Below are 125,994 nucleotides of genomic sequence, written 5' to 3'. Positions count from 1 at the left end.
GTTTAGAAAGCGCCTTTGATTCCTTGTGGTGTGGGTTTTAGTCGATGTTTTAAAGACGTACCTCGTAGGTGTCAGAGGACAACGTGCTTCCTCCTCTCCCCGATCCCAGCGCTGGTCCCGGTGGCTTGCTGCCGGGGCGGTGGGACGAGGGGTCCCGGTGAGCCAGGTGGGTCAGCTATGCACGGATAGAGTGGAAGTGGCCCCGGGTTTTGTTTATTTCTGAACTTCTGTTCCATTTTAGAGTCGCTTCCCTTCAAAACAATGAGCAACCGTGGTGGGTTGCTGAGGGGCAGTGTGAGAACAGGGAGATGAGACGGCGTAAGGTCCAGCAAAGTCGAGAGGCCAGAGAACAGAACCACGGCCACGCAGGCTGGGACACCTCCCCGATCAGCGCACGGTGCCGCAGAGCGCAGCGAGCCCACGGCCTCTCGCTGCTGGCACCGGGGCCGCGGTGGCCGGGGCTCAGAGCTCGGCACGGCCGTCGGAAACCTGGCGGTGGCGTCTCGGTGTCAAAACTCAGGCACAGGCACGGACAGCTGGAAAAACATACTCTGCTGTTGCCTAAACACCACCTGCACTGAAGCAAAGGGTTTTCACACTTACATTCTTCAAAGGAAAAACAACAGCGCTTGCCACGAATGTTTTCACTTGGCCTTGAAGTCCCAAACCGCAACCAAAGATCTTTGGTTACAGGTCTGTTTTGTGCCGTGTGACACATGGCCTCCTACCGCTGCTTGCTCTTAAATAAAGAGCCGGTCCGTCAAGTGCGTGTCTGTACCCACTTACAAGTGTTACCTGTGTACGTAACGTTGTCCATCACAAAAAATAAAAAATAACCATTGTAAAAACAAAGAACCCTCTTACGGACACACATATTTTCCATGCATAACTGCCAGTAACAAGAAAAGGGGTGGTTTTTTTTTTTGCTCCCACCCTGCAGGCACTCAGTCCCTTCTGTTGCCGTGCCCTTTCAACGATCTGCACCCACGCTCTGGACAGCAAAATCAGGGGGGTTCATCCGCTCCCCCCGGCTGAACACAGATGGCAGTGCCACCAGCTCCCCGACCACCTCAGGGGTGAGTTTTTCCTGGCTCTGTGCAGACCCAGATCCGTAGACCCGCACCCGAAGCTTGTCAGCACTCGAGGGATGCTCCAGGGTCTGAGGGCGCCGAGGTTCGGCCATGCAGCCAGGGGCAGGGGGCTCGGCCTGGTGAGCCCAGCGCGGGGCACGGCCACCACGGTGCCCTGCGGGGCTGTCGCCGCGGTCGCCAGCACGGGCGAGGTTTCCACACCGAAGTCAGCGTGGCCTTGGATGGTTCCCAGGAGGGTAATTTTTTTAACTCTCTTGAAAGGAAGCTGGATACGCTTGTTACTGGCAACAAAAGGCATTGTTTGATTTGCAAAGACCCCTCAGATTCTAATTTCCTCATGCTTTGTCTACAAGACATACAGAACTCGTATGTCTAGTTTGATTTCCCTGCTGAGGAAGAGCCAGAAGAAGTGGAGGGCAGAGACCAGCAGGCAAAACTTGGCCCTTGAACAATAGCTATTGCTTAAACAAAACAGTACTTCTGTCCTAAAAATGTCAAGTGATTTCAGTATGTATTAAAAGTTGCAGCTAATTAAACTCCAGGATTACCTTTCAAATGCTTTGTATCCGCAGCAGACAGACAGAGAATTTATACCAGAGTATCCACGCTTACAGAAGCAAATAAACCTAACCCTCGAGGTGCCCTGAGGTTGCGTGAGACCCATCGGGGCTCCCCGGGCCTGGGGACATCCCCTGGTGGGACGGGGACCAGCACCAGGACACGGGGCTCCTGGCACGACGAACCCAATGGGGGCAATTTGGAAAGCTCCACGTCATTTCAGCGAAGCAGTCAGATGCATCAAGTCTGATTTTGCCTCTTTCTTCACCTAATTAGACAACGGGGAGATGTGTGGCATAATTGAGCCAGCTCAACGTTTTGGTAATTTGACATCTAATTCCTCACCGTCCACTTCCTCCGCAGGTGCAGTCTAAATACTCCCTAACCGGTGCAGGCGTGTTTCTGCCAGGGCAATAACCACAAAACCTGCTTACCTCCTGCTTATCGCTACCCCTCGGCTGGGGGAAGCCGCCTGGAGCACCGCAGTTGCCCCGGGCGCGAGCGGCGCTGCGTCGGGGTGGATGCGTCCCCGGCGGAGCAGCGCCACGGGTCGCTGAGCCACGGCGATGCTCAAGGCTGGCGGGGGCGAGAGGCAGCCCAGCCCTCGTCCCGGCGGGGTGGGAGGGAAGTGTCTCTGTTTCGGCAGCTGGTGCTGGAGGTCCCGTTATCACGGTGCTCGGAGCCGGCTTCGAAGGTAAGGCTAAGACAGGCAGTGATCGTGGTAAAACTGCGGCCCTATTAGAGTTAATAGGAGGTTTGTGTCTGACATCACTGGGGCCAAGGGTTTTAGCCACGCAGGATTAGTCATCAGCATCAATATGAGTTAGATGAGTTGTCGACAATAGGCAGGCAAGGTTGTTCCTGTGGGATCAGAAAACCTGGAAAATCCGGGAGTGAAAAATAAAGTCCAGCTTGTTCCATTTATACCCACAGCGCCTGCGGTGCCTGTGTGCAATACCTAAGCATTTATCGCCTGTTTTATTCTGTTCCTGTCAAACGCGTTGGAGAACTCTTTGTTTGAGGAGGCAGGGGAGGAATTGTAGGGTAAACTTTCCTTGGAAAACTTCCCAGAAGCGGGCTCAGCTCTCATAAACAAGCCCTGGGAAGGCAGCTTCGGAGTACAACCTATGGCTCACATTTCTAGGAAACGCTGCGGAGCAGGGCTGCGGGCGTGGAAGCGCGGGGCCTTGGAGCACGGGGCCTTGGAGCACCGGGCCCGGGGAGGCTCCGGCCCGGCCTGCACCCACTGGGGCCGGCTGCGTGTGGGAATGTGCCCACTTTGGAGCACAGCAAATGTCCCGGCCTTCTGCGGTTCATTTTCAAGCTCGGTCAGTTCGGCCCTGGGGAGGAAAGAAGGATTTAACAGGAGGATTTGTGGGGAACGCTGCCATCAGCTGACTGTGGGCGCTGAGCTCACACTGCTGGGACAGAACCGTGACAGAACTATGCCCAAAAAGCGTGCAAAAGCTGCCGTTTGCAAACTGCCCAGGAAGAAGCAGCAGGATTTTTCAGAAAATATCGGAACAAATACACTTGAAAGGAAGCACTATTTGCTTACGAACAGCAGAAAAATGGGCGAAGTTAAATACCATTCATTGTCATACACACCCTGTGTCATGGAGCTACCTTGGTGGACACCAAATCTCCCACAGAAAAGTGGATCGTTTCCTTACACAAAAATGCTCAAATGAGACGGTGTTTGCAAGAAGTACGTTTCCTAGAGAAACTACACTCATCTGTAAGACTGGGTTCCACCTGGGAACTGCTGGTATTTGGGAGCGTCCAGATCCGGCATCTGGTCTGGTTTCCTCGGGGATGCCGGGCTGGGATCCGGCCCTGGTCTGTTCCCGGCCAGCAAAGGGCTGCAGGGCGCTGGTGCGGGCTGGGAGCCCTCCCCGCTGGTGGCTGCAGCCCCCGGGGACATCCCATGGCCGTGCTGGGGACAGTGCCACCACCAGGCCCCCCCACCAGGCCCCACCGCCAGGCCCCGCCGCCAGCCTGCCCGCGGTGGGTCAGGAGCGAGCGCGGTGCTGGCTGCGCCTGGCGGTTTTAGCATCCCGTGCAGCCAGGGCTTGGAAAGTATTTGCTGCACCTCTCGCCGCAAGACGAAGGCTGCTTTCCTTCACCAAACACTTCCTGAATAATGGCGTCCTTCAGCAAAGGTTAATTCACCCAACGGCAGAGTGAGAATGACATCTTCTGTGCCGAGCGTTGCGCAAGGCAGCGGGCGAGCGGCTTCCTGGAAGAGAGGCGCAGCGATGCCGTGCTGGGCCCCGCAGCCGGAGAGGGACCTCGCAGCCTGCGCCGGGGCACGGGGACGCTGGCCTTGTCCCCTGCGGGCAGCGGTGGCTCCGGGGAGGAGCAAACAAACGGGGGCAACGCAGCGGGAACCGCCGGAGTGTGCCCCGGTCAGAGGGCAGCGGCTATTCAGATTTATAAAGTTTCAATACATGTCATTTTGAAAAGAACCAGTAAAAGCTATTTATATATTTGTTCAAGAAGAAATCTTGAAACAGTGGGATTTTTATTTATTTTTTTTATTTTTTATTTATTATTTTTAAATCTCCTTGCTCTCATCATAACTAGATTGATGATTTCTGTGTTTCTCCTTTTAGGAGGATGACTAGAATAAGTTGCCAGCTGAATTTCTCTTTTATTTTATTCCAAGTTTTAATTTAAGACAGGAGAAGTGTGGCTAAGCTTCTTATTTTATGTAATTATTTCTTGGCACAAAACCCAGGGTCTCTAACAACACAGCTATGCATTCCATATTGTTTCAATAAGGCTGAGATTGAGAGGAAGGACGTAAGGGATGGATGACAGCGAAGTGCTGATGACAAAGCTCCGAGGCAGCAGGTGAAGCAGCCACAGCCTTGTCCTGTGTCAGAGTTTCACACTCATGCATGGGAATCACTCAGCAGCACCCTGGATTCTCAGTCGCAGTGTGTGCACCCCGCGGGCTGCCTACATACGCACGCACAGGTGATCAGGTGCTTTAAACTGATGCACAGGTAGCAGCCTGAAACGTGGCTCCAAGATTAGGAAATGCAGCCCGTCTTGTCTACGGATTTTTTGTTGGCCAGCCTGTCGTGCCCCTGAGCTCCAGTGACGTGACCTACGCCGATGCCACCAGACTTGCTTGGATTGACTGGTCCCAGGCAGGCTGTCGGTACTTCCAGCAACTAGCTTTAACTCTGCTACGCTTATCATAGCATCACAGAATATCCCGAGTGGGAAGGGACCCACAAGGATCATCGAGTCCAACTCCTGGCACCACACAGTAGCACCCAAAAATTCAGACCATGTAACTGAGTGCACAGTCCAAACGCTTCTTAAACTCCGACAGGCTTGGACTACGATGCCGTGCTTGCTGCACCCCAGGATACGGTCGGCCCTCCTGGCTGCCAGGGCACGCTGCTGGCTCATATTCAACTTGCTGCCAACCACAACCCCCAGATCCCTCTCTGCGGGGCTGCTCCCCAGCGTCTCGTCGCCCAGTCTGTACGTACAGCCAGGGCTGCCCCATCCCAGGTGCAGGACCCGGCACTTGCTCGTGTTAAACTTCATGCGGCTGGTGATCGCCCAGCTCTCCAATCTGTCCAGAGCTCTCTGCAAGGCCTTTCCACCCTCAACAGAGCCCACAACTCCTCCCAGTTTGGTATCATCAGCAAATTTGCTCAAAACACCTTCTAGTCCTACATCCAAATCGCTTATAAAAACACTGAAGAGGACTGGCCCTAAAATGGAGCCTTGGGGGACCCCACTGGTGACCATCCGCCAGCCCGATGCAGCCCCATTTACCACAACCCTTTCAGCCTGCCCATCAGGCAATTATTCACCCATCGTGTGATGGTTTTGTTTACCTTTATGCTGGACATTTTGTCCGGTAGGACCCTAGGGGAAGCTGTGTCGAAAGCTTTACCGAAACCCATCAGCTGGTTTCCCTTGGTGACTAGGTGGGTGAACTGTCGGTGACCAGCTTTAACAGAGCTGTTCCGATCACTGCTGCACTTGGTGATCCAGCACTCATCTCCACCTTGTAGCTGTTATGGGAATTTTCAGGAACTGGACCACGTCGAGCATCTCCCCAGAGAGCCGAGACGCGCGGGGAGTCTGGAGCTGGTTAAGGCACCTCAGGGGCAGCACGCGGCGGTTTTCTCCTTCCCCTCCAACACCGCCAGCGGCGATGCAGATTGATTGCTTAGATCCACGAACCTGTGGCCGGCTTTGAAGCCCTCCCTGATTTCCCATCACCTAGGAATGCTTCACCAGCTGCTCTGTTCCCAGTCGCACGCGGTGTGATGTGATTTATCGGGACTTCTTTGCCAAGGACAATGGAAGTGTTGGAAATAACACACCCTCTCCTCACGCCAGGCTCGCCGACCCCCCGGGACACGGGTGCCAAGGCAGCTGCTCAGCGTGCCTGGGCGCGGGGCTGGAGCAGGGCCAGGACACGCTGCAGCTGGAGCTGCAGTCAGCAGGGCTGGAGGTGGCTCCAGCCTCGGCTCTGGGAGGAACCAGCTCGCAGAAGGACTGGGAACCCTCCGGAAAAACAAAATCAACTTACACGAACTCCCAGCAGTTGATAAAGGAGTGTGAGAGCATCGGGAAGGGTTTGCTGGTTTTGTTTCAGACTCAGAGGATTTGGGGAACACGTGGAGAGCTGGACAAGACAGGAGCTGGGTGCTGGCGGGGCCCCCCGGGCTGGATGGTCGGTTCTCAACAGCCGCATCAGGAGTGAGGGCGGGCAGCGTGGTGGCACCAGGCAGATCCGTCGTCCCTGCCACCAGAAAGCCCCTTTTGGAGCCGGGTCTCCTCGGATCACATTGCCCCAACCAGCTTCGAGCTGGTTTGCTTTTATTTCCCACCCTCCGCTCCCAGCACCGTGCCCACGTCTGTCCCAATAACCAAATCAGAGCTCCTGATGGGGATCGCGGCTGAGCAGCAACAGCTCACATGAGACCGGGAGAGCTGCGCATGTTCAGGGCGGTGCAGAGGTCGGGCTGTGAGTTCAGAGGCAGGCGTTACGTCTGTCCCACCCCGCCGCAGAAACAGCGGCCGCCCGGCAGTGCTCTGCAAGGAGCTCTCTGAGATGCCGTGGGCTCTCCTGACGAACAGAAGATCCGGATGTCAGTAAAATCACTACAGGCAGTTTTTTTTTTGAAACATCTTTTTCCAAAAGATACATTTTTCTAGGCTTTAGGCAGATTGGGAAATTTAAGATTTTATATCTACTCAGCCTTGATCTCCAAGTTAATTTCTTCATCTCCAGACTTCTAATTTTTTTCCCTCCTTTCCCTCCTTTCCTCTTTTGCTTTCCATCTTTTCTGCAGTACTTTCTCCACTTTGGAATTACTTTTGGAATTACAACAACAACAAAATACCTGGACATTTTTCAGTTTTGGAGACATTTTGAAAATTTGCAGAACAGTGAAGACAAGTAATTAAAAAAAAAAAAAAAGGAAATAGATATTTTTTAAATTACATTCAGTTACAAATAGGGGAAAAAGCAGGAGAAAGAGGAAAAAGCAAAACGTGTAATATAGAATTTTATTTTTTAGCACTATTAAATCTTTAAAATTGCCCCGTCTCAGATCTGAAAGAAGAAGCAACTATGATTTTTTTTTTTTCATGGGCACATAAACAGTAAAAAGGTAAGGTACACTGAGATTAAATAAGAGGGAAAATTATCTTTTCACAGACGGACAGCGAGTGAGGAACGCAGGAAGCCCATACATGCTCGAATGCTCTCGGCAGTGTCCAAAGCCACGGAGACCTCATCTCTCAGGAGCTGAGGGGCCAGGGCCGGGCTGTTTCTGACCACGTCTCCTGGCCTTGAGGCAATTAGGCTGAAGAAAAACCTGCATTTCACTTGCGGATGTGCAAGCTACGCCTACACCAGCACACGGCGCAGCGCTGGGTCCCCCGGTAGTGTTAAAGCTGCCGCGCTGCCCCACGGCCTCCCTGGCCCCTGCCAACAGCCTCCCCCCAGCTTCCCACGTCCCAGCAGCTGGCCGGGGCCGGGGACATTCCCCTCGAGCAGTCTGCAGGCAGCTGCCCCGTTTTGGAGGTGCCAGCAGCCCTACAGGTAGGTGGTGGCCTCTCTGCTCTCCCTTTCTTTCGCCTGCGCGACGGCGACGTTGATGCACTGAAGCCACTCCTCCGCGTTCTTCTCGTCCTTGGCCTTGAAGACGTAGGTCTTGCTGTCGGTGAAGATTTCGAAGGCCCGGGGCAGGCTGCGGTCCCGGCGCTTCTTCGCCACCACTTTAACGCTCTGCACCTTGCTGAGCTCGATGGGGCAGTCGTCGGGGTCGTCTTTCTGAAACACAGGGCGGGGAAGACAAACAAAACCACGTTCATGCAGTACAGCTTCCACCATCCTGAGCGTTGATCCAGCAGTATTTCCTTGAGAAAGGGGAGACAGATCTGTCTGTTAAGGAGTGATAAGCTGTCCCCCTTCTCAGACTCTCCCCAGGAAAGGGAAGCAGCAACTCCTTGTACTGGTTGTAACAACAGAACAAATACTTTGTGTCTGGCCCAGGAATATGAGGGAAGTCAGGGCATTTTTCAGTGGGGAGCGGGGAACATGGCACAGCTCAGTTGTAATGTGATTTGAAACTGTACAAAGTAGTACATCTGTGAAATCTTGGCGTCGTGGTAAGAGTGGGGATGTGATGCAGGGAGCGTAAGAGATGGTTACGCAAAGTCACAGACGTTTCCTGCAGGAGATTTGTGAGCTCATCAAACAGATACGAATTGTGGTTTCCAGATGAGAAGTTTAAACACAAGGCTCTGATTTGTCAAGACCGTTTAGGTTTCTCCTGTTGAGCTTCCTATGCTTTTTACCGAGAGGAGTAAGGCAGGTTTTCCAAAACCTTTCTGCTCCTACCATGCAGGCAAGCAGCATCAATTCCCCATGTACCAAGAGAACTTCGCACCCCGTGAGCAGCCCTTCAGACATAGATGCCTGCCTAGCAAAACCGATCTGCTCCCTTCATGTTATGTCATGGACACACAGCACTTGACCTCAAGTTGCTAAAGAAAGTTGAGAATGTACCCTAGGCACATTTCTGTGGAAGGAGTTTACCACTGTTTTCCAGGAGTCTGAACTCATTTCAGACCTCTTCTATTTTGGTTTTCTAATTCTGCCCCTTCACCCACTGGCCATACAATTGCTTACGCAGAGCAAATGTTGTCCTTCTGGTTACTTCTGCGAAGGGAAGGTTTGTAGTGGGACTCCGGGAAGAGGCAGGCACAGCCAGCTGGCTATCTCACAATACTTGCTCTGTGCTTGGTTTGTGTTTTCAAGCGAGCAGCGTGAAAAGTCCAAACACCCACGCGGCGCCTGTCCCTGCTCAGCGACGCCAGAGATGAAGGGGCAGAGCTGTCACGCTCAGCCAGGCGAGCCCTGTGCTGCTTCGGGCACCGCAACGAGCACCAGATGTGGCTGGGCAGAAACCTTTCCTTTTTGATACAGAACCATTCACCGGCAACACCTCAAGCCGCCTGGGCGCATCAGCGCTCGCGACTGCAGCGCTTTCAGTGCCTCCGCTGCCTCCCCGCTGCTGATGGCACCTTCCCTTCTGCTGCTCTCTGGCCCAGCACCAGCACTTCGTTGCCTACTCCCTGTCTGACGTTGACCAGACTTCCCCGGCACTGAGAGGCAAACTGCTTCACCCCACAAGGGTGCAAAGATGCAGGATCAGGGCGTGAGAAACCGCCGAGCCCAGCCTGGGACGCGCTCCCTCGCAGCTGCGGAGGAGCGCAAGGAGCCTGGCTGTCTCCTTCGCCTGCTGTCAGGGCACGCTCAACAGAGTGGGATTTGAAAATCTTATTTTGCACTTTTATTGTCTGAACCACTTCTGTGCAGTGTCCTAGCTCCAGCCCCACTGCAAGGCAAACCCTTTCTCTTGGTGTCTGCAGCAGTCAGCTCTGGGCATGCACACAAGGCAAGGTGGAGGGCTCAAGGGGTTCGCAGGCTGTAGCCCAAGCAATGGTTAACAACAGGACTCAAGTCTGTAATTTAAAAAAATAATAATAATGCAGAAGTAACAGGATATAACGCAGCAATTTGAAAGACTGATTGCCCAGGCACAACAACCCGCTACTGTCCCCGGGGGCTGGATGCCAGCCTGCTACTCGGAGGAACCAGATATTTTTGTTCAACTTTAGAAAAAGCAAAGAAAATTGGAGTTTGCCAGCTAAAAAAAAGGTCAGTTAACCTATATAGACTCTGCTATTAAGCAAAATCTGCTGTTTGACAAGCTAACCTGCCAGCTTCATCTGCCACCAAAACACTGAAGGCTCCTCACGTTAACAAGGAGAGCGCCGAGAATGCAAATGCAAGGAGGCGACTGCTACATGCTAATCGCATCCCAGGAGTAATCAAGGTGTTCTGACGTGGCTTTTGCTTGGCTTGTTTGCAGAGCTAATTAAATCCGCTCCATTAAATCCATTTCTTTAAGCCAATCAACTTGCTAGAAAAGTGACAATTATTCTGACACCTGAAGAAGAAAACATCAGCCAGTACAGAACTGAAGCTGGAACACTTGTATGGATTGAACCGTCTTCAAGATCTCAACCAAACATCAGAAAAAGTCGCCAGAAAGTAAAGAAAAGGCCGTTTTATGAAGTACTTGCTCTCAAGAGGGTCGTACTGCCCCATGAAAGGCACTTGTTTCTCCTAGGCTGGATGCCCTGATGTGTTTCTTGGAAGAAGGGACTCAGGAAGCCATTTCAGAAGCTTAAAGAGCTTTGCTAGGTTTCTGTAACAAAATATACTGTTTACCAGAAATATTAAGGCTTGGTTTTAACTGGAAGATGCTGCTATTTTTGGTTTATCTAAGAGAACACTATTGCAACAAAAATAAAAGGACTATTTTGCCCAATGTTTGATAATTTTCATTGTGAACAGCTGAAGAAAGTTAGTTTCTAATAACTGACAAGTAATAACTATTGAGGACTGGATTCAATTACCTTCTCTTCTACGCCCAGAACAAACTTGTCGTTGAGTCATATTGGTGGAAATTTCAAACAATTTTGCAGAAATTTCAGCAGAGTTACCCTGAATTTAGATGAGGGTAGAAGTGAAAGAACAAACTTGGTTCCTCTCGGAGAAGAGCACTTCAGCATCACCTTGCTTTAAGCAAACCTGCACCTCCTGTACAAATAACACCAGTTATAACGCCATCATCTCAAGAACAGTTACTGACGTACAAAAGCAGGCAGGGCTTTTAAAAAAAAAGCGAACTGTTGTTTCATTTTGGAGACTGCCCCGAGATGCTTGGACGGGCCTGACTTCCCAGCCATGCTGAACACAACCATCTCACCCCGAGCACTGCAGATCCCGTGCCACTGGGGACCCAGGAATCACCGCTCCCTTTCGGCACATTGGCTGTGGCTGCACCACATGCCATACACTCAGCAAGTGGGAAAACAGATGCACCTAAGCAGAATTTATTGAAACTTTATCTAATGAAATATGAACCGCTAGCCAAGACTGACAACTAGTGCTTCGCCCACTGGAGTCCTGTCAGGATGGGATGCACTCATGGAGCAGGAGCTTTGGAAAACCTGGGAGGTGGTGCCGGGTGCCTGGAGGCACCGAGACGTGAGGGCTGCATCCCCATTACCCTGAAGAGCAGCACTGCCAGCCTAACGCCGAGTCCTCTCCAGAGTCTCACGCTCCTGATCCAGAGAGAAAAGCATAAACAGACACTGTGAGCAAATGCTTGGCTGAAGTCAGCCGTGTGGTGTACAGAGCCCATGGAAAAAGCTGAGTGGTGAAAACCTCTGGGAAATGGTGATGCGGAGGAGGGAAACAAAGGGATCAAACTGACGTTTTTCTGACTTACGGATTTTCCTTTCCGGAAGAGCAGCTGGTTGCCAGCCAGGGTGAAGTAGCGAGTTTTCCACCTTTTGATAAACTTCCAGCGGACTTGCTTCTCTTTGAGCTTGCCTTCCATCAGAGGCTGGCCGTCCTGATTTACCACTGCGGAGGTGAACACACAGCGAGGGGTTAGTTCTTTCCTCCCTCAGCCTCAGCGGAAAGCCAGGCTTTGCCGCGATGCAGAGGTTTCTGCAGCGTGGCTGTGTCAGCGCCAGCCTGCATTCCTCCCGACCTCAAGCGCTCAGCCCTTGGTCAGATTTTGCTTGGGAGGCCTGACAGATGGAGCCGATGGCTCAGACCGCTCTGCCTGTCGCTTTTTCTATTATTCCTTTATCCATCGCATACTTCCCCCACCATAACGCCTCCCAGTTGTTCCTCGGCCCTGCGATAATAATTTATAGCCTTGTGCGATTAGAAGTCAGCATTCGTGCTGTCTCGGAGCTTTGTGCCCCACTGCAGAGCTCGGTGCCGTTGTGCTCCTGCTCTGGGGTCCGAGGGAGAGGAACAGCTCGGGGCTGACACTGCGCTCCCCTTTGGCAGCAGTGGCCCCATGGAGGGAGTTCAGAGCCAGGCTGGGGATTTCTGTGCGGGCTGCCAGGCCAGGCGCCCGTCCCACGGGAGCCCCCGCCAGCCCTAGGGCTCAGAAACAACTCCAGCCTGGAAACGTGAACTCTGCCCAGCAAGAGGTGAAGGGCCTTGTCCCAACGGCACGGCCTTCCCTCCTCATCCTCCCCTTCCCTCCATCAGGACCGGGCTCCCTCACTTGTAAGGACAGAGGCGTTTTTCGCCGGCCCCCTCTTCTCTCTTCAGAGATATTTCTAAAGTCATTTGAAGTCAGTGATCCACTTGGTAAAATCCAACCCTTACAGCAAACCAAGGGGTACTTCTGCCCTGTAAATCTCACAGCACTGACCCGTTGGGATTGTGATGTTTTCTGTCGCTTTTATGTTTTTAAAGTAACACGATTTGTTTTGATACCGGCCCACAAAGGCCAGGGCCTCACAGCTCAGCCCACGCAGGGGTCAGTGCCGCCCCCACAGGAGCAGTCAGGGCCCTCCACTGTCACCGGCTGGGACAGCCAAGTTTGTACTGTCTTGTGGCAAAATTTACTTACAGATAAACTACTAGCGTGTCATCAACCACTAACACTGCTTTCCTTGTACTGGGTGGCAATAGCCAAAGCAGCGCTTGTGCCACGCGTGCAGGTAAATGCCACCCATCAGATGAAAGAAGGGGTAGCTCTGCCCGAGTCAGACGGCTCAGCGCCATCCAGACCGTTCATCTCCCACAGCGATGCGAGAAGTGACTTCAGCCTGCCTTAGAAAAATAGCTCAGGTTTGTCACCACAGATTTTTCTTCTGTTGATTCCCTTGCAAAGACCACATAGAATCGTTATTGCAAAAATATCGCTATGTTTAAAACTACTTCGAGAACTCAGAGCACTGCACGAATGTTGGGAAGCCCTGCGCTTCGTTCAGGGTGTGGTTGTAAAGCTGGGGCCACCTCCACCATCAGCCCCATGGGCGCGGAGTTTCAGGAGCCAGAGGAGCGTCCCCAGACCTTGCCCCCAGGAAGGAAGCTTCCAGCACAAGGAAGGCCCGGCAACTACGAGGATCACCCTGGGCTTTAAAACGCTGCCCTCAGAGCAGCCTCGAGCTGCTGCCCTCGCACACAGAGCAAGCAATTTTTAACTTTTGTAATGCCACTGTTGGTTCTTCTTTTCCGCTTTCTCTTCTATTTTTAGACAGACAGGACAGGACGGATCAGATGGACTGAAGAGCAGTCCAAGGCGTAAGCAGCCTGAGAACGGATGTGTTTTGATGTGATGTTTGGCTTGGAGTCCTTCCCAGCATCTGTCAGATAGCTCGTTATCCTCTGGCTGGCCGTGCTCGCATACCTTCGCAATTCAGCTTTATCCAGCAAAGCTTTTTCTCGAAAGCCTTTGCTGTCATCTGTGCATGGCCCTTCAGAGCCCAGAGCACGAGGGGCCGCTGTGACACCGAGGCCCTTGGGAGGACACGAGGTGAGCGCGGTGGCCAAGGGCAGCCACCACAGGCAGCGCTGCTGCTGCTCTGAAGGGCTTCACCTGGGGCTTCAGAGGCTTTGCGGCTTTTTGGACACGTAGCTCTCTTCGCTACCTCCGCTCTGGTAGTGGGAAACGACGCAAATGCAATGCATCAGTTAGATAAAGAATGTATGCTTTCCCCAGCGCTGTTTGTGTTGGCAGAACTGCAGGCATTGGGGGTCTTCAGTGCGTACTACTTCAATTTCCTCCTGAAAGACTGCAAATATTTCTGTCTCTGTAGACAGCAATTTTCTGGAAGGAGATACACTGAATGAAAATGGGGGTGGCCAAGTTGCAGCCGCGATGGGGAAGCACGCCTGTGATTTCTGTGATAAAAAGGTCATTGTCCCTGCTCCCCGCAGCCCGCTACACCCCTAGCTCGACGTGGCAGCTCTTCTCTGCGTATTCTCATGCCAGCACCAATACATTACAACACCCAACCTGACATGGGACAAAGTAAAACAGAGGCTTATTTTCTCCCTGAGCAATTTTTTGCCACTGCAAAACCACACAAATTTACGGGGAAGCTGGTTTGGGGCTGCACCAATTTCACAACATGCCTTCCAGTGGGATGGAGCCACCTCTTACAGTGTGCCCCTTAACAAGAACTTTTCAACTGTGTTAAATATTGTTTTCAAAACAACTACAGATACACGTTTTCCTTTGTTTAAGAAATTCCCTCAGCTGGCAAGCTTTTGTGCTCAGCCTTCCAGAGAAGCGTGGTTGGGGCGGGGGCAGTTTGGAGATCAATATTCAGCTGATGTGAAAATCCTGGTGATTGGATCAAGAAAATGCATGTTGTTGTCAAAAGGTGAGGGGATTTAAAGCCTTCCTTGGCCACAAGGAAGTTACAGCTTGCAGGGATGAGGTGACTGCAACACCTCTTTGCTGACAGCGGCCCAGTTGGCTGCTGGGGATGTGCACAGGAACCCCACTGGAAATGACGGAGCTGGGGCTGGGTTTTAACTGAATGACGTACAGGCTCGTACCTCCATCGTTCCCATTATTTGCCATTCACATGTGCAGGCTCTTGGTGGAGGATATTTTGCCACCATTAGAATATGCAGTTTGATGTCAGGAAATACTATCTCAGTAGCATGTAGGAGATAAAAACAGGGCACGGTTCCATATCGTCTCCCAAGAGAAAGTGTCAGAACTGCTGCTACAAAGCCCACTCAGTGAGACAGAAAGCAAAAGATAAGACAGGATAGGAGTTTTACTTCTAAATGAGAACTATAAAGAATTCCTAATGTGTACAGTAACTCTCAGACCTTGATGGCAGATGTATAAACATCTAGATACAGCAAAACACAGTTTTGCTATGAAAAGACAACTGCTCAACGTCTGGGTCTTGTGCACCTACCTGGCTTCTGATCCATGGGAGCAGCTTTGATACCAATTCCAGTGCAGTAGGAGCATGTTCTAAGCCAAACTAAGAAGCTTTAAAGCACAAAGTTTTCTGCACTGGAAGATACTGAGATGGCTGGTGGTCAGGAAAACAACATGAGAAAGGAAGTTGATGTGCAATTTTGTCCCAGATTGGATATTTATGGCCAAAATCTTTCAAAAACTGGATTTACTAGAGAAATGCTGGTCTGCCTTTAAGCACTCAGTGGCTGGAACCAGTGATAACAGAGCACTTCTTGTGTACATCCACAGAGAAGTCCGCAGGGAATTCTGCTGTCAGCTTCCAAAGTTGTCATAATGAAGCAGATGCCAGTATGTCTGAGGGTCTGATTAGAAGAAAAAGATTCACAAAAGATAAGAATGAAGCTCTTTTCCAATATTTTTCTAAGTCCTTTTGCTTATTTTGATTGCGGTTAGCTTCACAGAATGACAGAATAATTCAGCTGGAAGGGAGCTCAGGGGGTGCCTCATCCCACCTCCTGCTCAAAGCAAGGTCAGCTCGGGGGTCAGGCTAGGTTGCTCACGGATTTATTGATCTGGGACTTGAAAATCTCAGCAACCTCTCCAGGCAAGCTGTTCCAATGCTCGATCATCCCCACGGTGGGAAAGTTTTCCCTTATAGCCAGCCTGAACATCTCTTGCTCCAGTTTATACCTCTTGTCTCCTGCGCTTGCACCCCTGGAAGAGCCTGGCTCCACCTTCCCGATCACCTCCCCGCAGGCATGAGGCCACTACCACGTCCCTTCAGCCCGGCCTGAACCAGCCCTCGTCCTCCAGCCCCAGGCATCCTGGTGCAGCCTGTCCTGGTCCTTAGTGGGATTTTACTCAGTCACCACTGCGGCGGCTGAACCCATGGTGTGCGGAAAGTAGGAGTAAGTGCGCAGGGTTCTGTTGGCAAGGGGCACCAGAGCAAACCCGCACTGCCTCAGAAATGCAGAGTTACTCTTCCCTCTGAACTCTAGCCAAAACCAAATGCACTCGCTGGTGGCCCCATTGCTTACCACATCGAAATACCTGCATTTTTAATACGGTTAGAATAATTCAAAAAATGCAAACAACTGCCAATTGGTACGTGCACATTCCTTACACACAGATGGATTGCTGGAACCCTACGTCTAGTTCTGATTTCTTCACCTCACATGAATCTAGACAAACTAAGAAGACTTCAGAAAAGTCATACAAGAATGATTTAAGGCTGATCTTTCATACATATGAATATTCGCATCATGGGCAACTAATGAAGTGCATTCTCTTTAATTTCTTAAGCAAAGATCAAGATGTGACATGATAAAATCTACACAGAGATTTTCCTCATAACAGGGGAGGGCCTAATGTGATCCAGGTCTTAGAGACAGCCCAGAGATAAAGCCACATTTTAACAGGAGGTTAATTTACCTAAGCAACAAATGGGTTCTCCTTCACTTGACTGTTAAAAAACAGGTTTAGACATCTTTAGAAACATATACTAAAGTGTTACAGATCAAAGAGAAAAATCTTTGACATAAGCATTATTGGACTGGATTCTTTAGCTGTTGTTTTACAGAAGGTCAAACTAGGGGATCACACAATCTCCCCTGGGTTTGAAATCACTCTGTGCAATGGTACGCTGACATATCATGAGCATAACATATCTCTAGCTTGAAAAAAAAAGGAGTTGAAGGATTCAAACTATCTACTATATATTTGTCATTACATTTTTTTTTTCCTGAAGAACACCCAGTAAGGCTAAAACTATTACCCAAACTCAAAATGAATAATTACTTGCTATAATGCCCATTGCTTCTTAAACCATCTCAGGAAAGAGAGACTAACTGCAAAATCAATTCAACCCTGAATAGTACCCATTGATGTAAGAGTCCTCCGTGACATAAGCTGGAATTATTTTCTACTGATTGTATCTCGCTTTCTTTGCAGAACTACACTGCATCAAACTTGAAGTAGTTTGGGTAGCGAATAAATAGAAAACAAACAAAAAACCAAAACCAAAACCAAACTCTTGCAAGATGAACTCAAGTAAGAAAAAAACAAAGTATTAAATCTTCCATTTGATGAAACAAAGCCATCCACAAAAATTCAGCCCAATCATGAATGATCTCAATGATAATAAGCTCCTCTTAACTTGAAAGAATGAAACGTGTGGGTGGTAAGCAGAAGAAGATAAATGCAATTAACCTAAGGGAATATGGATTCGCTCTCTTTCATTAATTATCACATTTGGTTTTGTTGAAAACCTGGAAAGGACACATTACTGAATGCCACTTTTTATAATTTTCAAGCGAGCATTATAGCTGGGATATTCCAGTTCACTAGATAATCACCACTGCTAGCAAAAGATAAATGTATTCAGAAGTTAATATGGTGTAGGCTATTCTGAGTGAATTGCTTTTTTAAGGAGGAATTCATAAAAACCCCTCAGTTTTACCCGAATCATTGCCCATGGGCACAATGTCTCTTCTGCAGCCCACAGGGATTACTGCAATTTCTTTGTAAGCTTCCAGAATCTGGAATGCACTGCAATTCCCTCACAGGCTATCAAGTGGTTTTACTGAATTTTTTTGTGCAAGAGCTTGTGAAGCCAACTGTCGATACAGAAGGTTATGTTGAAATGAAGCTCTTAAAAGCCAGCTTTTCCTAACAAGAGGCACACTGTATTTACTAAAATTTCAGATGCCTTATGTCCTTGCTTGAATGGTTATTGTTAAAAAAAAATAAAATAAAATAGTGCAACTTGGTTTTCCTAGCTCTGGGACCAGCCGCACAGTTAGGGCACGTACGCGTATGTGGGCAGATGAGTAGGGTTCGCAGGAATGCTCTCTCCCTCCTTGGCTCAGGGTTAGCAGGAAAAAAAAAATCAGGATGATTTAACAGCACTTCTGGAAGAGCGTGGTCATCTAAATAATGCTTTAAAGCAAGAAGAATGCATGTGAAATAGACAAACTTTCTCTGCGTTAATTGCAACTGCCTCTTCCCTTGCTAACTCGGCCTCCCAGCAGAGCGCGGCTCCGCAAACCTTCCTCATTGCATCTGCAAAAACCATCACGGAGCTGGCATCCCGAGGCAAGAGCCAGGCTTTAAGGCATAATCCTTCCCTAAGTCTGGGGGATAAATGGCATCTTGCAACACGGTATCCAAAAAATGTAACAAAACCCAACATTAACAGAAAACAAAAGAAAATAATAGAAAAAGAATTTCCCTCTGAATTCCTTCTTTAAGAAGAATTGGGTTGCTAAACAGCATTGCTGAGAGGGAGAAATATTTTTTTTTGTCTTTCAGAAGTACTGGTAGGTTTCAACAGGGTCCGTCCGACTGTGGAATGAGGATGAAAGATGTCTCACAGCCTTTACACTTCTTACACGCTCAAGGGGATCTCTGGGCCCTCTTTTTTCTGTCACATCTTACAAACCCCCAAAGACCCTCGGGTGTCCCCCGCTCTGGCACGAGTTCTCCCATTGACACAGAACTGCATCTCCGACACCGGGAACTGGCCATTTTCCTGCAGGTTTTGCCCCGTGAAGCACTACCTTCTGTATTCCCTTCGTGTGTCTTGACCCATTAAATAGTTCGTTCTCTTTGGCTTCTAAAGGCCTTGAGGACTGAGAAGCAAGCTGTGATATTCACAATGTGCCGTACAATTGATTTCTTTTTTTTAAACTGAGACAAAGAGAAATGGCCTACAAAAAGAACAGACAGTTACAGCCCCAAAATATTGCGTGCTCAGTTCCTCCTGTTCTTGGCCATCCCCAAAGGCACCCCATAACTCACAGCCCTGGCTCCAAAACCAGGAGTAAATGGTGATTTTGTAGATGCTGACATTTATTAAAGTCTCCCCTCCTCAGCTGCGGCAGCGGGGACAGACGGGTGGCAGGGTCACCGAGGGAGGCAATCTCTCCTGCCGACACCTAAGGAGGTTCCTGCTTCGGAAAACTCTTGTGCAGGTTTGGGAGGGGCCGGCGCAGGGAGCTGCATTTCCCCTGCCGTGCATTCGGCTCGTGCTAGTCGACGTGCACCACTTGGGGCTGCTGCTACTGTGTTTTATACCCCCGGGGATATGAGCAGGGTGATAAAATCAGTGGAGGGATCAGGAGAAAGAGAAAGGGGGGAAAGCAAGGGAAGGAGGAGAAGGTGACTGCTGGGTTTGGGAAATGGAGATACCTGCATGAAGCAATAAGGAAGGAAACAGTTGGGAAGAACAGACTGGGAGGAGGCACATTTTTCTGTCCCCATAGGTTAGGGAGAGTTACAAGGTGTCACGTACTCAAGAGCGTGGAGGATGCCCCTGGACATTCGGAGGAAGGCCTGCCCTTCTCAGGCACTGAAAGCACTCGGGGAGGTGCCTGGAGTTCGCAGGGTTATCGCTGCCCACGGGTTAGAAAAACTCCACAAAGGTTAGGGACCAACCTCGCAAAGTCTTTGACCAGCGTGCATTTATAATCCCCTGGTCATCGCATCCGCTGAGCAGGTGGCATTTCACTTAACAGCTCAATGCTGTCCTTGCCTTTTTTTTTCCCTTGGGCTTTAGCTGACATTATACAAATGCAAGCCAAATCAAAAGTAAATGTAAAAATATTATAAGAAGCAATATAATTTACAAGGGCCTGCACAAGTCCCAGCACACAGGGCTGAAAGGGAAACAACTGCAGTCTGTGCCGACCTGCTGGCCGAGCTGCTGTCCCCACCATGGCTCAGGCACGCCGAGGACAGATGCTTTGCACCCGTCTGGCCAAGAGCTGCTGCTCTGGCTCACCTCTGCGCCAAACCCAAGCCCTTTTTGCACCAGCCCAGCCCAGCGATGTGTAAGCAGGGGAGCAGCGTGCCGAACCCCGCCGCGGGTGCTCGAGGGCATGCGTCAGCTCCCACTTCCCGGGGGCCGTCAGCACCCGGCACCACGCGCAGTTTACGCTACTCGAGATGTCAGCTCAAGTGCTCTGAGAACAGACTCGAGAGCCTCTTGTCAGCGGCACACAGACGTCCCCACGTCTGCACGCTCCTGCTGTACTCGCCCAAGAGCAAGGAGGAGTTCACTGGGAACCGCGGCCTGGCATCGGGGTCTTTCGTTGCCTTTCCCCCCCCGTGTTCAGAGCCCTTAGGAAACACCAGCCCCATACTGCCTGTACAGGATCCCAGACCCAGCACCACACTCACGGGGTCCTGTGATGTCTCCAGACTAGTGCCAACAGCCAAATCCACGGCATCAACAAGGACATGGTGCCTCACGTTTCTCCGAGGATTGACTTTGCCACCTGTGTACAGTCCCTTGGCTGCCCTACCAGCACAGTCAGTAACTTGCCACGAACACTCCCCTTTTTGGGCACACTGAGTTCTTGAAATTTCAAAACAAAGCTGTTTTGTTAAGTTTTGAAATTTTCAGACAGACTCTTTCCGTGTGGCCTGACACACATCTAACACTGACGTGAGGGACAAGCCACGGTAAGGCCGCTGCACTGAGGAGAAATCTCAGCTCAAAGCGTGATTGTTCTTTTAGGGAGGTGAGTTCCACCTGGGAGCTGTGGAAGAAGGAAAATGGTCAAAAACCACCATGAAACGAGCATAGGCAGCTGTGCCACCATGCTTGCAAGACTTACTAGATTCAAGGTTGATGAAATATAAAGAGATGTTAGCTGTTGAAATAAAGAGCTGAAAAAGCAAATTATTCAAAGGCTTGGCCAAAATACTCAGAATTCTTGGCCAGAACTGTGCAGGCTATCTCAGTGTGGCAAGAAAATCTAAGAAAAAGGCCATCCTCTGAATTTCAGTGCACTGATCTAAAACACATGGGTAACAAAGAGCTTCGAAAAAACATAAATCACCAGAATCTTTCACCTTGGACAAAGTTGATTGTCCCCTCATCCTGTTTTCTATAACGCTGTTTCAGTATTATGGCTGATCTTAAGAGTTGCCTTGTTCTTAAGAAAATGTGCACTATGGACTCAATTGTATTAAAATAAGTAATTCTGTGGAAAACCCTGTCCACCGCTCCTTGGGATGCCCTGTCAGATGAAGAGGACATGGACTGGCTGCAGCATCTATGCCAGCATCCCCTGACACATGGCACCTGGGCAGTCTCCAGTGGACCTGAGACATGGTCCAGAAGATTCAACTCCTTTACCTGGGTGCTGCAAGATGGGTGCAGATCACTCCCACTCCCCAGGCATTAGCAGCCATGCAGATTTATGAGTTTACATTAATTTCGGATTGTGTCCCCATAAGCATACACCAAATAAGGTTTGTGTTTGACTATCTCACCAGAAATGCTCAGACAGAAGGAGTTTAATGGAGAATTCCAGTTAAAATAGACACTGTCAGTGCTGTGCTGGGAGCTTTGCTGTACTTTTTGCATAGCCTCTGCCACCGTCACCATTCCTGCACAGAGCCACGCCGCATCCTCCACCCGCCGCAGCCCAGCCACCGCTCGCAGCCCGTCGGGAACAAAGGCAGAGCACTCACCTGTTGCCTTTTCGGGGTTATTGCACATGAAGCACTGCCACGTTCCCGCTTCCTCGCTGTAGCCGAACAAATCGAAGAACCTCACTTCTTCCAGGTGCATCTGCACGTGGTCCAGATCCTGGGCCAACAAGGAGAGAAACCAAAGGCACTTAGATGGCGAATGGCTGCAGTTAGCACCTCGGAGCCCCCGTCACAGCGGGCGCTGACATGTGTCCTCTTCTGTACATCTCACGGGGACGAACAGCCTGCCGGGGCAGGCGTGCTCAGCAGGATGCACCACCCTCATCACCAGCAGCGCCTAACCTAACACGTCAGGGAGGCAGGGGACTCGTCTGCGATCTTTCGTGCCCCTGCAGCGCTCGCAGCAGCCCTGGTTTGTCTCCGGCTGAGCCTCCTGCATCACCTCCAGCCCTTGTGGGACTTTCCCAACGAACAAGGCAGTGCCACCAGTCTGCCTGGGTCCCCGGCGCAGCAAGTGCACACCGTGCCTTTTGTTGTTGTTTTTTTTTGTTAAAAAAGAAGTCCTGAACCTCATCCAAGAAGCACTAATACAAATGTTTAACATGAATGTCTCAAAAAAATGCCGCAACAGCAGGAGTGATTTATTTTATGCAAAACACATCCAGGTAAACACGATGCTATTCTTCCACTGAAAGCAGTAAGGAAAGCAAGGATTAGGCAAAGTAAAGTAAGGATTATCCAAAGTAAATGTAATGTCTGACTTGATGAAAAACCTACAGAGACTACATCTGCATCTTCAAGGATGGGAAAAGCCAGGAGATGCTCTTTCTGAGGCACTTAAAACACTGTATAATTTCAAAAAATACTGTTATCTTGCATTTAGACAAATGTTGATGTTAACTAACATCAAGTTTCTCGCTACACAGAAGGAATTGCCAAGACCACTCAGAAAACACTCCTATTTGTTTACCTGGCATCATCTTAGGTCTGTAATACCGCACACAGCAGCCCAAAGAAAACACGGATTTACGCAGTAAATGGGACAAATACCCTCTCCTGCCAGGGACACGAGATCCACCCACTGAACAAGGCTGTACAAAGGACAGAACTCTCTGATCCCAGCCTTTCCCATTTGTTTCTATCTCAAAAGCTTTAGAGAATGAGAAAGCAGGAGCCTGTGAGTTCTGCGAGACCCAGCAGCACAGCTGCTCTGCTCCCCAGCCTCTCAAAGCCTGGCAAACAGCCGAGACACAGTTCCTTACAGTAACTTACACAGTTACTGCCCCAAGAACTGGAACACCCAAGGCCACTTCCCTGCCCTCGGGGACCCCAGGCTGGGCTGGGACTGAGCTGGCACCAGCTGCTCCCAGGTGCCCTCTTTGAGCCTTAGAGCAGAGTCCTGATGGATTTCAGGCTGTCTTAAAGACTGGCAAGGCAGCACGCGAGCAGGACTAACGTCACCTGAGCTCCAGACAACGAAGGCTTTCTTTCCTTTGCAGTAGGGAAAATGTGCTTCACAGCACAGGGGAAAACAACAGCCACACGCCGAAGGGCTCGGACACACGTTGGCTTTGGTTGCAAGAGGGTGCTGCAGGGCAGCAGAGCCAGGCTCAGCTCTCCTCTCCATCCTCGTGCAGGAGATGAGTGGCCCAGCTCCTTGGTGCTCCTGCCAGTCCCCTCCTCTGGCAGCCTCCTCTGGCCTGCAGGGCAGGCACAAGAGAGCAGCTGGCGACTGCCCCCTGGTCTCCTTTGGTGTCTGCACCGCGTGGGGAGCTGTACCCACTGCCACAAACCTGGCGCTTCCCTCGGGTGACCCACGGCGTGCATGCACCCCCATCTCTGGCCGTCCTGCCTTGCCCCAGGGCACTGGAAATGGCCGCTAGAACTTGATTATTTTGCTCTTTATGCATTGATGAAGTTCTTATTGTCCTCCAAAGAGGAATTTTATGCATGCAAGGAATTTAGCTGGCTGCTGCACTGTGTAACAGGAGAGCTGTGCAGCCTCTCTCCGTATTTCTCCCACCGGTACGTCGGGAGTGGATGTGGTGGTCTGAGCGCCCACCGCCTCCCTTCAGCTGCTTCATGCGTGGCGTGGGATCCAGAACTGCCCCCTGGGGCAGGAGAGCTGGCTCCCTGGGGAGCAGGACAGACAGACCAGCCCCTTGGTCCCCCATGGAGGGGAGAAGTCCCCCGGCAGGGGACAGCAGCGCAGAGCTATCCCTGCACACCTGGGGGGACGCAGGATGGACAAAATGCTTGGTGGCGCTGCTCTCAGCGGGTCTGTGCGGGTCATTCTAAGTGCATGTGGACTGAGCTGCACAAAAAGACCAGGACATTTGCCCTCCTGTGAAAAATCTTTCAGTGGCTGCAGTGAGCTAAAGCAGTGAGAGAGGAAATCAGGGAAATATCAATGCGGCAGTCATCCTTTTCCACTCCGTACACCTAGGACACCTCAAATGAGCCACTTAGTTTAGGAGGTGAAGCACAGGGAAACAAAAAAGCCTAATTGGAGAGGAGAGATTTATCTCATCCTCTCCCTACACCATCTTGAAAGCTTCAGTGACTCCATTGTGAAAATGTGGCAATTCTTTCTGCTGCGTAAACTGAGATAGCAAACAAAGGGCAAGGAAGAACAGAACCAACAACGGCTTAAAAATGTTAATTATTCTCTTGCAACACTGCTCAACAAAAGGCTCTCTTAGAGAATCACACGGGGCTTGTAAAGTAGTCACTGTGTCACTGCTCTGACACAGCATGAGTCAACACAAAGACTTCTGCAAAGGGCTCACACCAGCAGAGCTTTTATAATGTGTTCTGCGTGTACTTTGATAAAGAACTATGAAGCAACTGAACGGAAATCTGTAAGGATGTACATCTGGAAATGCTTTACTTCTGGCACATTTTAAGCTGTGTTGTATAAATATTTTTTGTGGCATGAACAGACTGCCCGGTGATACAGGACATTCTTTCTGTAAGCTAGGTATTCGCTGCAATTCCTCACACACGCAGCTCAGCCAAATTCAGATAGCTGTCAGTGATATAAATCTGCAAGCATTTCTCAGAATTTACTCCAGAATAAATCAGTGATGTAATAGATTTTTCTCCAGGTTTACAACATTCTTTAGAATACATATTAAAAAATATTGTAAATTCATTTATTGCAGAGCAGGGGTTGCAGCAAGGCTTCACTGAGGTTCCTGGTGGCTTCTGGACCCAGAGCTTTCCCCACGTGCTCCCACATCACCCAAGTTCCTCAAATCCAGTACAGGTATTCAGATGTCACTGTAACACAAGGTGTAAAGCTTGAACGTAACACAGGACACTGATGCTGCAGTGGATTTCAACCATTATGTTTTGGAATCTCTTGATTTCAAAAACCAAGGAAAAGTGCTATGTTTACCGAAACAGCCACACCCAGAATTTTGCATTCTGCATGACTGGAAGAGGAATAATATTACCTGCAATCATTTTGTCAAATCATTCGCTGTGTTTGAAGTTCTATTAGTTACGGGAAGAACTTCTCAAACTAAAATTTCAGATTACTTAGTAAATTAATCTGCAACTTCTGGAGTTTCCAAACTTCCATTTTCTGCCTCATTCATGAAATCAGCGAAGATCAGTATCTCATTTTCCAGCTCCGCTATTTTGGGAACTCAGAGATACTCATCCTGTTACGCAGTGATGAAAGTTCCCAAAATAGGCCAAACGCTAGTATCTGAAAAATAGTAGTAGGATTATGCAACTGATGCGCTGGAGACTAATCACGTTTCTAGGGTGTTGGACGTATTTTGCAGAATTTGTGCACATGATGCACTACATCTAATTCTAGCCATGAAAGCATGCTCTTTTCTAAGCTCTTTATTCACCCCAAACTCTTCTACACTCCTCCAGCTCTGACTTTCGACTACTAGCTTTTGGCACGGACTCAAGTTAAGCCACTACTGAGCAGAAAGACATTTCTAATGCTTTCGGATGACTCAGGCTAGGATTTCAGAAGCAGCTAAAAGACTTAGTGCGAGCTGCACTGTGTCTAAGTCAAACTGGCCCATAAGCTGGGTGTCAGACGTGGGGACCCCGCTCCTCTCACAAGCTGCAGTGGCAGTTCCCACTTCAATGCAACGCTATCTTGGAGGTTCAGAAGGTGTTTCTAACAAAACTCCCGTTTTTAAATCACCCATAACCTTAGTAAATTAATCTTATTCAGTCAGACATTTCTATGCCTCGAAATATCCTGAGAGAGAGTATTTTAAAATCATGTTTGACAATTCATTTCATCCAATTTCACTGGATGGAGATGTTCGGGAATAAATAGATATTTGTTTTACAATCCTATAGCGTTCTTTTCCAAGAGCCTGATTAATAGCTTTGAAATAGCGTTCCCTGAAATCCTGGAGGCAGTGAACAGCTTTGAAAGAGTAATCTTTTAAACTGATGGGGGTAACTAATGGTGCATGTGCAAAAGATCGTTTTCATAAAATCCAAGTCCGTGTTTAACTAGGTGAATTTCCTAGTGGCTGCCAGACAGTCCATAACGGCAGCTAATCTGAATCTGGAGTTTAAAACTGTGAGCAGGAAAAACTCCATATGTAGCATCACTAGTTTTCATCACCTTGGAAACAATCCACATAAAGCGTGTAGGAGTGGCTGGAGAAGAAGCCTGGAGATCTTTCAAAGCACCATACAAAATAACACTGTGGACCCTCTGCAGAAAATATAATGGCTGGGGAAACATTTCCCAATCTCCCCACAAGCCAAGTGCTTCCTATAAAAGGGCGGTCAAGAGGCATGCACTGCAAATTGCCATATGGTCACCCAGCACAAGAGGACTTGGCACATTATTAAGAGTGTGGTTCAGAGATGCTTACCTTTTGGTGTGGAAATGTAGACTGGATCATGGCAGTTTCAAAACTGTGTGTCCCCTTGAGCTGTGTCTTCTCCCACAGGGCCTTGAGGACTTGCACAGAATTACTCTGTATTGACAAAGGTTCTGCAAACAAGCTCTGAAGAAAATGTTGAAAACAGCATTTCAAGCATTTTTTACTTGGCCATTAACAAAGAGCATCTTGTTCTTATTTCATAGTGGGACAGCCATGCAAAAAAACAGGAATAAGTTCTGTTCTCTATAAGGAGTTATGAAGGATCAATATGCACACAGTTAGATAAACGCCCACATATTTAATTTGCTGCTGGGGCTTTTTTATTGTACACTGCATGTCTTTAAGGTCCTCAGCTCACTGTATGACCATGTATGGTCCTTGGCTCGTTATATATCACCTATTACTACGCACAGCAACTTGCATGCCATGTTTGTATGCAAATGGTGGTCTATGGAAATGTAAGCAAGGTAGGCTTCTACAATGTACATCTTAGCGATGGGCTGCTTTATGGAAATGACAGAGATGCCATTTACTAGTCAATGCAAAGAGATGGTCAGCACCACTGCAGGTTTGTTGTGCTCATTTGGCCCTCAGGCAGGGAAGAGCCGCAGCGCAGGGCTGGTGACTGCGGTGGGATACAGGGCAGCTGCACTGAGGGGTGGGGGATGAAGTGCAAGAGGAAAAGCCCCGTGGAAGCTGCTCAGTGCAGAGTGCGGGAATTGTCATCCCCTGAACACCCATAGCACAAGGTGAAACAGCACAAGATGAAACCTGTTAGGTTGGCTGCTGTTACCTCCAAGACCACCTGCCTCAGAGGACTAGGATATAACATTTGATATAGAATTATTCAAGGCAGCATAAGGTTAAGTTCTTAATTGTATAAACTGCACACAAAGTCAGTGTTAAAAGAACAGCACTGCAGTTATGAGAGCTTAGCATTATTCCTCCACTACATCTACTACATGATCTTGTAAGTAAAAAATGCATCTGCACGCAGGAGCCAAGTTAACAGTGCACAAGCAAATCTGATTTTCCGTATTTTGAACACTTGACTTCACAATGTGTGCTATGTCCTTTTAACGTAGATTTCCTGGATGGATGTTCCTTGTTCTCTTTCTGAACCGAAGCCTGCCGATCCCAATTCCACCCCCAGGTAAGCCTCAGCCCAAGCCCAAGCCCTACCCCGCAGTAATCCTCCTGGGCTGCCCACCCAGTGCCTGCCCCCCCTGTGAGCCTGGGGATCCCCAGACCCTGAGCCCCCTTCTCTGCACGAGCTCTGTGGGCTCCGGAGAGGAGCTGGCAGTGCTGCACGGGGATGGCCAAACCCTCCTGCAAGCAGCTCTGCCTGAACAAGCCGCCTGCTCCTGCTTCCGAGCACGTAATGTAACCGGAGGTATTGAGCAAGCGGTCAGCAGGCATTTTTAGTGTGGCCGGGGCAATGCATTTTCTTCCAGCCCTGCTGTCAGAAACAGCTGGATCATCTTGTGCAAATTAAAGCTGAGAAACAGCCAGCGTGAGGCAGCACCTGGCACGAGAGGACTGCAGCCCAATTAACCTGGCTTGGGCTAATTTATGAACGGCTGTCAGGAAGGGACTGGAAAGGGCCGCGGCAGGCAAGTGGCTTGCTTGCCAGCGTGATGCTGCACCCTGATGAGAGAAATCAAACCCTAAATCCTACAGCAGTATGGGATGATTTAACGAACGAATCTGGGAAATCAAGCACCTTGTCTATCGAATAACTGCTCTATTCACCCTTATTCTGATTTTCTTCCTTTATTGATAATCATTTTCCTGTATGACAACAACTCTCTCAGCTCTCCATTGAAATATGCTCGTCTTTCTACTGGCCAAAAGCTGCTCAGCTGAGAAAACAGGAATAATTTGCAGTTTCACAACTTCCATCTGAGGGTTTCGAAACATGATACAGCTACTCGTTAAAATTTTTTAAATTAAATAAAAAGCAGGGTCTTGAAATTAAGGATATGTTCTGGAGACCTCAGAGAAAAATATTTCTTGTTTCTACTGTTGGAGAATGCAATGTCCAACAGAATACAGCATGACTGGCAAGAAGAGAATAAAAATACAGTAACTTGTACAGAAATCTGCAGGAACTGTGTATTAGCTGTCTGTTAATCTATGACAAGTCTGCTGAAAGCTACATTTTTATCACCGGTCTTTCATTTAACTCATTATTAACACACTATAAAATATATTTTATGTCAAATTTATCTCTTGTGCAATTTCACAGACTTAACTAACATTTTTCCAGGGCCAAATTCAGAGCAGTGTGATTTAATAATAGTTATGTGTCCAGTACATAAAAGTTTTAGGATTTCAAACAAACAAAAAAAAAGCACAAATTAGCTCACACGAGGCACGCCAATGCACTGCAGGTTTGGGTGCAGCGTTCTTTTTTCACAAGAGAAAGCACGAAGTGCTGCGTTTGCGTGGTGTTTTCAGGGATGCTTTGGGGCAGTGTTGGTTAGGAGCTTTTAGGGCAGCATCCTGAGGAAGCAGAGCCTGGCTGGGGCAGGTGGAGATGGGAAGGGGGCAGCGAGGACAGGGAGGGAAAGGCACGCTTCCCCTGTCTGCTGGGCAGCACGCGTGGCTTGATATTCCCAATGAGAAACGGCAGTGCTGAATTCAGAGCAATCGGGGAAGGAGTAGAGAGGGAGAGCAGGTACAATGAAAGACATCAGGAAAAGGCTGGGTGTGGGGGACTGCGGGCGTGAGCAGCGAGCGTGCCGTCGGTGCAGCTGGGTGAGCCCACGGAGCACCGGTGGGGCGAGGGTGGGCCGTGGGGTCGGGGCAGCGAGCGAGGTGTGCCTGCCCTCCTCGTGCCTGCTTCTCCTCCTTCGGTTCTGTGCCTCTCAGTGCTGTGCGCGTATTTCTCAACATCTGTTTCCCTTCCTCTCATTGAGAACAAAATGTTACATTCGTGACATAATTTATTTAATCTCTCTAGGCTCTGTTTAAATTCAACCTCCTCCTTCAGGCTTTCTTTTACAGAGTCATTCACCCCCTTTATTTTCCCCTTCCCTATCATCTTCTTGTTCTTGGTTTTGCTGCTGCCCTTTTCTGCTTCCTTTTCTCTCTTCTCTGACCTCTCCTTCCTGTTGCCTGTTACCCATGAGTAACAACCACGCTGGATTTTTTTAAAAATATTTTCTGTATTTATTTCTAGGAACAAACACAGGGAGGAGTGACCTGACCTGTTAGCTTTACAGTAACTCACTAAGCATGTTTTAAGGTTCAGATAAATCCTTTGTATTTCTAAGTCTGCAGTAGGGTGGGGTGAATGGCAATGGCCAATTCTACAAAGGTTAAGAAAACAAACCTGATCATTTTATTATAGAAACCTTTTGTTTCATCTTGAACTGTGAACGTAAGGTATTCTTTTACAATTTCACACTATTTGTAACCTATTAGGAAATCCCATACACGTCCAAATAAGGGGCCGCATTTGTAAGTGGCATTAAGATTTGGACAGTAATTTTAGGGTTGGTAGGTGAACAGCACTGATCTAATTTGCAAATCCCACTCAGTCAAAACTTCCACAGTAAAAAAAAAATAAAAAAAAATCCAGTGGGTGCTGCCCCTTGAACGTCACCTGAAGTCTCTGGGGTCGATTCTGCTTCCACACGAACCACCTGTGCTTCTCCTGTTCACGTGCAAAGCAGCAGAGCAGCACCTAGGACTTACTGCAAGCTTTGCCTGAATCAGGACAACAAGGTTTGGCCCCACATTGTGCTCTTCAGGCTTTGTAATCTCTACAGACAGTTTGAATTTGTTACATTCAATAGAAATCCTTAAACTGCAAAATCACTTCAACCTGCTGTAGTGTACCCACCGTGGTGAGACCCACAATAAACCTGACAGCTCTCTGAGAAATCACAAGGCTCACAAAAATTCACATTAACAGCACTGTGGATTAGAAGCACATTTCAACAGATTAACCATTAAAACAGGTACCTTTCCAGGTACAGCATGAAAAATACAGAGGTGCCACTAATCCGTACTGCACACACCTGCTGGAAGAGAAACATGATGTGGATCCACAGCGGGGGCTGCCGGCTGACGAGGGTGAAGCTGGATTTACTGTACAGGCAGTAGTGGCCCTTCAGGGGACAGCTGAAGAACAGCTTTGCTACGCAGTTTCTCACGGTATCTAGAAATAAATATAGAGAATATTAAAATTAGCTGCACAGAAGACAGAAGCCAAGTGCCCGTGCTGAGTGGGGATGCATTTCCAGTGCTGCTGCACCCCAGGCTCGTTACACTTCCACTCATCAGGCACCCACAAACCAGCTCCTGTGGCATCCAGAAGGGCACTGCTGTGTCTGTGCCATCAAATTAAGAACAAGCCATGGGACAATACTAGAGAAATTTTGTCTCAGGTGCTTTAAATCCTCCATAGCAGTCACTCGCACCCAAATACAAGAGGTGTAAGACAGCACACGGGCTGTTACCATTAACCTCACATACTCTGCACTGCTTCGCAGCTTATCGAACCAGGCAGACCTGTCAGAACTGTGAATTGCTTCTTTAAAGAGTTTGCTGGGAAAAAAATAATCCCATATTAGGAAATGGCTAAGGGCTCTGCGAACCCCGCTTCTTCCCAACCACGTGTGGTGCAGGTCTGCTGGTCACACCTGATCTGTGCCTAAACATTATTGACCAAAATCCCACAGCGCTTACGTGGGATCCAAAAGCGCCCTTTGGGACCAGCTGCTCAGCACAAAAGCTATAGCTACGTAACGTTACCTGACTTGAACTTCCCATGCTGGTTTTAACTGGAAACAAAGCCCCTGAGATATGCGATCCTGCTTTTGAAAAATATTGACCTTGAACCTTCATTTTCTGTCTCTGGATGACGCCTCGTAATGATAACAGCATGTTAGGCATAACCTCATCAGGCTGCTTTACTAGCTTAAAATAATGATATTATTTTATATATTGGGACTATTTGTATAGTCCCTTTGAACAAGAACAATGAGTGTTCCAAGGTAAAAGGCATGGAAAACAGGAGGTGAAGATCCTTAAGTGAAGACCTCGGTGCTGCACCCGCATCACCCAGCTGGAGAGCTGGGCTTGACAGGGGGGGAACAACCAGTCCCAGCGGCTGCTGCCGCGCTTGCTTCCTAGCCACGGGCAGAACAGACGGACGGACAGACAGAAGACAAGCCACCCTGCAGCAGCCGATGAGCTGGCATAGAGTGATCCATGTGCAGAGCCCCCCTCCCTGACCTCTCCTGAGGCTCCGTCCTGCCGGCACCCGCAGGGGGAAGCCAGGCGTGCGCAAGGCAAGCAGCGAGCCCACGCGTGCTCCTGCGAGCCACCAGGCAGGTCTCCCCGCGCAGCACCCGTGGCGTGAATCGTTCACTGGAGGTGGCTGACACGGGGCCAGCTGTGCGAGGAGCGTTACTCGGTCTCGTGCTGTCCTGGTGAGTCACAGTGCAGTGAAGGTGTAGGAATAAAATGCTGCAAGGAAATAGTCTAATCGGAACAGTAAGCGGTAACATTTTGGAAGTGCTGTGGACCTGCTGACAATGGGAGCCAGCAAGAAGGAAGACTCCTGGGAGGCAGCCTCTATGTCCAGCCTCTGTGACCATCTTGAAATACTTGTTGCGAACATTTTTCGTCTAACCAAGATGTGAAAGCAAGAGAGAAACGTAATAAATACAGTATTTCACATCCAAGCATTGCGTGAGAAATGAATTTGTCAGAAGCACAAAAGGCTGGGTCCCCGGAACCAAAATATCAGTGGGTCAAATCGTCACGGAATATGTGGCAAATTCACAGCCTGGGCTGCCTGAACCTGCCCAGTGTGCTGCAGAGAGAGCAGGTGGCTGTCAGGGGCTGGGAGAAGCTTCAGAAGCTGGCACGTGGAACCTGCTCTGTTACCCTTTGACAAAGCTGTTGGAATTTGTCGAGGAGAGGAAGTCACCTGCAGCAAGTGGGGGCTGCTGGGGCTCCACTGCCACAAGGAGAAAAGGTCTGGGATGTAAAGGCAGAGGAAGATTAGAGTCCACAAAGAACAGCAGAGGCACCACACACGCTGTGGGGAAGGAAACAGGGGCCGAGGCAATGCATCGTGTTGGGAAGTGAAGGCAAGAACTAAAACTGACTGTACAGGCAGTCAGAAAGGGGTGAGAACAGTGCTCCTTCCTCGGGGTAAGGCTCACAAGTTATAATTGACAGCGTTACAGCTGGTGAAGCTTGGATTACCTGGACACCACCGGGTTGCTCATCAGTCCATAACCACAGGCAGGTGCACGAGCCAACGTGGGGCCAGAACGAGTGACGCTGCGCGGAAAGGAAAGCTGCAGGCGCTAGAGGGTCAGAGAGACGAGCTGGGAGGCGAGGAGGAACTTGGAGGAAGTTTCCTTCGCTGTGATACAGTGATGGGAAGAGGAGCTGAAGTGTGGCCACTGCTCCCGGCTTCTGGGAGGTCCTGGGCAGGTCTGAAAAAATGAAACCACCCAGGAACGTTGCCTTGATTGAAGAAGGGAGAAATCTGCAGGAGGGGGAGCTTGATGCCAGGCGTTGGGCATTTGCACACCGCTCTTTGAAGAAGGTAACATTGAGTTGTACATTTTGACTAATTCTGACGAATCTGGGAGTGCTGTTTGGGCTTTCTTAATCATCTGGGCACAAACCCACTCGAAATTCAAAGGAGCACCAAGATCTACAGTGAGGCAATACGGGAAGCATATGATCGTAAGCCTTCAGCACTGGAAAGTCGAGGCTTAAAGTTAAGCTAACAAAGATGTTAATGCTGCTAAACTGAGATGATAATCCTGGAAAGAAAATTACCTTAGCTGCAGATCACAAATGTCCCGTGCCTGCGAGCAACACTCCCACCTTAGCAGGAAAAAAGATAGGGCAGAAAATCCGCTACTCTTGGCTAAGCAGCTGTGGGGAAGGCCTGAGTCTAATCTGATTACCCAAGCCACTAACCTGACAGTGTTCACATTCAATATACAAGAGGAATTTGGGAAACTGAAGGGGTTAATTAGACCGACCCTAAGTCCTGGGATGTATTACAGCACAGAACTAAACGCTGTCTCCAAGGAGCCTGCTGACAGAACGCTCCTCCACCAGCATGGTCCAAACTAAAGATCCCTGGCTTATGCATCGCAGATGCTAACAAAAAACCTTAATTTCAATATACTCCCCCAGACGTAGAGGTTTGGCTTTGGTCCACGTGTGTGAAAAGTTTAATGCTTCATTATGGGAAATCGCTCTTAGCTAAAAGTGACCATAAAGCACGTTCCGCCACTGCTCAAAGGAGCTGGCAGTCACTGCCTTCCTCTCCAGTGAGCACGGCGCTTCTTTTTTCATTACAAGTGGAGGAATTGACAAGAAACCTGGGAGGCATGCGAAGGCTGCAGGCCAGCGCTGGAGTGCCTTAAACAATTGTGCAGGGCAGCAGAGCCCGGAGCCGGAGCTCCTGTCCCCCACATCACGTCCACACGAAGCCGATGAAGCCCCAGCCGTGCCGTCTGCCACAGAAGCCGCTGCAGCTGTGGGCAGAGGGCGGCGGAGCCCCGGGGAGCAGCTGAGAAAGGGCACTTGGTGTTAGGTGGGACTGTGCTCGGTAGGACCGCGAAGGAGGTTCCCAAAGGCCACAGAACAAAAAACCGCATGGGATATATGGAGGGACACCAAAATCTAAGAAAACGCTTAGCAAGACACTGGATGACATGGAAAAAATGCTGAGGCTGATAACGCATGCCAAAATGAACGTCAGCTCAAGCACTGGAGCCCGTGCTGGCTGAGCAGAAAGCTAATTCCTGGAAAAAAGTAACATTCATCTGTCAATACCAAGTGAAAAAAGCCTCCTACTCAATTCAGACAATATTCAAACCTTTGGTACGAGATGAGCAATTACTCATAGCAGTTTCTACTACATTTGATATGCTGAATGTGGCAATATCTGGTAACAAGCCAAAGTTTACTGCACGCAGCTCTAAATTGATGGCATGGAACTGCTAGTTTCAACACACAACAGCTAATCTCAGCTATCCCATAGTTAGTGGGAAGCGATATTAAAATAATAAACCTATTTCTGATGAAAACTAAGATGACCCTGATCCCTATCTAGCAGCGTTTCACTGTACTTTGCTCAACTGCCAACCACAATGTCACTGCCACGGCCATTTATTCTTATGCTTGTGGGAGATCTTTGAATAGGCAAGGCTAAATGAATTTCTTATCATCCAGGCACATGAAGCTGCCACCGTTTCAGACAACTAGTTACGCTGTGCCTTTTCACAAAACGTTTAAAATGGAAAAAACTATATGGTGATTTTAATTAGCAGCAGCAGCAGAGACCGACATGCAAGACTGATGCACTGGATCGACAGACACGGCAGAACACCAGTGCAGGATAACCAGCAGCCCGTTGGAGCACACGTCCCCACCAACAACCTCAGAGACAGACCTCTAACTAAAAAAACTAATCCTAAACCACACAGGGTGAGTCACGGTCCTTCGAAATTTGACAGCATCCATTGAACTGCAACCATGTCAATAGAGTTCTCTTCTTCTACATCCCACGTAAAAACATTGCAGATATTGTAAATGTTACTCAACAGGCTATCGAGCCTGTCTGGTTCAAAACGCCCCCCAAAATGTTTGTATTATATAGTATTATCCTACCACCCAGCTGTTGTTAGACACTTTTGTATGCTACATTTTCATTTTTAAGAAGCTAAACCAAAGCACTGTTTCCAGAAGTGAAAATATAACTCTTTACAAGCATTTTCCCTCTCATGTAGGGATTTCAATTCAGAGTCCCCACACTACATCCCACTGCAGCACAGAGTAGTAACATTAACTGCTTCTTGATATTACTAGTATAACATTACACCTTTATAGCATCTTATTCAAGGATCCCAGAGAACCATGAATTAAACCTCAAAGCACCCATTGCAGCAGGCCATTTTTGCTGTACCTTCTGGGTAAGCTAGAAGAGTGGCAGGCTCATTTAGGAGCGAAGCACGCACATAACACATCCGTGTTCATACTTGTGCTCAGACACTCTGAGAATGGAAAAGGTACTTCCAAAACCAGTGTAGAATTAACAAATTACATGTACTTACGTATTCAGTATACACAGTTTAAGAAGATACATTTTTGGGCTTTCCTAAAGCACATCTCCACACATTGGCTGAGCTTTAGGTAAGCTACGTTGCATACTTTTTCCAGTCCCTCATTGCAATGATCTATGAAACACTATGAACCAAATCTCAACCTTGTGTAATCCCAGCTGATCCCAGAGGAATTAAAGCAGAGATAATAATGCATAGCAAGACCTATTTGCACCTGTGAAACTTTAAGGCAGCCATTTCTAGGGAAAACAACTCATTGCATTTGCATTTGGCAGTGCAGAGCGGCTGACAAAGGGGAATGTGATGGCTGAACAGGGACCAGGTTCACGAGGCTAGCTAGGAAAGGGGAGCAAACAGATTTTTGCTTAAGATGAGTAAAAATAAATCATTTGCAGGCCTGAATCAGAGAATAAAAAACAGTTGAATTCATATAACAGGAAAGCACACACAACTTAGAAAAACACTTCATTTAGTGTCCTGTCCCATCTGACCTAAATTAGGATTCATGGAAACACCATTTCAGCCATCAGAGCTGTGACTACCACACGGGCTCATAAAAGCTTTAACTGCAGAAAAAGAAGACAACCCAACAGACTAGCTTAAGAGTTCTAGCCCTTGGAGCTGGACAATGGATATGGTCATTTTACTTGGGCCAGAAAAACCCCTTGCACTTGTCAATGTGTCAAAAGACACCAAAGGATGACCAGGCTCCCCTGAAAACACGACTGCTGGTCAGGAAGCACTTCTCACCACGTCTGCTGGCAAGTCCTAAACTCCTAGCAAGAGAATAAGCACCAACTTGTTTTTTTTTCCTACAAGAAACAAGAGAATATATGTTGCAATTTTAAAGTTCACTACTAAATGCTCGTGCCTGGGGAAAAAGAATATAAGCACAAGAATTTGTCAGAGTTGTTGCTTGTTGTTTACTCCAGCTTACCATGCAGTGGTAGCCAGGAGGGATGTAACGTAGTCAAGTAGGTACAGAGTCACTGGTTCTGGGAACAATTCACGCATTATTTGATTTACAGTGGTAATCCTTTACTATTAAATAAAGTCTGTTAATAGGAGTAAAAGTATGCTCATAAATTTCCCAAATAGACTCAAACCCACCCATAAACATGAAACTGGAGAACAAGAAATGGATAAAACTTCTTAAGTGTCAAACCATTTTCAGCTTCCTCAGTTTCCTTTTCTCTTCAGTTTAGATTACAGATAAGGATGCAAACAGTAAATATGTTTGTAGGAGAAAAGAGTAATTTTTAAAGCAGTCAGCTTCAATAAACTATTATTTTTTGGAGCACTACTAGCTTTACATGCATGCCATAACCCAGCTCAATGGGCACTTCCCCCAGTAAGTCACCCAAACTACAATGCAGAGGTACGATGTCAATGGGCTCGGGGAGCCCGCTACAATGCAGTCAGTACGCAGAGTTCAAATCTGAGTGGTAAAAGCCATATATGAGAACATACAGATTTGCTTAACTTCATAACATTTTCTGACTCCTTCTCTTCCCCGTCAGGGTCATGAAAAGCCTGTGCCGTCTGGGAAGGTCTACCTCTCTCCCGTCATCCCATCTTCAGCTGCAAAAGCGCGCTTCCCTTTCTGCCTGAATCGATGACTGAAGCGCAAAGAGCCCACGATGCCCATGCAGGACAGCCAGGTCCTGGGGAAATGTCCCCATCCCCATGGCCACCTCCACTCGGCACCCGCAGCCTGGCGGGGGGCTGGTGCTTGCCCCATGGCACGGGCACCAGCCATGCAGGGCTCTTCTCCCCTGCCGAAATCGGAGCTCAGGTGTAGCAGGCAGGGCAGGGTAGGGCAGGGCTGTCGTCCTGCTGAGAGCGCTCCTCAGGGAAGCACAGGGTCCGTCCTGGTCCCCACCACCGCTCCCAAGTCCAAGCCCTCCGGTTTGCCTTTGAGGAGCGCTAACAAATCCCCTTCGGGAACCCCTCTGCTATCACCAGGTAAATCACATCTGGGGGTCGGCCTGTTCCAGCGGAGGCTTCCAGACCAGCACACCAGCTGCTGTCACCGCAGGCACGAGGGCAGGCCGCTACGAGCGCCTCCACACCCCCGTTACGCCCCCCGCACCACGGGGGCTCTCTACGCAGCCCAGGGCCCAGATCGCCGCGAGCACAAGGGCCAGCCCGTGCGTTCGCGCCTCCATTTTCACCGCCTCACCTGACATTCGGGATGGATTTGAACGTTAATACCAGTTCCACGGGATAAAACACCAACTAATGTTTCTTTGGCCTAGCAGAAACGGAGCTGATCTCTGGAAACGCTGGCCTGAGCCCGCGCAGCGCCGCGGTGCCGCTGAGGGAGCGGAGGTGCATCTGGTCCCAATCAGGCCGGGCCGAAGGAATGCTGGAATCGATCGGCCCGGTGCAGAGGTGAGCACTGCAGGGGACCAACGAGCTTTTCCATCTACTCCGTCATGTGGTACCGATTAGCTCTCGGTACAGCATAAAACATAACAACAACCAGATTTCGGGCCAGATATTGCAACCTGTTTCCCCTGCCGCCGCCTCCTTTATCAGAGTTCTGTCGTTAAGCCCACAAAATATTTGCTGTTTATATTTCCTCCTGCAGGGCAACAAGGAGCCAGGAGCGGCTCGCTACTATAAAGTGGCTATAACATCGTTCCTTGAATTTTTAACGTGGCTGCAGCACCCAAGAATTGAGTGATGCATCCGATGTCTCTGGCCTCGGTCCTTCTGAGGTAGAGAGGCACAAATCCTCCACTGCCCTCTGCGCACACACACCGTGTTTTCTTTCCAGTGGCTCGCTTGGCTCTGAGCTGTAGGCAATAACAGTGGTGTTTTTATCTGAATTGTCTGAAGAGCCCCTAGAACTAGAGGAAAGACAGGGATCTCCCCTCAAGTTATAGCCAAAATTAGCAGTTCCACAGGCTCGTGTCTGGGAACTGTTTGACACCAGCCACTCGCTGCCAGGGGCAGGCCATGCAGCCACGCCATTTGATCCGCTCTCCCTTCATGTCTGGGAAAGGAGAATACGTCAAGACTTACCCAGCATGCAGGGGTCGGGGTGAAGCCCAGCGAGGCTAGAGCAGACGGAGCCACCAGCTCCATGCTGCACGCAGCAGAAGTTGGACTAAACCAGGTAAGATTCAGGCCTTGGCTGGGTGTTGTGGCACTCCTGAGGTCAGCTCTGGCAGGTCACACCACCGTTAATGACCAACACAGAACACGGTTTCTTGTTCTCGGTCACTGAAATTCCAGTGGCACTGAGGTGGTGGAAATCCTTCCCAGCCTATGCTGAAAAGCAGTAGCAAAGCTGGGGAGTGTTCAGGAAATTAGAGAGGCACAGCTCTGGGCTGCTGCCATCAGCAAGATCCCGGAGGTACCGATAAGACAGAAGATCACAAACCATCTGGAAAAATATGGGCTGATGAAAACTGCTTAGCTCCGTGGAAGCTAAAGCATTTGACAAATACAGTGGCCTCTTTTTTTTTTTTTTTTTTTGAGGAAAAGGTCCACAGGATTAAGAGGATTAAAGTGATGAACATGATATAAAAGAATGTCTCAAGTTGCTTAAAGCACAGCAGAGATGAGAATCCATGCAAGGTGGTTGAAACTAAGTGGGAACCGAACCAAACCATCAGCCCCAAACTGAAACAACCTAAAATAAAAGGATTTTTGTGGTTTCAGATGCCTTCTTTATGCACCATTTTAAATCCCCTCTCACACTGCAGTGTAAGTCCCAAAAGATTCACTTATGCACGTACACACGGACCCAGTAGGTTGTTGGATCTTGTCTATTCTTCAAAACCTTCTCAACTTGACCATTTCCTTAGCCTAAGATGTTCTGCACCCTGCTTGCGCTGTAGCAGCATCATCCAGTTCACAGCTCTCCTCTGCCTGACGCACATGTAGCCCAAAACTGTAAATACCAAATGGGATAACAGAGCTGAGGACACGTCAATGTGCACGGGAGGCATCTTCAAATTAACTGTCACAGACTGACCGTGGATCCCCTCTTACGGTTTTTAACCAGTATCCCCTTCAGAGTTGTAAAATCCATCACTCGAGTCAATATTTCATAAATTTTGACTATAGTTTAAATTGAATGAGCTTATAAATCAACAAAGAGCCTGAAAAAACGCATCCTGTAAAGGAAAAATATTTTGCCACGGCTATGAAATACATACCAAATGCATGAATCAACAAAAAAAGGAAATTTACAGAACGGAGCAGAGATGTAACCAAAGACACGCAGGGGAACTGGAGCGGCCGGCAGATCTGCCTCCCGACCCACACTCGGTCTCCAGTGCCTGTGACGCTGGAGTTGTAGCCACAGGCTGGCTGGTAGCGTAAGGCAGGGATGAGAAGCAGTAATGTCTTTTATTAAACCAACGGGTGGGTGTAGAAGAACCAGGAACGGTTGAGGGGCCACCAGCCATTCTTCAGCTGTGTCAAACCCAGAAGCCAGCCTCTCCAGGTGTCTTTAATGTGCTTTCAGAAGTCCTCCACAACCTCCTCTGGCAGCACAAGCTTGTAGTGCTTCTAGAGAGCTTTTCCTACTGTTTAAGCTGCATCTTTTTTGTTGATATTAAAGCTCATTGTCTTGTTCAGCATGGGCTGTACCTTTAAGTTTTACACATAGCTGAGAACCATTATCATATCCTCCTTCAGCCTTCTCCTTTTCCAGTTACGTGCATTTTTTTTCCAATTTTCCTCACAAACCATGCTTCCCTGACCCATGGGCACCCTTCTTGCTTCCCTCTGCTGTCTCCAGTGCTCGGGCATTACCTGCAGGGCACGTTCTCCAGCTATGGAGGGATCAAATCAAGTGACTTCCCTCTGCACGCAGCTGCCTGCAGCGCTCGGGGATCGAGGGTGGGTGGGATGTCGACTCCGACTGGAGCAGGAGCCCAGCCAGTGCCGTAACCTGGTGTTAGCTCGCAAAGGGTGAGGAAAAGCTGTAGGTGAGGAGTGCAAGAACAGGACAAGCAATAATTTCCCTTCCACTCACCTCACACCTCCAGCTGTGGCTCGGCATTTCCAGCGGCAGGGAGGTATTATTTTGGTAACTCTTGAACGGCTCTAATCCATGATTTTACCTAGTCGCTTCTGAAAACAGGTACACCTTCAGTATAGTTAGTGCACCGCAGCAATCAGTTCTGCCACTTATTTACGTGCATCCGATTAGGTGTTACGAGGCACCTATTTTGTATATTTTGAATGTGCTTCCTGCTGACTTCACTACGTGTTCTCCAGTACACGCATTAGGACAGACGGTGAGCCTCCCCCAACTAGTCTTCTCTGTCGCTCATGATTTTACAGATCCCCATCACTTTTCTGCGGTGTGCAGTCCCAGTCCAGTTCATTTTTCTTCATTTCGAGGTCTCCAATTAAGCTCATACTCCCCTTAACAGGTCTGCCTCGCCCTTCAAGCCCCAATTCATGCAGACAACGACATAACGTTGTCGTCATGAGGTATCTATTGTTCTTAATTCTTCCCTGGTCCATTTGCTTTTCTGCCTGCTGCCGAGCACCGAGCTGAACGTCCTCTGTCGTTCTGCAGGGCACTCACGTCGTACCTGGGGAACCTTCGTGAGCTCCCCGCTTACGGGAGCTAACGCTCGGCACTGCTGCCCCCAGGCCTGACCACGCTGCGTCCACCAAGCCTGGGCGCCCCAAACAGCGTGCAAACTGCTTCTCTCCTAGCCCCTGTGCCTCCTAGACTACTTCTGGGGACGGCACCCAGTCTCAGTTTTAAGCAATGAGGAATTTACCATGTTCACAGGCAGTCCGGCCGAAGGTTAAACGCCTCCGGCATCAGCAGTACAAGCACGGTTCTGAATTCTGCTCAAGTGCACTGAGCAGAATTTGGCCCGTCACTAACGAGAAGTTCTTGTCACTGACGTTGACGCTTTCGACCTGAACGCGAGCTGCCACTTGACAGCCCAGGAAAGGCACGACTCTGACAACATGGTGGAATTTGGGGGAAATTTGCACTCTCCGTTGTTAGCAATCTGCAGCTCTCCTGTGTTGCAACACAATTTGCCACTATTTCCTCCCAGTTCTCTTTCATGGTGAGACATTGCTCTGAGGTGCTTATCTTTTTATATTTTAACCCCTTTACGGACTAAATTTCTGGTTCAAAAATTCCTACATAACCAACATAAAATATTTAGAAATCTGTTAATATTTTCCAACGTTTTCTTAGTATTTTCTAAACATTTGATTTGAAAAGTAAAAACAGATACATTTGAATGAGTCTTTATAGTGTGTGGGAATCATAGAAGTCCAGTAACTGCCAGGTCTTTGATGGAGTGCTTTATATAATATCTGAAGTATTAACAAAGCTGTCCCCTGTGTAAGGAGCCAGACTGCAGTTCTTTGAGCGTATTTAGAATGAGTCACATAAATCTCCAGTTCTGCACATGTGTCCCTACTCAAAGAATTTCCCTAAGAATGCTAGTTGCGGATTTCCAGGAAATTACAATAGTTTGAACGAATTTTGAAATAGTCACATGCTTAGAACATACCATAATAGGTACTTCAGAAAGGAAATGGAGCAATATATTTAAAACTATTCAGTGTATTGCACGTGATTAATGCAAGATCACAGCATTCAGCGCTTCAAGACGGATTGTTCACTCTTACTTTTCTATTGTATTTTTATGAAACAAAAGTTTCATCAATAATTCTAACAAATAACTATTTCAAATAGTAGACCTAACACTTGTCATTATTTAGAAATTCCCGCAGAATAAATTTTAAAAAATATATCGTTATATCCCTTTTATGGGTGGAGCCTGCTTTTCACTTATTGACTATTGAAAAAGTAAACAAACAGCTGGTAAGACATTTGATGGAAGTTACACAGTATTAGAAGATGACATTTTAAGCAACTGCAAATTAATTTATAGAGTCAGCTCCTCCTTACCATCAACACGACCCATGAATGGCTGGACTGTGAAGTGCCCACAATCCCCAGCAAGTGGTTAGATGCACACAGAACTGTGCTAAAGTAACCGACCACTGCTCAGTATAAGCAAGAGGCTTACAACCGAACCTAAATAACTTTCCTTCAAAGAGCATAAAGGACCTATTTTGCAGCGTGTTGCACCCCTCCCGCACCCTGCAGCCTCACAAAAGCAGACAAACCAACCTTCTCGCACTTAAAAACAGATACCTGCCCGCCCTTGATGAAAGCAGAAAACATTAAAGAAGCCAAGGGAAGTGGTGAGGTAGCATCCAACCCAACCTGGAGCACCAGGATCTCATTTTATTGCTTTCAAGTAGCTTCTTTTCAGGGATAGAACATGCCGCGGGGAGGTTCCTTACCTGCTTCATCACTGGTGTAACTTGTAACTCATCTAATTTAACAATGTCATGTTAATGAGGGAGATCCAGGTCTGCTCTAGACCAACTCAGCAGGCCAAGAAGGACGTTTAAGTACCAGCATGTGCTACAAGTCCTGTCCTGTGCCCTGCAGGAGTGCCCGAAGGTATCTGCAGCCCTCACCAGCAGCCCCGGCTCTTCTGCTTGGGTGACAACTCTTGCCCTCTTCTGGAGGGCTCAGGTTTTAATTTTCCTGGGAGTTTGGGATAAGTGAGAGCTGCGCTATATCCCTGAAGGAAAACAGCAAAAGTCTTGGAAGATTTCCAAATACTACAATTTGTGAATGGTGTTATTTTATAAAACTTAGCTTCCTCCCCACCCATAAGCTCTGTGCTATAGGATCTTTGCTGCCCATTTGCCTGAATGCTGTGATGACATTCAGTGTCGTGTTAAAGCTGTAGCCTGAAAGGCTCAGGCCTCTTACCTTCAATAACACACTGGTCAGGGATAGGAATTTTCTTCCCCATCTCCATGACGTATGCTTTCACTTTACCCAAGTTTTCCTTCAAGTGCAAGTAGAGTTTGTCTTGGTATTCTGCAGGACTCTTCAGCACCTCTGCGCTTTCTTCATGGGCCTTTTCTCTCGCGGATTCTGGCAAATTTTCTGATTCCGTGTAATCAATACTTTGGTGTGAAACCAAAGAATTTCCCAGTTGCATTTCTTCGGTATCAACGCCAAAAGGTAACTTGTCATTTTCTTGGCTAATGTAGATCTCGGTGAAGGAGACACCCGCAGGTACGTCCCCGTTCTCCTCATCTTGTCCACTGTCTAAGTTTACCGACTTCATGCGGACTGCATGCAAAGCAAGGCTTTTGGACCTGGAAGGCAAGTAAGGAAGGAAAAGTGCTTTGGAATAGAGGTAAGGTGGAACACAACATGCTGAGCAACGAGACAGAAATCATTTGAACATGTGCTCTTCCGAGATACCTCCATGCAGCCAGATCGGAGAGCAGAGTGCAAGGCTAACTTAGCCAGAGGCAAATACCTTCTGATAAATATGCATTTCAAAAGCAAAATGCAAGCCAGTTTTAATAAGCAAATGAAACTAAATAATACCCGTATATCACAACATCTGCGTGCCATGGAAGGAGCCAGTCAACCTATCTGCAAGGAACTTAAAACCCCAGCACTGCAGCATGTGCTTTATTGATCACATCATAAAAATGCCATCCAGCAGAGATTTAACTGCACCAAACCTGAACCCGAACCAAGATTCAGCCTCCATTTCTTCACTGCCCCATATCTGTATGCCAAACATAAAACTGAAGTCTCCGTAAGAGCAAAAGGCTAGAAAAGAAGTGCCTGAAAGCGCACAAGCAGAGGTGATGTGTGCTTGCAGGGACACTGGCTGTGAGGGCACACAAGTGGCCGTGCCCTTGTCAGAGCTGCAGGGGACGAGGCAGTGTCCCAGCCTTACCAGGGCTGCGGTTACCTTTGCTGTCAAGTTCACAGCAGAGTCTCTGCCAGAAATATTGGAGCAGGAAGAAGCAGCCTTGGCTGTGAACCCGTGGAGCACACACGGCCAAAGAGCTTTGTGGGTGCTGGTGAACGAGGGGCCTTGTCTCACCCAGGTCCTGGGAGAGTCACACTCGTCCCAGCACAGAGCCCAGGCAGACCCACAGACACAGGATTTGATGTATACCGTTAGCAGAAACATCCAGGAGAGGTCTCTATGCCTTCCCTTCTACAATTATCCGTGTGTAAATATTTTACTGTCCTTCCTGCTATTTTAGGGCACAGAACTGATTAAAAAAGTAACTTTGAAAGATTTCACCAGCCTTTAAATTCACAGATATGAGACTTGGTTCTTATTAGACTTAGGATGCCTATAGCTATCATGCAAGCAGACCAATTTCTCAATATTTGAACCAAGTTTTCTTACAAAACCGATACTCACAAAAACCACTCATGCATTTTACAGAATCATACCTGTTAAATCTCATGTCTTTCCTTTCTTCTTTAGAAACCTGGCCTAAACTGTATCTTCTTACTGAGCCAGGAGTACTGTTGTTGATGTTTATTTTTTCTTCAAAAGCCTGTATCTTAACTTGAAGCTTTTCTTCTTCTTCATTTCCATTCATAACAGATTTTAAATCATCCAGTGGTACAGGCGATTCTATTTCAATATCATTTTCTGTCCTAAGAAAGCAGAAAGCAGAGATTTAGCTCTGGCACACTTTGCTCCTAGGGATGCTGACACTGCATTTCCGCCCTTGACCCCTGTTATGTGTCTGCTAAAATAATTATGTTTCAGCAGAGATTTTCATAGAGGTTGATTAATCATTTTCAGAAACATCTTCTAGATCAACATCTCTGTCAGATGGATCAGAAACACTGAACATCTCTGACAACACTGGATTAGAAACTGCATGTGCTGTATCTGCATAAGCAAAAAACCTCTTTTCCTGATAGTCCCACAGGGAAAAGGTTTTCAGCTGAACTTAAACTATTCTTTCAAGCTTGCTAAACAGTGACTTATTGCATTATTTTCATAAACCAAAAGTAGAGCTAATTGTAGAGTTTATAGAAGTCTGTGGTTTAAAAAGTTTGACAAACGTACACGCAGTTTGTACGGACTTAATGTACTCAGAGTAAGAAAAATATATTTTAAAATAACTCTGTGCATGGAAAGAAACAGGCTCAGGAAACTAAAACCTCAGGGTACCGTGCTGGTTCCTGGGATGGAAAACAGCACACTGTCCCTCCCAGATCCCAGCTCTGTGCAGCCATGGGGCCACAACTTTCCGAAGGAACCCAGGCTCGAATGAGTAACCACATCCCACAGGTGTTCAGAGGTGAAACCAGCCTGACCCGTACAACGTTCAGAAACTCCGCAACCAGAATCCTCCTAGAGAATGAAGGGATGTCTGGCAACATTTACTTAGTTCTGCAGTTCAAAAATAAGCTCATTTTCCCTTTACCCCACCCCGCTTATTTTGTTCTTCCTTTCTGCCCCCCTTAGGAGCAAACATCTGAATGGCTCAATCTGTGAAATATGGACACAGAAAGCCACAAATGAGAATTTTAACACACCACTTTCAAAGCAACAGCGTCTCAACAAGTCACGCTCACAGTTGGGAAGCCTATTAAGAAGTCCCAAACACTGCAAATTACTAATAGTGGAAACAAAGCATGCTTGGAAAAAAACACACAACCAAACAAAAAACAAAACCAAAAAAGAACAACTGTGAATACTGAGTGCATCATGAAGTGTGCCTTTTTGTTTGTTTTGATAAAGGCAGTTCAGGATATTTCTCAGGAGGGTTGGCAAGGTTTTGTCCTGTTTTGTTTTTAAATTTAGGCAATACCTCATAATATATTAACAGCACAGAACATTTTAGAAAAAAATATTTTTTTCCGATAAAGAATCATGGTATGGCCTTTGCTAACAAATCTTCCTGCAGATGTAGGACGAGATTTAATTCCTTAGGACACCATCACTCCAGCAGCTCTGCCACCAGTGCTCTCATTGTGGGAAGCAAGCACTAGGAAAACATCTGACACATACATACACGTACAGCCCTCTGGCTGCAGGGTGGGGATGGATGGACGGACTGAAGGGGTTTATGAATGACAGCCCCAAGCCAGCAAGCCTTGAAGACGTTTGGAAATGAGAACAGACTTTCCTAACTGCACCTTTTTCCCCCAGCATTCTCCAGCTGGACCCCAGTGCCTTTGTGAGGGAAACACAAGAAAACGCTTCTGATAAAGAAACGCATCAGTGAATCCTCTTGCCATGTGCGCAGCAGTAAATCAGTAAGCACAAGGCTCATCACTGGTGCTCGCACCCCACCTTGGTTTTGACCCAGCTGATACCCAGCATTTCGAGCAACTGCGAGCGCTGCTGGCTGCGGGACGACGCACGGCGTGGCTCCTCTGCGGCACCACCAGCTCTCACGTGTACCAGCCTCACACTCGCATCGATTCCCAGGAAGCCAAAAGCACATGCCCCAAGAGAAAAGTTCAATGAAGCCTCCACCCCACGCCCAACGGGCTGCCTGGCAGGCCTTCCTGCTGGCCTCCCCTCGCAGCAACAGCAAAATAAACTATTGTTTGAAATCTTGGCAAGAGGCACCCAGTACATTGCTGAGGTTGCTGCAGAAGGATCAGCTTACACCAAAGCTTGGAGTGTTTCAAGAGGAAAAGGATGCACAAACTTATCGTGAGTCATAAGGACCTTGCTGGCAAAGACCTCCATGTTGCTGTGCTCCTCACTGGTGCACTGCTGTTAAATGCTCTTTCGCAAATTTTAGAAAGACACCAAAATATACAGGTCACCAAGTCAAGAGTGATGTATTAATTTGAAGAGTATTTCTCCAGAGCACCAACACCATTATCAGCATCACAGTCAGGTGCTTAAAACGGGCAGAAGAGGAGCACACAAGAATAGAAATTGCTAAAAATACACTGAGATGGGACTAGTTCCAGGATTCAACTCTGTTTGGAAGTAACATGAATGGCTCAAGTGCAGGTCCTCGTGGTTCATCAGCGTGCAGCCATAATCACCTCCTTAAACACGATGGAAGTGCAGCTTTGAAGAAGGCAAGCGGGGGATAGCACGGGGCAGACAAGGAGGGACTGCTTGTCAGAGCCAGCAGAATCTCTGGCTCGCAGTCAGGAAGCCCATCAAGAGCTTCCAAATATTGCTAGTAACCGATTATGGAAACGTAATCGGCCAGATAATGTCCAAGGCTGAGGTGCTACACGGAGCTGCAGACTGCATCCACCGACAGGTCAAACGCACGGCAGCTTACGGCCTCAGCATCCGTGGGTGGTAACGGGGGAACTAAAACGCACGGAAATCTTAGATGTTATCCCAGTTCTCCTCACCGCTACAAGTGTTGATTTAAAGGAGGTCAAATACTGTACAAAACGAAAGGCAAATGAATGCTAAACGATGCTACGTGCTAGACCTATGCTCTCCTTGAAGGAAGAAAGAATTTCATCCAGCCACCACACTGAGCAGCAGTTCTTACCCAGAACGATGGCTTGGAAGCACCATTACATTTTCCTTCTGCCCTTTCTTGCCTTCTTTTAATTAACCATGCTACACTTGTAGGTTAGATCAGTCCATTAAGACTCCGCATGTGTTCTTAAAAAGCCCCTCTGAGACTGAGTAGCTTGCGATTTTGTGACAGCGAGGGGCAATAGAGCATCGCATGGTTTTAATTACACTCTCTACTAAACGCATGTAAAATTCCCAGTGTCAAACAACTCCAAGCCAGCCATCACTCTGAAGAAATCAGTTTCTTCTTATGTAAACACATGATTCTGGAAGGAATGGTTATAATCCAGCCACACATTTTAAAACCCTATTTTCCTTTCACAGCACAAACACTCCGGATTGCTGCTCTTTAAAAACCACTGCAGCTCAGTAACTGCAGCAGCTCTGCAGCCAGGAGTGGATTTCCATGTTGATCTCTGGATCCTCCCCACTTAACATTATTGCACTTAACACAAGTCAGAAGAAATGCTGCATAAATCAGTGGAGAGCTCTCACTTTACCCTTAACTGCTGCTCTATACTCGTTCTTGTCTGAGTTAGCCGATATTATGCTTGATAAAGGTTTGAAATGCAAAAGCAAATAACAAATCTATAACTGCAAAAAGTCTGCCTTTCTCTCTGCTCACTCACAGCCACGCTGAGGACCCCAGCTGCCAGCCTGCGAGGACCAGGGTCGCGAAGGATAAGGCAGACGATGCAGGAGAAATCAAGTGGAAGATGGCAAATAAGAAATAGTCCCAGAAAGGTTGGTTTGAAAGGGTCCAGCACAGCGACTGGTCCAGGAAAGCTGCGTGTGAGGCAGACACCCCTCTTTGTCACCCAGAGCAGCATCAGGAACAGGCTTTTATTCGTGTTTTATTCTGGTGAAGCAATACGAATTGCACCTGCCTTGTGGTGAGAGCACCTGTGTTGCATCAACTGCCTGAGCTCCTAAAAGCAGCGATTTATCACCAGAAATATTAAAAACTGATAGCAACAGCAAAACAAACAGTGTGGAGGAACTTGTGTTTCAAGTTCCTTCCACTGCAGATAGAAGGCCAAACTCTGCCCTCTCCTCCTCCCCCAGGCTCCACACACAAAATTGTATTTTGCTTCTGTAACCATGCACATACACAGCTGAAACAGCTTCTACCCCTCAGCAAAGCAAGTCCTTAAAGGGGAATTTTACAGAGACATAGAGAAACATGACAACAACGTTCTAACGAAAACCTTTTCCTGTTTTTCTTTTTTTTTTTTTTTTTTTTAGGGTGGGTAGATCTGCTCTAGTGATAAATGTCATGCACAGAAGATAATTAAGGAATAGGAAAACCATAACATTTTAGCAAATAAAGTAATTTCTCTATCATAAATCAAGTGACCAGTCCTGGGCTGCAAGAGTAATTATTACACTTCGTTACTGAAACCTCAATTCCTGTCCTGTTTCGTTACAGTTCCCATAACATGTGACATTCTTCTGGCCCCCTTCGCTGGGACAACTTGCCTACTCTTTTTTGTAGTTGAACTTGACTAGTTTGAAAAACACGTACGTCATTTCATGCTCACTCGGTTATTTCCACTTAAGCTTTTTCACTGTCTTCAGTGAAGCTTTTCACAAAGCCAGTTCTGAGGGCTCTGTTTCAGCAGATTTCTGCCACCAGGTGATGTGTGCACATTTATTACAGCCTTGTAAAATAAGTGGCTATATCGGGGTTCCTCTCCTTTCTCATTTTTAACTCTCCAGGATACCAATTAATTGTTTCTCAAATGACCTCAATGTTTTGGCTTCGACCCTACCAGTCTGTCTCCAAAGCTATCCTTCATGGTTATGAGTTTTCTGACATCTGCGTTAAATTTTATATCACAGGATTGCTATTCCTTTGTGCCCTCTTGACCTATTGCAGTATATGCAATGCTAATTATAAGTCTCTCCCTAATTAAAAGCGACTACTATCAGATATTTAAATAACACGTTCTTAATGTGACAAACGCAGCAGTGCTCCCAATGCTTTAATCTCAGGATACAAGTTTAAGGAGGCTAAGTGCTCAAAACATTTTTGTACACGCTTGAGAATATTTTTTCAGACTTGTTTAGCAAACCTTTGTCACAGAGCTGTGCCAGTCATTGTTCTCCTCAGCTTCAGTGGTTATCTTCTAGAATAAACTCAATGATAATTGTGTAGCCTGACTTCACCGATTTATTTTTAACTGAAGCTTTTCAGATTGCCTTAGTCTACTTATCTGGGATGTAGCCTTCTTTCTGCTCTTTTGTAACTGCTAAAACTTTAACAGCTTCTTTTTTCTCCCTTGCCAAATGACACAGCTGCTGCTGCGTGATGTTCAGAGGCCATTCTGCCTGGTAGCGTGCATCTGGCATTTGCAGCGCACCTAGGCTCTTACTGACATCCTGGAACTATGGATTTCTGCTTTAGTGTCGATCGTCCTTATTCCTGCGTTTGAAATGCATGCCTCAAGTTACTTCTACAAGTACGGATGTTCTCCATCGGGTGTCTGCACGCTTACCTGACCCTATAAATAATGCAATCCAATAGCTGAGTGAGTATACACTGGAACAATACATGAGAGATATCAAGATCAATTTGAAAATAGAAACTTACAGGAACTGCAGTACAGCTTATTTTCAGCTGGATGCTCATTCATTGCAACTTGAGTATATTTAATATAAATTCACACTGCCTCGCACAGCCCCTGGGACTGCCCCTCATCACACAAAACCCAGCTTTACCTGGCTGCTGACACGTTGTCATTCTCTAGCTGTCGGACAAGGAGCTTGGCTATGGCAGTGAAACTGTTGCTCATGCGGTAGATGTCTCTGCTCTGGGTGCCCAAGATGCTGGAGAAGGCATCAGTGAGACTCTTAATTTCCAGCAAAAGGATGTGGTGAAATGAGTGCTCCATGTTGGCCAGATGGCTCACCAAATACATCAGGCACATCCTGGCTCGCTCCTAGACAACATAAGGAGATAAAAAAATTTTAAACAAATGAATTCAATGTTTGCTTGCACAAGGATGGTTTGTGTGCAGGCTGCTGATTAAAACATTGCCATCAGGGAATTAGGGAATAGTGGCTACCCCATGACTAACAAAAAGGCAGCCGCACCAAAAGCACACTTTACTTTTGTGTGCTGTCAACATCGGCTTGGTGTTCGGCTTGGTGCTGCCCAACCTGGCTTAGCTTCAGTACACCTTTGTCTGCTGCTCAACCCAGAAACGGAGTCCCCAAAGCCTTTGGAGGGCCCTGCATTGCTCCAGGGCAGTAGATCAACCTGGTTCACAGATCAGAGCACCAGCAGCAGCCTTGGCTCCTATTTCTTCTTTGATGAGCCTTGTGAGCCTGGCCAAGCTACCTCAGCTGCCCATAACCCAGTTTCCATGCTTGCTTTTCTTGCTTTTCCTTCCTTCTAACTCCCGGGCTGTTTCTGGCAGGCAAACACTCGTGCTCGTGTGCCCCCAGCTCAGCAGGGAGCAGACCCTGTGGCTCAGGGCTGCTCTGCACGGCCCATGGCTGACTCCATTGGTGTGGCTTTGTTACAGACCCATTGCATTTATGGGCTAATTTCCAAATTATTGCCTCGTCCACATTATCCTCCACAACTGCAACCACTCAAGAGCCACCAGGCAGTTAGAGTGAGCTCTGCGCATGCCACCAGCTGTGACAAGCACATAGCCAGGAGCAAATACCCATTTTTCCAGAGCACAGAAGTGTTTCCCAATCATGACTTCCTTTCTGGATCTGTCGGGTGTTGCCCGTTTGCTATATTTAGCAGTGTCACCCCAGACCCTGTCTTCACCAGGGCTCCCCAGACCGAGAGGGACTCCTGCGACGGCGTCCTGCAGAGGAGGGCCAAGCACGGGGCTGATGGCGAGGGGTTGGAGGGCCTCAGAAATCACAGGGGCACTCTCCTTCCATTGTGCTGCATCTAGGAGCAACGCTCAGATGAGACCCGTGACTAACACCGAAACAAAGAGGGGTTTAAAATGAGATTTCGTTTTACGATCTCGCCACACGCGATAAGCTGCTGTCTGGCAGCTGCATCAATCCCTGCCAACACGCTGAAGTCTGATATGCCCGCCGTAGCCAAAGTTTTGCTGGTCAATTTATCAGCAAGATCACATCCCCCACAAATTACAATTAAAGGGGCTGCTTCAGATCATAATGTAAGAAAAAAAAAAAAAAAGGCAAATATTTGCTAACAAATACGTTATCTCTGCTTGGCAAGTGCACACAGTTCCAGTTCCAAGTATCTCTGTATGCACATGGGCAAGTTCTCACAATAAAACACAGACCCTGACGGCAAAGAAATGCATGAGGGTTTCTTTGTTTTGTTATAATTGTTCTAGGTGTATAAGGTTCCACAACCCTATAAATACCTAAGTGGTAAAAGCAGCAAAGAGAGAAGCAATTAACTCAGAGCTCATATCGGATCCTCCGCTGGGATACCAGCGCATGGCTCCCCTTAGCGAAACCCCCTCCACGCTCAGCAGATCGTTACAGAAACCTGGAGATGTTTTGCTGTTAGAACCTGTGCTGAAATGCAAGCAGAAGCACTTTAGGGAAAAAAAAAAAACTAAATCTCTTCTTCCCAAGTATTAGCAGAAAAGGAGGGGAAGCTGCATGCCATATACGTCCTCCCAGCACTGCAGGGCAATAGCTTTATTGCCTCAGATTTCAGAAAAAAAACTCCAAATTCTTCCGGGACTGTGTAACAGGAGAAAAAACAGTGCTGGAGGTTTAATTCCAAGTATAGCTGGGTCATAAAAATACACGGGAGACTTTGGCAGAGCGTTGCCCAAGTATCACGGCTGAGACACTTTTTGAAGGAAAAGTCAACTTCTTTCAAACAAAAGGAGATCGGCTACGCCGTGCCATGACAGAGATAAATGAGCGCAGCTTATCGGACAAATTGCTTCCCCTCAGCCGTATGTGGAAAAACTACGGCTACTTCTTCGGGCTGCTGTGACAGAACGGGCCTTTTTCTCAATGGTTTGAAAGGGGCTGACTTTTTGGTAAATACTCACTAGCTTATTTGGAAGACATTCCTCCCTCCAAGAGATAAACATAGGCTCAATTAACATTTAAAACACATTTTTGTTTCCTAAACAAACTGTGCAGCAGACGCAGCTCGAAGAGAAGTTGTGACCCTTTTCATGTCACTTTGATCCAGCTGGAATGTCTCCAGCCACGCTGAAATGCTGCTACTCGCCTGGAGTGAGGTAAAAGAACAATAAACTCCAGTGAGTAATATAATATGGAACTGTTACACAAAACAAAATTACAGCAAAACAGCTCAACATGAAAGCAGTTATTATCTGCGCCGCAATTTTTACCCCAAAATATTCAGAAAGCCTGTTTGGACGTACATAACCCATTGTTATTTCAACTGTGCTTGTTTTCTGTATTCATGTGCTTTATCGTAAGCTTATCTCGCGTTTTATGGCGTTACCTCCGCCAGTAGGTGAAGATCTGAAATACAGGCAACAAGGTGTGGCAACAGCGTTTGCTTTTTCTTAAAATCAGGCTCAAGGGACTACAAAAGAGGCCACAATGATTTCAGAAGAAACTGCAATTTCCAGTTTGTCCAAACCATCTTAATACAGATATATATATATATATATATATATCAGGAACTACATATCCAGCTGACTTGTGCTGGTGGTGTTTTGCTTTGCACAAGTTGCTGGTCAAGGGACACGTTCTGATTGCAGCTTCACCCGTGAGACTCCCCCTGACATCAGGGGAAGCGGTGTGCATAAACAAGGGGGACCTCTAAAATAAAGGGCTCCGTTCCCAGCCAAACCTCTCATCTCTCCAGGGGTCTGCCTGAGCTGCCAAGGGGGAGAGAGCAGCTCAGGAAAAGCACGAGAGCTCGCTTCTAGAAGCCAGCAGAAGACATTTTCTGCTCACGTTTGCAATCTGTATTACGAAGGGCCAACCGTCAATCCTTGCCACCTCTTTTCACCCAGTAAACCGCCCAGTGAAATAAAACACCAACAGACAAAGTTCCAACACCGCCGTTATCATTTTGTTTCTCGCTCGCTTTGCTCGGCCACCGAGGGGTTGCTGGTGCAGGGTCCCGTCTGCAGGCAGCAGCTCGCGGTGCATCTGCAGCTCAGCCCCGTCGCAGGAAACGAGAGGGGGCGAAGCGGCCGCAGACGTGTTCAGGAAGGCACGGCCGAGATAAGGGACCCCATCAGCACGCACGGGCGTGCGGGGACCGCTGTGCCGCTCACACGTTTCTGCCGGGCCTACATAAATTAGCTGGCTGCAGTAATGCTCGTAACGGAGCAGTTCCTCTCAGATCAGTGTTACTTGAACTTTTGGGTAGACTCGTTTTTATCTGCTGAACCTTTACGATCGGCCCAGCTTTTATGATGCCAGATGTGTTTCTGCTATTGTATCACAGGCTGGGTGTCCACGCTGCAGCGAGCGATGCCTCACACATCCGTGAATTTCACGGGGCACTCACAAAGGCTTCTCTCCTCCCCTCTTTCAAGGTGCCCAATCTGCACGGGAGCACCCACAGACAGCACCCGTCCCTTTGCTGACGGTAGGGTGGGGACAAAAATCTGCAAAAGGAACAGCCAGAGTAAAGCAAGAAAAGAAAGCTTTATGGGGAGAATGAGATCTGTGTGTTTCTGAACAGGTGAGAGTGGCAGGGACCCTTCGGTCACTGTCTGGTCTCCTGCAAACCGTGGACCAGTGAATGGCCCTCCAAATAGCTCCTCATACCCCCAGAAAACTGGAACACAAAGCACTCGAGTTCCCTAAAATATAGAAAATAAATTAAAAAAAAAAATAGGATGAAAGACAAAAGTCGCAAGGAGAAGGTGTGAGAAAGACCCTCAGCTGCAACGCTGAAGGAAAAGGGAAGCCGTCAGGTGAACCCGAGCAGGTGACACAGGGAAGCAGACCATGTCCCACGTCAGAGGATGCAAAAAACATACAAAAAAAAAAAAAAACAAAACACATTTGGACATCTTTTTAGAAAGCAAACCCAGGAGACTAGAGGAGCCAGCTGCCTCACACCGTAGAGTTCACCTCTGCCACCCTTTGCACATCGCTTTTAAAAATGGTTTTTGGTCACAGGTCTCCTGGGTGCCACTAAAGCAGAGCCCACACAACCAAGCCAAGCGTGCACCCACCTCTCCAAGCAAGCACTGCTCGTGGCATAGAGCTGGGCTGGAACGTAGCCGCGGCTTTCAGCAGCCTGCAGCCCCTCGGACACATCAGGCGTACGGCATGGGGCAGCACGGCGGTTACCTGACGCTTACAAGACTGGAGATTAATTATTCTGTGCAGGTTTGGCCCAGGCTGTGCAGGTAAAAGTTGGATGTTACATGCATCTGCAGAAGCCCAGGGATTAAAAAAATATAAGAAAGTGTTCTGCAAATTGCTTCTTTGTAAACTTTACAGTAGTCTGTCATTTCCAATAATATACAAAGCACAACACATCCAGGTGGCTGCTTGCTTGTTCTTGCTATAAATCAATGAATAAGTAAATAAAGGCAACATAAATTCTGTCCCTTTTAAGAAGGGGAACACAGCAGAAAGGCTGCCTCAGACATTTGCATGGAAGAGCTGGTTCATCATGCTAAAACACAGAACCAGAATTAAATCCTCGAGTCCTAATCCCAGCTGTGCTCTTTCACATATTAACCAGTTACGAGCTGTAAAGCTTTTAGGAGTTCTTAACTCTGAAGCGCTGCACGCAGAAATAAACACTGCCTGCTGCAGTTCTCAGCAAGGTAAATTTTACTGGGGTGATCCTACATACATAAGGGGAAAACAACCGATTTTGTTCATGCTGGAAGCTGCAGCCACACACCACACGTGAGCGAGGCTGTGCAGGATGCCACAACATTGCCCTGCGTTGTGCCACGTGTCCCCAGCCCATGAGCTCCTGGGCCCCCAGGCAGGACCCCACCTCCTGGGGAGGCTTTAAAACCTTTAAGATAGTCCCCGAGCCCAATCCATATACACAGGATCAACTTCTCCAGCCTTTATGGAGACGAACTCCAGTTGATTTGGCGCAAGGATCACTGAAAGGACAAGGAAACTACAAGGATTCACCTCCGCCAAAATAAAATTACCCAGGTTACTGTATGGCAGCATCAGTACCAAACTTCAGCAACCAGATTTATTACATACTATTCATTTTCTGGCTATATAATCAAGTTTTATCACAGCCATGAAAGTTTGAATTATTTAGCAGGAGCTCCATGAACTCAGCAGAACATTATTTTTACCTTCTCAGAACCGTGATTTGAGGCAGAGGGAAAATGTCTATTATTAGCGGTGAAAGACACATAAGCTTATAACCAGGAATGAAAACAAAAGTCATATTAAAAATCACAGTATATCATAAACGAGTCTAGCTAGCTTGGTGTCCTCAGGACACCCAAAGTCTTGAGCAGTCTGGTAATTTGCAAGTTCGCAGCGGTTGTCTCCCTCAGGCTGCATTTTTAGGAGCTGGGGATGGCAGCAGGGTCTACGGCATTTCCCAGTCCCGGTGGGACAAGGCGAACAGCGGTGCTTCGTCTGCAGCATCCCTCACAGCTGGGGCCATGGGGAGCTAGGGGCTTGGGGAGGGCAAGGGGCTGGGACCTGAGAGCTGCTCGGCGGTGTGTGTAGCACGCTGAGCCTGTTCGTAGCACCTGGAGCAGGTGAGCATCGCTTCTACGTCCAGACTGCACATTTATGGCAGAAGAAAAACTCCAGTGCAGATGTGTTACTCTGTCACGAAACTCATGAAACAATTTTGGGAGTTTGTGGCTTTAAATCCTTTTAAGGCACAATGTTCCCACTGGGTCAGGTCCCAAACCGAGTTAACAGTGAAAATGTTCCGGTGATGAGGCCTGAGTCCAGCATCACTGCCGGGCACTTTCCTTATAAAGACATTTGTCAGAAGTATTCAATTAACTATGGCTACAAATGCAAAATAGCTGAATTACACTGTAGTAGGGAGTTCGTATTTCCCTACAAATGCAAAATAGCTGGATTACACTATATTAGGGAGTTCACATTTCACTGCATGATTGCAACGTTCCTGAAGACTATATGCATCTAAAATTCAGTATCATACCCAGGGTTTGCAATACCTCGTTTGGAATACTTATGTATATTGCTTTGTTTCTTTTGTTAAATGTTGTACAATGAGCACACACGCACACACACTCACACACACGCAGAGCCATCCCCCGAACCAACCAACTTTTGTTTTCAAGCTTACCTCATCAATATGTCCAACAGCTCCAAAGATCTTTGCCGTTTGCCCAATCAAACTTGGAAAACTCTCACCAATTTCTTTTAGCTTCGGAAGAAAAGTAGCTAAGGCTACCGGGTCATAGCCAGATATTTCTACAAGTATGTTTAGAATAGCATCGCTCTGGCTAGGGTCTCGTAAGTGTCCCAATAGGCATGGAATACACTCTTTCAGCACCTATTAAAAAAAAAAAAAGACAAAGATTGTGAATATATTTGTGAATTGTGAATACATATAACCAAAAGAGGCATTGTACGTTGGAGGGATAGAACTAAAATGCCAGACTTTGATTTAGCACAATAGTTTTCCACCTTTGTTGACCTTTGCACAAAGCTATTGCTGAGGTCAACAGAAGTTCAGCTCAACATATGGAACAAGGGTATGCTGTAGCCTTGAAATATTGCAGTTATGCATATTTAAGTAAGGAAATACTCAATTGTTTAAAAAAAGGCAAAAAAACCCTCACCAAATATTTCCTTTGCTCTGGGCCAGTTCTATACTTTATGGATTAAAACAACATAGGTCATCTTAGTCTTCCCCAGCAATACAGTAAATTAAAGTACTAGCAGAAATTTTTGATTTCCCCCAGCAACTAAATAACTTGACAAGGTTAATAGCTGGTACAAAACTAAAAATAAGGGGCAAGATCCTAGCTGCACAGAAATGCTGCAGGCGAGTTGTCATTTCTTACAACACACTTTTCAAGAGGTTGAGGGTCCAGTCCTTCAGAACACCTTACAAACAGGATGCAGTGTACTCAACTACCTACTGAATGATTATTTTACATGTATACTGGTGCATGTCTACGTGTACACTAACACATTTCTGACTGTGAAACTGCTGCGTGCATGTCAAACACATTACAGCACAGAATGAGGGCGTAAAGTGACTTTTTTTTCCTTTTTTTCTCAAGCGGACAATCAGTTTTAGCAAGTTGTTACCAATGGCTCTGCCAAAATATTGCAGGTACATGACTGAATAAATTGTTAACAGTGGTAAATGACAACACTTTGGATTTATGGAGCGTGTGGCACAGACACAAAGCACTGCACAAACATGAAATACTTTAAAGCTATTAAAGCTCAAGACTTGCATGCTATTACGACAGACTGGTCCAACACCTGCTGAAGCCAAAGGGAGGCTTTCTACCAACTTCCTAGGATTTGGGAGGATGCTGCAAGTGCTCACTCGCACATTTTTTGGCTTACACATCTACTTTTCACCAGCGCAGCATCTCCACACACTTACAGCAGGCACCTGACAGTTGCACAAAGCAACCTCAGACGTGTCGGCTCCAGCGTGGAGCCTCAGCGTAGCCAGCAGTGCAGCGCAGGGCCCTTCGGCTGACGACTCTCCTACTTCCAAAAGCAGCCCTATTTCATCTGTGACAGGGTATCATGATAAAGTTTCCTTGGCTATCTGGAGGAAGATATTAACTACTGCTGATTCCTGTTTTCCGAAGATTTGATAGATTCCATAAATTTACAAAGCAGGTAGCTTTGTGTCTTGTTTGAACGTGCTGGGTGCTGTCCTAGAATTTTCAAAGCATGGGATGCTTTGCCTCAGTTAATCTCCAGTTCACTCTTAATCAGTTCCTAACTCCTTTTAGTTTTCCTTGATATATTACTTAACACAGCTCACATATTCCAACAGAAATGTAGTTATGGGAATTAATGCTCAGCTCACGGAGGAAGAGCCAAAAAAGTAGAAAACAGTTCTGGTTTAACACAACCTTTTTGGTCCAACGGAGTCACTGTTACGTCCTCTTTATGATCAGATGGAGAATTTGAAATGGAATTAAAGAATTCACAGGGAAATCCATAGGAAAATCACAGGAAAGCACTGCCATGCATGTTACGGGACTCTTACTGTTCTGAGAGCGGCTAGCAGACACACTTTGCCAAGCCATGTGAAACAAATAACCTCCCCCAAAAGGGGGTGCAACATTTAGCAGTGAGATGTTCCAAACGCAGTTTTACCCCAAGTTCTTTCTTCCTCGCCACGACCTGGAGGAGCCTGAGGAGGTGGTGCTGTTCGGCTTGGTGCAGCTGAGCCAGCAGGGCCACCAGCTCCCTCAGATGGAGGTTTATTGGCTGCGGTTGCTTCTCGTACAGGGAAGGCAGGACACGCAGCAGCATCGAGTTCCCTGAGAACAGAGCAGACGAGAGGCCGGTGACTTACTGTATGTCAGTGCCCCACAGCTAGGGAGCACGCTGGAAAATCGGCACACACCTGGAGACACCAGTTTTTAAGAACCATAAGCACAGAACCAGGGAGGTGTAAAATTCACTGTAGGAAATCATGTAGTGTGCCAAGAAGCCCAATAAATTATCTGAATAGAATGAATTATTGCAGGTATAACAATGTATGTGTAAAAAAAAGTATTTCCTATTAATTATAAAAAATTGAAAATTAATTATAATTTTCAGTCTCAAGTACAATACCATGAGAAGGACACTTAACGAGCTTTCAGATTTGGATGATAAATTGGTCTAGGACTCCACAAAGTGTGATTTAAATTAATAACTAAAAAAAAAAAAAGCTAAAAAGCACATAAAAGCTCTATTTCTCCTTTGTTGAGATTAAGGCTTTCAAATTAAGTAACCAGCATATGGAAAGAATAGTTATTTATTAAGAGAACTAAATGTGCATGACAGTAAATTTGAACATAAATAGTTAAGGATGCCATTTCCAGGAACAGAAAGAAGCCAGAGAGAGTCAACTGCAGACAGACACAGATATGCAAAACCCTCTCTCACACATTTTCTTAAGATGTCTGTGCATAATTCAGTTTGAAGCCCAGGCTCATACCAAAATATATAACTTCACATCGCTGTACATGCCTGCCTCAATATATTTAAGTTTCACTTGAACAACATATGGAAACCATCTGCCTATTGCAGTGTAGTATGGCTTCTTTTTGTAAACCCTTGAAAGTCCTTAAGGTCTCTTCGGATTTGGTTTCCAAGACGAACTAGCACTCTGGCCTGCTGCTTTTTCTCCCACTTAAATCCAAGCCTTATAATTTTGGAAGATAAGCAGGTCAATTCACGGATGGTAGAAAGAGGATATATGGGTCAGACTTGATCGCATCATGCTCGTGCCAGATACAGAAAGAGCAGCCCAAGACACTGTTAGGTCTTACAACATCGCCCCTGAGGCAAGTAAATAAAATGAAGCTCATTGCAGACTCAAAACTTTTAGGCAAAGCAGTCTGCAATGATCCTCAAGGGGTCCTTATGCTTCGGAGGAGTGCCTCCGCACTGCTTATCCAGCCTCACTTCTGCATCCTACCCTGAAGCATTTATTCTGCTTGAAGGGTCGTTGGCTTCTTCCCGAAGGCAGGGCTAACAACGAGGTTCAGACCCCACCTCAATTCCCATGGACATGAAGAATTTATGTCTCGTTCTGTTCTACAAATAAAGCACAAAGGCCAGTTGCAAACGAAGGGTATTTGCTGATGGATTACCCCAAACAGATTAGCAAGCAGTTCAGCTCTGGCCACTTTCTATCCATACCTTCGTTCACATCTCTTCCTGATGCTACCGGCATGTAAAATAATTGAGGGGCACAAGAGTCACTAACTTACCATGGGACTCATGCTCCTAAGTGACAGAGGTTCTTTGGAAAACGCCTTTGACCTGCACACGCAGCTTATAGATTTTATTTTATAATTTTTACACCACCCAGGACAGCAGCGGCAGCTGAGCACCAGGAAAGGCAGTGGTTGTGAGCAGTGCAGTGAAACACAGCCATCAAAGCACCAATTCGCCCATGGCTAAAACTAAAATGTTAAGATCGTTTTACTTGAAGCTTTCTAGACTCACATCTGAGTTTGAAATTGAACAGTCTTGTAACCAAATGTACTGAAAAAATTCTTGTTCTCTGGATAATTTCATGCTTACTGAATTAAGCCCTTTCTTTGTACTTGTGCATGTTTAGTTTCCACTGGAAGCTTTCTGCCTATGCAGAACAGACCCCTTAAGCTCCAGTCAAATTTTCAGCAATGGTAACAACTGCAAAAGATGAAGTTTCCTTGTTCCTGGACAGGGAAAATTCTTGGTTGTAAGTATGGAGGGAAATGATTCAACAGAAAAACAAGAAGTAGCAGCTCTAAATGAAGAAAGACAGCCACTAGCCTGAGATTCGCCATTGCCTAAGCCAGAATATCACTGGTAGGAAGATATCTGGAAACGAAGACTAATTATTCACCCTGAGAAAACCTCCATTTTAACTATTGGATGCATTAGAGGAGGTGGTGTAATTTGCCATGACATGATGGATTGCAGTTATGAAACTTCTCTGAACAAAAGTACTTTGTACAAAAGTAAACTTGGGCAGCTCATCCAGTCACCACGCAGCAAACATTACTGCCTTTATATCCACTAAGCAGGATAAATGAAAAAAAAAAAAGGGCAAATTAGAAGCTAGCCCATCATTTTGGAGTGATGTTTAAGTGACCTCACTGACACGGAATCCTTTTTAATTGAACAACCCCCATATACCAACCTGCAAACCATCCAAGCAGACACCACAGTTTGTGCCTGTTCTTTGTATAACTTAGGAAAGGTCATAAAGCATGACCCAATTCACTGCTTTCTCCGGTTTGCATGTTTCCAGCCAGCTCTGAGCACCGCTGCCATTTGCCATACCTTCCCAGTTTCTGAGCAATTTCCCCACGTGCAGCTCCCCAACCTTTTGCATCCTCAGAGCTCAGTCAGAGGCGATGCTCTGCCCGCTCCCAACTGATTCACTTTGCTCCATCTTGCTTCATCTCGCTCAGCCTAAACCAAGAGCCTGAAAAGCACATTTGCTGTCCGAGAACGGAAAAACATTGTACTCAGCTCCTTAATTACCTTCTCTCCCTCTTCCTTCCCTACCACCCTTATCCCCGATGCTTTCCAGATTAGACTTGCTCAGACGTTCCAAGCAGACCACACACTGGGAATTATGCAACTCAGGCAGAAACTAACGTACAGTTGGGGACATCCGATGGCTGAGCCGGGCTGGCTGCAAGTCAGGCAGGGCAGAGGCACGTACAGCAGCAGCAGCCACAGCCCCGGGACCACGCCACACGCACGTTGGCCGATCCCCTGCATGCACAAGGAGCGGCGAAGGCAGCCACGTGCTCTGTCCCAGCTCTGCCCCATCCACAGCCCAACCCAGCAGTGCTGAGGAAACGAGGCTGGCAGTGCTGCGTGAACGTACAGCCCTGTTCTGGCCTTCACTCCAGGAGGAGTACTCTGGGAAAAGCACGTGCACCAAGAGCACTGCTTTCCCCGGGTGTCCCAAGCTGGGCGGAGCACTCTGAAAATGTTCACCTCTGCTTTACCAAACCGTTGGGCTTTGCAGGACGCTGTGCCAACGTTACCATTTGTTTCAGGTAGCAGGAGAGCAGCCGGAGGCCCCACAGGGGCAGGAGCCACCCGCACGCTGTGGAACAGCCAGACGTGTGGTGCAGAGGAAGGGCACCGCGACAGGGCCAGCAGCGCGGGGAGCTCGACATCAAGCTCAGCAGTGCCGGGCTCTGGGCAGCCCTGTGCCGCTCCCGGAGGTGTGCTGAGGCCATGCACGCCTCCGTGCTACCTCCCCACACCTCCTGCCCCTGATCAGAAGCCCCGGTGATGGAGCAGGGCGAGGAAGCTGGGGGGGGGGGGAGCGGGGCCCTCCCTGCCACCGCTGTGTGCAGCGCTGAGGGGCTGGGCCTGAGAGTCCCAAGCAGAAGGGGAACGCAGACTGCACGCTGAGTGCGGTTATGTAGGGTTTTTCCCCCCAGTTTTCTAAATATTTATAGCCGATGTGAAACTTCTACCATCAGTATGTTACCCTTAATCTCAATTCTGGAATAATCAAGGGCCCGTTAAACTGATAAGCTTGCCAGAGCTTAAGTGAGTCAACACCAACAACAATACTACTTGTCACTGGATTAACATCTAACCCACGAGTCCCTCGTTTTGTTGTTTCCAAGTGAAGAGAAACAGCTCTCATCCGGCAGCTGCGAACCTATGGGCTCCTGAAACAAGATACCAGCAGTAATGCCTTATCCACCAGTTACAAAGCTATTATTGGTAATTAGGACTAGAAAAAGTAAAACCCTAGCAAGCTATCTTTATTTTTTTTCACAAGTTCTTCTTTATTGTTTAAGGCAGCAAACTACTAGTATAAGAGAAGTTTTTAAACAAAAAACTATCAAAAAAAGTTACAAGGTCTAGGTGAAACTGTACATATGTATCTAAACCAGTTGCAGATATATTTATTTCTCTACCAGTCCCCTCCAGAGCCCTGGCACATACCAACTGCAAAATGAGTTCGCAGAGAACATTTTCCTTTCCACAAAGGACACAAAATGGCATGAGTGATGCAGCCTGGGCTTTTAGGCAGCGATCTCTGAGTGATTTCATCCCCCGCTCTCAGCCTCACTTCACTGCACGTTGCGGCAATCTACTCTCGGAGGGGAAGCGGCAGCTCGCAAGAGCAGCTTTCCCCATTGCTTCCCCTCCATGAGGCAGTCCTTCCCCCCCAGCGCAAACCTGGAAGGCTGCGATTGAGCAAGCTGCACGCCCCCTTCGCCTCGCTGCCAAAACCAACAACCAGAAGTGCTCTTATTACAACACTGGCACTAGCATCGCTCATTCATTCAAGCTGAGACACCCGGAGCATTTATTAGGGGCTCGCCGCAGCTCACTCGCAGTCTCGTCTCCGCTGAAGTCTGACTTCGACTTTAGCTCCAGACAGCTCAGCTATTTTCAGGAAGCAGCTGGAGAATGCTGCCTCAAGGAGTGCTTTCTCTGCTTACGCTGTTCTGTGTTTTCAGGGCTTCTGTTTCTGTTCTGGATGAAGATGACAACTATGATCTCATGTATGTGAACCTGGATAACGAAATCGAAGGTCCGGTTCATGGGACTGAGGAAAGTAAGTAGATTAAGTAGATTTAAACTAAATTTCTGTTAAGTGCAGTATTGCATTCTTTGTTGCTTGCTCTTGTACCAATTGTTACAAAAATTTATTCATTTTAAGAGGAAGAAGCATGTGCTCTTACCAGTAGATTATTGTGAACAGCAAACGCTGCAGTACTTGGATAGCGTGCCTTGGAAATTTGCTTTACACTAGTGTTCCTGTTTTCCTGCAGAAGAGTGGGGTTGACAGTTTTAGAATCGCTCTAATACACACTGCCTTACCTTCCCATTTTGATACAGAAGAAAATGAACTGGCAGACTGGAGCGCATAAGCCTTGTGCAGAGCCAGATTTTGTTAAATACCCCTTCTTTTTAAAACCATAAGTGCATCTGCATCTTGCATTCCAGCTTCGTGTGACTGCCAGCGAGAGCACACCGAGTGGGACAAGCTCTTCATCATGCTCGAGAACTCGCAGATGAAGGAGAACATGATGCTGCAGACAATGGACGACATCCTGAAGGTGGACCTGCAGACGCTTAGAGCAGAACTGAGCCAGCTCGCTGCCAGCCTCGCTGGCACCTTCAGCACTGCGGTCGAGAAAGTCACTTCCCACGTCATCTCACAGGTAGAGCAGGCACTTGTGAGGAGCAGTGACCAAGGTGAAGAAGCCAAGGGGCTTCACGAGTCCCAGCAAGGAAAACTTCTCGAGCACGTTCTGTTACTGAGCCACAACGTGTCCAACAGACTCAGCCGTCTGGAGAGCGCTTGCCTGAGAAGATCTGAGGCGGAGGCTCAAGAAACAGCTCTTCAGCAGGACAAACTCAGTCCCACCAGAGAAGACAACCTCATTTTGAACTCTCTGTGGAAAGAGCTACAGCAGATGAGAGCTGAACTGAAGGCATCGCAGAAATGGGCAGCTCAGCACTTGCTGCCAGCAGGTAAGTCCACACATGTTATTCTTTACTGGTGAGCTCTTTGGTTGGCCTGTCAAAGCAGACATCCTATAAACATTTACCTCCACATAGGACTCCAAAGCAATCTTATGAATAGCCCAGAAGCTCTGAGCAGTCTGCAGATACAGGGAGGAAACCCAGTAAGTGTTCTTGAAAAAAGAGGCGTTGAGCTTTTCAAAGAAGGGATCAAAGCAGGGTTTAATCAAAGTCCTTACACAGGGCAAAGCAGCCACCCAGCTAGGATCCCACCTCCTGGAGGCTCTCCTAGATCAAAGCAGCTGCCAAAGAGCAACAAACATATTTTAAACATACAAAATATATTCTCTCACCTTTTACCTTCCCAGCTGGTAACTCCCACAGATACTCACTAGTCACTAATGCTCCTGTCCTCCTCCTGCATGTACCCACTCCTCCTGAGCTAAGCGCTGCCTCCTCCTCACCAACTCTGATGCCCAAGAGCAGAGCCAGGGCAGAGGACGTGCTGCTGGTGCCAACCAGCCACGGCCACGCATGCTTCCTGCAGCAGGGAGGGCACGTTCACCGCACGCAACTGTCAGGACAGAATGCCTTCCCCAAGCAAGGGAACCTGCAGGTAACACAGCAGAACTGACACACTAATTTTTTCTTCCCAAAACGTTGGTACCGGTGAGCAAGCAAGGTAGCCATAGAAAGATGAGCTTGTATCTCAAAATTCATTGCAGTTTTGCTGTGCACTGTAATGTGCCACCCAGCAGAAGTAGCTGTGACACCTTAGGTATGGCAGAGCAAACCCCTACCTAAAGGGTGTGGGTGCAAAGTTGCTGCGTGCACAGCGTAACTGTGTTGGATGTAACTCTGCCTACTGGATAACTGGCGCTGCGTGTTTTCTAAGAGCTGACATATCTTTAATGATCACATATTCCACAAACAAAAGTTTTACGGTAGTATAGAAAACCCCAAACACAAAGAAACCTACGCTCACAGAATCCCACCCGTGTGAATAGGGAGCTGGGTGGTTACGCCAGCCTTGGCAGTGAGCCCTTAGCAATGCCACCACCATGAGCGCTTACACAGGTGAGCAAAGTGTGCTTTTCGCAGCTGCAAAAGCCAACAACAACTTACACGAGCCTATTACACTGCAAACACAACAATAGTTTATAACAAAGCATTTTACAATCCACCAATTTACTATCCTTTAATGGAGAACATTAATTCAGCTTTGTAAGTAAATTGCTTTTACTTCTTTACTGTAATATTTTGGTAATCTGCATGTCCTGGAAGTAGCTCTTACAGCATATTCCTCCTCCCCTCCCTCCCCCAGCACATGAATCTCGCCTTCCAAAAAGCATGATCTCACCCTTTATCTCCCCTGTAACACGGCCAGCCTTGCAGTCAGTTACTGTGCGCTGGGTGAGAGTAAAAAAAAACTCGCTCAGCTTTAAAGATCCCAGACTCAGCACTGGAAATTCAGAGTATTTCCACTAGTTCCTACATGATTTTATAGAAAGCATTTTGTTTTTTTTTTCCTTTCTTAATTTAAAAGACACATTTTAAGTACTTCCAGGGTCTCTCTCACTGGATATTTTTTTCAAGGGAATTTTTAGCAACTGACTTTAATTTCTCCCATCTTGAATTACTGCCAGACACTCTTGAGGGATTTTCAAATCACACTTTTTGTTCTTCAGCGAGGCTGTTTTTAATTTTGTTTACTCCTTGACAATAAAGTCAGAAAGCTTGCTCATTAAAAGCCATTTCACAATAGCATTCATAAGTAGCATTTTAAGGAGCATCCCCAACAGTTGCTTGCTGCCCCTCAACTCTCTCTCTCTCAAAAAAAAACCAAAAAACGAAGAAATGTAAAATCCGCCCAAAGTTTAAAGGAAGCAGTCTATGAAATAACACAGCAGCACTATCCAGAAGGACACAAAGAGTCCTTCATGCACTGAGGCTGAAATTTCCACACACATTTTAGACATTTTAGACCCTCTAGCTTGTTTAAACAGGAAACGAACCAGCTTAATTATAGAAGGGGGCTGCTTTTCCCCCTCTCACTTAGAGTACTGAGTTATACCTAAGGACCAGGGAACAGCACGTTAGAATGCCAAGAATGTCTTGTGTTTAGTAATCATCAGACACTTCTCTAATAACCGTGAATTCCTGTTAATAGCTTTAATAATCTAGCTTCTATTACAACATATTGATAAATTGGAGAGGGAAGGGGAACTGCTTTAAAGATACTAAATATTGGAAACATGAGAAACAACCAACCAGTGCAAGAGTCACCAACAGCCCTAAAGCCAGGGTCAGAAAAGGAACCGATAAAAAAACAAAAAATACATCTCAGCATGCTTCTGCCAACGCTCCCTCCTCGTGCTTTCCAGCAGCCCGTCCCACTCTGCTGCTGGAGGATGCAGCCTGAGACCAGCTGCAGGAAACCGCCAGCACATAGGCACGCGTTTGCAAAGGACAGGGGAACCAGCCGGGATCTGAAACTGCTCTCAAGTATCTTACTTAGTGCAAGATCCTATTTGTAGTTAATCCAGCACAAATCCCCCCCAGGTGCTAGTTGTGCAGCCCTGGGTTCGTGCTGACGTAACCAAACGGGGCTGGCTCAGGAAGGCACATTTTCAGCTCGTGCTGTTATGGGGCAGCATCAGCAACAAACAGCCTGTGCCGCTCCGAGCTGGCAGGGCTCCTCGGGTCACATCACAGCCCCGATAACCGATGACATTTCCTGAGCCAGAAACAGGACATACGAGATCAAGTCTTGCCCTCAGAAGTGAGCCTAAATATAGGCACCGAAACACCGTCAGAAATCTGACAGGCAACGCGTCAGCGCATCCGTTCGTCCCTCGGGCCTGAGGTGCCCCGGTTTGGACAGAGTGCTGCGGTGATAGGGCTTCCCCGGGGCCACGGTTAGCTCCTGGCGGGCACCGTTCCACCGTATTGCGTTGCACAGAACGGACATACCGAGCCCTGCTGGTGCTCGGAAGACCGTCATCAGGTATCCAGCCCAGCAGGACACACTACAGCTGCTGGTGACACAGCTATCCGGTGGCTCTGTGCCACCGGCCCCGGCAGCATTTCACACTGCTATTCCCAGGAACGTCACAGTACATAAAACTTCCAGCCTGATAGATTGGCAAACCCATCCCTTCACCATAACGTGGCCGGGACAGGCAGGCAGCGTTAAAACTAAATGCCCATTTTGTACGCTACAGGACAGCAATACACTTTGATGGTGAAGGGAAGGCTGGGTCTTGTTAAAGTAGCATGATTAACCCCTAGGCTCATTGCCATACCAAGTGCTAAGCAAATTCATCCATCAGACCTGCTAGCTTCCTCAAAGCACCCCGTAAGTGGGTCCCTACATTCCACAGGATGAGCCAAACCAACAGCTCCCTCCGAAAAGTCCAGAGGTGAGCGTATGCCAAGGGTCCTAACTGTGCATGTACAAACCTTTACTTACATAATCTTTCTAATTAACTTTTTCAGGCTGCGAAACAGCAATTCTATTCCCAATGCGTTCAAAAAAGATCTTTGGGAGCGTTCATCCAACTGCTGAAATGACCCTCCGCTCCTTCACTGCTTGCATCTGGATCAAAGTGACTGAGGTTTTGGACAAAACTATTGTCTTCTCCTATGGAACCAAGAAAAATCCGTACGAAATTCAGCTTTATCTCAGCCGTGAGTCTGCAGTGCTTGCTGTTGGCAGCGACCAGCACAAGTTAGTTGTCAAAAATGTAATTGTTCCTGGAAAGTGGATCCACTTCTGTGGCGCCTGGAGCTCGGACAACGGGACCGCGTCCCTGTGGGTGAACGGAGAGCTCGCAGGCACTGCCGCGGGCGTTGCTGACGCTCACACTGTTCCAGACGGAGGAATTTTGCAGATCGGTCAGGAGAAGAATGGCTGCTGTGTTGGAGGTGGATTTGATGAAGCTTTAGCCTTCTCAGGAAAATTAACAGGCTTTAACCTGTGGGACAGAGTGCTCAGCCCTGAAGAGATAGCAGCGCAGAGCGGAGAAGATGCGTGCAGTATCAGGGGCAACATCATCGGGTGGGGAGTCACAGAAGTTCTGCCATACGGAGGAGCTCAGTATGTTTCTTAAACTCTTGTAGAACAGTTTCTGAAGCAGAGAACGTGTTTCATTAAGAGCAGAATGCCAATGCATACAAGTACACAGAGCTGAAAGAGCCTGCACCTCCCAACCTCCCAAGGAAGATTAGCACTGCACGTTTACAGAATGAGGTACTGTGGAGATGGGATTTGATCTCTGCCTGCTGTTTTTGCAAAACACTGAAAATAATATATCAAGGCTTGACATTGGAAAAGCTATTCCTGAGGTCAGACGACCGCTGTCTCTCTAGCTTACGTATAAAAATGAGTGCCACTGTGGACTGAGCAGAACCGGACTCCTGCAGTTCCTGCTAAGCTCCTACACGTCTCCGCAGAACAGATGCAAAGCCGCACATCTTCCAGGCTTCTCCAGTCGCTGGTTTTTATAGTGCTAATGTCAATTGTGCAGAGGAACCACAAAAGCCAAGAAGCGTGTTGTTTATTAAGTGTTGTTAGTAATTTGTAGACTACAATAAAACTAGCTTCTTGTTTAAAGCATTATTTAATGCCACGGATTGACCTAACATATAAAAGTAATATTCACCATCATAATCCGATGTTACATTTTGAGAAAACACAGCTGTATTATACTGTAAATTGACTTTGTAATAATTTTATTGAAATTATTTTTGTAAAGTTGTTCTGTAAATAAAGATACTTTACTAAACTAAGATTTTCCATGGCATTCATCAACTGGAACTCTTGAAATAAACAGAAAATGGGAATTTTTCCATGTTGTTAACCACACAGTTTTAGTTGCTAATAGAGAGAAACACAAATATTAACATCTCACACAAATGGAGAGACCCTCCCCTCAGAGGACTGACCTCCAAGCACTTGGCAAAGCCAGCTTTACTGGTCTGTCATGGTAACAAGCCCCCCGTGGACACTGACACGTGGAGGGATCTACTGCTCCAGCAGCTCTCCATCGTGGGCAGGGTTGCTCGTACAGAAGGAACGCTGACACTGATAAACGCGCTTCAACCTGAGGGGATTCCTCAACGTATGCTGAAGCCTCTGAACAAGTTATCTTGGAAAATGTCTTATTCAAAGCAATTCTCACTTCCACTGGAAGCAGCACACCTTTCTGCTCTATTCCCATTTTCTTTCTCACTCTCTACAGATGTCTTAAGGACACGCTCTGAAAAGTTGCTGCTATGTTCATTCCCGAACACAATGCAGCTACCAAATCCTTCCTTTCGCAACACAGAGGTAGTAAGAAAAAAGCTATGACAAGGTAATTTCCACTTGACTACGCCATTCAAGGGGGTTATGCTTCGCAGCTGAAGTTACACAATCTGCTCTAACATTTTGGCAATGCTGTGTATTTAAGGCAAATCTAACTTCTCAGGATGCTGGAGTTTCTCCTACTGCTTGCAATAAAAATGTAAAAAGCCCTTACTAAATAATATCTGCAAATAACCTGAAGTACAGAACAATGAAAGGTTACCTCTGTTCATCTGATGTCAGCCAGAAAACACATCTTCAGAGTTAAGAAAAACACTCTTCTTCCCAACATTGTGCAAGTGCAAAAATACTCTCAAATCCTCTTTCCATACACTGCCATCCATTAAATGAAAACAAATGTCCATGAAATATAGCAGAACAAGCGAAATCCTCAAAAAGATTACTGAAAGTCATTCCTGGCTGCTTTTCTTTACTGTTCCTCATACCTGAAATGCTTTGTCTTTCAAGTAGCCTTTTCCTATCTCCGCACTGGTTTGGCAGATCACCAAACGCAAAGCCGGTCCTTTCGTTCCCATCGGCTCAGCTGGAACACCCTCCTCTTTCCAACCGCTTTTCTTTCCCTTTCTAACCTCCGCAAACAAGCAGAGCTTTCCCACGGCCAGTCCCCTCCCGCCCAGTACGAGGCACCTCCACCACCATGCTTCTCTTCTCTCCCCTTCAGCACTGAGCTAAATTTTTCTTTGTTAACAGTTACTTGGCCCGTTTGGAAGACGCAAATTAAGAAGTATCTGGGGCGAGTTTGGTCTCCAGCTACAGAAGAGCCACTGCGATCCTGCTCCTGCACTGAGAACATAAACTCGAAGGAGCAGACGCGGGTCCCGTAAGCTGGTGTGTGGCACTGAGCTCGGCCTGCTCTGTAACCAGCCTCTGCCCAGCACAGCGGCACGTGTGCGCTGCCCCAGCTCCCCCAGAAGACAGAGCAGCAGCGGGACTCTCAGATGACCGCAATGACTGCGGGGTGGTTCTGCTGCCGTCCCCTGGAAGCAGGAATGAGGCTGCCTGGTCCCTTATCCTGATGGAAGGTGCCAGCACGCGGCCTGTCAGCATCACGCGCGCGGCACAGACACGCGCGTGCTTGGAGGCTGAGTTCACACTAAACAGAACAGAGCAGTTACACGCTCACTCTAAAGAGCTCTCTTAACTAGTACGATAAGAAACTGATTGTGCAGCCAAGCAGTTGCCCCAAGTAGCCAAAACCCCAGTCAGCTCTCAAACACTCGCAGGCAGCGGGCCAAAGCCTACTATCAGTCTCGCTGGTGCCACTAGGCTGCACCCGCTCTGCGCAGCACCAGAACAAGGCCCTTTGTCTCTGCACTGCTTCGTAAAGCCATCTTTAACATCCCCCCTTGCTTCCCTTCTCCCTTCTGCAGACAGTCTCTACCCATGGTTCTTGGCCTGCTGCACACCAGCCTTTTCATGCCTGAAAAAAACAAATTGTGTACGGTGCCACTAAGCCAGTACGCAAAGCAGAGCACTGTGCCTGTGCAGAGAGTACTCTCGTCCAATCTGCAATTTCCATCTCTGATGTCCACAGCAACATCTGCTGGTAGAATAATATAAATACATGAAAACCAGCCGGCACAGTCGAATCCTTTAGTTGCGGGCATTTGTCACTCTTTTCCTAAACTTATGACTGTGCCACAAAACTTGTGTCACTTCATCTTTCTATTCATAGTGCTGTGCTTCCCGTGGCAGCATACAACAAACACATACATACCCATGTCACAAGTCTTAAAAGAATTATCCACGTGGCTTTGTAAGTTAACAAAATCCTGTTCTTGGACTACTCTATTAGTATGATCACACAGCTCATACATATTTCTTTCTTTTTATCGTATTTATCACATTTGTCCTTAAACAAGTTAGACAGAAATAAGCACTCTTACTATAGTGTTTTAAGGGCCAAGCGACTTTCTAGCTCAGGGTATCCCTCCACATAATACCAAAAAATAACTAGCACCATTTTTTGTTTTTTAAATAATGCACAAATTTAATTCAAGGGCTTAATATTTTCATAATATTCACGGCATAATTAGACAGCTATTGGTACTCATTGCTGTTACCTGTGCTTGAGAAAACAATGGCTTTACTGCTGCAGTAGCACTATATTGCAATTAATACTGTGAACTTTACTACCTCAGCCAAAACGGACTTACTTTTGCAGAGGTATGAATATTTTTGGTTTCTTTTTAAACCACAATAGTGAAATTTACGGAGTTTAGCAACAAAACTGTCTAAAACTACTGATGTGGGCAAGACTAAAGCATCACCATGAAGCTTTTATATCTTACATCTGACTACTTTGCCACAAAATGGGATTCATTTCATCCTCATTTATATTTTGGAATACTGCCAATGACACTAATAGAAAGGATAAGAGCCCAGTAACTAGCGTCTCCTAGCACGGCTTATTATTTGAAGTCCATTAGTACAGTGCAATAACAACTACAGATATATTTCCTGCCCTACGGGTCATCCAATCTGCAATGAATCTTCCACAGTCAACAAGGTTCATTAAATTCACATAGTCTTGGAAGGTGTTCCTTGATGCATCCTGTTATTTTAGATTGTATCTGATATATTTCATCAAATGTTTATGAATGTTTGCATGCATGTTTTATACATACATGTCTCATAAGTGTTTTTATGCATAAAACGTTTATTTGTATGTTTGTATATACACCTACTATAGACTAATTAATGTAATTATGGGCACACTGCAGGACTAAACCCAAAATCTCAGTGTGTTCATACCTTGAAGGACACTTTTGACGATGGCATCTGTGTGATCAGCCAGCAGGTCCGCCTTGGCTATTGCGGCCAAAGATAGGTAACTCGACATGTTTCTGCACAGCTCCTTATTGCCCCTCTGGAGAAATTTCACCGCCACTGGGACAGCTAAGGCCATTACTGGAGGTCGATTGTAATTCTGGAACAACATGAAGAAACACTGAAAAATAGGCAGCTGAAAAAAATTATTAAAATGAAATCTCCCACTGATCAGAATTGGAGGAAGAAAAAAACAGGTCAAAAAAGGTTATGTTTTGGTAACACCACTGAAAACAGACTTCAAAGAGAGAGCACATAAGGAAACTTAAAACTGCTGCAGCAGGAGATGATGACAATACATCCATTTTCGTATTTTGCAAGAGGAGGAGAAAACACGATACTGAGTGCACTACTTAAACGTTAACCACTGTAACATTTCCAACAATACTTTTTGTTTTGTGCCATCAGAGAACACAGCAGAAACCATATCCATCATTCAGACAGAATAGGTAATTTTCACCCCAAAGCACAGGAAACACCTCAGAGCATCACTCCCGCTGTTGACCAGTAAATACTACTCACCACGCTAGCAGATCCATCACTGCCTTTTTCCCTACCTGCGGGCACAGCGTCCAGGCAGCATTTTGCTGCTGCTGCGAGGTTTGCTTCCTTCCCCTGCCCTGCATCCTCCGATGCCCTGCTGCTCTGCAACACCCACCCTCCCCAGAGGCCAGCTGGGGATAGCTCAGAGGCCTGAACTGCATTCACATCCAAAAACAGCATCAGAGCACAGGACAAACACAGGGGAGAAAACCCTAGAACCACGCGGTTCTGCAGCACAGGGTCTCCCTTGTATTTGGCATGACTACGATGTTTCTGTCCGAATTCCTCGTTTGTTTAGTTGTGTTCTTCAGAATATACAGCACGGCATGAATATGGCAGCCATGTGTGATGACAGCCCAAAGCTGTAACTCAAAACCTTACAGCACGATTCACTGAATATTAAGAACTCTTTTCAAATTGCAGCTCCAAGTAAGTGAAAACAAAGAAGCCCTGTTTTGAAGGACAGGGGGTAGATGTAATTAACTCTGAAATCAAAGGCACACCTGTCAAACGAGGAAAAGAGTACACGTGAGAAGGTGTTCTGGAAGGCTTGTTCACAGGGTAACCCACAATTTTCCTCTGATAATTAAGATTTCCTTTCTTAAATTCCAGTCAATTCCTCTGAACACCAGGTTTAACTGAATTTTTTCCTACACCTGGAACTAGAGACAGCTGACTTCTGTCCTCAAAATGGCATCCAGCTTCAGTGACCTTAGGGTTATCTGCACTCATACTTACGTCTTGAGATTAGGGTAAGGACTTCCTGCAACTATTTGTGTACGCAAAATTGTATGCACAGATTATAAACATCTATTGCCCATTAAGTTCCCAAGTTAAGTTACCTCACTGCCCTTGAAACAAGTAGGACATATTTGTTTACGTGCAATTGAGGATCTACATTCTTTCTGAAACCTCCTTAATCAGTGCTTTTCTCTCATCTTCACTCAGTTTTGAATATCTCTTTGAAACCAGAGTATGTCGTTGTTTTTGAAAATAGTCCTGCAATATATTTAATTAGCATCTGAAATCACAGGCAACCACTGGCACCCAGATGTTCCAGAAAGCAACAAAGTAGTGCAAAGAAAGGCAGGCCAGACTTAACACATGCTCATTCTGGAGCAGCACTGAAAAAAAATAAATTTAAACCCAAGAAAAAAAACAAATCTGTTGTTCCATATACCCAGCTACGTTGCCTGCTAGGCTGCCTCTGTGAGTAGTAACTGCCTTGGCCATTAGCCTCATGGAGAGCAGGGCTGACCCTAATTAAGGCTGCAGTTTGCTGCTCAACCAATGCAAAAAAGCCAAGTTAACTGGCTGTGAGGATTCATCCCTGCAACAGAGACCTGCCAAGCAGCGCAGCGCTGCAGCAGCTCCGGGACGGTCCCTTTGCACCAGCCCCTAAGGAAGAAGGGGCTGCAGCAACGCCTAGGCATCGACACAGCTCACTGGGGCAACTGCCACATGACCAAATACTGCATTTTAGCAAAAGCCCTTAGAATGAATAGACCTTTAGGCAGCAGCATATTTAAATCAACATAATGCCTCCTTGAGTTTGGAGGAGAGGCACCACTGAGTAGGAGCCAAATTCTGCCTCCATTTTATACTCTAGGGCTCCATGGAGAAAGAAGGGGAAGATAAGACTTGGCCCTCTGACTAGTATTAAAAAGATCTAGGAAAATTTCAAAGAAAGGGATTTTTTTTTTTTAACCTATGATAAAGGTGAAATAGTTAAGAAAAGGTTTTAATTCAGATGGAAGGAGAAAGGTTCCATTTGCTCCTTTATAAATAATATCAGGGCATGACAGCACACTTATGTGCAGGTGACAATGAAAACCAGATTCCAATAATATGATATAGTGCTGTTTGCAAACCTAGGGGACCTCCCTGCTGCTAATATCAACAGAAATATGCTGTGAGATTCAACCCAGCTGTCAGATATTCATTACTACTTCAACTAACCCTCGCATATTGCATAAAAACCCAGTTTATGCCTTTCATTCTTCTTTTATGCGAAGAAACTTGCTCAAAGCAGCTCTGTTTCAGAGAGCAGTACATGTTTTTATAATTCCCATTTCAGTGAACTCCTTTCTCAAAGCAATCTGTAACACAGCGCAATCCCGAAAACATTTGGATAAGAGCTCGCTGGATTTAGGCACGCAGTTGCCAACAGCACAGACTGAAGGCTTGGACGAGCCGTGGCGCACTGTAGCATTCTTATGAAGTACGATATGATTTTACAGTCTACAGCCTTTGGTCTGGAAAGTTTAAGCGGTGCTGCAGCCAGCATCCAAATCCAGTTACTGCCTCACCCCCAGAGACACAAGACAGAAGGGGAAGCAAGCGGCACCCCCAGGAATGCACTGCGTACCAGGGGGCACGGCCCTTAGCAAAGCCAGCAGCCGTTCACAGAGAAGGGCAGATGGGATGCGACCCCCCCGGCACACCACTGACCTTCAGAGGATGCTTTACCAGGCCCTGCTCCGGGGTGCAGCTTACGAATCGCAGCTCCCAGCTGCCAGCGCAGCACAGAAGAAATCCTGCTAAATCTCATCCACAGACTTGACCTCACATCTGGCTAGAATAAGCTCCTACTCTTCCTAAACCAACACCAGCAACAACCTGGCTTCGGGAAAGGAAGTCTCATCCTTCTTTAATATTTTATTATAATACTTTTTTTGTGTGTCGTCAGAGTGAGGGACCGAGAGTAAACAACTGACCAGAAATGATTGCAAATTAAAATTTAATTGAAGAAAATTCATCTTTAATTCCACTTTTTTTTCCTGAAAGGTATTGTTTCTTTTGGATTTTAAATACTTTCAGCAAAACTAGATGAGGAATCTCAGTAAGTTTATTGAGCAATCCTACAAGGGGCTAAGCAGCAGCTTTCATGGCACAGCGACATACCTGTGCCAGTACCACTGCAATTCTTACAACGAAAGAACCAGAAAATACACATCTGATTTTAAGAGGTACAGAAAGCAATTACGAGACAGCAGACATGCTGCAAACACCACCCCAAAGCAGTCCACACAAAAACACCCTCCACAGCATTTGGAGAAACAACTGCTGTATCTGACCCATACACTGTACCCACAGACGAGACTCTGGAAAGAACCCTGATTTCTGCTCCTCGTTAGATAACTGTACACAGATTTCTCTAAGGGCCCGTCCAGTGTATGATAGTTTTTTTCCCAACAAGAAATAACATTGCTTGCAGTCCCTGCTTTTAAAATATAGTAAAAATAAAAAATAAAAAAAATCCCATATTAAATCAGGTTGGGTCTTAGGGGGATTTTTTTCCTCCTCCCCATCTTTAAATGGCTTTTCACCCTAAGATTACCTTCTTAGAAAGCCTTGGAATAGCCTACTTCTACCCTAAAAGGCTGCTATATACTTTGAGGTCTTATTTTTAGTCTTCCATTTACAGGGTTCAAATAGGACCTATTTTCAGCTGTTCTTCTAGCAAACATTTTTGGGACCTAAATACTTTTTCCATATTATTGTTGCTGCCTCCAGCATTTAGTAAAATATTCTAAGAAATTATTTCAACACTCTTGGCCAGGGCATAACCTCTTTCTAGTCCTCTGCTTAGAGCCGTAGCAATCAGGTTTTAGGTCAGAAGTCAGTCTTCTGCGTTGTATCTGGACTCAGCTTTTGCAATCCAAATTTAAAGGGAGAGTCTCCTTGCTGACAGGATATCCAATGACCTAAATGCCACGTTATTAAAATGTCTTCAGTATTTTTCTGCCTTCCAGAACAATTCCAAAGAATAACCTCCTTCCCGATATTAAGTGCTTTCCCATGAAACTTTCTGTAACAACAGAAAATGGTAGCCCTGTGTCTCCCACTTTAATTCTTACATTAAATGCAAATACTTAGAATTGATGAGCACTAAGATAACGAAATCTGGCACTACGAAATCTGGCACTAAATAGTCACAATATTTCTAAAGATAAGAAATCTGCCAAAACGTTTGATTCATCAGAAGAGATAACACATATATGTGATAACCTACATTAAGATTTGGGGTCATATTCTTGGTTTTAAACAAATGCAACTACTCTCACGCACCCTCAGAAAACATGAAGCACAACTGCTTTTTCAGAGATAAAACTGGGTAGCTGAGGAATTCATGGCACTCCCTTGCTTTTTCCAGCTCATTCTTACCTGCAAGATACAGCTCATGATATCAGATGCTATTTTGGCATGTGGCGTGTCCTCATCTTTTCCGGAAGGCTTCAGGTTGTGCTCCAGACACGACTCCCAGAGAGCCACGAGGGCTTTCCCGTGCTTCTCGATGGACTCCGTCTCCCTGATGGCAGTGGTGATGCGAGTGATGCAGATTTCCACCACAGCCTGGTCGTTGTCGTTGGTTTGGTAGTCCTGGTTCAAATAAAGACATCTGCCAGTGAATGCACATCCTTTATTAGACCCCACAAAACTAACCAGAAGGCTTGAGGTTTTTGTAACTGCCTACTGTTTGCTCACTTCCACCTTCAGAATTAACGTTTAGCATGATTAAAAACAAATCAGCCACGTCACAGATGATACACTCGCTGTTCCAAGTCTTAGTTCCCATTACTGTTAAGATGCAGATTATGTTATCACACGATTTTTAGCAAACCGTCTCAAAGCATGGCCTTCTTGACCAGAGACTGCAGCCGCATGCCTTAAAAACACTTGTGTGGTCCTCTTCTCCCACCAGCATCCTGAAACTCAAACTGAAATTGTTACCTACGTATAGCCAAATGCAGGGTCCCAAATATTTCTCATCATGTCAGGTCCCTGATGTAAGCACGGTTAGTTTCAATTAGTATTAACATAACACGAATAAAAATTAATTAAACAGGCTTTATTGCAAAGCCCTGTAATCCCCCATAATTACTGACACACACGCCACATGGCAATAAAACAGTAGCACTGCGCAATAACTTAAAAGGCTGCTGGGGAGAATCACACCCAAAATACAACTCCTCCGTGCTTCCCTCTGACCTGTGCTGCTCCACCCTGAAAAGTAACGAAGATGAAAGGCGGACCAAAGTAATAACCGAAAATCATCAAAATTTCCATCAAAAATGGAAAAATATGGACATTTTTCAAGGGCCAAATTCAGCATGAGTTCGCAATGTGCTGCTCCAGAGGGCCTGTGCTACAGCTGGGGATGGCTGCGAGTGCCGGGCAGAGGCGATGACACCTGGGGCTGTCTCGGGGCAGCTCTCTGCCTCTGCTCCCAGCTGCGGGCAGCACTCGGAGCCCTCTGGCAGGCAGTGCCCAGCCCTGGCCCTGCTCCTTGTACTGCTTCACACAAAGCCGTGTGCTTCAGAACATCCGATGGCAGGTTCGGGCATTCTTTCCTGAAAAGCATACCGTGTTTTACACAAAATCCCCATGGTTATCTGCAGTCAGGTTTGTGGAAGTGCATTAGAAACTGCAGATATAACTGCTGTCGGAGAAATGACCAAAGAGAAGACAAGCCAGTGCCCAGTGGCCATCCTGGAGACTGAGTCAGGTCTTGTTAGGTTTGGACATTGCCAAAACTGATTTTAAAGATCACATGAAGTAACACGCCAGGAAAGCGCAGCTGTTGGAACACCTTTGTATTGCTGCTTGAGTATCCTAGCGCTCCTAGGAGCTTGCCCTTCCCTTCTGGAGGCTGGCGCACGCTCCAGCCACAAGTGCATTTGAGGGGTTCTGAGGCTCTGGCTCAAGTCTGCTGTGAAATATAATTAAGGAATGGACGGGCTGATCATTAAACTGGACACAACTCGCTCTGTAACCAGACAGGTTAAAGGCAAAACACAGGGACAAAGAGGTGACAAAGGTAGTCTGAGGAGACAAGGGGTTGGACTCTGGCGATGGCAGCATCGTCCTGCCTCCTTTCAGAAGCTCACCAAGCGTTTTGTAGCCACACACACTTCACCCCAAAGGAGCCAGCAGTGCCTGTGTAACCAGCCCACTGCAACAACCCCCAAGCCTGGAGCTGTCCATGAATAAATGCAGGAGCAAAAGCAGGACACTTACATTTTGTATGGCATTCTTGAGTTTAAAACCTTGAATTGTGTATGTCACCATATTTAATGCTTTGTTTATATGATATATTTTATCTCATGAAAAATTATTAGAGGACAGCGTCTCACTTACAGGAGATGAACTAATTAGTCTTATTTGTTCAAGAGCTTCCGAGAGGCTTCCTTCAATTTCAGCATCATCTAAGGAGAAGAGATCCCCCGCGCGTGAAAGGTCCTTCTGTGCCAAAACCAGCCCAAAGAGATGATGCATGGCTGTGTTTGCTGCCACTCAGCCAGGCCTCTGCATGCAGCATATGCACGAAGGAGTTAGATGAGGACAGAACGGGAACAACCCTGCGGACCAGCCATCAGTGTAATACGAAGAACAAATCTGTGGCACATTTCAAGACTTCCTTGGCCACAATCTAAAAGGGGAAAAAAAAAAAGAAGGAAAAATTAGCAAATGCATTCACCATCATCCAGTTTAGCAAAGAGTTTTAAACTGTGCATGTAAGCAGTATGCAAAATTCCTGATCTAGGGATGTCCTTAAGCACCTACCATGAACTTCATGCTGAAGTTGAACAAGAAAGGTTCAGCTTCGCCACTCATGGCTGGCTTTGCAGAGTGCAAGAGATGCATGACTATGAGTCAAAGGTGGTCAACGTAAAGGTGCGACATTAGACACCTGCTAAATATGGTCCTAATTTAATGCACGGATTTGAGTTAGTTTCAAGTGTTATGAACTGGAAAAGCAGTCACTAGAGCTGGATCAGTCTGCTTTTGTGCACATTGCTTAAATAACATGGTCTGTGTTTCCAATGAGCAAAATTTCCCTATATTATATAGAGGGGTAAAAGAGTCAGAGATTTGACATATATTAGCAGAAGTAAAATACAGAAGAAAAGGGAATTTTACGACAAGTAGGCTATTCATAGTCTGGACAGAGTGATGAAGGAGCTGGATGAGCACGACAAGCCTGGGAATCAAACACCACCTCACTTTCACGCAGGTTTGGGTTAGCTGAAGGCGTGCACAGCCACACGTGCCCCGACGGCAGCGCCGCAGGGAGAGCTCAGGTGCTGCAGCAGGAGCACGGCAGCTGGCACTGCAGGCTGCAGGCAGCCCTGGCTACGCACCTACCCAGCCTGAAACCCGAGAACACAAACATTACGTCACAAGGGAAAAAATTCCCTCTGTCTTCACTTATTCATATCTTAAAAAATATTTACTGATTTTGAGGATAGCAAGAGATCTACCAAGCGCGCTTCCAGATTGCCCACGTGGTGCATTCACAGCCAAACTCCTCTCCTGAGCTGATGACCATAGTTCATCACGTAATTATTAACTGAAATATATAGAGTATCCTTGATTCCTGTGCTCTATTTTATGCTATTTTTCAGGAAAAAAAAAAGCAAAGTGTGAAATAAGTGGCAAATCCAATGCAAAACACTGAGAACTTTCCAGAAATAGTTCATTGAAACAATCTCTATTTTAACAGAATAGACAAAACCCTGAATTTGATCTGCCATAAACCTGACTGTATGTTTTTTAATTTAAAATACTTCACTATTTAAAATGATTTAAATAGGTAATTTAATAGAAAATTTTAAATCTATCAATATCATTACACAGTGTTTTTTTATTTGCAGCAAGACAAAAGCAGAAAAAAAAGCTACTAAAATTCTAAACCCCAAGGCACAAGGGGCTAGATTCTCCTGACAAGCTCAAAGACCTAAACCAGCAGTCACCCACGTAAGGTGATGGTGCTCTGTCTCCAACAGAGGAGACCGGGCCCATCGTACTCATACTCAGCAATTCTCAAATTTATAAATAAAACTTCAAAAAGCCATAGACAAACTGTTTTTTTTTTTTTTTTTTACCTGTTCATGGTTTCACACTGACATCCTCAATGATGTTTAGAGGTGTAAAGTTTGCGTTCTTTCAAACAAAGCCTGTTTGCTTTGCTCTCCTGCTACCACAGGCAACATCCAAGGGCACGAGTGGAAAGCTGGGGAATCTGGTGGTAAGCAGTGAACCCGAAGCTGTTAATTGCAGTGCCAGGAGTGAAGCATTTCAGGAATGCAGACTAAAGCAGCCTAAAAGTTACCAATCTCTCCGTCAGGTGACTAAATGAACCTAAACGCAGAGAGGCCTTATCTTTGAATGAAACGCTCTGTTTCTAGGGCAAAATACAAAGCCTATTCCACTTGACTGCAGTTGTTTTTAATAGAGAAAACAGAACTCTCTGTGTTAGTGGAAAGCTATCCTTTCCTGGGAAGAAGGCTAGAAAGAAAAACTCAGTAAGCTCACACTGGTTTGTTCACTTGCTCTTTTTCTTGCAATAGAGGAGATTTTCTGTCCAAAGGAATATATGCTATCATTCTGTAACACTTTACATGAACACAAAAGAGAGTCTGAAGTTTTTTGGCTTTTAACATTACTTTTAGAAGTAGCACAACAAAATCTGGACATAGAATTCAGAAAAATGCTTCAGGAATGAAGTTCCATTTGAGTCCTCCCTTTGATCGGAGGCACTGAAACACAGCTACCTTTTCTTGGCCTTTTGCAAATGATATCTACTCAATGTGCTTCTGCAGAAGAGTTTCTCAGAAAGGTCCTGTTCTCTCTGATGGACTGATTCCATTTGTACATGGTTTATAGACAGTAAGGACAATATTGAAAAACATTTACTTAACCATAAGTTCTTTGAAATGGAATTGTATTGTCATCTTAATACTAAAATTATGTAACAGTGCCCAAAAGACTCTCCTTGCATAGGTCTTAGAAGGAGAAAATTGTTCTTTAAGCAACTCCTTACTCACTACAAGGTTTTAGTTTACTGCTAGTAGGTAGCTGCCACTGAAGAAAAGATAAAACATAATACATGTCTTTTATTCTTAAAAAAAAGAACCTGGTTGGACAATTAAATTGCTTCAGAGCATGGTTCCTGAGATGCCTCATCAGCTCGATTCCACATCGTCAGAATCTTCTTGTTCAATAGGACAGACATCACCGTCTGATCAGCATCTGAGATCAGCCTTACATTTGTGCCCCACGTACACAGTCAATGGAAAACAGGCGAAAGGACTTGCCAAAGTTCCTCCCTCCTGTGCGGCTCCCCGTCAGTGCCGTGTCCGTGGGGGCTAGCAGCAGGCATCCACGCCTTCACGTGGTCAAAGCGTGGGAACAAAGCAGTGACTCCAGCTCTGGTAACAAACTCCAGGCCATCATTATGCATAAAAGGAAACAGCTTATAACACAGCCCATTTCCACAGGTTTGTGGTGCTTCTCCCACACCTAATTCAAAGTTTTTATTCTGATTTTCTACACCTAGATGCCTTTTTCATGACAAACTGAAAGAGCCACGTGTTCCCTGGGACCTTGAAGCTGCTCCCCTCCAAGGTGAGTCTCTTAACTTGCTGGAGGCACAACATTCTTACCAAAGCTCCTTATCAGAAGCAATCAGAACAAAAGCTAGCCTGACAGGTTTCAGAGCTTGAAGCAATTGAATTGGTCTGTTTGCAAAATAATTCCCCCAATGAGAGAAGATTAACAATAAAAAATTCACGTAAAAGGGCAGTCGGACCTAAAGGCATCCAAGAACCAATTGAACTCAGCTAAAAAAAAGAGTCATAGTTTTATCAGGAACTCAGATTCTGCAGAAAGACATTAGAAGGACAAAAAAAAAAAAAAAAAGTATTTTTGGAATCAGAGAGGAAGGGGAAGGAATCAGATACACTGAATTTTTAGTGGGGCAAATGCTGCAAGAAGTTAGAGTCATTTCCATAACTTGCAAAGGACTTGAGATGAAAGTACGGTTGCTCAGTTTTACCAGATGGTGCTATCCCACTGAAAACAAAAGGGCAGTCTTTGAAGAACTGTGCAATATTGTTAATCTAGCTGTACACTACACAACATAAATATGAAAAACCCCTCACTGTACTTAAGGAATTTTTGGAAACGCAGGCCACCTGCACTTAATGTTAAGTGAACCTTACAGCATCTTCCAGTTTTCTCACTAAAAAGCAAGAGGCACCTAAACTCTTACTGCACTGTTCAAGCAAATTAGAAGGGAATTTACATAATAGTGCATTTCAGAACAAAGTTAAACATTACCGAGTCCTGAGCTAACTCATCTCTGCAGTAAAATCCATAACCCATAGCCTTGAGGGATAAACTCTCAAAGCCACTGACGGGTTGCAGTTGAGCACTTCAAGAGACAACAGGCTGGGAGGATGAACCCTGCTGGAACCACACCAAGGACGGACTCTACTCCTAATCTCGTGCACAGCGAGGGCTCCCAATTCTTAATCCATTCCCAAACCCCATTCTCCTCCATGACACCCATTTTGCCACAGGCACTGAGCATGGCTCTCCTCAAACACCGCAGCACAGCTTCAAACTAGAGCCTTGCCAGCTGATGTTTCTGCTTCTTTACTGATGGATCAAGCAACCCAAAAACCAGAATTCTCTGATAAAGAAAAGGTAAATTTCCTTTTCAGTATAAACTGAACACCCAGTGCAAAAAATATTTTAGGTTTAATTGTCGAGCAAATTACAGAAGAGAGAATTCTCCGTAAGTGAAGAGACTTGTGTTAAAGGACTGGGAGGCCAGAGGTCGTGCTGAACCATAGCAATCCCATGCAATCCCAGCCCAATGCTTTGACTATTCTATCAATAAAAAGGAATAAATAAATAAATAAATACATTTCCTTACCTCACAGACACATTGCCATGCTTAATACACTGGATTGTATGAAGTGCTTTGGATGCCTTGGATGAAAGACGCTATAGGAAAGCAAAAGCACAACAGTGTTAGTAGCTCTTTGCCTTTTCAGCACTCTGTGTGCAGACTATAACACATATGCTGCATGATACCACTAGGAGTAAGACCGTATATTTCACTGAACTGGGTTTAATATTTAGGACATGGTCCTATTAAAAACAAAAAAAAAACACAGGAAAACAAATAGGACAGCAGCTCTACAAAACCCTGTGGGAGTTTGATGTTATTCACACACGCATGGATTGAACAAAGAGAGGTTTGGATTCCCATTCTCTCTGGGGGTGGGGACAAATATTCCCAACAACTGCACATTTAGTTTTATTTTACTTTTCTATGAATAGGAGGAAGATTACAATCACCTTCAAAGTAAACTTTCACTCTGTGTATACAGCAGCATTCCCTTCCCTTGAAATCCTTCACCCCCACCTCACAGGAAAAATCTGTTCTGCGGCGTTAGAAAAAGGATGTCTCGCTCACAAAAGTTTCTAATGTCTCCAAGACTGTTGGATACTTCCTTCCCCACATGCATCCATGCAGGAAAAAAAAAGAAAGCACGGATACATTTCCTGATTATTTTGGGCCTGAAACTTTCCCAAGAACATTCACATACGTAATTTATGGATAGAATATTGCAAGATATTTTGGACAACTGCCCCCCTCCGTGTTACAATAATAATTTGATTTATTTTTGTATTTGAAACACATTTACTTACTAAAATAGAGAGCTCTTTCGAAACTTTTAAATAAAGTTCTCACATTTTTCAGTGAAAGAAAAGGATTAAAGATTATTTTGAAAGAGCATCATTTTCACACAGGGTGAATAGACTACAGCAGTTCCCATGGGGTCAGCTGCATATATTTAAACTCTTCCCACAAAACAACCATTGTTTGCTGCAAGCCTCTGTTTTTTTTCTGTCATGACAGGTTTCCACACTTCATGTCGTCTAGAGAGCCCATGGATGCTGAGCTGGACCAGATGATGAAACAATGAAACATGAAGTCTACTAATTAGGATTTATTATTTTGGGGGGGGCTAACGAAACACCTTGCTGCAGTCCTGGGAGCTGCAAGCTGACTAATGCCCGTCCTCATACAAAAAGAAACTGTACTCTTACTGGAAGCAACTGGAAAACAATCAGAGGAAATGTAATCTGCCTCTTAAGATCCATCTCTTCTAACAGGCTTGCAGGGCTTTTAGGGAGGTCTATCCCCATTCTGAAGGTCAGTACCCTTCCTTGACATGCAAACCACCAGGTAAATGTTCTCCCCTGCGATTAACTGGCTTAACTGGTAGGTTTTATAGCTCAGATGATGCTTTAAGCGAGCCAGATCTCACAGACCTGTCACAATTTTGGCTGCAAAAATCCATGCAGAACAAAGCCGATGGAGAGTGGAAAGAATGTACCTGTAAACCTGTCAGGTGTGCCTCTTGCAAAAGGTTTGTAACTTGACCAAAAAAATGATACTTCATTTAACATACCTGCTTGATAACCTATGTACTATTGAGAGTTTTCTACAATTTTCAGTATATAAATAGTAGAATCAAAGGTTTATATTCGGCTGTTGCTTCAGAACATGCTAATGCTATAAGTAACACAGCAAAAACATTTTTAAAAATTAGTAAGACAGATTTGTAAGAAGTCAATTTCTAAGTAGCTTCATTAAAATATCATGCTAGAATAACATTGCTTACATATCTTAAACTGCTTCATGGAACAAATACCAATACACTTATTGTCATGGCGATGCTGTCAGAAGTTCACCATTTTCAGGTATTTCTTAATGAGAATTCATATACTCGACAGGTTTTCAACACTACATGGCATTACAGGAAAAAGACTTGTTACAAAGTTTCACTCAATGTAAAAACATGCATTTCTGTTTAAAGAGCATGAGAGACTAAACAGAACAGACCATCACGAGATGACAACAGGATAAGGTCTCCAAGAATTTCACTCTGGAAGTAAAAATGGGACTAGAACGATTAAAAAGTAGTAAAAAAAAAATCAAAGTCCCTGTCCCTCAATGTCTCCTGAACTGGAAGTCACCAAACAATCACTGAATATCCTAAGGTTCCTCCCAGGCATCTGGCAATCCACTCCAGCCTCTCTTCAGTACATATTTTAGTACAGACAACACCTTCTCTAGTCCGTATTTTCCAAGTTCCCCTAACTTAAGGCAACAATCCTACAGCACGGGGTACAGAGTGCCTTCTGAGAGTGGGGAGGAAAGCGAAATGCATTTGAGCCCCAAGATGAATCAAGAACGCCGTGGGATTAACACCCGTGCTGTAACACACCCCGATGCACAGGCACTGCTTTTTCTCTCTAGTCAACTACGAGCTAATTTACAACAGGTTTTTAACAAACATGATTGTAATACATTTATACATGTAATAACCACAGTTCCTGCATCCACAGAAAAAAACAGTCACTTAACCGGTATTAAAGACAACATTTTACACACTCTCAAAAACCTCTTCCATTATTTAATATTTGGATGTGCTACTCAACTTCTTTCCATGCAGTAATTTATTCATTATTGAAAGTGTTACATGAATGCATATTTATTTAAGTTAGTTATTCATACCTCTCAGGAGAGAAACCTCTGAAAACCATTAATAATTGAAGGCAAATTGTTGGTCTTTAGAGAAATTCTGATAAAATCCATTACAACTGTCAGTTCCCCTTCCATCCCCCTGTCTCTGGTATGTGAGGCTGCTGGCTCGGTGCACAGCCTTGTCAAACCAACCGTACAGTCTATTCAGTTACCCTGGAGTTGTCATGTGGAATCAAGCAAACAAATATCTTCTCTCCATTTTCCCCAACTCCAGAACTCAAAAACAGCTCAGAACTAATTCTTCCCAAAGCTTAAAGTCGGCAGCAGCTTGAGTGAAAACGCTCCGAGCTCGATATGGAATTTGAATTAGTTAAAAGGATTTATCAACAGCCAGTGGTTACATTCAGTTAATTAATAACTTGCTTAAGAGCAACGAGGAAATTGCAGCAGTTAATATAATATAATATGGGGCCTCTTGTCAGAAGTCAGCGAGAAGGCTGGACTCTGTGTCTTTGGAGGAACACCAGCCCAAAGAAAATTCGGGAAGGAGCAGGACGCTGGGCAGGACGTGCATCCTTTCAGGTGACATCTGCCCTATCTCGCCAGCCCACAGACCTTCGGGCAGCCCTTACAAAGTGCCACTGCCCAGGTGAATCCTGTGCTCGGGACCTACCTCAACACCTCCAAAGCTTGGCAGCTGCAGTGGAGAAATCATTTCTAAATCATTCTGGCAGATTTTTGCACGCAAGCTGAACGTGCTTGCCTCCCACATTAAGCACGTCCGTATACTTCTCCCTTTAGCTTTCCTTTGATAAGTAAATTCCACATTTCCAAAGCATTAACCGTAACTAAACCCTACCCTACACACAGGCCCATGGGGAGCTTGACAGAACTGATATCGGGCTATATTTTCCCCTCGTTGCTGAGCATAGGAGCAAACCCACACTGGGAGTGTCCCAGCACTGCCATTTTTCTCATAATGGTTATTTGGATACTGCTTTGGCCACCTCGCAGAACAGCAAAGGGTAACGTCAAGCACTCTCAGCCAGCTACTTAGCCAGAAGAAAAGAATGACTGTTTGCCCAAAGATAACGAGGAGGCACGTTTGTACCATTTTTGTTAGGTCTTTTGTCTTTTTGCAACACAGTAAGGATTTATAAGCTATAGCTTAAAAAAATCTGCTCCACAAAGTATACAATTAAGTTATGAGTCCTTGATTTTAACAGTAAGCACTCAGAATAGCTTTTTAGCTCCAGACCATTCCAGCATGGCCTCTACAACCAAATACAAAATTAACGGTGGGTGAACACATACTTTAATGAAGCTAAGAGACTTTTTTTTTTTAAATATGATTGTGTTCTCTGCATCTTCCTTTTAACTTAGCATGCATATGAAACACACAGTTTGCTTCCCTCTGCCTCTGTGAGGCTATGCAAGACTTACAGGTTGTTAGCAGAACATAAACCTTCACTCTAAAAATTGTTTTCTAAACAAGAGATATTAGAAAGTATTTTAAAAATCAGGATGGCCTAACTATTGGCTTAGGAGAGCACAAAAGGGATCTTGGATTTTCCTTCTGCATCTGATTTAAGTTACTGCACAGTGGGAATTAACAGGTTGATTCCTTCACTCGCTGCAAGCAACAGAAGTAACATTTCCCCCCAGTGTCTGACAATCTTTTCAATTTTTTATACAGAAGGAAAGGTAGAACCACAAGCTGGTTTTGGCTTACTCAAACACACCTACAGTCAGAGCTAATCACAGTCCCGAGAAGATTTATGTGGAAAAGCTCTTCTGATAGCTACACTAAAAAGGATAAGATGAACGTTGACTGCCTTCTCAGACAGCCCATTCTCTTAATACCATGAGGTGGACAGCAGCAAGGAGTCCTGCACAGAATATATCTTACCCTGGAGTGAATGTTCTCTGCTCCCAGAATCATCTGTATAGTCAGAGAGAAAACCAACAAAGACAGCTGACTAAGGAGAGTAAGGCAAAGTAAAGATCAGGTGCAAGAAACCCAAACAAGCTTAGAAAAGAAGACTGATGGCATTACCTTGAAGAAAGACAAAGCAACGTGGCACTTTTCTGGCTAGGGGCTTCAGTCCCTTCCAATCTGTACATTCGCTGCAGGGCTTTGCCGTGCTAGCATCACCCTTTACAGCCCTGACATATTCATACCTTAATTCTTTTGTTTTTTCATTGATGGATTCACTGTTATACACCACTAATGTCACCAAGACAATGAAATGTTAGCTAATGCAGGATTGCACGTTAAAGAAAGTCACAGGAAGCCTGAGTCAAGCCACCCACCGCAGTCTTCTTGAACGTTCTTTGACTTCCCTCCTACCGTTTATAAAAAATGTAATCAGCTACAGAAAGAACACCGAATACCACTGGACCAGGATATGCTTGGAAAGACAAATGAAATTAAAGACAATAGATAGCACCTGAGCAACTCATGACTCTAAAGCACATAAAGCACATGATAAACAATGTATTGCAGTTAGGCAAAAAGATGTACATGCATACTTCACTATCTGAAAGAGGAGAATTGACTTTATGAAGAGTTTTCCCATCCTAGAAAAAACTTGGTTTTAACCTTCGTAATAGCTGCAATGAATTTGTGTCCTTCTTAAAGTCCTGAAAATAACGTATTTTGTTAGACTTGTTTAAATAAACATCTTGTTAGGAAAGAAAGATGCTATTGTTCTCTCTGACTAATTGGTGAAAAGAAACAGAATATTCTGTATTCATTGCATTTAGCCTAAATGAGTCATGTTATCTTCTACTCAGGCAAAGCAGTTTAATTTTAATAACAACAATGCTGACAGCTACAATACTGTTCTTGCAGAAGTTTGCTTGTAAATAATTAACAATTGTTGTAGAATGACAGTGGGCTTTTTGATAGCTCTATTAATTTCACAGTCAAGCTGAAGTCTCTTTAATTTAGAGCGTTCATAAAAATCCACGTTCATCCACAACCTACTAACGTAAAAAGATAATAGAAAAAAAAATCAGGTTTATGTCCCTGCATACATCTAGATGCCAGAAATCTGTTGTATGCCCGAAATCAGCCACAGAAACCAATGAGGATAGTACAGAAGTTATGGATCATGCCTCCAGATAGTTTACATTAACTTCAAAGCCAGGCAATTATTAGTCTAAAGTCTGCGTTCAGATGATCAGCAAGCTCAAATAACAAAATTTAGCTCTGTGTTGTAGGGCCTGGTGGTCAGCCACCAGCGGTAGCATTGTCAGAAGACAGATTTAGCACAGATGGCGCAGTGCCTACTGCTGTCCTTTAAGTATGTGCACTGATGCCTCAAAATCTTGCTAAGCAAGACACTGATGACTGTTCCCTTAATCCACTCAGATTTTTAAAACCTGGCAAAAATTCCTCTGATTCTGATGGAATCGGCGAGGACACAAATACCTTGAGGAACATGGAAACATTTCCTTTGTAAGCAAATTCTTTACCTACCGCATGCCACATAGTTAACTAGTTCACAGCTGCATCTTTTACACAGATATTAACGATTTTGTCTAAGAACTATAGAAACAGATTCAATGCTTCCTCTACCATAATGAGATAAATATAATTTGATTTTTTTTTCCTTTCAGATAACGTATCCCGGTGTGTCCATTCCTCTGAGGAAGAAACATTTCTCTCCAGAAATAAGAACCTCTCAAAAGCTCACTGAAGTCAATTGAGTAACTCTTAGAAGGTTTTCATCTTTTGTTCTCCCAGTAGGTATTTCCACAAGTTTCCTTATGCCTGTTTGCTGTTCCAGATAAAGAAGTGAATAATGACACAGGCATTTATGAAGTAATCTTTGGTTTCTATATGGACTAGTTTACCAGAAATATTTCTGGGCCATGCATTTGACTGGCAGCAGTCCAATAATTAGTGTACTTGCATAATTTCATACACTGGTGTATTTAGGACAGTAAACTCTCCTGCCAAACAAATTGTTAGATATCAACCTAATATTTCTATCAAATTCCATGTTAGCTATTAACACTATTTTTTAACTATTCTAGTTATTATTTGCACACTAAGGATTGTTTATACTCCAATTACTGACAAAGCAATCTGGTTTGACACTTTTAGAATAGCTGTTTATTTCTAAAGGCCAAACCCTGTGTTCCAGACAAAGTCAAAGCTCCCGTTGAAATTAAAATAGGTTTTCCCTGAATGAAGACTAAAAACCATACGATTTGACCTGTTGTCTCAGAGGAACTAGACTCTGCCTCAGCACTGTAGCTGTTCGTTAGTTGGGTTCGTAGGTGGCTATTGCCTGGCAGCCCTATCTTGTAATAATACACAGAGCTCATTATCAGCTGCACTGCTCCAAAAGGCTCATCTGCATCACAAAAGACAACATCTGCTGTGCATCTAAGTGCCATCTCATTGATAAACTATATCAGAACCAGAAAAGTTTGAATACTTATTTCTTTATAGCCAGTTCTGTTTCGGAGAAAGTCCCACAATACTCATAGGCAACAAACAAATGTCACTTCAGGCCCATCTGACGGTTCTTCAGATGCTCAGCATCCTTCCTTGCTGTGATGGACAAACTGTAAACACACCCAATCTATTTTTACACACTCACATGCATACATGCACACACACCCTCTCACATTCACATTTTGCATATCAGATAGCATATTTTCATTACCTACCTGAATCATTTTCCAATTGAACTGCACATTTTACTTCAGGCGTCTATTTCCATTCACATTGTTTCCCACATAAAGGACCTTCTTAATTGAGCTGCATAGTTTATGAACTGTGGTAACTGAGCTGCATAACTCCACTGCAGAGTTTTTATATGCTGTACCAAGCGGCATATTGAGTGTGGATTTGCGCCTCCGTACTTACAAGCTCTGCAAGTTGAGGAGAATTTCAACAGTTCCACTGTATTTTTCACTTCTGAATATCTGTATGTTTTTCATATTTTCCTACCCTTTCAACCCTGAATGGGTAGAAATCTACACTTGGCTTAAGCAAAGTCTTTTTAAGGGTAGCCAGGCAAATGAGTTAAACTGCTGATGACAGCCCAAGTAACCCTTGTATTCTGTCCCTGAGAGCAGAAGTCAAGAAAACTTACCTTAGGAGAGCAAAGGCAGCTACTCCCACACAGAAGAAAAAACTGCCTGACTGCAAGGGACTGTTTCAATAGGCACTCACGCTCTTCATTTCTGGTTAAGAGCCAGAAACCTTTTAAAGAGTCCTAGAACCAGGGAGGAGAAGCAGTATCGATAAGCGGCAGTGAGGACATGCTGTTCTCAGCTGCCTGGAGACAAAAGCTCAGCAATCAGGACATGCCTGCTGCAGACAGGAACAGCATCTAGAACCAAGACTGGTTCTGCACAGCATCCAGACACTTCTCATCCTAATTAAGTCTATAGGCTAACAGTGATTATTAATATTAAACACCTATCCTCTGAAGCTGCTAATGATACCAGATAATCCGTACCATAGCTACACATTTAAAATTAATACAAGCATTCCTGCTAACTTTTGAGAAAGAAACGCAGCACACGTTGATACAATGAGCTCATGCCGTTCCTGTGAACAGGTTCTCCTCTTGGCTATGGATAGATGCCAAAGTAAGAGTCAGTGTTTAAAAACGACTGAAACATCTGTTCAGGATATAATACTTCAAAAGCTTACCATCATTAATTCTATAGCTCACAGATGAGCACAATGCTTTGAAAGATACAAACATAAGGAATAGTACTTCCACCAGGAACTCTAAAGTCAACAATGGCAGAGCTAAGTAGTGGCAGTTATTTCATGGCTTAAGGAAACCAGTCAACAAAAAAAAAAGAGACAACACCTCATGGGAGAAATTATTTAAATGAATTAATATCAGCACTAGTATGTATGCCTAGGAAAACTGCTTTCCTAGACCTTATTTTGTTTGCTAGATTTGCAGAAGAAAGTCTCTGTACAAAGTGAGCATGGAACCATAGAAATGTAGGATTGGAAAGGCCTCAAGATGTGATCTAACCTACATCCTTGTGCTGAGGCAAGAGCTGTCAGGTATAGGCACACCTGATGTTTTTCTGCTCTGTTATTGCTTCCCAGAGGTAAATGTTTCAACACTTCACAATTAAGAATTTACTCAGTAGCCAAACACTTCTTCCAATTTCATTAGGAACAGATGATAACAGATCACTGTTCTGTTACAGGGCCTCACTTTCTTAATGACTCTTTGCTCTCTCAAACGTCTCTTGTGGAGCAAACATCTCATTCAGTTTCTCACCTTTTTCATATTCTCTTGTCAATTTCCACCCCACCCTTGTTGAATCTCTGCTCTCTCTCTTTTCTGGAAGAGATGCATTGAAAACTGAACACCGCGGCCTACCTCAGGCCTTTTCAAGTGTAATTACAGTAGGGTTGCAGTCTCCCATGTCTTGTAGCTGTCTCCCTATGAGCACACTTCAAAGCTACAGCTGCTTTTCTCCACAGCATCACGCTATTGACTCATCACTGTGCTGTAGCTTGGCAGCACCTCCCTCATATATGTAACCATTGTCAGCTTCTCCACCATTACCTGTCACATTTGGCAATTTCTCATGCTTTGCTCAGTGCTTTTCCATGTCTTGTTCAGTTAATTTAACCTTAGGGCGGGACCTAAGCTAAATTTGCTTCACAAAGCTTTCATGACCTCAAATTCCTCAGGGTGTTTTTTTTGTTTGTTTTTTGTTTGGTTGGTTTTGTTTTTTATACCGCTATACCTATTGTCCTTTTCCTTAAGCGTTCCCTTTTGCCCAAGAATCTCCTACCCACAAATGTGGCACACAGCTAACAACAGGGCTCCAGTATGAAAACAACACCCTTAAATTTCAAAATATTGCAGAGAAACCATTTTTTCCTCTCAAACTAGAAAATTAAACCAATAGTCTCTGCAATGTAAGTCAACATCTGATCCTTTGTGTCCAAAATGTGATTCTCAGTTTTTCCCCGGAAGGTCTGAATTTATCAAATAGTGAGGTGTACACATTGCATTAAAATGAAGTAATAGAAAATTCAGTGTTCACCTTTCACGTCCAAGTTGGTAGTAAACTGATCCAATTTTTCTGTCAACTACATTACAGGGAAAAAGAAGAAAATAGGAAAAAAAAAATCAGATTAACACATCCTGAGATAAATGGTATTTCAGCTAAGTTTAATCTTACTTTTGAAAGGTGCAAACTCATCATATACATCTATATGGAGAACTCTGCAGAATACCTGGGAGGCTCAACATTGTGACAGCTACACCATCAAACTGTATATGGGTTTTCTCCACCCCTGCCCCTCAGCTGGGCTCATGGGGCAAGACAAGAATTTAAGCTGGGGCCTGAAATTCCCATATCCAGTCCAGTACGTTTAAACATAAAGTTAATTTTCTCCTAATCGCCAAGACTGATTACCCCTTTAGTCTTCCTCATCAGACTGTAAATAGATGTTCCTCTGACTTCTTGGAAAAAAAATAATACTTAATTTGACTTAAAATACAAAATAGCTTGATACAGTTAAATCTACAGTTAAATCTGATCAAGCAGAACTTTTAGTCTTACCTGGAAGTTTTCTAACGTTTAAATAAGTCTTCCCTGAATCCACCTTCTCATTAATTCTTGCAAAGGAACTCTCTCTTTCCAACCGGTTACTACAAAAATGTTCAGATAATAGAGACTGTCAAAAAGAACAGCATTTTCTTGTCCAAATAATATTCAGTATCAATTCCATTTATCACATCTCATTAACAGAAAAAGAGTTGTAAAACCATCCTGAATGACTTCAAATCTTAGATGAATCTCATTAGAATCCTTTCACCTTAAAAATTATAAAATCTACTTCAAATTTACAGTCTCATAGTACCTTCACTCACACTACACTGCACTCCCAGAAAAGGGTTAATGTCATGCATATACACAGACCAAGGACTTTATTTTAATGGAAATGCAACAAAGAAGTTCACTTAATGACAAGTTCTTGGACTAATGTATTATTCATTTTGTTATGTGACAGTAGAACAAAATTGTATCCATAAATATATAATGCCGTACATCACTTTTTAGTGTAGTTTACATTTATGAAATAATTGGCTGTCTTTCAGCACATTACCCTCTCTTTATTCACTTTTTAAAGTGGGTGTCATAGGATGCAGCTCATGACATACAAGATACATACGTTCTAGAAACAGAAGCAGCAACTGGCCTGGATAAACCTATGAATTTCAAGCTCTCTTTCTGGAAAGATTTTCTAGCCTCTAGAAGCATTTTAGAGGTATCATTACAGTGCTTTTCCACACCTAAATTGCTAGTTTTCTCATTTTCCCCTACAATTAACATTATAAAAGTGTATAAATCTGCATGCCTTTGCAAGTCAGCAACAGATGAGCCTTGTGGACATAAGCGGGGAATTTCACAGTGCCAGACAAATGCTGCTCAGCTGCCAAAAACAACACTGAATCATTGCTTGAGCAGCAATTAAACCAGAACAATACAGATACCCAAACCCTTCCTTTAATCAGTCTCCCAACCCTGTGTTTATTAGCTGGGCTGCAGTAACTACAGAAATGATGAGCCTGTATGAGAAGAAAAGCAAAATTCTATTAAAAATTCAGTAAATTATACAACATTCCTTCCTATCAAAATATTTTAAAATATTCATGCCTAAAAGTGCGTGTCCTGTGAAGATCCCAGGATTGTTCGTTAGACTTCTTTGTCTCTTGGATCACCACCTGCCATTACCAATGAACCCAAAAGGCAGCGTCTGAGAGCCGCCAGCAGGCAGCGCGTCCAAGGGGCACTAACTCAGCAGCAAAAAGGGCGCTTTTGGAGGCAGCAGGGAGGCCGTGGCTGCACCCCAGACAGAGGCCAGGCCTGCAAAGGGCACATCGCATTCAGCCCTGCAGTAATTGACTGTGCCTCGCTCTTCATCCTGGGTTGAACCTAGCTTTTAGTCACTGGGGATTAGATGCCGATTTCCCAGTTTTCAGAGGGAGACCCAGAAACTGACCAGAGGCCGCACAGGAGCTCCTTGGAGATGGCCAGCTCTGCAGGGACAGCCTGGGTCTGCACCTTGGAGCCTCTGGGGGAAAGAGAAGCCTCCAGAAAACCAAGGCGCGTTTAGAGCATTTGCCCGTGAAGCGAATCTTGTGCTCCAGCTGAAGGCAAGCCATGGAGCAGCACGGAATTATGGAGCAATATGGAACTACGGACTGCTTGGACCACCCAACAGATTGCTCCTCTGCTCAGAGCCTCACCCCTCACGGTGACCGCCCTGGTGCGTACAACACGGAGGCAGGCCTGGAAGCCGCGGTGCTGTATAAGAGGGGGGCACACTCCCGAAACGACCACCCGGGCCTGCAAAAATCCCCAATTTTCCACCCTGCCGAGCCCAGCTCCTGTCCCCCAGGGCGAAGTTTTCCCCGTGCAGGCAGCTCCGCAGCCCCGGCAGCCGCCCGCAGAGGGCGCCCGGGCCCCGCCGCTGCGGCTGCTGATGGCGGCGAGGGGCGGCGCGGTGCGGGCGGGCCCCCTGCCCGCCTGCCTCCCCGTCACCCCGGCAGGGCCGGGCGGCCGCCTGCCTGCCTGCCTGCCTGCCTGCCTCCGCTGGGTGCCGGGGGCCCTCGGAGCGGGGCCGCCCGAGCCCGAGCTGGATCCGCGGAGCAGCAGCAGCAGCCGTGGCCAGGTCGGTGTCCGCCCCGCTTCGCGTCCTCGCCGCGCCTCCCTCACGGCCCCGTCCCGGTCCCGGCCTCCCCGCGGGGCCGCCATTACGCGGGGCGGGGGGCGCCTGCAGCAGCACCGGCACCCGGGGCTGTCCCCTCCGGTGGCGGCCGTCCCGCTGTCGCTGCTGTCCCCATGTCGCTGCTGTTCGCCCCCCCCGAGCTGCCCGGCCCCGGCTGTTCCCCTCGGCCCGGGCCGGGCACGGGGAGGGCTGCGGCTGCCCGAGGCGGTCGGGCTGGGGCTGGGCGCTTCTTTGGGACGGCGCTTCTTTATCTCTCATTTTTCTTCTTTCTTTGATAAGCTGGAAGCTTTCTGTGAGAACTGGACTCGGTTTGTGGGGTCGGTTTGGCCGTGCTTTATCATCAGCGCTGAGAATGCAATATTCACAGCTGGGGCTGTGGGAAGATGCCCTCAGAGAAGAGCTAGAGCCAGGGGTAGATGAACGGCTTAATGCTGGGGAGCGCGTGAAGGAGCTCCCAGTTACTCCTTAGCTTAACTCACTTTTTTTTTAATTTTCTTTTTTACCCACACTACTAATTAAATTATGAACACTACACAACTGAGCATCCTTTCGGATTTCAGGCTGTTACCAGCCGCTATCTAAGGAACTTGCAAAAGTGCCAGCTGCACACACATATACCCGACATCGTTACGCGTTACTGGCAGCGACCCCGTTACTTGCCCCCCCAGCGCTTGCCGTGGTCGGAGCACACGGGTATTTGCAGCAACTTGGCTGCTGGAGGGGCAGAGCGGCTGTGGCAAGTCTCCAGACTTACAGGAGAAGCATGTTCTGCCTCCTCCGCACCGTGGAGCTGTTCGTAATGAAGAGGACTTCACTCTTAAGATACTACTTATTTCTGTTCAGGCATCTTTATTCCGTAATAGGGGATTAAAGTAAGAAAGTTGTCCAAAGCAAAGTCTCAAGCTACTGATTCCTTATAACTAAATATCCGAAACCACAGTGGTTTTATTTCTAGCTAGACAAACACCAAGCCTTTTCAGAAAGGTATGACGTCAAGCTTCTGGGCTAACGCTTCATTGAAAATAATAAATAATACCTTTACTACAACTTTTTCAAATGCTAGAAAATACTGTTTGGGCAGTAATCCAAGAATGGGGTTGCACGTGTGAAATTTTTACAGGGACATAACTCACCTTTTATTTTCCTTTCTCACCAACTCTATAGGAAGAAAAGAAATGTCATGGCAAACTCATCCTGTTTTCAGGTGCAAAGCATTTCATGCAACAAAAGAGAAGTAAGGAGGGCTTTGTGGCAGATGCGTTTAGTTGACAGCATCCCGTTGTTCTACCCACGGATGAAATTGTTCTTGGTATAGGGGCACAGTATTTTGCTGGGGATTAAAAAACAAAAAACCACACAATTATTTTAAGACTAAAAGTATAGTCTCAAGGGCCGGCAGCACAGAAGTTATCCTGCTGTATAGATGTTAAGGAATAGCAACCCGAGAATATCCACGTGCTTTAAATGTGTTAAGTGCAGCGTGTGGCAGGAGGCCAACGCGCAAGTCTGCAGTCATCTGGGAAGTGTAAGTGGCCGAACTCCTACCACTTCTTAAACTGTTTGGTTTTCTGTAACAGCTGCAGGGTTTTGGAGCAGGGTATAGCCTAAGTCAGGTGGCTGAGTCTGAATTGCCTCATTTAGACTTTTTACCCCATAGTCTGTGAATTTTTTTTAAGAGAACTTTTAATGCATGAGTCAAACTGCAGTCATGACATTCAGGCATAGTTTTAAATACCACATTCAACCTTTTTTTTTTTTTTTAATGTCTAATATGTTTTGCATATATTGAAAGGGGCGTTTTGGGATGAAGTTGAGGTGCAGTGTTTTCTGAAACCTAATAAAATTTGCATGTTTATTGTTACAGTGTTTATAGATAGTTGAAAGTTTGTGGCCTAAAACCTGCCAAAGTAGTGTGTGTACTTTGTTTCCCCTCTTTAGTGGATGGTAACACCCTGTTCAGCTTCAGAGTACCAGAATGGGAAGCTTACTTTAAACATTACTCATAGATAAATTTTTTTAACTTTAAAAAATATTTTCAAAGATGACTACAAAGTCTAATAACTTCTCCAGTATAAGCTAAATATATCTAATAGACTAAGATGAATTCTCAGTGTATGAAAACATGTTCTCTTTTATTGTTTATGTGGTTTAGGTCCCATGATGACAGCTCTCTTGAGAGGCAGCCAGTTTCTGCAGAAAACTTGTTTCAGCGCCGCAGATACTTGAAGTCTGGAAAGAAAAAAGCTTTCCTGATGATTAGCAAAGTGAGTCCTAACATCCCAGTGAATGATGCTCTACGAAAACTAACGCTGTGAACCTTCATCAAGGCTTGAACGTAGTTTGCATAATGAGAGTGGCTCCAACATGTTGTGTTGTAGGAAGGGTAGAAAGCTGAGCCCTTCCAAGCCCTGTCCCATTCCCAGGCACGTGGTGTTACAAACATCAAAAGTCCTGCCACAAACATGAGGCCTTTGGGGACTGTTGTCCTCAAGATATTTAGTCGCTTCTAGGAGGATGCCCTTACGCCTCAGTGTTACTTCTTCCTGGTTTCTGAACTTGCTGTGCTTCTGAGTTGTTCCCAAATGGTCTTAAAAATTCTCGTTGCCTTTTTTGTCACTGATTTGACATCTGGCTTTAAGTACTAAACAGGTGAACCTATTAATACAATACATATATATATATATTTAATTTTTTAAATATGCTGTGGCTTTTTTTTCATAGCTAGTTGATTTGAGACTTCTCTGCATGGGAAATTATTAACCCTCGGAGAACCTAAGTATCATCACAGTGAATGGGAAAGCAGCTTTTTTTTTTTTTTGTCAGCAGTAAATCTCAAGGAATAGTCACAGATAATTCTGCATTTTTGCTAAAAATTTTTTCTTCAATTTTATAGTGGTTAGCCTTTTAGGAAAAAAAATAAGATGTCCAATAGGATGGATATTTCAATAGGAATAACAATAAATATCCAGAATTATTATAATTAGCTATGAGAAGATATTTTTTAAGGTCAGAAAGACCTCGTGCTTCAAAACTTAAGCTATGTTTTTACTTCACCTGCTTCATTCTGTGTGGGATGGGAGTGGAAACACCATACATTCACCTTATGAGGCTTCTCATGCTTTCCCTGTTTCCTCTGAAGTATTAAATAATACAAGCTGTCTGACACTATATTGAATCGCTAATTAGGCTGATTGGGCTACATATTCAAGTAGACCTTAGAGCTTGTCTGCAATCTGTGTAATAAATAACTTCTCTTTCATAATATTAGCTGGAAATTAATTGCGTAGAAAAGATCATTAAATTTATGTTCCATAAGTGTGAATAGAGTGTTCAGGATGGATACTGTTAAAGAAAGCACTGTTGCTTCATTGCAATAATGTTGAATGTGAAAATCAGAGTTTTGGTCTTAAGTGCAAATAAATGGCTGTGTTTACTTTACCCTGTAGCAGATTTCTGGCACCTCTCTCTAACACAGGCTCAGGCTAAAATGCTACAGTGATAAACATCTGGAGCGTTGCATATTTGTCAAGGGTTAATGAATGCGATGGGCTACAAAGTATTTTTCTTTCTTGGAAGTCTTAACTTCTTTTCTGTAAGCAATAAATATGATCAAGCATCTTATGGTTAATGTCTTATTCACACTGGCTATATTTATTTCTTTGAATTTGGCAGGTTCATTTATGAGATTGGAAATAACTGCGATATCAAGCATCCGTCTGGATGCAGAGGTCTTTTCACAGCGGATATTCAGCATTGGTAAACGGATTTGCGGATTTGCATGGGGTAAAAATGGAGGCAGAAATAAACTTCTGAAATTGAATCTCAGTCCAGAAATGATGGCTTCCCAGCTGTATACACATGCTTTCAATATCTCCCCAATAGAGACTAGGAGACTGTGTATAAATGGAACACCATGGATTTGGCATCTTCTGGAAGAATGTGTTGAGAATGCGTGGGAGTACTGGAGCGTTGTCATAGGACTGATTTCCATTGTCTGTTTTCTGTTTGCTGCACTACCGTAAGTTTAAAGTCTTAGGCAGTCCTCAGATTGAGACATGAGTAATCTTGCCTGAAGCCTTTTTCACAAGCTGCCTTTTTTTAGTTTATCTTGGATATGTTTCTCTATCTGCATAATACAGATATAATATGCCAGAGAAGCACGTTGTTCATGTTTAGAACAATATTTGGTGGTTGACAAATGAGCTTGATGTACTGTTCTGTTGTACTGACTTGACACTAATCTCTGCCACTTAGAGCAAATGAGAATAAATCACCTCTTCTCTCTTATCTTCTCCACCCTGAGATGTGTGCACATGCAGCACACTTGCTGCAAAAACTGGCTCGGTGTTTATTTAAACCACATGCCGTGCCACCAGTACTGTTGTGTTGGCTCCTGCCATCAAAGTTTGGACTCAGAAAAAGTCAGAAACAGCATGAGTTAGCACTTTGGTAGTGCTAAATCAGTTGCTGTTTGGTGGACTGGTTCAGATTTCAAACGTAGGTAGGAGATGGCAAAAGAAAAGCAGAAATGCTGCTAGTAGACGAGAATGCCTGAAACAAAATGGGATTGACTCCAAAGTCTGTCCCCATAAGGGAAATATAATTTACTGAACTTATAAAAGTGCGATGGAAATCAAGCAAAATAAAAACACTCTTAGTAAGCTGTTGAGCTTCTGAAATATTAGTTGAAAAGGGACCTTACATTAAAAGTGTCATGTTTGTGGGTATGGAATTCGTCAAGACATGTCTAATGGACTCAAATTTGGGATTGCTTCATAGCCCCCGTTATGAATCTGAGTAACAGTTCTCCAATTTGCAAGCGTAAGTGTAGTTGTCAGCTCTTACAGGAGCTTTGTTCATTCTTAGCACTTCTGTGTTAAATAAGTGTTTTTCTTCTTTTGGTATCTTAAAGGCTAGTACTTACAGCAGAGGAGTATGAAATGATGATGGCATAGTTCTGGTGTCCAGAAAATGATACTTCAGTGCAGGACACAAAAAAAAAGAACTCATACAAGCTGTAAGGAGGTTGTGATTTCAGGTTTTGTTATATGAGAGTACGACATGGTGAGCGGTAGTGAACGTGAGTTCTCATTCAAACTGTAAGTGGGGTATTGCTGTGATGGGTCTCTTGTGGTTAAGAGCTTTAATTTTTCTTTATTCAGATTTTGAAAAATGTATTTTCAAGCTTGTCAAACATTTTTGGCTTACAATATTTTGTAATTACTTCTGGAATTTGTGCCAGTCAAATTTACGTTGCCTGTCAGAATGGAAAAGTGGATCAAGCGCTGTCTTTGGGCTTTCTGCTGTGTTGGATAGCTGGAGATCTTACAAATTTTATAGGCTGCTATTTAACAAATCAACTCCCAATTCAGGTAATCTGTTGATATTTCTACTTTTTGATATATACTTTTCGACTGTCTCTTTAACCTCTAGGATAATGTAATATTGCACGGTGTAATAGGTACTGGGAAAGAAAATAGTCTTACGTTCTATTCTATTTATAAAACAAATGATAATTTCCCAGATATTTACTCTGATACCATTGTACTACCAGAACCATTTCGCTCTTGCAGTTAGCATTTTGAGCAACTTACCGGGCTATATTCAGTAAGGAATGAAGTGGGGAATTTTCAGCCAATTTTCACCTTCAAAGTAAGGTTGCAGAGGTTGGTTTGTTTGTTAAACTGTTTTTTAACAGCTTCTTTGAACTAGAACTTTCTTGTTAATCTGTTAAAATTTGAAAATACAGTTCCAGCTTCACTGGAAGAAGCCTTAGTTGTCAGTGATCTGTTAATTGTGCCTGGAACTTTCTTGTCTACTGTTTCTATTTTCAATTCTTAATGAAAGAAAGATGTACGTGTCAGTCACAGAAGTTTTCCCAAGCTGGAGATGGACCCAAGAGCGGACAGAGTTGTCATCTAGTTTACAACTTAATGTTGTCTAACAGTTTCATCTCCCTCATTGTTAAGGGGGAAGAGAGAATGTCAGTCCTGTCTTTTTGAGGCAGGAGGCACTAAGCAAGACTGATAGATTCCAAAGTGCTGGGAAACTGGGTAGAGCGGACTTAAGCTTCTGGGCAGGAACGGATTTATCAGTCTGCCCAGGCAGGAATTTGTGCCATGCATCCTGCAAAATGACACGCTTGTGATTGTGTCAGCATGTCACCATTGCACAAGCTTTACATCGCGTTCATCTGCTGCTGTCTAACTTGGTATTTGTTGTTCACATTATTATTATGAAGTACAGTTAAGTTCAGAAAGTTTTTAACTTTTTGTATACTGAACAAGCAAATGTATTTTTCTCTTTCAGACCATCACTGCCATCTCTTATGTTAATATGGATATAATTATGATTTCACAATATGTATACTATAAGCTCAAGAATCAGAAGATGACAAAATGTAAGATTTTTAAGCAATTAATATTCTCCGTTAAGTAGCACATTCTTCACTGTGATGTTTCCTATAGCATTTAAAGAAAAGCTACCTAAAAATAGAGTACACAAATTCAACCTGGAGTTGTCAGGCCTATTTCTTCCAGTTTTCTTAGTCTTTTTGTGAAAGTCCTATTCTTTCTCTTCCCCCAGCCTTTCTGCCCTCCTTTTACCCGCAAAATATCTGTACATGTTTCCTAGTACTCTCAGTCTATATAGACATAAAAAATACTGTAGCTTTGTGGAATCTGGTTCCGTATTTTAACTTGCTCCATGGTTTTACTACCTACTTTCACCTATCTAACTATATGTGTAAGTTGAGAGTAAGCATTATTGCTTTGTGTGGCTCAGTTTCCTTCATGTTGATTAAAACATGACTTTATTTGCTTATAGCATAAAATATCTTGACATCTTCATGCGTCCTGTTTCATACCTACAATTAAGAAGTATTAATGGGAATGAAATTGCTTGAGTTGCTTCATAAAATCCTGGCAGTAGTTGTAGTATTCAGCCTACCAAACGAACTACTGTTTTTACTGAAATGGAAGACAGAAAGCTATGTTCACTTTGTATCAAATCAAAAACATTATTTCGTCAATCTAAACAAAACAAAAATAAACAACAACAACAAAAAACACCTAATACCCATGGTGCAGTGGAGGTAACAAAAAGCTGAAGCAAAACAGATGCCTGTCCAGCAAACTAAATAGGGATAAAGCAGATTCATTCAATATGGAACTGATAATAAGCCTGGAGATAGGTCAGCGCTGAAGATATTTCCTTCCTGCTGCTTGCTCTTGAAAACAAATGCAGGCTCTTGTGCATTATAACTGTCTGTGCCTGTTTCAGCTCAACTCTTTGCGTAGCTGGAGAGGGAGAAATGGTATCGTGAATAAAGCAATAAAAGAGGGCTTTCCCATAGCCAGTTCTAGAGCTGTCACTGCAGGCAAGTTGGTCAATTTTGCATCTCCAAGCCTGTGAAACAGCAGTATTGCTTCCTGTGTCTCTTCTACAGGTTGCAGGTCTTTAGGGCAGGCTTTTTAATGCTATACAGCAATTTGTTCCACAGGTACCAGTGACTGTAGGAGCTTACCAGTACCTTTTAAATACAGAAGATAGCATAGCTCGAGAGATCAGTAGGATTGTTTATCATTTTCAGGATATCTCATAGAGACTTACTAGGCGGAGTCTTTATCTTTGCATATGTGAGCCTCTGCATGTAAAGATAAGGTTTCACATCCGTCTAACCATGGACATAGACAGTGGTCCAGCAGAGGACTTAAATTCAAAAATATCTTTCAGATAAATAAGAAATCTAAATTTCAAATATCGTTGCTTTTGCCTTTTTAAATTGCAATGTGTTGAAAGAAACTGTTGTATTCTATTGTTGGCAGTTTTCTGTTTATCAGCTGTTACATAAAAGTAAATTACTAGGAAATGAAACTCTATATGAGAGATGAACTGAGTGTGAAAATTGTCTCAGTAGCAATGCCTCTGTGAGGAGCTCCCTCCTGCTCCTGCACTGCTGCCCTCAGGTGGTGCATTAAGACACAGTGCGCAGTGAGCAGGACCAGACACAGAGCCCAGGAAAAGAGGAGGACTCCTTAGGCTTGCATTGTTGCTGAGAAGAAGATACTTGGAATTGTACCTTTAGATTTGCGTTTTTCTATTGCAGATAACACCTGCTGTTAATTTAAAGTTACCTTTTATTTTTCAGCTAATTTGTTTATATGTCATTCCAGGCAGCAAAAACCTGAAGAATTTCTGTGTAACCTGGATCTTGCTGTGTATAGCCCTGTGTATCGTCCTACTCTGTCAGCTGCTAATAAGAAACCAAGACCAGAGTTCAGTACTGGAAAGAAGTAACGTAAGTTCTTAACCTGCTTCCATTCCAAAACAAACAAGCAAAAAACCAGTATAAGTGTCTTGAAAGGATTGTGTACTCTGAGGTTTAAAGAAATTTGGATGCTGTTTTTAACAATGCCTTAGAAATCATAAATGTGGTGCTATTTGGACATTTTAAGTATGTACCATACATCCCAAAATAAAGTTACAAAATAGCTTCTTTTAGCAGCTTCCTGTGTTTTGGGCTTATTCTGCCCCTTGGGTTATTAGGATGTGCTGCTTTGTGAAATAACATGTATACGTGTTGTCTTCCTGCCTGTGTTAGATAATGTGGACATCCATGTAGAGACTATGCAGTGAAAAGTGAAATCAATAAAAGTGGAAAATTACAATTGTACCTGCTGCTGCTGCTGCTGTCACTTCACCAGAAAAGTTCACAAGCTATTCTAGCAATTTTACAGCCTTCGTACTAATGCCAGTAAAATAATTGTAATCCAGCAACATTGCTCAGCAGGGAGGCAGCTTATTTTCAAAATACAGCTAGAGTGAGAAAACTAACAATTCTCTTAAACTGAAAAATGAGTATTTTGCTTTTTCTAGACAGGATGATTTTTTTTTTCAGTAGCCCTAGCTACAGTTTTTAGTTTTGGCTTGAATTATTGTGTTCAGGCATCTTGAGCAGAGGGACTGGATTGACATTAGTGTGACAGCCTAAAGCCTGGCACTGGTTTTGATCTTAGTCATGGCTATGACACAGCACTGTGCGTTGTTGTGAGATAAAGATTAAACCTTTTCTAGCCCTCTTTGGTCATTTGAAGAGCTGTCCTGAACTGCTTTGAAAGGAGTTCTGTCCAGAATGATAGCCTGTGGCCTCTCTGAGTCTCTGAAATGCTTGAAAATGTTATTGCCAAAACATATGTACCTTTATTTTTCAGACTTCTCTTGATATGATTGAAATGTCAGGCTTCATTTGTGGCTATGTATCTTGTGTGTTTTACTTGGGAAGTAGATTTCCTCAGCTTTATAAAAATGTAAGTAGGTTTTTGGCTAAGTATACTTGTGTATGTTTTGCAAAATACTCTCAGTTGCTTGACATTTTGGATTCTTCCTAGCAGTGAGCCCTCAACATCAAAAGCCTTCTTGGCTTTTGTGACTCTCTAAAATGGTAAAGAAAAAGAAGGGCTTTATTTTTTCATTCAGAATGGGAGAGGGTGGTGAGAATTTTGGAAAAATGATGGTCTTTAATTGCTAGAAGAGGACTGATTTGCCAGGAAAAGGGAAAGTTTTACAGTTTTACACAGTTTGATCAGATACATGAGCAGAAGCATGCTTTGTGTGGTTGGTTTCATAAGCAAGTGGTATCTCCCCTTTTCTTTCTTCAAACTACTCTACATTAAATAACCAACTACAGGATCAAAGCTAAAATTAGAGGAAAATTAGTTTAAAGCTTTAGACTTTTCCACAAAGATGCCATTACTGACTTTTTTTTTTTTTTAATATACCAATAGTGAAGAGTCTGTGGGAGAAAAAATGCTAAGGGCTTTACATAATCAAATGTATACAGGTATTCTAACAGAGTATGTAAATGATTAATTAATTTCCAAGCTTATTCCTGTTCCCCCTTTACCTTTTCCATCCCAGACGGAATACCACAACATTTTCAAAGGGCTCTTCTGAACAGACTGATAGTTCTTAGCAAGTCTGTTGCTCTAAAAATCATTTGGAAGCAGGTTATCCTTGCAGCTTTGCACTTAAATAAATATCATGTTAACTAGAGCTGCTTCTAAGAGTTGTAACAATTTCTATAGCAGTTGGTGATACGTGCTGAAAATACTAAGCTCAGAGGATTCAGAGCCCAGGAAGAATGACTGAGAGTCTCTGGATATATTATAGCACAAAATAGCAGAATTATCTATAACTGTCTACTGCGATGAATGTTTTAACATATTTTTTCTGTAAAATTTCTTTATATTTAGTTTCGGAGAAGATCAACAGAAGGCACCTCTTACCTGCTGTTTGCATTAGCCATGCTGGGAAACTGTACGTATGGACTGAGCCTTGTTTTAAAGATGCCTGCTACCAAATCTTTCCAAGCTCTCTACTTTTTACACCATCTTCCGTGGCTCATTGGGAGCTTTGGAGTTTTGTTTCTAGACATTCTTGTATCCTTTTGCAGTTGCAGCTAGAGTTTTTCAGGATGGGCTTGTTAATAAGTAGATCAGATATTAAGTGGAATTTTTTAATCATGTTTTAAAAAATCTTAACTTCTTTCAGAACAATAATTCATATGTTTTCTATAACAATATTTCTGTAACATTAAGTTCATAGAAAGCAACTACATTAAAGCTACATAGAACAGTATCATAGAACTGCACAGGTTAATTTTAATGTTGTAGCCGATACATAGTATACTAAAATATAGTTGTTCTGTGTGATATCTGATAAATGTAAAAACAAAGAACACCTCCAAGACTGCTTGTTTTTAAATGTAAATATAGAATTATAGCTTTGAGAAGTTGGCTGACTTGTAAGTGCTGTTGGAAGAGTGCATTAACGTGAGAGACAAACAATGAGATTTTGGCAAACTTTGTTTCAAGAAAATAGCATATAACAAGGAAATGCTGCAGCTACCCTTAACTGTATAATTTGGGGCAAAATCAGATGCACTGATACAGTGAGTGCCTCTGAAAACTGTCAGCTGTGCTCACTGAGTCATGCTAAGAGCTGCCCTACTACTACACGGTTACATAGGTTAGTATGCCTGTTTCTTGAAGTTCTGAGCAAACTTAAACAAAAACTTAAACTTTTTTTTTATTCTTAATTCAGGGGACATATGTAAGATGTTTACAATATTTTAGTTATTGCTAGTCGTGCTCTTTCTACATTGAGCATTAGCATTCTGTGATCAAGAAATTAAAAGTAAAGTATTTATGGTAATATTGTACTTTGCTTCAGAAGTCTAGTGAATGGTAATGTGGTATTTGCTGTTCTTCTGTTCATTGTGTGTTTATAGCCACCTGCCTTGTTACTTTAGCTTGCATTTTCATTTAAAATAGTATAAACAGGAGACTTTCTGATCTTTCTTGCAGTAAGAATTTTACTTTTGTTTCTTAAAACATCTTGGTACTTAGTTCCATTAACTCCAAGTACGAAATGGAATAGAGTGAAGAGGGATTTCAAGACCATGCTAAAGCATACTGTGTTAATCCGTTCCATATTAGAAAGAAGTTCTTTACCAGATTTACCTGGAACAGTTCAAGAAGTTGTGATTCCCAGGCATCAGCCTTGTCTTTCTGATTAAAGTAATTTCATAAGCCACTCCAATTAGCCTGACGATGGGACAGCTGACCCTCACCTTGGATGGGCTGTTAAATGGTACCATCCCTCAGAATAGGCATCTGTGCTTCTTGCGTTTGTAAATTTAACCTTTATCTTTTGAGACAATGTAGTTTCTTTTGCACGAACAGACTGCAGGGCTTCAGGGTTGCTAGCCCATGTGGCTGGTGTGAGTGCTCAGGCCTTTTGTTCCACAAATGAAGTGGAAGTTTCTTTTCCCCTCCACAGCTGGAAACATAAAACTGCCAGTATTTATTTACCTGAAAAAAAAAAATAGAATTTGATCTTGATGACCCTTACAGTACATTACGTGCATATTAGCAGATGTCTCTCTGTGATGTAGTCCAAAACTTTTAGGTTGGCCACAAACCTCTCCCCTCTGCGAGCCCAGCCCCGGAACTGCAGTGCCAGTGTGCACATGACATTCATTTCTCAGCTCCCTCTTGATTGGAGTCTGAATCCAATCTTGCTAATAGTCTTCCAGTTCAAATTATATTGGAAGCAGATGCTCCCAAATTAGGTTGGGGAGCTTATAGAAATCTAGTCAAGTATATAGTGTTAGTTGAAAATGTATGAAGTATTTGTAATCAAGAGAAAACAAAAGCAGACCTCCAGCTTTGAGAAGCCCTGAAGGTATGGAAGTAAACGCTATTTTTTTTTTTTTAAAGAGAGCTTCATTACTGTCTCTTGCCAAGCAAGAAAATCAAAATTCTAACAAACCGGTATGTCATGTTAGACCTAGACCAGAAGAGAAAAGAGCAGGACCGCTCGGGTTTTGAAAAACAGAGGACTTAAATGAAAACGTTGTAATTTCTACAAGAGAGGTGTCTCGTAATTAAGCATTTGTGCAGCAGTCTCTGGTTTGAGGAGTCGTTGTAGAAATTGTCTAATTCCAGTACGGTTTATTCCTCAGAGTGTGCAGAGTTTCATTAGGTGGAAGATAAGCCCTCATTCCTCAAGGTCCAAGGAAGGATTAAGGGTTCACTTACTCTGTGTCTGCTGCGGTATTTTTTTCTTTTGCTTCCGTCTGCCGTGGCTGGCATTGACTGTTTTTAGAACCAAATGGACTCCCGATCGTAGCTGGAACAGCAGCTCCAGTGCTACTCAGTGCAGGATTACACCGGGCTGGTTTCAGCTTAGTTTAACGGGATAACGTGGTCATCCTGTTTCCTCGGTGTCTAAAGCTAGTTACTTGATCTCACAATAAGCTAGTTATTTTTGGTAAGTAATGGAAGTGTGCAGTTGTTTGTAAAGTATGAGTTGTCCTCTTTTTCATTTTAAGAAGGAGTTTCATAACGTTGCACGTTTGCATTATAAATCGGACATGATTCTGTCTTCCAGTAATTGTTTCCTTCCAAGCGCTGCTTTGCGGAGGAAGGTGGTTGGAGTTTCCCAAGGGTTTTTAGGGGAAAGTGCCCCTGCCTAGGGCAGAGGGGTTGGGATTAGATGGTCTTTAAGGTCCCTTCCAACCCAAACCGCTCTATGGTTCTGAGAGACCGTGAAGGCCAAGGTTTAAATGTGCCTGATGGGGTGTGGTGCCTTATCTGGGAGAGATGCTGAAGTCCATATTTGCCTATCTTAGGGTTCCGTGGTGGACCTCCCTAGAGCTTTACTTTGTGCATGATTATTTAATGGCTCACTTGTAGATGAGGATTTAAAATATGTGGTACTAAAATACTGAGGTTTTGACCAGTTCTGCCCTTGGAAATGTAGTGTTGGCTGCTGCTAAAAGTCTAAGAGACTGAATTTAGCACAACTTTTCTGGAAAACTTTGTCCTTTTCTCTAAGTATCCTCTTTCACCCTTGCTTCTTTCCTCTCCTCGCCCCCACCAAAACCAAACAACTCTGCTTTGTATTTAGATTCAGGTAAGGCCCTTTACTAAGATTTTTGCCTTTCTTTTTTGTTTGTTTGTTTGACATCACCCTATTGTCAGAGCGCGATGTTCGAATCCTCTGCAGGTAGTTCTTTTCATTAAGTGTAGCCAGGTTGTAACTAAATAGCCAAAGTATATTCAGCAAGAGCCAAGCTGCTGTACACCGACTCTTTATCTAGCACCTTTTGTGAGTTGCAGGGCAAGCACTTGGAATCCATTATATACTTCTACACAACATCATGCTTTGTAATTTAATTACACGCTGCAAAGAATGTAAGTCTGACCTGACAAGTCAGCAAGACTTTCCCAGCCAAACTTCTCTGCACTCCTGTAGCTACCTGCTGTTGTCTCAAAAACATTGCATTATTTGATTTGTCGTTAAATTGTTTGTAGGTTTAATGAAACAGATCTGATAAACTTGTTCAGTGGCTGTCATAAACACCAGTCTTGAGTAGTCAGCTTGGTTCTCGCCTCCACTCTGGGCTGTCTGCGTACTTAGGCCTTGGAGTTTCCCCCAGAAAGTCACAGACTTGAGCAGCAAGCATGTTTCTATATTAAGTAGTCTTGGCAGTCCAGCGTTTATTTTAAAAATACAACCAGATGAGCACATATGCTAAAAAAAGAAAAAAAAAAAACCACACCAACATTCTGGAAATACTTCTTGGTGAATTCCACATCAGAATGGTAAGTTACAAAAATTAAGAGCTGTGTTGCTGCTGCCAGCTTGGTGGCTAAGTGCTAATGCAGCCCAGTCCTGTCCCCAGCCTGCAGTGTGAGTTCAGCAGATCTGATCCCCAACCCACAACAGATTTTCCTACCAGTGCAGCTTTTAAGACCTGGGGAGGTGTTTGGCTGCAAGTCCAGTAAGGCCTATTTGAAAAAAGAAAAAGGCAGGAAATTTAAGCGGTAGCTACATATGCTGTAACACTAATTTGCTAAATTCTCTTCTTAAAGTTTCCTGCATAATACTACAGAAGGGCTTGAAATGAGTGCTGATCTGCTGTCTCTGAAGGAAATCCTGTCTAGTCTTCAGCTGGGAGGCCTTAGAGGTGGGATACAGGAGAGCTTTGGGAAAGTGGGACAACTCTTGGGGCTTTGCCTAAGAAATTTGTAGAGAATTTCCTCTGCTTCCATCCAGGCCTCCCAGAAAGCTTTTTATTTTTAATTCTTATTTTTATCAATAAGCATGTACATTAGCCTCAGACTTCTCACAAGTGTTGTCTACCAGCCAAGTTATTTTAACTGGGCTAAAGTGTTCCTGGCAAAATTTTATGCGCCAGATTTCCTCCCGGAGAAATGCAGTTTCAAATCAAAGTGGGGTTTTACGTGTAGTAGTAGCGGTAACAAGTCTCAATTAAAGCTGAACATAGATGAGCATCCGCTGCACTTTGCAGAGGGGTACCCAGGTATACGGATGGCTTCTTTTTTTCCACACCCTGTACTTTTAAGCCTGCTTCCATGCCGGGGGGGGAAGGAAGAACCACAGGCGGTGCCTCACACCCAGGCAGCGTTGCCACCTCGCTGCCCACTGGTGCTGTTCCCTCGCGAAGGCAGGCTGCTGGGCCCGCTGCTGGGGGCACACCTCAGTTCGGATCAGTGTCCTGTCACTAGGAAATCTATTCTGGAAGATGCTGTGCCTACGTCTCGTACTATTGAAACATTTTCCCTCGGAAAAAAAAACACCACAGTCCCTTATGGAAGGATGGCTGGAGAGATTTGTATGATACTTTTATATTGTAAAATGGTGTCTCTATCAAAACCAAGTGCCTGGTATCCAGGTCGGTACTGAAGTATAAAACCCAACAATCAGAAATTCTGAGGAGTAAGGCATCTCTTATCCTTTCTAAGTGCACATCGCCATTTTTTTGAAGGCTAGATATGCTCAAAGTCAGTAATTTTGTTTGAGAGCTGGAATCATCACGAAAAAGGACAAGTACGTACTTGTTAATTCTTTTTAGATTAGCAGTATTTCCAGTGGTCTGTTTTACAATAGAAGTAAACAGTTATGTCTAATTGCACAATTCTGTGTTGAAAACAGTATTAAATACTGAGTCATAGAGCTGTCGGCCTGTCATTGCCTTCCAATAGCAAATGGGGGAGAATTTTGTTTCCTGATCAGGCCCTGTTGATCCACCTCTAAGAAGTTTTTACTAACTCCCCCTCCTTACCAGCAGCCCCACGTGGGCTCCCCAGGTGAACGATGCTCCTCTTGCACGTCTGATGAATTTCATGCTTATGACCCTTGCAGGCAAGAGATAGCAAAGGATATTCTCATTGTATTTGAGCCGTAAAGCTGAGGTTTTAAGTTAATTTTTTCCTGTATCTTCCCTTCTTCAGTATTGCAAATAAAATGATTAAACGTTTTGTCGTAAAGAAATACTGAAAATGAGTGTTAAGTAAGATTTGGAAGAGCTTGTATGATAATGTAGAAAATTCCACAGTTAGGATTAAATAGAATGGATAATACCCCACAGTACGTGAATTAGATGAAACAAGTTTTAAGTTTTCCTCTGCGGACTGTGGTGCTCAGAGTCTGAGCCAGAGCTGAATGGGTGGCTGCTTTTATTCTGTGCGGCTTGCTGTCTGTCACTGAAAGCCAGTACTGCAAGTGCTGCCTCTGTATCCCAGTTAATTACGTCCTTACCCCAAAATAACAGGTGACTGCGCAGTTCGTTCTGTATCGTCAGCACGAGGAAAGGCAGCCTGGCGTGGTGGCGCTGGAAGTGGAACCGCTGCTCCTGGGCGAGGAGACCGCCTAGCGCGGGGTCGTGGTCGGCTCCTGCCTCCCGTGCACTTCGCTCTTGGATGACCTCAACAAACAGTTGAGATTGCAGTTGCTTAGGGACCACATTTATTACTTTTTTTTATTTATTTTGTCATTAATTTGTCATTACTTATTTGCAGATGATATGAAAATAAATATTTAATATTGTATTTCAGGATGATATCAAGTCTTTTTTCCTGATTTCCCCCCCCCCCCCCCCCCCACTTTTTAGGCTGTTTCTGCCTATCCTGATAGGGAATCACAGCAGTGACTGCTTTAGAAGTACTTATTTGATGTCGTGATACAATGCGTATCACGAGGTGACTATTTTTAGATGAAAATCTACATCTAGATAACAGTAATGTCTGTTTAAAAAAAAAAAAAGCAGGATGCATTGTTGTGCTTTTACATCAATCTTGTAAGCTGGTGGGATCCTCATATACAGCTCATTGCAAAGTATTGCTATGCATTTTCTTGTTAATTAAAACATTAATACGTCAATACCCCTGTGTTTCATGGAATATAATTACTGTGTGCCATCATACACTGTATGGAAAGGGGTTTTTTATGACTTGCATTTCTTTACAAGCTGCTGCTCTAGGTAAGTACTGGAGGGGGGTATGCTAAGGAGACTGTACCTTGCAATTGTCTATGGTGTGTTAGGTATATTTTTCAAAAGTGTTCTGTTTGCAGAAAACTTTAATAAGATCTCAGAATAAAATTCTAGTTAATATTTCATTGTATATGTGTATAATGATTCACTTCAATAAATAACTTTGCGAACAAAAGGGCTGTTTTTTAAAAGTCAGTATGAGTCAGTGCATTTGTGGGCTTATCATGGAACTCATCCCCTTTGATTTCAGATAACTTTGTTGAACGGACATCAGAAGAGATTTAAAATAATAATAAGAAGAAAATAAACTGAGTGCAATTGATCATATCTAAATCTCTGCCAAAAGTGCACACTAAAAGTGAAGCATTTTTCTCTCTGGATGTTCTAGAACTCCCTGCACTACTGATTAAAACAACAACAACAACGAAAAACAACAGAACAACAATAAAATAAACCCCCACAAAATAGGGCGTAGGGTGTTTTGGGGGTAATGTCATCCCTGCTGTTGGATAGGGAAATGTGAACTGATCTCGCCCTGTGTTCCAGCAGTCACTTACCTATATGAGTGACTAAATTCTGTGGTCTTGGAAAAGAATTTATAAAAGGGATTTGCCAAATAGTGTTGTGGAAGACCACACACTTCTGAGATGTGTTACAGCCCCGCACGGCTGGGCTTCTGGGTGAGCTCCCCACGTGCAGGGTGCCTTTATTGGCCTCAGTGTGCACTGAGTGAACACGCTTTTCCTGGTTTCTTAAGCTAGTAGAGGGTATTAGAAGTTAACCTTTTCAGTACATAAATTAAAATGCAATTTGTCTCACTTGCAGATTTATATGCTGTACACACGAGATTATCAGACGCTTGCCTGGCTGCTGATTGAAACCATGACTTGTTACTTTTTAATGCAGTTAGAATTTGGTCTTGCATTATTTCTTCAAAGATTATTTCCCTTTTTATTGCTATAAGTAATCCTATTTCGGGTTGCCTTTTTATCCCTGTTTCATACAGCTGTTTATTAAAACAGCTAAATAGGGGATGTATAAAGTTACTGTGATTTAACTTAAGAATTTCAGTGGAAAATAACTTTTTAAATGCAAAGCAATGACAGTTTGTTTATTGATACTTCATTTATTATATATTTCACGTATGGGTTAACTGAATACTTGAGGAAAAATAAAATCCAATCAATAAATTTGCTGTTGAGTGGTTTGGAGGGGCAGGGGATAGTTGTCCCTGCTGTTGGACATGAAAATGTGAACTCATTCCAGCTTCTGTTCCAGCAGAAACTTGCATGAGTAATGCCTACTCGGTAACCAGCCATCACGCAATTGTCCTTGCTGTTTCCCGATGCCTGTTAAGATGTGAGGTTTCTTTGTCATCGCATTGCTCAGCCGCTATTTGTTTTTTCGCAGAAGCAGGCTCTGCCTCAAAAGGAGAAGTTAGGGCTGTGCCAATGCACCGCATTGGAGACGAAAGGACAGCTCCTGATTACCTCTTTGTTAATCTCAGGCAGGAAAATACGGCACGTAGCCTCTACCACTGCTATTTTGTTGGAGAGCGAGGTGTCTTAATCTTCCTGCTGTATGCCACTAAGTCTTCTGCCCGCGTTGCATGTAATCCAGGATTAATGGCATTGTTTTCTAATGTTATTTTTTAACTATCATGGAAATCTCATTAACTAAAGGAAACATCTAAAATGCCTCGAGTGCTTTATTTTTACACAAATTAATCAAATAACTTACCTAATACAGTTCTTCAGTCCGCAGAAGAGTTATGCGTGGTCATTACACGCTGGTCTTGATTGCTTGTCTCAATAAAGATGTGCGTAATTCACCACTTCTGACTAGCTCTTGAAACAGTAAGTTGCCAGTGTTTTTTCTAAATGCACATTTATATTCCTGCGGGTAAAGAAAAAGTAGTATTAGTGTAAAGGAAGCGTGGTTGGGCTGCTCAACAATCTCCTTGCCTCTTCTTCCAACTAACCAGCTTTTAAGCTCTGCAGCATCTCCTGGCAGCAGCAAACATGGTCCCTCAAGGTTTTAGTACGATACTTTCTGGGGGGTTGTTTACAGCTGCACCAGAAGCACAAGAATGCAGAAGAACGACCTTATTTTCAGGTACAAAAGCAGAGCCTGTCTCCATCTCATGTCAGCGCTCGGACAAGACCTGTACAAAGTCCCTGCTTTTATCTCGCTGCTCTCTGTGGCTCCTTCTGGAGCCCAAGCCCTTGTGCTGGGTGCTTTGATGTGCCATGGCAGCCCCGGGACCCTGCAGCCCCGGGACCCTGGCCGGTGAGCACTTTTCCTGCTCCAGAAAGGGCTGCTCTGGCTTCTCCAGGCTCCGTTTCATGAGCATTTCCAACCAGGTCTTCCAACCAGGTCTCCCGCAGTACCCGGAGAGGAACATCCATCCACTGCTGCCGTGCTTTTTAAGGCGCTTGGAATGGAGGCAGGGACAGTTCATGAACGTGAATCGCCTGTAGTACTTCAGTGTCCATCTGTGTCACTGCTTGCTAAATGCAGCTGAATATGCAGTGTGCAGCCAGGGCACTGATTCATATCGGGACGAGGGGCTGCCGTAATGGGCTCCCAACAGCTTTGAGATGATGACTGCAGAGGAATTGAGACCAGCTTAATCCAACTAAATAATACTCCTAATGATAAACAGTTAAAATCTAGTTGACTTTCAGATTCTAGCAATTGTATCAGACAAGGTGATTATACTGCACATCAGTACTGATAATCATTAAAATAGATTAAGCTATTGGCTGAGGAATAAGGGACGCCGGCGGGCTCCGACATCCCAGCAGCGCTGCTCCCACCGCACCCAGCAGAGGTTTCATGCAAGAGGGCAAAATGATGAGGATGATCTCGGGCCCCTTGGAGGAGAAACTGCTCAGCATGCAAGATGGTTTCTTGGAAGAACCGTGCCATGGCACGCTCCAGAGCTGTTGTGGGGCCACCGGCGGTCGGTGCCGTGCCCCAGCCCCGGCTGGAACGGGCCAGGGGGTGCTGCTGGGGGGAGAGCAGCCCCTGTGCTTGCTCCGGGCTTCTTTAATTGATTGCTGCTCTGGCTCAAGGTATTGTGTGATCCTGTAAAGGTAGAGAGGAGATGGGCGTTTTATGATGCCTGACTTTCCTACAATATCTTTTTATTAAGTAAACGGTAATGGAAATATTGGGTTTTCATTTCTTGCTTGCTTCTTTTCCAACAGTTGTCAGTAAATCAACGTTGCAAAAAGCCATCGCCTCCTCTGCAATGTCAGAGCTAACGGCAGCCTGGTGGTCACTTACTTTTGGAAATGATACCGCCTTATTTCCAGACACTCAGCAGACTTTAGTGCTGATGTATTGACCCTTGCAGCTTTCAGACCAAGGAAATATTAGAGGACAGCATTTCCAGCAGAGAAATGCCCATATTTTAAAATGAGAACTGTGACTTGTAGTTAAGCCAATTCACTGAGATACAGATGTGCCAAGCTTAGCAATAAAGCGAGTATTTCTTCCCCTGGTCTTAAAGCATCTCTCTTTGCTTCTTCCCATAAAGCGACCAGGGACACTGCTTAGTGCCGGACGAGCGGGGCTCTTCTCGCTCGCTGCAGCCAAAGTGCAGATTGTGCACACAGAGTTTTAAACTGAGAACTGTGCAAGACTTAGTGAGAGCTGACCTGGCCGTGGCTCCAGGCATATCTCCTGCCACCACCACGCAGCAGGGCAGTGGGGGCATCCCCTTGGGACCCGGGGTGGCAGCCGTGGGGTGGCAGCGGGCACAACTGGGGCTGTGCGGTGCCACCAGGGTGGTGGCATGGCCAAGCTGTGCCCCCGTGAGCTCACGTGGGGCTTCCTGAGCTGCAGCAGGCAACCTGTTCAGATAGCCAACCTTACGGCTTTGTTTTGCTGTAGCTTAAAAAAAAATAAATAAAAATAAAAAGTTCATAATCCGTCTGGCTTCCTTGCAAGCTTTGCATCATGCCACGGACTGATGATGCCTCCTTCCCCACGTAGGTCCTTCCGTGATAATCAGGCTCAGGTTCTCATCTGGTCTGCCGGAGATGAAGCTCGGGTCAGGGTGTCCCCAAAAGCTGGGAAGCTCAGCCTGAGCTCCAGATGTTGTGGTTCAGAACTGGCTCCGTGCTGGTGAATTGTAAAGTTATGATTTATTACCGCATGCAGCGTAATTCATTTTTACATTGAAAGTAATATTATGTTATATAATCAAATCTCGTTTGCTATTTATTGCGTTCTCTCCCCGCACAGATGTGGATGCTTCTCCCTCTCCCCTGGTTGATAATTTCCTTCGTGCGTCTCCTGGTGGGGCTGCGGGGACCAGTGGGAGCAGCAGCGTTGGGGGCTGGAGGGTTGCAACGGGGCAAAGCCACAGGAAGCCACCTTCTTTTGCCCAGGTCTGCCTCTAAAATTGCAATAACTTCTGCAAAGTGTGACTGGGGGCAGCTGAGCTGGCTGGCAGCGGGACAGGAGCCAGGGCTTGTGCTGGCAGCCTTCTGTCTGTAAAACGTTTGCAATAAGACGCTTGGGTGTCGAGCTGCTGCTGCTACAGAGCACGCCAGGAAAGGCCCCAAACGCAACCCCAAAAGCTACGGCTGTGCCCCGTGTCCAGGCCACTTGAGAGCTGCTTCGAGGGAGAGGGGCTCGGAAGGGGGCCGGTGTTGTACCAGGGTCCCCAGGTCTTTGGTGCCAACGCCAACTGCTGCACAGCATTTAGCTTGGAATAGATTCCCACATATATTCCAGATGTATTAAGCTTTAGAGCGTATCTTCCCTCCTAATCTTCCCCATGCCAAGGTGTATCAGTTCAGCCTTCCCACCTGCACCAGACAAATGACCTCGGCCGTGCTTTGGAGCCCGACGTAACCGGCAGCGAACGCGGCCGGTCCCTGCCGCTACCGCCACCGCACGGAGGTGCCCCAAGCACTGCTCCAGAGACGGGTTTTATTTTAAACCCCTGAAATTCAATATTTCATTTCATAGTTAAAAATGGCTATGTGATGAGGACATATTAAATGCTGATCTTCTTGCTCAACTACCTGCTAATGTGATTATTGGTACCACATCATGGGGAAAAATGTGAATTCTTTTATTTTTATGTAAAAGTGCTGTCACAAATCCAAGCAAGTTTTCAGTGTGATGAGACCCTTGAAAAAGAGCGTTTTTCTCTCTCTCTTTCTATTTTTTTTTCCTGTTATTGATGTCTTCTGAAAAGGATACCCTTAAGATACAGGGACAGCTCTAGCTGCCGGTGCTCTGAATTGCGATGACGGCTCGTACCGTCAGGAGAGCCCTGACAGTGATGGATAGCCCCCGCAACTTCGCAATAGCGGGATTTGTTTATCCTGCCTGCTCTTTGTGTTTGTGTCAGGTTTTTCACTCGGGGCTACGCTCAGCCTCCGAACGCCGGCTCTGCTGCGCTTCCTCCCCGGGGGTGGGCGCAGCCCCCAGCCCCAGCCCCCTGCGCCCTGGCTGTCAGGGAGGCACCCGCAAGTGGGTTTGGGCAAAAATAGTCGTTCCCGACCGACTCTGGGTGTGCGGTAGAGCAAGCGAGGCCGTGAGCAGCCAGATCTTGCCGGAGCCTTTGCCCTGGGACATGCACGGGTAAAGGACAGACCCCCCCCCGAGCCGCCCATCGTGCCTCTCACCTCTGCAGCCGCTGGGACTGACACCGCGGGGCTTTCCACCACCTCTTTTCTGTGTCTGTCTTCTCCTCGATACGTTGAAGCTCTTTGGTTTTGGTTGAAGGGTTTTAATAAAACCACTGCTGTGACGTGGAAAGGCTTTTCTTGACAGCTTAGTCGTGCTTGTATAAACTCACTGGTTTCTGGTTCAGCTGTTTTCGTTAAGATGACCTGGTGAAAGCTGGGATATAAATGTGTGTGTGTGTGAGTGAGTGAGTGAGGATGGAGGAGAGTTGGGTTTTTGTGTTTGAAGTCTTGGAGAGGGGACAAGTGAGAGCTTTGGCCTTATTGCCCGAATAATAAAACCTTTATAGGCATGGGACACGGCTCATGAGACTTTGTAAAAACTTCCTCGCTTAGAAAGAATTGGCTAGGCAGCAACTTCAGAAAGGAAAGAAGAAAAAGAGGCGGGAAGAGGATTGACAGGTACTGGAGCAAAGGCTCCGGTAATGGAGCAAAGGCTCTGACACCCAGAAGGTGTCATCCTCGGGTTGTCCCTGGGGCCACCCCGCGGCAGTCGGCTCCTCTTCAGCACAGCCACCGGGACAAAACCTGACAGCACCAGGGCATTGGGGGCTTTGAAGGGACCCACACAGGCCGGGTATTTCAGTGCAACCCCACCTCTAATTAATAGCGGTGTTTGTTTAAACAGATCAATGCCTGTCCTTGACCTCAGTGCACGATTTGAGCTATTACCGTATCACTAAATATGAAATGAACTGTAATACATCTGAGAGGCAAACCACTTATATCGAACCCAGTAATACAGATGAGAATCTTTTATTATATCAAATGAAAGCTGTGTGGTTATATTTAAATACTCCAACTGCTGAAGGCTGCAGTGAAAGACTTTTCCGCAGCTAATTCACCGAGGAGCATCGCGGGGGCTAACCTGTGCCTCCAGTGCGCATTAGCTCTCCCGAGAAGAAAAATAGTTTTGGGGGGAGAAGCTCTGCTACTCGCGATTAAAATAACCCTGTTAATGTATGCTGAAAATGGTGCTTACAGTAAATGCAGGGAGCCATAAATTTGTGGGGAAAAAAGAAGGGTGAGCTATGAAATACGGTGAGGGTTCGCACTGCGGGCTCGGTGCCTGCCAGGCGCGGAGCTTCCCCGCTGCCCCGGCCCCTTGCTCGGGGCAGGGATGGGAACAAGAAGAAAGGAGAATAGAGGTAAAGCCCCAGAGCTGGCCAAAACCAGCAAACACCTCGGTGAGAGATCACCTGCAACGGGCGTGATGAACAAAACCGGCGATAGCTCCTGCACTGAAGGCTGTCCTCAGAAGCACGCCTCTAATTAGCGGCGAGTTTAAAAGCCTCCTCCATCACATGGGTAAACAATCTCCTGGCGTAATAGAGCAGTTGTCAATGATGCTTTTATGTTCAAAGAAGCCTGTATTGTACTGTAGGTCAATGAGAAGCTGTGAGAGGTGAGCACTGTTCAATACTCATGGCCTAAGGTCTGCAGAAATTTCCATAATACAAAAATGGGTTCTGCAGGGACAGGAATGCTAAAACGCAGCACTACGACTCCGGGCGATCACCGGCATGTGCCTGCATGCGCCGTAAACATCCCCGATCACAACACCTCCCTATAACACTTCACCGAAGAAAATAAAATAAAGAAGTGGAAGTGTGAGGAACAGCCAGCAGCGATGGTGGTGCCTCGGGCTGGCCTTCTCCTCCCTGCATCCCCCGGCACCGAGCCCCAAATACCGGCCGTGGAGCACGCACCTCTCCCCGACTGCCTCCGCACTGGCGTTGCTCCCATGGCCGGTTCTGTGTATGCACGGGGCTGTGGGTTGCACAGCCACCAGCTGCTTCAGATCATTTCTGTGAACTCATTATATATTTGGGGGAAAATATGCGAGTAGGGGCACATTTCCCTTCTGCTCAAACCTTATCTCCAGCCGCGCCTCCCTGTGCTGGCTGCTGTACAGAATGAGGGTTTTTCATGTATGGTCCCGGAGGAAAAGTTGTTAGGGAATGCTGATCATTCCTCTTTAGTCTAAATTAATTAAATGACACAGTATCTATTGTATTAAATATATGGGGATCGTTTTACGTGGTATACTGTATGCAGTGATTATAATGCACGATCTTTCTAGAGAAATATGGGAAAACAATGTCCTTTGCTGGAACAGGCAAGACATTCCTGGGCTCCGTAACACATCTCCCCGTTAAGCAGTAATGCGATGTAATCCACAGCGGCTTAATAACTTACATGACAGATGCATAATCTCGAGCAATGTAAGACGCTGCGAGCACGAGATGCACGCGACTGTCCTTCAGCCGAAACGTGTGGAAATCACCCGCACGCCCGAGCCCGAGCCAGCAAACAAAAGCGGTGCCGATGCCGATGGAAGTGCCCAGGATCAGCGTCAGGTCTCCGCTGGTACACATCCCCCAGATTGGCCACTGCAAAGCAAACCAGGTGTGCTAGGGCCGCCCCGCTGGGGGGCTGCCTCCGCGCCCTGCTCCTCCCGGGTGGCAGAGAGGAAGCCTTCACGCTATCGGACACAGAGCTCCAAGCATGCATTTACTGAAAACTGCATTATTTTGCTGAAGATGACCAAATGCCATGAAACACCGCAGCATCACACAGACCGCGTCTGTCTGTTGCAGTTCACAGCACAAATTATGGCCAAAACTGAGGGTTTGCTTCGGGGTAATTATCAAATCCTGAGAAAGGGTTACCGAGAGAGGAACAGCAGCCAAAATTCCCCATAAATCATTTCAAATAATAACCACGGTTAATAAAACACACGGGGGGGAGGATTTTGGGAAATTCCTTTGGAGAGGCTCCAGCTCCGTGCAGAAACATCACCCTCCGAAAGGCTTACAGCGCTGGTGAGCAGCTGAGAAATGACGCAGGCTGTGTGAACGTACGCACCCCCGTGCGATCACAGCACCTTCTGCCGAGAAATTTTCTGTACCGTCATCCCGGAGAGGCAAGAGCTCAGTGCTTTCAGACACCGCTCTGCAGCCCCGGGCTCCTGGCTGCGTCCCGTCCCCAGCGGCTCTGCAGGTGTCCCCCGCGGGACACCCAAGGTACCCGAGGCAGGCGTGCGGCCCCCATCCCCGCCCGCTGCAGGGTTCGCAGCACGGGGAGGGATGTTTCAGGGCCTGGGGGTTCAGGCTTGTCCAGATATTTTGTCGGCAGCATTTTTTACAAAACGTCTCGGCACTTTATTATGCAGACTGCTGGTGTTTGTTTTCAGAAATAGCGATCGGTTTTGCGTTTTCCAGCCGCGCCAAACTTGGACTCCTGACACATGATAAAAACCCTGTCCCAGCCGAGCTCTTTCCAGTTGCCCCGAAGGAAAATAGAAATATGGAAAAAGGGAAATCAAACAGAGAACAAAGAAACGAAGAGCCAAATTTTCAGGAGAGATGAGCACTTCAGCACACAGAACTCCAGCTGCTGCGTTCTCTGCATTCATATATTCTTATTTTGACTCGTCATATATCTCCAGCTGTGTCAGAAAGCTTCTGAGAAAGCAGCTCAAATACAAGTTTTATGTTAAAGTGGAAGAATCAACAGAATTATTCAACCAGCACAAAAACAGCCTTAGTAAAACAACTGCTTGCAGCATTCCAGCTATTAATGTATTATTCCCTAACAGCGTTTTTCATTATTTGAAACAACAGAAAATGCCAGGTTTGCAGGACTCAGTTTGGATAAGAAAATAAAATATGCAAAGGTCGTCAGAGTGATAGGTTTTATTAATCTCTGGGGAAATCACACGGAAACCCTCGCAGGGATGCTTGGCCCCTCTCTTTGCTCTCATCCCAGGAGCCGCCACCGCCCTGTGCAGCCCCTGCGCGTGGGTGCAAGGGGTGCTCGGTGCCTCCTCTGCCTGGCGACCTCATTAATTAGTAATTAAATGCCAGGAGCCGCCGTGGCACCGCTGGGCAGCCTCTCACTGAGCAGGCAGGGCAGCAGCAGCCGGGCAAGGGCCTTGCTGGGAGGCAGTCAAACAGCTCTTCCCGTGGCACTTATTTGTATTTCCTTAAAGTAATCTCCACGAGGCACCAGAAGGACGTTCCTTGTTTCATTTCCTTCCTTCGAGCACTTGGACTAATACAGCAGCGATGCCCTGAGTCAATGAGCGCCATCGCTACCCTGCCGCTTTGGATTAGCACTCCCATTTTTTGGCAACGAAGCCCTCGGCTGGCTGCCACCTCGGCCGGGTGCCCTGCGAGAGGCCAGAAGCACAGAATCACAGAAAAACAGGGGCTGGGAGGGACCCCTGGCGACCACCGAGTCCAACCCCCACCGGGTGCAGCTCCCGGGTCTGGTTCCTGCCGTGCCGCAGCCCCACTGGAGCCAGCGAGGTGGGCGCGACGTCGCAGCCCCGCAGCCCCGCGCTGATTGACACTGCGGAAGGAAGAAGTGCTGAAATATTTATATAAATACTTAAAACTTCGCTTACGGCCTTCAGCGCCTATTTACTCGAAAATATCCCCTTGGAAAGTTTATTCGACATGATCTGCAAGCCAAACAACTTTTCAAAAGGCACTCCGAGGAAGGTACAGAAGAGCAAAACTCTCTTTATACGGCCATATTTATATATCGAGCCGCACTTTACGCCTGCTTTAAAAATGGTGGCGAGGGCCAAGTGAGGCAGAGGTGGCCACGGAGGGCTGGGGGGTGGCAGGGCCCCATCCTGGCTCGCACGGAGCCGCCCCGGCTGCTCCCCGGCAGAGGCAGCCCCAGCGCAGCCTGGGGAGAGAGGAGGCACATGAAAGCGGGGCTGGATTTGCCTCGCAATGACAGCTGCATATTAATCTAAAGAATTTCTGAAAAATCAAAAAGACATTTTTCAGCAAAAATACACCCCTAGAGCCTCGATCATAAAGCAAGGGAATAAACTTGAAACAGGATTGATTTCATCTTAAAAGGAATGCTTCTTTGAAATGCTACCAACTGCGGTTGTCTTATTTGGTTTTCAATACTATAACAAAATTGTGCCATATTGTGTCAAATGAGGAGATAATATAACAGCTTTAAACAAATTTTGTAATTACGGGATCAATCGGGAGCGAATTAAATCCACGTGCTCCGGCTGTGCCGTGCCGCTGAGTGCCGAGCAGCTCCGCGCTGCCCTGCGGGCCCTGCGGGTGTGGGTCCCGTGCCGCAGGGCTTCGGCCCATGCTGGCGGAAAATTGGTGTCCATGTCCATAGGAAAAAGGCACCGGCTGTTCTGCCAGGCACCACACACGTGCACAATGCATCCCCGTGAAGGCACCCTTGAGATTTCAGTCCCCTGTACCAAATGGCAGCAGTCTGAGGTGCTGTTGGGTGCTTCGCAGCCATTTGTCGCCAAAGTTTTTTCCACTGCAGACACTTTTGTGTAAATATTTTCAGGGTGCACGCAAGCTTTGTGGCCCACAGGGCAATGAAGGTGTGAAAATAAAGTGTTGGAGGACAGTGGTGTCCTTGCACATCTCCCCATTCAGGGCTGCTACGCTGCCTGCATAGAACAGGGCCTGGGCACCACCGCTGTCTTCTCAAGCCCTTGGGGCAGTTGTTGTCTCATGGGTAACCCCATTAAAGGACACCAAATCCCCTTAACTCACCGATGTTATATGTGCAAGCATGAAAAATTGGTGAACAGCAGTGTGGGAAGTCCTAAAGACTCAGAGTAATTTCCAGCAAAGTTGCATCCACTTCCCCCAGCGAGTTTACCTTGCGAGTATTTTTATTTTTAGGAACACATGCTGAAAGGGGTGAAAGCTGCACGGGCGCAGCACCGAGGGTGAGGATGGGCAGCCCGGGGGGCAGGAAGGGGTGCTGAGGGCTGCAGGAGCTTGCACTTGGCAGAAAATACTGCATTTGCTTTACAGACGTTGTCAGGAAAATGAACGCTGAGGAAAGAGCATCTCTTTTTGTTTTCATATTCATTTAAATAGGAAGAAAATGGGAAAGGTTTGGGAAAGTGCTCGTACAGGCTCCGGAGCCTCCCAACAGGCATTTCCCTTTGGAAGCACAGAGCTGGGTGAGGTGGGAGCAGCCCCTGGGAAGGGGAGAAGCACGGCTTTGGGGGCCCTCAGGGGAGGCCCACACATCCCCCTCTGCTCCTCTGGGCCTCCTCTGGTGGCCCATGGGCTCAGCAGCACAACCCGAAGGGCACAGATTTTATACATACACAGCCTCTTCATTCCCCTCACTTGGCCTTTGGTGTAAAATTCCTCAGTGCCAAACATCTGCGCCCACTTCTCAAAGCAAGCTGAGCGCCAGAGGTATCTGCTTGGTGGCACAAGGTGACAACAACAGCTTCAGGAGGAGGCACCAGGGGGCCTGGGCCCAGGGGCACACGTGTTCAAGGAGACCTGGGGCAGCATTTTGGGGTGTGCCGGGGGCTGCGGGAGGTTCCAGTCCTCACTGCGGGGCGGCGACGGGGAGCCCCTGCCCTCTGGGCTGGTGTAAGCTTGGCCTTCCCGTGCCGCATCCTCGTGCCAGGTGTAAGGGCCCCCAGGAGTACTGCATCACCCCGCTTTCCCCCTGGGAGCAAGGCGGGCTGCCATGAGGCGGGGGCTCTGCTCCCTCCCCGGGGGTGAGCGCACCGCGACAGAAAGCATCCCGGAGCCCAGCTCGCCCCGCGGCGCCCGTCCTGCCTTCTGCTGGCTCGCAACAACGCCAGCGGACGGCTTTGCAGCTTGTCGTATAAATACAATGTTTGTTCTCCGTAATGGATTTCAGCAAGATATGGTAAATATTAACTC

The 125,994-nt window shown here is 45.6% G+C and overlaps 2 protein-coding genes across 19 annotated transcripts; one reads left to right on the top strand and one right to left on the bottom strand.

Annotated features, from left to right (window-relative positions):
• Positions 1-7,185: 7,185 nt before the first annotated feature.
• Positions 7,186-96,310, bottom strand: VEPH1 (ventricular zone expressed PH domain containing 1). Of its 11 annotated transcripts, XM_083849503.1 has the most exons (18): positions 95,641-96,310; positions 94,543-94,631; positions 94,021-94,066; positions 92,082-92,204; positions 84,340-84,410; positions 79,755-80,046; positions 77,781-77,996; positions 72,996-73,170; positions 59,027-59,193; positions 57,015-57,224; positions 50,510-50,730; positions 44,713-44,922; positions 43,207-43,601; positions 30,321-30,460; positions 26,281-26,415; positions 21,455-21,572; positions 11,504-11,640; positions 7,186-8,054 (listed from the first exon to the last, which is right to left on the bottom strand). In XM_083849503.1, exons 6-18 carry the CDS (start codon positions 79,890-79,892, stop codon positions 7,584-7,586), a joined length of 2,733 nt encoding a protein of 910 aa, XP_083705629.1. In that variant the 5' UTR covers positions 79,893-80,046; positions 84,340-84,410; positions 92,082-92,204; positions 94,021-94,066; positions 94,543-94,631; positions 95,641-96,310; the 3' UTR covers positions 7,186-7,583. The 11 variants fall into 11 exon arrangements, with proteins under 11 accessions (XP_083705629.1, XP_083705630.1, XP_083705633.1 ...); XM_083849504.1 differs by lacking the exon at positions 95,641-96,310 and having other exon boundaries at positions 94,543-94,841; XM_083849507.1 differs by lacking the exons at positions 92,082-92,204; positions 94,021-94,066; positions 94,543-94,631; positions 95,641-96,310 and adding an exon at positions 91,654-92,050 and having other exon boundaries at positions 7,186-7,968.
• A 156-nt stretch (positions 96,311-96,466) lies between these two features.
• LOC310904558 (lysosomal amino acid transporter 1 homolog) lies at positions 96,467-113,754 on the top strand. 8 transcript variants are annotated; one of them, XR_014588442.1, is made up of 10 exons: positions 96,467-96,658; positions 98,868-98,979; positions 100,388-100,733; positions 101,958-102,087; positions 103,025-103,115; positions 104,890-105,014; positions 105,928-106,023; positions 106,969-107,154; positions 107,654-107,743; positions 112,860-113,754. XR_014588442.1 is itself a non-coding variant. In XM_083849516.1 (10 exons), the coding sequence occupies exons 3-10, from the start codon at positions 100,396-100,398 to the stop codon at positions 112,959-112,961; spliced, it is 942 nt and encodes a 313-aa protein (XP_083705642.1). In that variant the 5' UTR covers positions 96,467-96,658; positions 98,868-98,979; positions 100,388-100,395; the 3' UTR covers positions 112,962-113,754. The 8 variants fall into 8 exon arrangements, 7 of the variants coding, with proteins under 7 accessions (XP_083705642.1, XP_083705641.1, XP_083705643.1 ...); XM_083849516.1 differs by lacking the exon at positions 107,654-107,743 and having other exon boundaries at positions 100,388-100,471; positions 100,598-100,733; XM_083849515.1 differs by lacking the exon at positions 107,654-107,743 and having other exon boundaries at positions 100,388-100,498; positions 100,598-100,733.
• The last annotated feature ends 12,240 nt before the right edge of the window (positions 113,755-125,994 follow it).

Source organism: Anser anser (assembly GCF_964211835.1).
Source record: "Anser anser genome assembly, chromosome: 9".
Taxonomy (NCBI): domain Eukaryota; kingdom Metazoa; phylum Chordata; class Aves; order Anseriformes; family Anatidae; genus Anser; species Anser anser.
Note: the sequence above shows the minus strand (reverse complement) of the source record. Positions and strands in the feature narration are given on the sequence as shown.

Excerpts from the sequence above, each read along its gene's own strand:
- VEPH1 (XM_083849503.1), bottom strand. The coding sequence starts at position 79,892 with ATGCATCATCTCTTTGGGCTGGTTTTGGCACAGAAGGACCTTTCACGC. Across the intron at positions 73,171-77,780 it reads TCATGAGCTGTATCTTGCAG|AATTACAATCGACCTCCAGT; the intron begins GTAAGAATGAGC and ends ATGTTGTTCCAG. Across the intron at positions 26,416-30,320 it reads TCATGTTTCTCTTCCAGCAG|AGCTTGTTTGCAGAACCTTT; the intron begins GTGTGTGCAGTA and ends CATTTTCTTCAG.
- LOC310904558 (XM_083849513.1), top strand. The coding sequence starts at position 100,396 with ATGAGATTGGAAATAACTGCGATATCAAGCATCCGTCTGGATGCAGAG. Across the intron at positions 100,734-101,957 it reads TTTCTGTTTGCTGCACTACC|TCAAATTTACGTTGCCTGTC; the intron begins GTAAGTTTAAAG and ends AATTTGTGCCAG. Across the intron at positions 106,024-106,968 it reads TTCCTCAGCTTTATAAAAAT|TTTCGGAGAAGATCAACAGA; the intron begins GTAAGTAGGTTT and ends CTTTATATTTAG.